The sequence below is a fragment of the Cebidichthys violaceus genome, unplaced genomic scaffold (assembly GCF_023349555.1).
Source record: "Cebidichthys violaceus isolate CVI_PGR_0920_01 unplaced genomic scaffold, fCebVio1.0.p SCAF_20, whole genome shotgun sequence".
Classification (NCBI taxonomy): domain Eukaryota; kingdom Metazoa; phylum Chordata; class Actinopteri; order Perciformes; family Stichaeidae; genus Cebidichthys; species Cebidichthys violaceus.
The window spans coordinates 5784965-5922332 of record NW_027176373.1 but is presented as its reverse complement, the minus strand read 5'-3'; the positions used below and the strand labels follow the sequence as shown (position 1 = coordinate 5922332).

At 40.0% G+C, this 137368-nt stretch overlaps 16 protein-coding genes across 21 annotated transcripts; 10 read left to right on the top strand and 6 right to left on the bottom strand.

The window, feature by feature from the left end:
• Nucleotides 1-582: 582 nt before the first annotated feature.
• Nucleotides 583-2467, bottom strand: LOC137876701 (uncharacterized). Its single transcript, XM_068716486.1, has 4 exons — nt 2358-2467; nt 1595-1652; nt 1125-1451; nt 583-1011 (listed from the first exon to the last, which is right to left on the bottom strand). The coding sequence occupies exons 2-4, from the start codon at nt 1629-1631 to the stop codon at nt 914-916; spliced, it is 462 nt and encodes a 153-aa protein (XP_068572587.1). The 5' UTR covers nt 1632-1652; nt 2358-2467; the 3' UTR covers nt 583-913.
• A 3418-nt stretch (nt 2468-5885) lies between these two features.
• On the top strand, nt 5886-20056 carry nectin1a (nectin cell adhesion molecule 1a). Its single transcript, XM_068716485.1, has 10 exons — nt 5886-6192; nt 14265-14377; nt 14659-14917; nt 15451-15568; nt 15704-15885; nt 16437-16554; nt 17121-17272; nt 17383-17515; nt 17591-17654; nt 18985-20056. Exons 1-10 carry the CDS (start codon nt 6141-6143, stop codon nt 19297-19299), a joined length of 1506 nt encoding a protein of 501 aa, XP_068572586.1. The 5' UTR covers nt 5886-6140; the 3' UTR covers nt 19300-20056.
• A 3472-nt stretch (nt 20057-23528) lies between these two features.
• On the top strand, nt 23529-31086 carry LOC137876806 (V-set and immunoglobulin domain-containing protein 10-like 2). Its single transcript, XM_068716605.1, has 12 exons — nt 23529-23601; nt 24454-24807; nt 24916-25191; nt 25760-26035; nt 27031-27306; nt 27380-27637; nt 27735-28025; nt 28204-28557; nt 29326-29448; nt 29534-29558; nt 29680-29780; nt 30941-31086. The coding sequence occupies exons 1-12, from the start codon at nt 23529-23531 to the stop codon at nt 31084-31086; spliced, it is 2553 nt and encodes an 850-aa protein (XP_068572706.1).
• Nucleotides 31087-31544: 458 nt separating this feature from the next.
• Nucleotides 31545-37481, bottom strand: chek1 (checkpoint kinase 1). Its single transcript, XM_068716484.1, has 14 exons — nt 37353-37481; nt 37060-37125; nt 36417-36531; nt 35984-36092; nt 35662-35726; nt 35510-35579; nt 35228-35416; nt 34052-34156; nt 33843-33926; nt 33684-33762; nt 33427-33595; nt 33071-33202; nt 32737-32838; nt 31545-31947 (listed from the first exon to the last, which is right to left on the bottom strand). Exons 2-14 carry the CDS (start codon nt 37122-37124, stop codon nt 31852-31854), a joined length of 1380 nt encoding a protein of 459 aa, XP_068572585.1. The 5' UTR covers nt 37125; nt 37353-37481; the 3' UTR covers nt 31545-31851.
• A 1728-nt stretch (nt 37482-39209) lies between these two features.
• On the top strand, nt 39210-48743 carry LOC137876357 (complement factor B-like). The gene is made up of 18 exons (XM_068715857.1): nt 39210-39327; nt 39859-40065; nt 40148-40333; nt 40428-40604; nt 42137-42223; nt 42504-42643; nt 44113-44257; nt 44407-44535; nt 44986-45096; nt 45176-45310; nt 46010-46113; nt 46474-46606; nt 46809-46947; nt 47162-47238; nt 47479-47579; nt 47674-47794; nt 48048-48097; nt 48243-48743. Exons 1-18 carry the CDS (start codon nt 39270-39272, stop codon nt 48420-48422), a joined length of 2280 nt encoding a protein of 759 aa, XP_068571958.1. The 5' UTR covers nt 39210-39269; the 3' UTR covers nt 48423-48743.
• Nucleotides 48744-52886: 4143 nt separating this feature from the next.
• layna (layilin a) lies at nt 52887-58360 on the top strand. The gene is made up of 8 exons (XM_068716483.1): nt 52887-52962; nt 53084-53104; nt 53299-53596; nt 54358-54515; nt 54599-54643; nt 54742-54804; nt 54943-55039; nt 56024-58360. Exons 1-8 carry the CDS (start codon nt 52887-52889, stop codon nt 56733-56735), a joined length of 1470 nt encoding a protein of 489 aa, XP_068572584.1. The 3' UTR covers nt 56736-58360.
• Nucleotides 58361-58475: 115 nt separating this feature from the next.
• Nucleotides 58476-65524, bottom strand: alg9 (ALG9 alpha-1,2-mannosyltransferase). The gene is made up of 15 exons (XM_068715856.1): nt 65245-65524; nt 63499-63634; nt 63227-63361; nt 62816-62886; nt 62623-62711; nt 62243-62378; nt 62049-62136; nt 61618-61723; nt 60978-61100; nt 60508-60662; nt 60257-60386; nt 59884-60031; nt 59671-59800; nt 59444-59574; nt 58476-59175 (listed from the first exon to the last, which is right to left on the bottom strand). Exons 1-15 carry the CDS (start codon nt 65421-65423, stop codon nt 59052-59054), a joined length of 1881 nt encoding a protein of 626 aa, XP_068571957.1. The 5' UTR covers nt 65424-65524; the 3' UTR covers nt 58476-59051.
• A 1122-nt stretch (nt 65525-66646) lies between these two features.
• Nucleotides 66647-70085, bottom strand: fdxacb1 (ferredoxin-fold anticodon binding domain containing 1). The gene is made up of 5 exons (XM_068715852.1): nt 69611-70085; nt 69381-69537; nt 68469-68672; nt 68220-68378; nt 66647-68114 (listed from the first exon to the last, which is right to left on the bottom strand). Exons 1-5 carry the CDS (start codon nt 69882-69884, stop codon nt 66857-66859), a joined length of 2052 nt encoding a protein of 683 aa, XP_068571953.1. The 5' UTR covers nt 69885-70085; the 3' UTR covers nt 66647-66856.
• Nucleotides 70086-70187: 102 nt separating this feature from the next.
• Nucleotides 70188-74592, top strand: si:dkey-71l1.1 (uncharacterized protein LOC569883 homolog). 3 transcript variants are annotated; one of them, XM_068715853.1, is made up of 10 exons: nt 70188-70510; nt 70991-71190; nt 71283-71350; nt 71440-71532; nt 71638-71739; nt 71854-71959; nt 72146-72268; nt 72392-72468; nt 72554-72656; nt 72758-74592. In XM_068715853.1, exons 2-10 carry the CDS (start codon nt 71007-71009, stop codon nt 72895-72897), a joined length of 996 nt encoding a protein of 331 aa, XP_068571954.1. In that variant the 5' UTR covers nt 70188-70510; nt 70991-71006; the 3' UTR covers nt 72898-74592. The 3 variants fall into 3 exon arrangements, with proteins under 3 accessions (XP_068571954.1, XP_068571955.1, XP_068571956.1); XM_068715854.1 differs by having other exon boundaries at nt 70188-70514; XM_068715855.1 differs by lacking the exon at nt 70188-70510 and having other exon boundaries at nt 70699-71190; nt 72855-74592.
• A 1828-nt stretch (nt 74593-76420) lies between these two features.
• Nucleotides 76421-81667, bottom strand: bicdl2 (BICD family like cargo adaptor 2). Of its 2 annotated transcripts, XM_068716480.1 has the most exons (10): nt 81494-81667; nt 80288-80783; nt 79044-79259; nt 78690-78806; nt 78025-78171; nt 77749-77895; nt 77410-77484; nt 77123-77205; nt 76922-77036; nt 76421-76814 (listed from the first exon to the last, which is right to left on the bottom strand). In XM_068716480.1, exons 2-10 carry the CDS (start codon nt 80531-80533, stop codon nt 76641-76643), a joined length of 1320 nt encoding a protein of 439 aa, XP_068572581.1. In that variant the 5' UTR covers nt 80534-80783; nt 81494-81667; the 3' UTR covers nt 76421-76640. The 2 variants fall into 2 exon arrangements, with proteins under 2 accessions (XP_068572581.1, XP_068572582.1); XM_068716481.1 differs by lacking the exon at nt 81494-81667 and having other exon boundaries at nt 79044-79287; nt 80288-80366.
• Nucleotides 81668-81948: 281 nt separating this feature from the next.
• Nucleotides 81949-83434, top strand: mia (MIA SH3 domain containing). Its single transcript, XM_068716479.1, has 4 exons — nt 81949-82314; nt 82500-82633; nt 82799-82909; nt 82987-83434. Exons 1-4 carry the CDS (start codon nt 82197-82199, stop codon nt 83008-83010), a joined length of 387 nt encoding a protein of 128 aa, XP_068572580.1. The 5' UTR covers nt 81949-82196; the 3' UTR covers nt 83011-83434.
• Nucleotides 83435-83524: 90 nt separating this feature from the next.
• On the bottom strand, nt 83525-85902 carry LOC137876695 (alpha-crystallin B chain-like). The gene is made up of 3 exons (XM_068716478.1): nt 85561-85902; nt 85071-85193; nt 83525-84979 (listed from the first exon to the last, which is right to left on the bottom strand). Exons 1-3 carry the CDS (start codon nt 85900-85902, stop codon nt 84788-84790), a joined length of 657 nt encoding a protein of 218 aa, XP_068572579.1. The 3' UTR covers nt 83525-84787.
• Nucleotides 85903-87051: 1149 nt separating this feature from the next.
• On the top strand, nt 87052-110491 carry cfap54 (cilia and flagella associated protein 54). Its single transcript, XM_068716604.1, has 57 exons — nt 87052-87197; nt 87585-87690; nt 88227-88376; nt 88470-88635; nt 88925-88983; nt 89248-89391; nt 89499-89612; nt 90054-90149; nt 90241-90433; nt 90600-90680; nt 90810-90922; nt 91073-91187; nt 91548-91633; nt 91751-91888; nt 92187-92328; nt 92547-92602; nt 92791-92919; nt 93117-93360; nt 93605-93738; nt 94174-94371; nt 94457-94549; nt 94658-94846; nt 95230-95348; nt 95447-95594; nt 95809-95964; nt 96089-96211; nt 96390-96512; nt 96754-96871; nt 97652-97741; nt 97830-97956; nt 98207-98309; nt 98804-98895; nt 98984-99181; nt 99314-99486; nt 99569-99720; nt 99838-100047; nt 100750-100949; nt 101203-101338; nt 101543-101672; nt 101816-101977; nt 102066-102275; nt 102502-102589; nt 102755-102925; nt 103032-103098; nt 103324-103509; nt 103599-103685; nt 103782-103901; nt 104279-104326; nt 105344-105485; nt 105664-105830; nt 105934-106088; nt 106176-106299; nt 106603-106762; nt 107253-107410; nt 108840-108986; nt 109101-109221; nt 110145-110491. Exons 1-57 carry the CDS (start codon nt 87052-87054, stop codon nt 110321-110323), a joined length of 7782 nt encoding a protein of 2593 aa, XP_068572705.1. The 3' UTR covers nt 110324-110491.
• A 2803-nt stretch (nt 110492-113294) lies between these two features.
• dixdc1b (DIX domain containing 1b) lies at nt 113295-121841 on the top strand. Of its 3 annotated transcripts, none has more exons than XM_068715849.1 (20): nt 113295-113530; nt 114389-114515; nt 114646-114771; nt 115002-115233; nt 115495-115596; nt 116902-117002; nt 117088-117191; nt 117284-117370; nt 117694-117747; nt 117848-117898; nt 117999-118103; nt 118229-118282; nt 118425-118496; nt 118958-119023; nt 119381-119530; nt 119681-119744; nt 119824-119920; nt 120177-120285; nt 120482-120561; nt 120644-121841. In XM_068715849.1, exons 1-20 carry the CDS (start codon nt 113468-113470, stop codon nt 120651-120653), a joined length of 1854 nt encoding a protein of 617 aa, XP_068571950.1. In that variant the 5' UTR covers nt 113295-113467; the 3' UTR covers nt 120654-121841. The 3 variants fall into 3 exon arrangements, with proteins under 3 accessions (XP_068571950.1, XP_068571952.1, XP_068571949.1); XM_068715851.1 differs by having other exon boundaries at nt 114386-114515; nt 119384-119530; XM_068715848.1 differs by having other exon boundaries at nt 114386-114515.
• A 1119-nt stretch (nt 121842-122960) lies between these two features.
• Nucleotides 122961-130258, top strand: dlat (dihydrolipoamide S-acetyltransferase (E2 component of pyruvate dehydrogenase complex)). The gene is made up of 14 exons (XM_068715847.1): nt 122961-123360; nt 124363-124464; nt 124578-124702; nt 124963-125125; nt 126038-126164; nt 126355-126539; nt 126654-126810; nt 126939-127006; nt 127455-127574; nt 127870-127977; nt 128086-128204; nt 128581-128743; nt 128899-129035; nt 129123-130258. Exons 1-14 carry the CDS (start codon nt 123106-123108, stop codon nt 129250-129252), a joined length of 1959 nt encoding a protein of 652 aa, XP_068571948.1. The 5' UTR covers nt 122961-123105; the 3' UTR covers nt 129253-130258.
• A 1948-nt stretch (nt 130259-132206) lies between these two features.
• Nucleotides 132207-136878, top strand: zgc:165604 (uncharacterized protein LOC792578 homolog). Its single transcript, XM_068716477.1, has 7 exons — nt 132207-132333; nt 133290-133444; nt 133839-133905; nt 134056-134187; nt 135112-135267; nt 136149-136271; nt 136367-136878. Exons 1-7 carry the CDS (start codon nt 132270-132272, stop codon nt 136570-136572), a joined length of 903 nt encoding a protein of 300 aa, XP_068572578.1. The 5' UTR covers nt 132207-132269; the 3' UTR covers nt 136573-136878.
• Nucleotides 136879-137368: the final 490 nt, after the last annotated feature.

Here is a 137368-nt window from a genome sequence, read left to right as displayed (position 1 = left end):
TAAAAGGAGTAGTAACAGTAGCAGCAGTACTGTGGTAGTAGTAGTAGGAGCAGTCATAGTAATAGTAGTAGTAGTAATAGTAGCTGCAGTTGTATTAGTATTAGTAGAAATAGTAGTTGTGGCAGCTGTAGTAGAAATATTAGCAACAGTAGTAGTAGTTGTAGCAGTATTAGTGAGCACATCAAGTTAGTTCATTCTGAGCTTCCTGTCAAGATACAGTTAGTCCATGGGACTTTCATTTTGAAAGGGTGTGAGGGTAGGAGAGACGGGGGAGAGGAGACAGAAATCTGTATGTTGACATGGAGGTTATTTAATGATATGCTAGTTAACAATTATTCTATGGGGCTTTTATTTTGAATGGTAAGGGTGGGTGGTGAAAAAAAAGGGGAGGGGGGGAGTAGAGGTTTGAATCTCCAAATAATTTACAAAATAGAGATAATTATGGAAGAAAGAGTAGAAGAATAAAGATTCAGATAACAATAGTGGGAATTCCCACAATTAACCTCCCCACTCAGATCTTCTTATTTCTGTCTGTGTCCCAGTTCTGTCCCAATAATAATTCACAACAAATCATGATTTCTCTTTAAATAGCATCCCTTTATTGAAAACAAATGCTGCAGCTTACAAAGTAATATTTCCATTACAAGTAACTCAGTGTATTTATACACATACAGCTGTGTGTGCCTCAGCAGCAAAAAGCACATCTCTAAACTTTTCTGTTGAGTCATCTTCATTCTTTCTTGTCAAAGAAACATTTCAATACTATTTCAGTGCTCTTGGGAGGAAAACAAAAGAAAGAGAGACATGGTTGCAAGCTATTGAAAATGTGGGTGTTTTTGATTGATGTTTGATGTCGACAGATGCGTGGTTAAATATGAGTAAGCCAGCACAAGCTTGCATGTCTTTTTTTTTTTTAGCTGTGTGTTTGATAGATGAAGAGCAGAAGACAAATGATCCAGGAGCAGGAGCTTTTCAGAAACACGCTCACAGCTGAACACGGGACAAGTTGATCTACAGAGGAAGAAAAGTGGCGAGAAAACAGTTGTCAAAATCCTCTTTAACGCATCTCCCACTCACTTATTCTCATGCTCACCGCCTCAGATCCACACACCCAATCCACCTACCTCTCTCCACATTGACTCTGGCAGTATCCCCAGATATTTTGCACATGTAGGTGGTGTTGTGTGGGAGTTTGTCTGTGAAGCCGGTCAGGGTCATTCTGTAGCCGTGAGGATCCAGCTCCTCCACGTAGCTTTTGTCTTTGAACTTGCCCTCTGCTGATGAACCGGACACATTGGTGTTAATGAGGAACTCTTTGGTTCCAGAGGACCAAGAGAATTCATAGCTATTGATCTTGTTGGGCTTGGCCTCGATCATGCAGTCAACTCTCAGGTCATAGTCGTCTTCAACACACACAGATATCAGATCGCATTTGGCTGGGATCAGCAACACTGGGGCAAAACACAGAAGAGCATATGGGAAACACAGAGGGGAAGAGAGTGTTGAGAGATATATCTAAAATATTATAAACCTTTTTCACAGAAGTGAAAGTCTCCAGATACCAGACAAGAAATATTAAATAAGGAATTCTCACCTCCCAGCACTCCAAACACAAACAGAGACTTGAGCATGATGGAAAAGCACCCATCCAACTTTGAAAAAGAGAAGAGAAAAGCAAATCACAAAAAGTGTTTATAAGAAACGAAATGTAAACACTCTGTTGTGTTGCAGTGACACGCCAAATTAAGTTATGAACCATTAAAAACAATGCTTCTCATCCAGCAGCTTGCGCTCTTCAGGCGATTATTAGGTCAGTCTGGTTGAGGTCATGATATTATTTACTGTAATCTTATGTACAGAGACAAAAAAAGGACAAAAAGATACTAAAGGAAACTAATACAGAAATACAAAATATTTTTGGCCAACAAAAATGTCTTTTGGGCAAACACTGTTCAGATGATCGGAGCTAATCGGCTTTAAATGTCCTCTATTTGCCTCCAGAACTTGATCTGAGCCCATCTGTGGCCCAATCCAATGACTGGACATGATTCAAAGTGAAAGAGGGCACAGATGTATTCTCTGTTCTGTTTTACTGCTTGCTTGTTATAATATTCCTCACATTTTCCCGATGTCCTTGACACACTTTTGCATTTATCGGCATCCAAATTCTAATATTACATAATGAGTTTTTAATGTTAAGTTATAGACTAATGTTTTCACATCACTGCACGTGGGTATTTTCTGTCATCATGCCATGCATACCTAAATGTTCTAGCATATTCCTTGTCTCCTTGATATGACCCTAGCACTCATATCTATTCTTCGAGCTGCAGCTGAACATCTGTGAGGAGTCTTACCTCCTGTCAGGGCTGGAAGATGTAGCAGCTCCTGCCTGCGTGCTCTTGTCCGACTCGGGGATAAACAGCTGCTAGCTTCAGTGTGCAGCACTGCAGAGCATCACACTTCTGAGACGAGGTGGGAGCAAAACAGAGAGGTGGAGGGAGCGAGTGGGAGGGACGAGGGCAGACCAGAGAACGCTGATTCGTCTTGCTCCTCTGCAGTATCTGACGGAGGACAGCGGGAGGGCTGCAAAACTCTGTCAGCATCATCATTTTCACCAACAACATCGTATGACCTCTGGTCCTGTCTTCACCTTAGTCTCATTTCCGGAGCTCCACTCCTGTAACTGATTTCTTATCTCCTTATGTGGTAGTTTCCCTTACGTTTCCACTATAAAAGCTACTCTTATACATTATAAATACCTTCCACTGAGATTAGAGTGGTTATTGTAACGCGCCCTGTTTAACAATCACACAACTCTCGACTACCTTACATTATTTTTTGAAGAGAATATAAAGAGATATGTAAATGTATTGACATCCCGTTTGCACAGTATAAACATGCATCACTGGGAGAATTTGTGACCTAGACATTTCTAGCTCTGGCATACCAAATGACTCATGTAAAATGGCTCAGTGTTTCCACCATGAGGCCAATGATAGGAATTTCACAAAGAAAGTATGATGCAAATTTGCAGCATGCGTCACAAGGTGCCAGTGGTAGTTCATGAGAAGTTCAGCGGTTGCTTTATGTGAAGGAATATGACCAAAATCATTCCACTTTTTTAAAAGTGAGAGAGCTAAATGCTACAAAAACAGATGGAAAATATGTGTGGGAAAAAAGTAATGCCTGAATAAAGTGGAACATTTTGTAGGTATCCCTCAACGTATCCTCATATTATGGTACAAAAAATATGACTCCTTATTTTTCGTGCGTTTTATAACAAAAGTCTAGCAACACTTAATAATTAGGGCTGCACAATTAATCAAAATGCTATCAAAACCGCAATGTGGCCAAATGCAATGTTCAAATGTTGTCGTACTGCAGATATGTCCTGGCCTACACATAATATTCTACAGACTTAAGAAAACATATTTGTTTGGTACACATCCCAGAAAAAATCACACCATAATGAATATGTGAATAATTATTTTAAAATGATAATTTTCTCTAATATCACAAATCATATCGCAACGGCAATATCAGTCAAAAATAGCAATTAGATACTTTTTCAAAATTGTTCAGCCCTAGTCGCAGAGCACTGCACCATTCCCAGAATGCTCTGTGCAGAAGGAAGAAAACATCTGGACAGGTGATTTGTTAATCTAGACCAGAGTATAACGCAGTGGATTGCTCACATTCATACAATCAGTCTGTGGCCTGAATAAGTACTGAAACCTACACAAAAAGGGAGAACATGTAAACTCCATGTTTGACTGCATGAGATGACAGTATTATGTTACATAGTAATGTTTGAAAAGTTTTAGAACAACAAGAAAGAACTACAGCAATAAGGAGTGGTAGCACCGTAGGCTTGTTTTATTCAATATTGTCAATAATCCTTGACTCGACAAACAGCTAAATTATTCAGTTTATTATAAATATAAAGAATATTGTGTGGCGTACTATAACAACATTGCTTCCCCTGATCCCCAGTGATATCACAACCATGTTTCGTATGAATTATGCTCATATACATGCATTTATTTTGCATTAGCAACATGTTTGTGTGGAAAATGAATGCCGCCCTGAACACATTTCTCTGTAGCTTATCAGACAGACGTGTCATGGACTATATCATCTTCTTCATCTGCAGGTGCATTCAGACAAAGCCTCAGACTCTTCCCTCCTTCCCTCAGTGCGTTCCGCAAATTCACACTTTCCCTTTTTATTTCACGCCTGCCTACAGTGTTCGCCTCCTCTTCAAATCCCCTAACCCCTGGAGATGCTGGCTATAGGATCTCACCATTTTGCAATAATATGTCCTTTCACTGGTGTTTTTCAGTGCATATGAATGTCTTAATGTTGTCTTTGCATGTAAATTGTTCAATGCACATCAGTTCGTATACAATATTGCTGGATATCTCATGCTATACACCCATTTGTCAACATAGGTTACAATAGTCAGCTCTAGCATTGGTATTTATAGATTTTTACATCCATCCATTTATTATCTACAGAGCCAGGGAGGATGGAGAAAAACAATATAATTTATGGGTACAATTTAAGGATTTGTGCTCTTAGATTATTAATCAGTGAAATTTGGTATAACTTATCACCTTCCAGCCATTAGTGTTCATACATATACACGCTCATTAGGATTGCTTGGATTCAATATGTTTTTATTTAGATTTTGGGCTGAGATATATACTGTACTTTGGGTCTTGGCTGTTAGACACAATGTTATCTTGAGATCCCTTAAATATATTTTAAAGGATTCTGCTGACTTTCACATGTATCTCATACAGTTCATTAAACTCAACAATGTGGAGAACTTCATAAATGTCTTCTTAAGCCCTATTCACACGGGACTAGTATTACCTGAGGACCTCTAGTAATTCGTAATAGTTGCGGAGGTCACCTGTGATAAAAATTCCACCTCAAATTAACATATTTCCCCAAACACAGAGGTCATGCTAGTACCGCCGTGCAAATCGGCTTCTTTGTGATTTGGGGTCGTATTTATTATTTTTTAGCAAGCTTTTTGTTCTCTCCATGTCGTTTTGCCAATTTCCTTGTTAAAAATGATGGTGGCTGTGCTGGTAGTTATAAATTAAAGTTTTGACAGCATTTTGGGTGCAAATTCAGGAGGCTCATCAGCATGGAGACTCATTCACACCTGTCTTTGTGAGTATTATATAAACATAAGAAGGCATATATAATATAATATAACATTTGTAACATTAAATTGTATAATAGTTTTAATATAAGCAGATGTTACTTAGAGCCATCTTAGCTGGGAAATAATGTCGGTAAATTTGAGTAAAATACAGACATTTATCCCGTGCCTAAGCGCTGTACGACACAGACGAGGGAGGTGGTTTTTAAATCACATGAGGTCCCCTGGTTATTCTAGGTTTTTGTATTTTCCACAAACTGAATATGCTGTGCCAGAAGCGTTTGCTCCCCTTGGTGAAAAAGGCAAAATATACATTAGCCTATGTCAAAAGCACCAATCACAAATTTTAGATCACCAAATGTATTAAATCTTGCACACATTTCTTTTCCCATTTCATATCTTCCATAGCTCAGAGTCAATGGTGGCAGGTAGCACCAGTTCAACACCCGCAGTGTTTTGGGTGGGGGGGACCTAACTCCTGTATCTACGTCCCTGTCTGGGCCCCTAATTGCATCTATTGAGTGTGCTCATTTTAAATAGCCTAAATGCGCCGTTCCCCCCTCTATGCGCACTAGACGGCCGGCGGTTTGCGCAACTCAGCCCTCACACAGTGAAGGATAGCTGTCGATCGGGACTGGGGGAAGGCTATCTCTGAAATAATCTGCCCACGCGTTAAGCTGCTTTTATCCCCGCCGAGCTTCAGCCAGACACAGACTGCTGCTTCATTAGGGAAGTCGGCATTAGTGTGAGAAAGAAAAAGTGACACTGGGTGTGATCTTAAGTTTGAGAAATATTTGTTCGTGAATTAGAGGAGTGTGTGCTTGTCGCATACATGGAGACCTGACTGGACTCTTGACAGACGAACCTGCTGCCGTGCGCTCAGTTTGGGAGGCAGGAGGAGTAAAACAAGTGCACACTGGGAATTTAACCACAGCGAGAAGCTGGCAACGGTGGTCTGGGCATGGACAGCACTGGATTTTGGATATTCCTGATAACTACTTGTGTTATTCCAGGTAGGCTGCTCTGATTTTCTCAACGCCTGTTAAATAATTGTGATGTGACATGTGAATCCAGGTGAAAAGACATGATTGATGTATCTGTATCCAATCTTAAGCAATCACAAAGAAGGAGATAACGTTACACTCAGCGTAGAGATCGATCAATTCATAGTAGAAGTCACAGCGTAATAGTTATAAAAAACATAATTGTTGTAGTTTAAATTGGTGGTTGCTTCATAACCCTCTGCAACCTGCTTTGTTATGAGCATGGCAGTTGTATTGTTGTATTTAGATTTAGGTTTTTATTTTGATAAAAGATTTGTTACTATATGAATGTACAGTGTTAATGGTGTCTTATGTCCATTTTACATTAGTGTTATTCATGTATTCATTTAAAGACTTTTTTCATTTAAGTACAGTTGGCTGAAATAAAAAGGTTGCCACTTTCTGATTAGCCGCTCCTAATAAATGGTGCACATATGTTGTAATTGATGAATTAATTAAGGATGAATAACAAATAATTTACTGTTGTTTAATAAATCTCTTGCACACCATTAATAAAAACAACTTTTTGGTTGCCAAGTTATGATGTTTGTAACCTTATAACCCAAGTTTTTATTTGATCTGTGAAGTATGAATTAATGATCTATGAAGGATAACTAAGAGCTATTAGCTACAATTTATAAACCCCATATAAGGTGCCTGATGTTTTTTTGGGGATTTTTAAAGTTAAGTTAATTTTTTCAATATACTGTTACATCTTACAACCCATTTTGCTTAATTCAGTGCTACTGTTCTAGTTTGAGGAGCATCAAACTTCATAACGCCTTTATACCCAAATTATTGAATCTCTGAAACTATATGACTTTTACTCCCGATCAGTGCAGAAGTCAAAGCAGGCTCTTACATTTTTCAGTGAGTCCTACACAGTTGTCAAACTAAACTTGCCTTCAGCAGATGCACTGGCGTAATCACACTAAGATGTGGCCGCCCCTGCAGATGGCATCCCCTCATCTTACAGTGTTATATGTGTGTGTGTTTGAATGACTGTAACTCTTGCCTCATTGTAACAGGTGCAGCTGTGTGATCACACTAAGCCGGGGGGGGGGGCAAACATGCAGCTAGCATCAGACTTGTGGCTGTGTAATAAAAGTGGGGTGATGGTATACATATTACGTAATGCCAAAAGCGATTGTGGCAGCATACGGATGCGTTTAGCTGCTGGGACATCTGCTGTGATTGCTTTTTTCACTCAGTCAGTGGTAACCCCCCCCACCCGTGCTAAAGTTGAGCAGTAATTTGCTGGTGAGCATACATGTGTGTATGTGTTATTTCTGAGTGTGAGGCCATGTCATGTGTGGGATTGTCATGTTGAAGGACAGAGCAGTGGATTAGAGCTATACACAGGGAGCAGGAAGGGTATAACAACATGATTGCTGCCAAGTCCCAGCCGGCTGACTGTTGCTGCAGTGTGTCCGTCTTCTCTTGGCTGGTGCAGACTCAGAGTCTGTCAGTGAGTGCCCCAGCAGGTAGATGCAAGTGCTGTCACAGGCAATCACTGAGAGGTTTCCACACATACATTTGCAGTCTTCCACTGCAGAAAAGACAGTGAGACAGACAGGCATCCTCATGAATTTTGGCATAATCCACTGTCTACAGCTGGAACACACAGACACTACTCCACAAAAATAATCCAGCACAAGCACATAGCCCTTCTGTCCTCTTCCTCTTTTGTTTGTCTCTTCTTTGTGCACCCCCCCACCCTCCAGATTTAGCCCATTTAAAGTCCCCCCCCTCATTATCTCTCAATCAGTTGATCTTCGTCCACAGACATTTTGTTTATTTTGTTTATTTCTCTCCATCTCCTCTCTCTCTTGGGTTTTATTCTCCTCTCATGTCCCAAAACAGACGCAGCAGCAACAGTCATTATAATCCTGTGAGCTGCCCGCTGAACACCGGCCAAGTGCACACTCCACGTTCCTGCAGTGCCACAGAGATTACACACCCACACAAACATGCGCACGTATCCATGCATGCGCAGACAGATCTCAATTAAAAACAATGAGAGATTATAATCAATTTAGTTGAAAATGTGAGAAGAACTTAAAAATAGAGAGGTGCACACTGTCGAAGTGGATATCCAAAAGTCAGTTTCTACTGTTGCAATTTTTCACTGCCATCTTATGGTTTTGAGCAATGAATATGTGTCTTGTGAAATAAAAGCCTAATAACAGGAACTGGTATACAGTCGTATCACAAACCTCTGAGCCTCTGTCACTTTCAGGCGGCACGTAGTTTTGCAACGGCAAGGTTTTAATCTGAGTATTGTGTGTCAGTTGTTCTTCACCGCGCTTCAGTTTCCCCTACATTGTACCAAGTCACAACGCCAAAGACATAAACACAGTGTGTAATCCCCGATCAATCACAGATTTGAAATCCTAAAGATTAAACAGTTAATCTGTGCCCTCGTCTTTCTCCCGCTGTGGTTTTTCATTTTCTCGTCGGTCGCATGAGTTCAGTTTTTTTTTTATATCTGTGGCCTTCTGATTGCTGAAGGTAAATGTAGTTTGTTCAGTCTTGAAACATTGCAGTTTAATGGAATTCTTTTTATTATTAGCACCACTGCAAATAATAACGTCAGCCTTATATTTGTAAATAACTGAAATATTGATTTGGTGCCAATGTGCCAAAATAGTTGGCATTTGATGTTCTTAAACATTTTCAGATTTAAGTTTCCGTGTTTGGCTGAAGAATACGTTTAAAAAGCCATAAATCAGTCTAAATTATGTCAGATTAAATTCTGTGGCTGCTGATTAAGGGATAGTTTTTGGATCTTGATGTGTTAGTTTCATTGTTTTAGATGGGTGTTGAATGTCTGTGGATGATACTGTTCATCTATGTTTGCTTGTGTCTGGACCACTTTTATTGAGATATCTCAACTTTTTGATGGATTGCTGACTGACTTTGGTGATCCTCTTGATCATCTAGTGATCTAGTAAAAAAAATAAATTTGTCCAATACATTGGTTTATGACTAAATGCCTGAAAACTAACAACTTTCCCATCAGCCTCAGCTGTAAATGGTGTGAGGGCTAATGAGAAAACTATAGTGAACGTAGTTTGCTTACATAACATCAGCATGTTAGCATTGTCAGGAGAAGCATGTTGGCATTAGTTTTAGTTTCATTAAGCTCTAACTAACAGAGTTGTTAAGGTGCCATTTAGGTAGTTTTCAGGGTGAAATCGTTTATATATATGTATCAGTGGCCACAACTCTTGAAAAACAGATTTTCCTAATCTCAGTGAAGCTTTCCTGCTTAAATACAGGTTAAATAAAACAATTATCATATCTTTAATTTGTATAGGTGCATCTGTAAACAGCAAAACCATCCACTGTCTCTCTGTTGAACTCTCACACATACAAGAAAAGGTTAAAATGGCTCGTCGTGTCATGAGAATGATGAAGAAAGATGGAGGATATCCACTCAGGATATGAACATAAAGCCCAGCACCACGTTGTGATGCTCTTGCTGTTTTTGCATGGTGTGAAACAATAATGCTATTGTTTTGCTACGTTCCCATGGTCGTCTTTTGCCAGTGTGCTGCTGTTTATAGTTTATTGTCATGAGGGCTGAGGTCATTTCCCATCGTCTAAACAATAGAAGAATGTCAATGGACACAGCGGAAAAGAGGAAGGTGGGAGAGATGTGGGACCAACGAGATATGAAAGGGTGTGTGTCTTTGTGTCAGAGAGGTTCTCTCTCTGTGTGTTCTGTTCTCACCTAAAGCCCTTTAATCAGCTCAGCAACTGAGCTCTGTAGGGGGGACTCTCAGTGGAATACATGTGTGTGTGTGTTTGTGTATTAAGTATACGGTTAAGTCAAATCAGACACAAGTGAAAGGAGTTTTTCCAACCTGATACAAAACAGTACTGGTAGAAATTAAGAACTGACTTGTGGTTTATAGAAGGTGGAGGATGGGCTATTGATCCACCACAAACCTTCTCATACCAATCTCAAGACAATCTAATGCTAATATGCAGGTTTTCTTAATGTTGGACAGAGACAGGCTGATTCCAGTCTCTGTGCTAAACTAAGCTAACAGACGCCGGCTGTAACTTCAAATGTACCGTTCATACGTCTTTTCAGTATTTTTACCAAAATGTGAAACTATTCCTTTAATAGATATCCTAATACATTTCATGCATCTCTTGTTTTAGTAATGACGTTTGAAAGATTGCTTATCAGCAAATTGAGAATATTGCAGATGACTACTTTAATAAAAGGCTGAACCTGATGAAACTGAGCCTCACAGACACATCCTCGAAACAGCAAATCTTCTGTCAGTTAAATTCTAAAATTTAATTTGATTCACATTAAGTATTTATGAAGTATTGTGGCATAGTCAGAATCATACATTAACAACAGACTCCTATGAAACATTTAGTTATTGTTAGAAAAAACATGTTTTAAATTGTCATTTTGACGACATTGATACTGATGAAAAGGTTAAAAAAAGGTTTTTCTCAAAGGCATGGAGGTTTAAAAACATGCACAAACATATTAGTGAGCACAATAGTGAGCTGTCCATATGTATAGCAGCAAATGGACTATGATGCAGATGCACTTTAATATCCTAAATGCTGTAATCTACTCACACTGCTGGCCTTCTATCCTCCCAGTGACCCACACAAACACACACAATGATTTATAAAAGTGAACTCCAGCTCTAATACAAAACTATTAAACGTATTAATAAAATAAAAAAATGAGGCTCAGATTGTACTTCACATCATGTGATGGTCATCTTTTTGATGAATGATGTCAGCAGTGCAGATGGGTCCCTAGAGGCCTATCTGTACTTCTAAGCTTTAGCGTGCATGTTTGCATGCATACAACTTGCACAAATGTTGCGTATATACCAAAGATGATTTTGCATATAAAATGCTTTTTGTACAGAATCACATCATAAAAACGAGCCTAAACTAATCTATTAAAGTAGGGAATTAATACATTTTCTAATCATCATAATCTAATTGAGGCTTTGTTTTCATCTTTCAGGTGATGGCACTGACATGATGTGCCTTTTCTCCACAAATCTGTGCATGTTGTTTTTAAAAAATACATTTAGAATAAATGTCATAATAAAGTCTTCCATCAGTTGAATTTGAATTGCTTTCTTGAATACTTTTATAGCTCAGTGTAACCTTTGAAACCAGCAAAATCATCAACTTGTTATTCCAAATGTTGCAGGTGGCAGCAAAGCAATGTTTTTGCAGTGTTAAGAGCGCAGAGTGACATTCAAGCTGCACAGAATAAACTGAATTATCTATAGCGTACTGTTTACTTTTTTCAGAACTAAACTTTAAGACAGCTTCAAGTAAAACACTTAACTTATTGTAATTTATAAATACAGTCTTGTGAGAATATTGCTGATTTCCGATTGCTGATCTCTCCTAGTTTAAAGAGAGATTTGACAATTTGCAACTAAGAGTGAAGGAGAAGCATTGTAGTGTTGCTTTACTGAAAAGAATCTGGACCGAAGAAATTATTTCCCATGACACTCAGAATTCAGAGGGAGACCTAGATTTTTAACAGCAGATTTATTATTTTGAGTGATGGGACCAGTCAAGTTTGAGCAAATCTGCATATATTAACAATATCTGGGCCAATTATACATTTCTTATATTTATGCTGCAGAAAACTTAATTTTTTTTTTATTGCACTAACGCAGTTTTATCTAGTTTCACATAATCATTGAGATTTAATGAGAGCTATAACTGTGTCATCATGTTAACAATGATAAAAGATATAAAGAAACAATGCGGTCGAGGGGTATCGGGTACACAGAGAACAGGATTGGATGGAGAATTGACCCCTCATGACACATTAAGCTTTGTCAGTAGAGAGAGTGTTGGTTGTACAGACAGTTCTCATGGAGAGAAACGATTGTAATAGGGGAAACATACTGTCGGTTCATGGTGTTGCTGTCAGGGCTTTTTACTTATAGCTTTTTTAAGCTATCCAAATTCAACAAAATCTATCATTTCATCATCTGACCACATTTAGTATTGCACTTCTATTGTTGGACTCACAATAGACAGATTAAAAAATTAAAATGATCAAAATGAATACAGCAGAACCAGAGACATTGTGTTTTTTTATTTCACACATTCCTCTTCCTTTTTAAATCCTGGCGCCAACATTACATGCAACCAGGCCACCACTTACACCACTTTGTCATTTTGGGGCATTTTCGTAGGAGTGCCGTCTCAAAAATGTTCAACTATACTGGGCTAGGAAAAGGTAAGTTGATACTACTTCAAATATTCCCGCAATACCCAGAGGGAAAACAAAACAAGAAAAACAATGGACAGATAAGTATGTCCAGATTATGCTAAACTACAAGAAAACATGAGATTTCTAGATTCAAAATTTTATTTCAGTACAAATTAAGTTCAACAAACCACAAAGACACCTTCAAATTCATATTTTATATAATGTACAATTTATTTGCTACTGGTGTACTTTCTGATGATAAAACTCCACACAGCTCTGACAGAAATATTAGGATGCCAAAACACAGTTTATGGTTAAATCATTACTTCCTGGTGAACAAGGGGACCTTGTCAGAGAGGTGAACAGCTTTAGTTTTGATGCTTTCAGCCCTGGATGTTTTTGATCTATTGCCTCTGTGAAAGAGACGAGAACTCTGATGGACCGATCAATATCCCTCCGTTAATAACATGGAAATATTGGATTACATGATGAACCATGAACTATAGTGCCTCATTGTATCTGCTTCTTTAAAAATACAATATTTCAAACATAAAAATGACCCCTGGGTATGGGTTACACTCACACTGTCTAATCCAGCTCTGTGTTCATGTAGTAACATTTCCAGTCCGGTTAAAAGTCACCAGCTGACTGAACTCTCACCATACTTTACAGTAATGTCAGAAATGGCTGTTTCAATAATGACATTTATTTTGTCAACAGGTTTATTTTGTCAACAGGTTTAAAAAGTAAGTTGTCTCTCGCCGTTGACTACCGTATACATTTTTTCCAAAATAAGGTCCCATGGTGGTTGATCAAAAGGGGCGGGACTTCACCTCTCTACATGTTGCAAAGCTTTTATTTTGGTATTATGAGTCTGTATTTACCAGGTTTCAAGTATGTTTTTATGAAAGTTGTTGCTGTATTTAAAAAGTGATATTTTTTTTCTTATAAATAAAAAAAACAACACAAAAAGTATTTAAAACCAAACCCATTTCAAATACATATGATGAGAATAATTAATATCTTAGATAACTTTAAGACAAAGTTCCTATGAGAACTAAATTGGTAGCTGTTGTCATGTCTGGATGCATTTGCATCTCTTCAGCACTTATCTTTTGTTATATATATTTCATATACTCTTTGGCTGCAGCCACTCAAAGAGAAAGAGGGGATTTTAAATGGATTCACTATAAAGTAAAAATGTTTCGTAACAAAATAAAGTGAGCAATGATGAAGACATATTGACTGTAAAACTTTTGATATTTTAACCAAAGATGGCTGGTGATTGAGATACAATGATGGATATTTAGAATGTGTGTGGGTGTGGGGGTGTTTAATCATGCATGTGTGAGAATGAGAGCAGCCATTGTTCTGAGTTGTTTAGTTCAATGTACCATCACTGCTCTTCATCCTGCATCATGAATAACAGTACATGTATTCTTTATGAAGCTATCCAATTAAACAGGATGTTACTTACAGTTTACACAAGTAAACACACGTGACTCACGTATGCTCGGATTTGTTGAAGGGGATCAGTAAGTCAGTGGGAACAGTAGCCAAACAAATCATGCTTATTTATACCTCACTCTAATCCACAACCTTTGACCTCAATTCACCTCTCACGCTGCAGAAATCTATCACTTTTGACAGCTCAGCTCGCTGTATCAGCTCAACATGCTGTACTTAACAGTTTAGACCATGCATGTCTGATGCTGCCAACATATGTGTATTTGTGTGTGCGACGTGCGTATACCCAGCATAAATGAAAGCATTTTTTAAATGTCTTTTACCTCTTGTGCTTCTCCTTCAGGAATAAATGGCCAGACTGTTGAAATGGATGATGGGAAGTGGGGGTATATTGGCTCAAAGGTGGATCTCCGCTGTCGGTTCATCAACAGCTCTCCGCCTGTCAAAATCTCTCAGGTATTCAGCACCCAAACCCCCCTAAATGTGACTTCAATAATTTATAGCCTATTTCAGTGCACATAAACATGTTGTGCCTTAACCTTAAATAAAAATCATCCAGTTTCTCTAAAAGTGGTTTGCCTTTTAAAATGGCTATTAATAATGTCAAATATTCATATGCAATATGCAATGTAGTTAATTGGCTAAGACCACAAACAGTTTCAGATGTCTGTGGTTCATATCAGACACACTTTCCTCATCACGCATTTCTTCCATTTTATCCATTCTTCTTTCTCAAGGTAACATGGCAGAAGCTGGTGAACGGCACTAAGCAGAACGTGGCAATCGCTAATCCCTCCCTGGGTGTGTCCGTGGCCCCGCCATACAGGGACCGTGTCACCTTCAAGAATGCAGCAGTGAAGCGGCGAACTCCGACTCTGGAGGACACCACCATCACCTTCTCCTCGCTTCGCCTCTCTGACGAGTCCACCTACATCTGTGAATACACCACGTTCCCCGCAGGGAACCGAGAAAACACTGTAAACCTCACTGTCTACGGTAAGACGGATTTTTGATTGTGTGATTCTGAATGATGGAGGATGTTAAATGTGACATTACAGTTGTTGTACGGACTTAACATTCAAGATTTAATTTTGAGACTGCCAATTAAATTAACTGAGACCTTCTCATTTAACTCTTGGCAAATATAGCAAATAAGCTTATTTACAAAAATGTCTAAGTATCTCATTTAAGGTTTTGGAAGACACATAAAGTCTTCATCACTTTTCACGATTTTGTTTTTATCAAACTACTGCTGTTTCCAAGGTCACACTTTAAAAATTGCGGAAATATTGGGATTGTGATGACTTTATACTTGACCTTATACTAAAATGTCGTTGTTGTGGATTTTGTAAAATGTTTAGAGGAGGGGCTGTTGACTGCTGTTCATTTTTACTGTAGAATCAAAGTTAAAGCTTTTACCTGTCAGCACCTCGTACAGCTGTTGTGAGTTAAACATTACACTATTATCATGCTTAGAAAACATTCTAATACTACATAAATGTTTGTTTTTTTCATTTTCATTCCCTCAGTTCGGCCAACTACTCAGATGAGTCTGTCCACACCGACGCTGGTGGCTCGTTCATCCAATCTGAAAACACCGGTGGCCACCTGCATCTCTGCCAACGGAAAACCAGCCGGTACCATCAGGTGCGTGTGTGCTTTAGTGAATTCTTGAATTCACCCTCCCTTTGTGGACTCTTACTACAGCATGTGTGCTAAGCTGCCCTAGCTGTTTAAACCCCACTGCAAAGCAGCCTACATTGATGTATCTTTGTGTCCTAGATGGGAGACGAGGGTGCCAGGAGAAGTGACCACCCGAGAGTACAGGAACTCAGACGGGACGTTCACTGTTCAGAGTGACTATATTTTGGTGCCCAGCAGAGAAACACACAAGGAGACGCTCACCTGCGTCACCACCTACAACGAGGAGGTCTTCACTGACAGTGTCACCCTCGACATTCAGTGTAAATCTTTTTTCACACAAAACAATTGACTTTTTTCTTTAATTTGTTCTTGAAAAAGGTCCTAAGAAAAGATTCATGACATGTTCGCAAACATTGTTTGTACCTGTTTACCTCGTAAACTGAAAGCCTATGCCAGTTGAATTGCACTAATCAGTAAATGCGCACACAGAAACTGAAATGCCCAAACAAAAGTCTTAAAGAGGGTGGAACACCAGACTACAAATGTAAAAGAAAAACTACAGTAGTTCAGAAGTGGAGGTACTTCTGAAGAAAGTAAATACCAGAACTACCGTGAACAATCCTACGCTTGATAAATTCTGCTTTACAATGATAGGAAGAGCCGACATTAAATGATCAAAATGCAAGAACCAATTATTTTGCACAAACATGTCAGCACTCAAATGTGCACTCAAACTGCATAAGTAGATTTTAAGAAGACATTTCTTCCTAAAAACGATTGGTGTATGAGACCTATAAGCTCATTACTTTATATGTAAAATATTAACACTATTACAAGCTAATTTTTTGTTATTCGTATATGTTGGTACCAGATGAGCCAGGTGTTTCAGTGGATGGGTTTGATGGAAACTGGTACCTGAACCGAGAGAACGTCCAGCTGAGCTGCCAAGCTGATGCCAACCCAGCCGTCTCTCTGTATCAGTGGAGACTGTGAGTACAACTTTGTGTTTCACTCAAATTTACTTAAAAAGGACAAGTAAATTTAACAAAAATCTGGTTTTTCTAGATGAATTATATTGGAGTTTGTCCTTTCCAGCAATTTTTGTTTGCTATTTCTTAAGCAAGAATATGCTTTGCGTTTTTTTGCCCACAAGCATACAAGTCAACCAGCAAACAACACACCTGCTTGCCTTTGTTTATTTAAACTTAAAATTGCATTTGTTTTTTGCCTCTATCACTGAATTTCTTTTACAGTAAACTCCTAGACATCTGTACTTGTGATATTGTTGGCTTCCTTCACATACAATGGGCTTATTGTTATATCATTGACAGGTGTGAATAGGTTGTATACTGGATAGGTTGCAATTTGTTGCTTGTTCACCCGAAGTATAAGACCATTTTGTTGTTGTCTTTTCTCTTTTGTTAATTCTATCTTGTGGGAAATGGGATAAAAAGCACAAAGAGCTCAAAACGTTGTATACATGGACCAAATGTTTCTCTACTTGTGTGAACTTCTTGATTTTGAACTTGAGTTTTATTTTCTGTATGTTCTGCAGGATAAATGGCTCCATACCAAGCAATGCTGACATCCGAGACAACATCCTGACCCTTAAAGGGCCGGTCACGTATGACATGCAGGGCACTTATGTGTGTGATGCAACCAACAGCATCGGGACACGGTCGGGCTCTGTGGAGGTCAGCATTATAGGTATGTTTACCTGGAGTCTGGGGTCATTTGATTTGACACTTATTGTACCCCCAAAGCTACTGTAAACAAGGAATATGTTTGTTTGAATTCTGCGTGTGTTTTCTTTGTAGAAAAGCCTCTACCGCAGATCGCAACTGGTGATGTCATCAGCGTAATCGCCTTATTACTGGCTGCTGGAGTTCTCATGGGCATTACTATCACCGTCCTGGTTCTCAAAATAAGAAGTAGAAAAGGCAACTCCTCGTACGTAAACAGTCCGTTTTACTTTGCATCCTCTATTACCATCCTCAACATCTAACTTTTATTGTCTTTGATCAGAAATGCCTCTCCGTCCAGAAAACTGTCCCAGCCGATAAGGAAAAGACCAGCAGATGATATCCAGGTAATCTATTGCTTTTGTTTGTACTTAAATTATCACATTTTCAAAGAGTTACCAGTGTGATAAAGTGAAGAATTTATGTTCCTCATATTTTGTAAAATTGTGGGTTTTCTTTGGGAGATCCACACTAAATTGCAATGTTGTGTAATAATAGAGAAAATAATTACTGCTACTACTGGCTGGCATTAAAACATAATGCTACTCTTCAACAGAAAACAACAGTATCTTTCTATCTAAATTGTATTTAATTTGGTCCTCACGGTCCTGTGTATTGATGAATATTTTATTTCACATTCACTGACGCAGATCGGTCACCTGTCAAACAATCACTGTGGACATAGTGAGTCCACTCACAAAAACATGATGTCATCCATAGAAACCAGACTAACCCACCCCTCTCTATGTTCCTTAATACAAGTTAGTTTTAGCAGCTTTGTGAACAGCTTCTAAACCCTGAAGATCCTTTGTGAATATGGTTAGTATATATCTAGTGTTGTGTCCTACTATGTTTAGTAATATTAAAGTAGTTTAAGTAAGATTCAACCATAATTTTATACCGACTTGTTATGAATTTAAACTCCTATCTGGTGTTTTAACATTTTCTGTCCTGCTAGCATATTAATGTTTTTTAAAAGAATTTGTATTGACAAGGGAAATTGTTTAAAATGCTCTTTAATTCCTTAACATGCAGAAGTCATATCAAACGCTCTGCACACCAACACAGGTGCTCTCAATTACTCTGGCTAAGATTTCTGCTCAGGTTGAATTCACAGTAATAAGAATGACAAAGGTTTAATTTGTCCCACCCCAACAGAAGTGCAAGGGAGAAGTCAATAAAAAAAATCTTTACTACGCATTCATCACCGCATTTGCAGCGAGATTCTATGCAGCTCTTATTGGAGATCAGCCCTGATTCATGTAGATACTCAGCACTACATTACACTGTTCTTTATGTGGGTCTTATTGGAAGCTCTGTACTATATTACGTACTGTATGATAATTAGCTTATGTAAGGGCTCGATCATAACAGCATTAACAATTGCAAAATGTTTTTCAGAATCACTTCATTTTAGTGATATCTGTGTGATCAGAGGATTTGTTTGTTAAGTGCTTTGCATGGATGTGAGTTTGCAGTGTTGGCCAGTTCTAAACCATCAGAACAGTGCTGACCTTTAAGGGAAACAGAGAGATAAAAACATTGCTCACAGGGTACCTTTAAGTACATGTACATGTATAACATATATACCGTACATGCATGCATGTACGGTATATATGTTACAACCAGTTTCTAACTTGGGTACATCTTTAATATGTGTCTCTCATTTCTCCGCAGCACTCAGGTCGGTTTTATGAAGAGCTTCCAAACACGGCAGACTATGTGAGCTACAGACTGGCCTGCAACAAGGAGGACTACCCAGATCCCTACTCCCCTCCCATCAAGCCTCAGCTCTCATTTCTGCCCCAACACCCCTACCACTCCTCACTACCAACCACTGCAACCAGCAGCAGCGGCACCAACACACCAAAAACCACCTTGTCTCCTCCTTTACACACCACTGCCATCTTTAAATACCCCTCGGTACCAGGTCTGTCTTCTCCTCCCCCGGGAGTGGCGGCGTACACTTTTCCCAAAGAACAGTATGTCTGAATCGACACCTTTGACACAAACTCAAACATCTCAAGCGATTTCAGATGAAACGACCAAATGGAAACTGAGGAGGCTTGGAAAATGAGGTTAACCCCGGACTATCAGGCGGTGTTTCTACACTGTCCGCATCATTGTGGATGGCTCTGGAGGTCAAAGGACAATTCCGCTTTTGTTGTTGAACTTGGAATGAAGTCCAATTTTTTTTTAACATTTTCTCATTTGGCTGGTCTTTTTGTGTGTTATCTGTTCTTTGAAAAGGGAACATTGTGAACCATGTTTCAGATGTTTAGGATAGTTGGAGGTCAAGTTAAATATTATTTGACTGTCATCACAAAAATGGATATTGCATGGATGTATTACATTTGATTGGAAAATACTCCAAACTAAATGGATAAGATTATCTCTTGATGTCTGATGTGGTTGAGCCTTTATTTAATCCTCTATTGTATCATTTTGTAAGAAAAAAACAAACAAAAAACATAATTATTTCCTACTTTCTCTCTTATGCCCATCCTTTATCCTGTGTTGTACACACTGAAAAACCTTTTTTCCTGAGGAACAGCAGACCTCACCTTTTGGTTTTACGTCCGTGTTAATGCTTTTGCTGTGCTTGTATTTTTGTATCGTTTATGTTTTTCTGGTAAAGGAGAAAAATCAAAAAACATTTTTATTTACTAAAGACATTTTGTTGAAATTGATGTTTTTATTTGTGGTATTTGTGGATTTTAGTATTCATTGACACTGGTTGTTGGATGAGCCTTGGATTTTTAGCATTTAAATAAAAATGATCAAGTAAACTTGTATCAACAGTGATTTAAAACTACAAAACAATACAACCCTTCTTCTCTTTCTTTACTCTGAAAGAGTATTTGTTTTCTTAGGGTCCGCATAAAGATGCTCTCTATGAAACATTCACTAACAATTAAAACTGTCTACTGTACATTTTTTCCTCAGAAATGTTTTAGAGTAATTCTGTTGGTCGTTTCATCAGAGGCATTTCTACTCTGGTGTGTTTGTACACGAGCAGCTACGGCTCAATGGATGGCCATTTTGGTCCAGACTGAAATATCTCAACTATTTGATAGGTTTCCATGGACCGTTTTCATTTATCATGTGCCAATTAGCAAATGTTAGCATGCTGACACATTTAACCAAAGTGGTGAATACGTTTAACATTATAGGCCTACCTGCTAAATAATGTTAGCATCGTCACTGCAAGCATGTCTGCATTCTAACGTTAGCAGTGAGCTCACAGAGCTGCTAAGACTCTCAGCCTTGTTGCACTAATTATTCAGGATTATAGTTACCATTTTTTTGCAAGCAAAAAACTGTAATTCTATTAAATATAATCTGCTACTCCCTGACCTACTCATTGGGTCACATCACACAGTTCAACTGATGTTTCATGGATTTTAATAATCATCACTGTACACTGCCTGAAGCGATGCAGCCTGGATCATCCTGTTTAGCCTACTTCTCATTTGACTTCTAATGGTTACAGCTTATATGAAGAGCAAACAAACTGATAAGTGTAAGACAGGAACTGTTGCAGTTTACTTTTTAATATACATTTGGTTGCTCAATGTGATCTAAAGTAATGGAAGTTACTCAGATAAAACACATAATGGAATGTTTTTTTATGTTTGGCTACTATTTCCCAAAGGATACAAGTCAGTATGGAAGCTTCAGAGAACTTTAAAAAGGCTGTAATCAATATTTTGAAATCAACAATGGATCACATGACCTTTGTGAAAGAGTTCACTCGTAGTTGACCGACAGAGAAATACCACCTGACTGCAGTTACCCTCAGATTTATGGAGCGTTTCAGATTTTTTCAACTCATTGTTAAGCTTTTAAGGCCAAACATTTACTGTTTGGTTCAGTCTCACAGCAAAACTGCTCTAAAATCCAAATATACACTACAGATATAGTTAGTGACTAGCTGGTAAACATAGAGGAGCATTTAGCAGTTTAAGAGCCAGATATTTCATTCCCTCGGGAGTTGGTGGAGACTAAAACAAAGGAGAGCGAATATAAGATTTGAAGTTGCAATATACAGACTTCATTCTCTGCTCAGGTAGAGATAACTCCTCTATATCTTAGCAAATAGTTGTTTGCTGCAACAATAATGCTAACATCATATAGAATACCTTTAACTTCATCAGGTGGAAACAAAGAGGACTCCAAATAAATGCTAAAGATGCTCTGTACCTGCTGGGTATAGCATACATAAGCGACTAGAAGTTTGCCATATCGACTTTATAAGGAGATAATATGTCAGTGTTGTTTACAGCTTATGTTTGTTGCTGCCAAGTTGTCAAACTAATCAGTTACTGCAGGTTTCAATAAAGTTAAATTAATGGTCCTCAAGCATTGTCGTTTTCAACCCCTACTAGCTTAAAGCAAGCCAAAGCATATTTATTTTGTGTGTTACAAAACTGGGATCATTTATAGATTCTGTCAGAGTCCCAGGCTGCCCTTTGTGTCTAATACTGCATTTGTGTGCTGATGAAATCTCACACAATGAATCCCCAACTCCCAGAGCAAACAGTTTGCTACATATCCACTGTGTCCAGCTCTCATGGGGCGCTCACAGACTTTCCAGCCTTGATGTTTAGCTCCAGCTTCAGCTGCCAGCTCAGTATGCCCGAGCTTCCCTTTTTTTTTTTTTTTTACATCTTTTTTTCTTTAGCACCATCTTTTTATGGCACAGTGAGCTTCATAGTCAAACCCATGGGGAGTGTTGGATCATTACCAGAGGGATGAGGCCGCCTCATGGTGGGCAAGAAAGTTACTGGTTATGTCTTGCTTTCACAAACAGCCTGCCTTTTTTTGCAAGAAACCAACAGATTTACATTAGCGCTCTTCAACAAACAGTATATAAATGCGTATCTGTTAACTGCTGCCATTTTACTTGATATATATAATATTTTAAAATACAAAGAGAAGAAAAAAAACATGAATATGACATTGCTATTATTGTTTTAATTTGAATTATATCAGGATAAAAGGGACTTCCGTCTGCATTCTAGTATGATAAACCTCTGAAGAGAAATACTTTTGACTGCATCTGCTCCATTTCAGTCTCTGCCAAGTGACGAAAATTGATCTCTGTCCTTCATTCATTCATGACACACGTCTCACATTACATACTCATGGCTCCACTTAATAGTTCCTCCTCCTCTTTTTTCCTCTTTTATAAACACGTCACTCACATTAAGATTCTTTAAAAACACAGAATGAAAATAATTGTTCCTGATTGTGTGTATGTGCAGGATCATCATCTTATTAACAACGACTTTCCATCTTTAAATGTTGGTCTGCAGAGTGTTGTGGTCATAGCATGTTGCTGTGAGGAAAAACAGACCATCGCTGAGAGATGCCAGATTTCTAAATCTTTTTTAATCCTAATCCCATCAGTAGCGTTTACTCTGCTCTCTGGTCCTCACGTGACCTCTTGAATTAAAATCTGGAGCCTTTCGTTTTACAACTTGCTCAAGATGACAAGAGACATAAGGAAATATGATCTTTTTTTGTTTGTGTAACCTTTAAAATGTTGTGGTCCTTACAGAAACAAAGGGCAAAAGAAGATTTTGGACAATATAAACCCTTTTTAATCCCTGTTTTTGTGTGCATTCACTGTAATGCTGGCTATAAACATGACTATTTATATCTGCATGAAGCATTCATCAGTTCATCCCCACTGATACTCCCCACTTTTGTCACACAACACCACAGTTTGAACAGGTGAAAATGAACAAATTTGCACACAATTATGAATAAATACGTATTTATGTGCAGATAAACATGAAAGGCCTTTGTGGAGGAATGTTCCTATGTGCAGGTGTGTGCATAAGTGGATGTGAGTGTGTAAGACTAACCTGTCCACCCATGCGTCTATAATAGATGAGCTCAGTATCACCGTGTTATTCTAACCCTGCAGGAGAAAGAAAGAAGAGGGATAGAGAGAAAGGAAAAATACATGAATAATTGAGCCCAAATCAGTTTAGTGAGCCTCCGTCCCTTCCTACTCTCAGTCTAATGAAGTCAGTGCATGCAACTGGGTTCTCCAAAAAACTTCTGTATTGAAGAGAGGAGAAGATGCGACCCCGGGCATCTGAGGGAAGCTAATAAAAGGCAGTTTTTGTGATCTGAAAAGCTTTGCTTTTTCCCTTATTTTTTTTTTTTTTTAGTAAAGACGTTGTTGGACTCAGGATCATCATGATACCATGGTGGCCCAACTGCTAGGGCTGGCCTTTCTGTTTTTAGCTACCAGCCTGGTCACCTCTACGACACCTCTGGGTAAGGATTGTCAGTTAACATCACTTAAATGATGGTTAAATACAAATGAAGAGAGCTGCTGGGCAAAAATTCTTTATCATTTATCAACTTTTTGTAGAATCTGTTTTAATTCTGTTGAATAGCACTATAGTGATAGTGGAGTTTGACATCAAAATTTGAGACTGTGGTTGTATAACAATATATATCAACATTTTTCTTTTTTATAAATGCATATAAAACATAAACAAAATGGTTTGATAAGGATCACTTAGATTTGTGACCATGATATCTACAGTTGAAATCTAACGTTTCAGTGAAAAAAACTTGAGTGGCAATAATGTTTTGAAATTGGGTGGTGAGTTGAGAGCAGGACCTTTCAATCAGAGGGTCGGCGGTTTGATCCCCAGCTCCTGCTCTGCTAGTCTCATGTCAATGTGTCCTTGAGCAAGACACTTAACCCCAAAATTCCTCTCGTAGCTGTGCCTACGGTGTGTAGATAGATACTGAATTGTAAGTCGCTTTGGATAAAAGCGTCTGCTAAATGAGTGTAAATTAAATTTAACATATATTTGGCATTTCTGTACTGCAAATAAAGAGTTTTGTGTGGAACAAAGTTCACTGCACTGAACGTCATTTTGGAGGTAACAGATAAAGAGAACAGCTAAAGATGGTTTATAAATTAAATGGAAAAATGTAATTTGACTTATCTGGTTATCTGTTTTGTTATCCCTTATTAAACTATTACAGCGTGCCTGAAACTTACAGTGTAATCAATCCTGAAACTGAACACTAGCAGGGCACTCGACACCACCATCTCTTTTTCCTTCACACACACGCTCGTTTGCTTCTCTCTGTATCCTCTCCCTTTTCCAGGGGTGAAGGTCAATCCCAACTGGGAGGTTGTGTACCGGGACACCAGTGTGTATGGGGTGGTGGGCAAAGCGGTGATCCTGGAGTGTGGCACCACCTTGCCAGACATGTACATATGGAGCTTCACCAAACCTGGAACTGATGCTATAAAGGCCGTGGTGTATAATTTGGGGAAAGGACAGAGGATCCAGCAGCTGGCTGAGACACTCGGACAGCTCACGGTCATCTCAAACAGTGCAGCTGTGAGCATCGAGAAACTGCCTGTGGCTGCACACGGCCTGTTCACCTGTCAGGCTTTCTATGACATAGAACAGGAGCCCAAGGTCTTCTACTACTACGTGTACCTCATTGTCCGAGGTAAGACTTCTGAAACACTTACCTTTAGGCAGGGGCGTAGCTAGGAGGAGGAGGGGGGGGTCTTAGACAGTAAAGATTCCTACATCTGTGACTTTGTCTTGAATGCAGTTCCCGTCAGTAAGCCTTACCTCCTGATGAGTGATGTATCTCCAGTGGAGGGATCTACAATGTGGATGAGCTGCAATCTGGAAAACGGGACTGGACCGATCCAGTATGTGTGGCAGCATGAGATGCGCACCGGGAACATTTCAGCCTTTGCACAGGGCAATACCAGTGTTATCAACGTGACCAACATCAACCGCAACCACACCGGCTGGTACCGCTGTGTGGCCAGCAACGCCGTCAACAGCGAAAGCTCCAACCGGTTATGGCTGGACACCATCTGTAAGTAATTTTGGGGTAGAATTTGGGTTTTGTCAAATTTAAAAACCCTCAAATGCCGATTAAAACCATGACAGCAGTTTAAGGTCACAATCTTTTTCATGTGCGATGTCTCTTTCTTTCTTTTCTTTGGCATTTGATGTGAGTAATCAATAAATTGCGAGGACACGCATCTTCAGTAGGCTATGTGTCACACACAGGAAATGTCACCATGTAACATGTATTGAATGATAACTTTGACAAATCATTACTCACACTGTTTCCTGTTTTAGTCATAGGTCAGCTTTTGTCTGCTTCAAACATCCATTTATTTAGTTTTCTTTCTCTTTGGTTCTCTTGGCATTTGAAAGACACTGTATTGTTTCTGCTTTGCCTTGTATTTCTAAAACTGCTTTTTACTGTCTATGTTAATACTTGAACTCAGTGGTGAGTTGTAACAGAGTGTACTGAAGATGTGCGAATACTTTCAATTGTTGCAGCGCAGAATCAAAGAAGATGTCTCCTGTCAGCCGTGTACGTAACATGTCCGCGTCCTTCATATCTTGAGTGTGTTCATGTCCTTTTTCCTCAGTTGGCCCGGACATCCCTCAGATAGACGTGACTCCGTACAGCATAACAGAGCGAGGATATTCAGCCCTGGAGAGAGAGACTGTTTCTTTACTGTGTCAAGCCCAGTCCAACCCGGCCAGTCAGTACGTCTGGTTCTACAACAACTCCCAGGTCTACACCGGGCCGCAGTTAACCATCACCAAGATCCTCCGCATGCACACTGGCGACTACGCCTGCTTGGCGCAGAACACCTACCTAAACACCCGCTCCAAAAAAACCATCAGCCTGACTGTCTACTGTGAGTGTGACCTCTGACCTCAGACCTCTGACCGGGCCATAAGTCCTCCTGCTCCTCTGTGAACCTCTCCACTCAGTCCTAGCCTGTGTTCTTCTGTCTTCGTGCTGCAAATGGCAACAAGTGTAAAAGAGACAAGATGATCATTCAGATTTGACATTTATAGCACAAGACTAAGAAAACACAAATCCAGGGTCTGAATCGCCTTTTTATCTTCATTAACACTGACTCTCCTACTTAAACACAGCTCCCTGATCATTTCACTTTTAACTAAACCTCTCCTGTTTTCAGTGTTATGCAAAAAACACCTTTGCTTCCTCTGTTTTAATCATCCATACTCTATTTATTGCATTATCTCTCATATTTCAACCTCCTTATACTCACTAAGACTTCAAAACAGACCCAAAAGCTTACAAATGAACATGCATACACACATGCAGTTACACACCAACACACACACACACACACACACACACACACACACACACATACACACACACACACACACACACACACACACACACACACACACACACACAGCAGAGTGTGGAAGTGCTGCAGACCCATTCTCCTGTTCGGGCCGTCTGGGAACTTGATGGGACTCTCTGGCAGGTACCACGCTGTGATGTCACAGCCATGACAAGTGTTGGTTGGCTAGAGGACCGATGCTTGTCATTCTGCTCTCCTGTTATCTTCTGCATTTCTGCTAGATAATCAGTTGATGTGTCTTACCTACGCATCGCCCAAGAGAGATAGAATGCATTTCCTTTTTATACACATCTTTCACATTAGAGGAGACAGGCCTTGCAGTACTGACTAGAGAACGTTGTATATAAAAAGATATCTAATAAAAAGCATGTTTCTTCTATGATATCGGTAAGACGTTTCAACACGCTCAATACTGTAGCCCCATGGACACTCTCTCTGGTCCTGATGACCTTGTGTAAAACCCCACTGTGCACATCACTGCCTCGTTACGCTGTATCTTATCCCCGCAGACCCCCCAGATGGCTCCCCCTCCTGTTCTGTGGAGCCGGCTCTGAATCACACCTCTCTGAGACTGCTCTGCTCCTGGCCCGGTGGATTACCCTCCCCTTCCCTCCACTGGACCGGGCCCTTGACCCAAGGGGCTGACACAGTGCAGCAAACAAATCTACTGACCAACACTGCCATCTTGCTGCCGCCTGAAGACCTGACTTCCAACAGCAGCTTGTTTACTTGCATGGGCTCCCACCTGGCGCTCAAACAATCAACAGAGTGCAGCACACGCACATGTAAGAATTGGAACACTGGATGTTTTCTATGCTCATTGTCCACATCTCACTTAAACCTCTTCCCCTCCACCAGATATTCCCCCTGCAGAGCCGGTGTGTTTTGCCTATGTGACTAACAATAAACAGTATCTGATGCTGTCCTGCTCCTGGGATGGGGGGGCCCCGAAAGCCTTGGTGTGGTGGGAGGGCCCGGGTGGCCAGGACAAAGGCGGGGAAGAAAACTCCAACATCCTAATCCTTCGCTACGGCACCGCCCGCAACGGGAAACCCTACACCTGCAATGCTAAGCATCCACTTCTGGTCCAAACCAAAACCTGCAGGCTCACACTGGGTCAGTGCACATTATCAGACACACAATAGAGGAAAATAGCAGATATGATTTTTTTTATGACTTGTTAATTAATTAATGTATACATTGTCACCTGTAGAGGCTCCTGTATTGCTGACACAGCGCAGAGTTGTTTCTGTATACGAGGGGAGCGATGTTCACCTCACCTGCAACCTGAGAGCCAACTACCTTCCAGTCAGTGAAATAACCTGGTTTAACAATCAGGGTGTGGGCGTCCGAGACACCTCGAAGTACGCACTGCTGCAAACATCTGCATGGGCCAATCTGACTGTGAGAGACACGGATGAGATTCAAGACAGCGGCGAGTACAAGTGCTACACTTCCAACGCAGTGGGAGTAACTGAAATCAATGTCACTTTAGTGGTTAAGAGTAAGTTTTTTTTTTCCTTCTATTTTTAAGGAATAGTTGCCTTCTTGCTGAGAGTTAGACAAGAAGATTGATACCACACTCATGTATGTTCAGGAAATATGAAGCTACAGCCAGCAGACAGTTAGCTTAGCTTAGCATAACAGACTAATTTATTGGTTGTGTTTTGTCTCTTTATCAGGGCACCCGATGCCGCCCAATGTGACCCTGGTCAACGCGATGTACAACAGTCGACAGCGCAATGAGGTGGAGCTGGAGTGGCAGGTAGAGAACGAAGAAGGAGGAGGTTGGACAGGTTTCATCCTGCAGCACATTTGGGTGTCAGAGCGACCAGGAAGGAGAGGCAGCAACAATGATTCAATGGAGGCCGTGGAGGAGAGGATCGGTCCACCAGTCTGGTACTCCAACATCATCCAGGACCCAGAAGCCAGGATTCACACAGTAGGGAAACTGACACCGACCGTTACGTACCAGTTCCGCATCACACCTGTCAACCACCGGACCATCGGACATCCTTCTACAGCAAAGACTCCAGGTATAGTGAGTGAATGGAGTGTGGAAAGTGTGATCAGATATGGGACTTTTGGTAGAAAACTTAGGGATAATTTACAAACAAATGATAAAAAAATGGGCAAAGGCAGGAGAAGCAAATAATAATGTGACATTTTAAAAAGGTGACAGGTGAGTTAGGTGATTATTCAAACATAGTTGAAGCTGGTGTCAGATTGCTGTTATGATGACTGTCTAACATTTTTGTTTCTCTTTTGTTGTTGTTATCCACTTAGGTGAAAAACTCAGACACAAACTACAACACATACATTTACACACGCCTCACAGCTTCACACCTTTCACTCGCTTCCTGTTTACCTCCTTCCATGCCTTGCTCCTCACCTTTGCTTTAACTGGACCTGTGTGCTTCTTGTAAAGTCTTTGTGTTATTTGTATAATTTAAAGCAGGATTTTACTGCTTTAACCAAGCCAGGTGATTGTTTAGGGTGTAGAAAGGCTTGTAGATCAGGTGTCAGGGAAGGATCGGCCAGTGGTTTTCAACCCCTGTCAGTGCTTCAGTTAATCCACAACTACGCTCAGTAATTATATTTTTCCAACCAAACACTTTCAGTGAAGATGGTTGGTTAATTTCATAATTTCACCGTACAAGAACTAAGCTGACATGGGTTGAGAACCACTACAGGGAGCTGAAACATGATGAAAAAACTATGTGAGACACTTATCAAGTGCCACAACTGTCTGTATTTTCTCAGAGGTGTACTATTTTGCAATGTGTAACTGTGATGTGTTGCAGCGGAACCACGCTACAATGTGTACCCTGCTGTGATTGGAGCAGCTATAGGCGGGATGCTCATTGCAGCCTTCCTCACAGCGCTGCTGCTTGTGTACATAATCCGCAACCGCAACAACAATCCTCGTGAGTCCCATACACAGTCCTAATGACTTGAATATTAAAGCCATTGTTCCATCATGTTGCATTAATGTTGTGTTTCTTCTCTCAGGACTACATGACATGCTGTTTGGTTTGTGAGTATCTGTTTACTGTCTATACTGTATATAATAAAAATGTGCAGTTTGTTATCATGTCAGCAGACAGTTCTTTGTACAGACATGCCGTTGAAACTTTTTCTTCTTCTGGTGTGTCCAGGCAGCACAGCCAGTCGAGGGAAAACATCAACTTTCCAGAGGATGAAGTGGTAGGCGGGTCGGAGGGAGGAATAGAGGAGATCAGTGGATCATCCAGTCCAGGTAAGATGAACCCACGTCACACACATATTCATGCACTAAAGGGCTACCACACTGCTTTTTGGTGTATTTAAACTTGTTCTTGTTTTGTAAAACTTAAAGTGCATCTGAAATGAAATGGCATTTTTACCCAAAAAGTTTTTATTTTATGTTTTTTGACTCCATGATGATGCTTACTCTTCTATACCACAAACACATTGTCTGCCCATGACATGTTGGCTACAAGTTCTAGTTTGTACTTCTGCCCTCGCCCCCCATGTAGCTCAGTCTGCCAGCTGCTGTCAATTGAACATGGACTCAGACGCACCTTCCAGCAACCAAGACAAAAAAAAACAACATTTATATTAAAACTAACAATTTTTTTCCCTGAAAAGGGGATTAAATAAAAATAATTTCAGTTGGACTTTAAGAACTCAAAACTAAAGTGCTGTTACTTAATTTGAAAACTAAACAAAATCTGAATTTTGGTGCTTTTGAGAAGTACAAATAGCTGACTCCTAGTAAATAATGTATATGTTAAATTTAAAGACCCTGGACTTCAACACAGGTGTTCATAAATCTGGTTGATTAGACCTCTGCTCAGGTGGAAGTTTGGCAGAGCTTTGCTGGGATTACGCTTATCAAAGGTCACCAGACTTAAAGATGTTTGAGCTTCACTGTGCAGAGTCATGTTCAGTGAAGCAGGGACTTGAAACATGTCTGAAAACAGACCTTTCAGTAAAGTAGGAGTCAGTGTGTCCAGTCGTCAAACTTTTGAAGTTTACATTTTATGAAGTAATTAATCATTTTTGAGAAAGAATCGTATCAGACTGAAATTATTATTCAAAGCAGAGTACTTTTTTAAATTGTAAAACATGCAAATTGTTCCAGGGGCAGCAAGATGTTGAGAGAGAGGACAACAAAGTGTGAACATGCCCACAGTCTTGAGGTCTATTCAGGCTAAATTAATAACACCTGAGGGAGTTGTGTGGATGTATTTTCACATAGAATCTTACTGTGCGTTCAATTACCCATACAACTATACTATTTAGTATGCCGTAAAAATATTCAGTATGTGCAATATACATACATGTCAAATGTTAATTCAAAAAACTAAAAATAAATACTTGTTAAAATACTTAGAAAACTGTCCTGATGCTGAACCTTATGTTTCTCTTTTACAGTTCCAACCATGGCTTTACCCCGGGCAGCATCCCCCCTCACCACCTCACCCCTGAGTGCCACCCCCACCAGCAGCCAAGCCCCTCCTCCTGGAGACGACAATGAGCCTGTCAGCGTCACCATCACCGTCAAGGCTACAGGATCATAGACTAGTCATACATATATATATCACAGACTTCTTCGGTTGTAATTTAACCTGGAATCAATAGTTTTGTAGACAGTTTGTTACCGTATGAAGCCTGTGACTTAGATCTCAACTGAACTTCAATAACAGTGAAGCTCTCCTCACATATCTGTCACTACAAAACTTTGATCCATTGATTTCTACATTAAATGATATGTATACTGCTCAGCCAAGTGTTTTTTTAACAAGGAAACCATTTTTCTTTAGGACTTGAACAGCACCTGCTGTTTCCTTATCTAACAATTTCATACAAAAAGGCTTTTATATATTTTCATGGATACTGAACTTTGGGCTCACCTCAAATACTAGCCTAAAATATTATTCTTTGAGTTAGTTTTCATCATCATTATATGCATCATTTATCAAAAAGACATGTAGCATACAAATGTTTATTTTAAATAATTTATTCAAGACTTTGGACTGTATCACGTTAAACATAATCAGAACAAATCACACACACAAACACTTTCTTCTATCTCTGTGTGTATGTACCACTAAACACTGAACCATTAAAAATGTCCTCCCTCCTGGCATCAAACACTTAACCGGTTCTCACAAGAATAGAAGTGCAACAAAACAAGAGTCTACACACACACACACACACACACACACACACACACGTTTGAAGAGAACAGCAAGAAACATTTCAAATATCAGTAGAACAGCTAAATATCTACAGGTTCTTCCGCCATTGTCCACAGCAGTGTGCATTTCTATGTAGAGGTTTGCTCATAGGATGGGGGGTAAAATCTTCTGAGTGCTGATGATGTCTCCGAGCTTCTGTTTTATTTTCACAAAGAGACGCTTGAACTCTAGACCGTCACCCTGGAAACACAAGATTAGTTTAGTTCACTTGGTTTGGACCAAAGGGGAAAAATAAACATTGCTGTCTTTTGGTTCTGGTACATTTTGTTTTCAAACTAAAACGTGTTAGATATGAACTAAGAGGTGTGATCATGAAGTCATACAGACTAACAGGTGAATCATCGATTGGACAGTTATGGTAACTCATCCTGAATCTTCAAAATAAAGCATTTTATAAAGTATATTTCCTTCCTGCTGACAAAAAGATGATGTCCATTGGCATGTTGTTATCTTTTCTCAACCTTTTTGTGAAGTTATTTTCCCTTGCAGTTTGTCACTTGATTCAGCTTAATATTGTGTGTGTGTGTCTATATATATGTCTATATATGTCTATATATATATATATATATATATATATATGTCTATATATATATATATATATATATATATATATATATATATATATATATATTATTTTTAAGGATTTTTTAAAAGGAAAAATGCATATTTATATCGGATTATGAGGGAGTTATAATATACTGGCAATTAACTTAAATAAAATATACTGGTATATTGCTGCACTGCAGTTGTTTTATTGGTAACATTTCCCAAAAACCCTGTTGCTTTCTCTCACAAAAAGGATTTTTTTCTGCATCTTTACTTTTTCCTTTATTATTTTTTTGTGGTTCAGTAGCACACTTCAGTGTCTCAGTTTGAGTGGTAATCACACTTTTGTCTCAGCTTTAATATGGTAATATATTGTTTATGTCAGAAAAACTACATATACCTTTTTGAAAATCTAAAACTCACCTTAGAGAGTCTGAAGTCCAGCAGCACTCTCCGGTTCATCTCTAGCAAGTGGACTTTGAAGATGAGTTTGTTGTTGCGTTTGTCCAGTGTGCTCACCGTCACCTAAAAGGCACAGGGAGGCTCATTAGACTGTCATGCATTATGGTCTGTTGTAGCTGGTGTGTGTGTGTGTGTGTGTGTGTGTGTGTGTGTGTGTGTGTGTGTGTGTGTGTGTGTGTGTGCTGCAACTGGTAGCCTGGCTGTGTGGTGCAGGTCTCTATTCTCTACCCATCACAGAAAGTATTTCTCTTGTGTAAAGTCTGGAATCACGTATACTTGCTGCACTGATCTGTACCTGTTTGGTGCAGGTGAGTTTGAAGCAGAGTGACAGGCCGTCACAGGCGTCTTTCAGGGCCGATAAGGAGACGTCAGCATTCACAGTGGTGAAGAAACGAGTCATTCTCCGCACTAATCTCTGCCACTGCGACTGCACACAGAAGGAAGAAGTTTGCATTAAAGCAGCATTTTAAAGCAGTATTTCATTAAACCGAAATTTGATTTGCGTAGAAAAACAGGACAAAAACAAAAGAAATCATGGCTGCTCTTCCATAAAACAGCCCCCGAGCCTGTGTTGCTAAAAGTTCCCACACTTTGTGAGATATATCCTATAAAGACATTACCATTTAATGTAGTACTGAGTATGCAAATTACCTGACTGGCTCCCGGGGTGCCCAGTAGCTGACTACCTAGCAGCATGTGCTCCGGCTTGGTTGGCTGAGAGAAGCTGACTTGGCCCTCGCTTTGGCCAATGATCAACATGGCTTCCCAGCCACCTGCCGCGAAATCAGGCTGAGAGCTGGAAAACTGCATCCTGTCATCACTGCGGAGGGAGGAATGTGGTCTTAAGATTACAGGCACAAAAGCAAATACACATTTGATTTGAAATTAGAAAGACACAAAGCTCTGACCTGTTGGTGCGGGATGCGAGTCCCACGTCTGACCGAAGAAGTTTGTTTCCTCCTGAGCCTGTAGGTGGTTGCTTTACACCTGCAGAGATACACAGACAGACATCAGTCCGGTGAACATTAAACTTAAATTGATTGGATCATGTTCATTTTTAAACTTGCCTTGAGTAAACCAGCGGTCTTTCTGTATATCTGCGATTGTGATGCGTGCATCTGGCTTGGCCAGCAGTAATTTGGACAACAAACCTGAAGAGAGAAATTAAATGTGAATTAAATAACGCTCAGTTAATATTAAGGGGTTTTCTAACCTCAAGACAATATAAAAAATGTAGCATTTAAACTTAATTAATGAAGTATAATTTGGGACTTACTAAGAGGCATTGGTTGTATTTTCTTCCAAGGAGGTAGGTATGTTTTCTTTTGAAGCCAGTCTGAATACTCTTGACAGTTCTCAGTCGGCTGATCCCATGGCAACTCTGAAAAAGAGGCAACACAAAGACAAAAGGATGAATTATCGATAAAACACAACAGTTATCGTACACCTGACAATATTGATCATTTCATAAGTGATCTGAGCTCTACATCTATGGTAAAAATATAACGGATGCTAATGCAACTGTCCTGCGGTAGATATGGAAACATTTTGTTACTGTAATTCACCTCTCAAAAAAACCTGAATGTACAATGATTTCAACATGTTATAGTTTCACTTTTTTTCCCCCTCATATAGTGAAATGGTACAGAGATGACTTGGAACTAGCCCGACTGTTTCATTATACATCAACTATGTCAATAATGTAATGTGAAAAACAGACTCTGGATCAGGATCCAAGCCCATCTCTGCTGAGCTCTTGCGAGTCACCGTCACCACTCAAAACCTCTTCATAAGAAACTCCTCATTAAAGTTAAAGTAGTTCAACATGTAAAAAAGTTATTAAATGGGTTTTAAACACTATTGATATTCTTTGTCCTACTTCGATGTGGGGGATGCTCATGCTCTATGTTCTGGAACTATAAAGTTGTGGGCTTTGGGTATTTGAACAGGAAGTATGATGTTGCCATGCAGTCCCTTAGTTAGCTTTGGGCTTCAACTTAAGCCCCATTTTATTAGCCTATACTTGTTTTCATTTTGGCAATTTGACTCCACTTATAGAACAATGAATTAACTATTGGCAGTTCTTGTTTACAATGTGCAGACAACTACCACTTAATCACTTCAATCACAAACGTGATTATTGTCTGGCATGTTTTGGATTTATAAAGAGCTTTTTTCTCTTCTATAAATTCTAAGCGTTAGAAGGGTGAAGTAGTGGTGCATTGATAAACAACATTTTACATAGTTACAGTCTAAAGTACACACACATACAGTAAGTAAGATACTGTATAATGCAATGCAATACCCTATACGAGCACACATTAGAGCTTTGGAAATCAGTTGAATCAAGACCTGTGAAAGTCTCAGCAACAATGTAAAATTATAACCTTCACAATAAAGAGGCTGTTGTGTTGGTACGATCACCCTGTAAACATGCACTTTGTGATCTTACCTCCAGCCAGCATGGCAGTGAGGACAATCCCACAAGCCCAGATATCTGCAGGCTGAGCTTTGTACTCCGTTTGGCCGAGAAGCTCGGGCGCCACGTACGGAAGAGTCCCACAGAGACGACTCAGAAGACGCTCTCGTCCTCTGAAACGAAACATGGTGGCCAGGCCAAAATCTGTCAGCTTCAGGTTATCTGAAAGGTAAAAGACAACAGCAGATGATGGTTATAATAAATGCAAACCAAGGTTATTCATTCTATATCTCGATACGCATTGTATTTTCTCACCTTTGTCATCCAGCAAAATGTTCTCTGGCTTTATGTCTCTGTGGGTGATTCCAGCACCGTGGAGGTATTCCTGTAAAAGTGCAACTGAGAATTTAATAACAGCAGAAACGAGTGCAGATGGTCACGTCAACACGCAGATGTGCTTCACTCACCACCGCCGCTATTAGCTGCTGGAAAAGTCTATGAGCTTCTCTCTCCGCCATCCCCACATCAGGCTCTAAAATAAAAGAAAGGGGACGTTTAAATAACTTGATTAAGTGCCATCCAAATATAAAATACGAGGACAAGCTTCCACCCAACTGTCGAGTTTACTTTAAATTGTATTTATCAAAAAATAAAAATACTAATTAGCTAATTTAATATTAATTAAAAAGTGTTGCTATATTATTATTCCTTTCTCATATGATAGTCCTTTGTTAATAAAAACTATTACTTTAATTGAATATTTTAACCACCCGCGGTCGTCCGACTCACCGATTCGGTCGAACAGCTCTCCTCCAGTGCAGTACTCCAGGAAGAGATACATCGTCGTACCTTCCTTCCGATTGCCAAAAAAACGGACGATGTTGGGGTGGTTGAGCATCTACCGGAACCGTAGCAAAAGTCACTTAGTGTACAAACACTAACACGCAAATAAATGAACAGTTTAAAAGGTTATAGCTGAACAATAAATGCATATAACATGTAAATATATACATATATAATATTATAAATAGTTTAATTAATTGCAAATTAAGCTCCAGTTTAAATTCTTACAATCAGTTCAATGTAATGGACGAGAGGTGGTTTTCTCAAATGCAAATCCCTTCCGTTTCAGCTGCTCTGGTGAGCCGTTAAAGCCAATTAATAGCTCTCTTTACTTTTCACACTTTAGTCTTACTAACTTTACTAAAGGTGAACAACCTACTTTATGCACGCAGACCTCCTTCTTGACATTTTCCGCACACTCTTTAGCCTGAGATGTATCGATCACCTTCACTGCAACCGCCTCTTCTGTCTGTCTGTTCACCAGCAGCCTCACTCTGCAACCATGGACACACAACAAAAGATGGATCAGAGCGTTAAAGAGGGGACGTCCGGTGAGGGTTTTTTTCCCAAACATGGGAAAGTCACAAAATGTTTTACTGCATATGAGACATAAAAAGTTATTTTTGTGTTAACTGGGTAAGTAGGTATATATTTCTCCAAGACAAAACCAATAGAGGAAGGGGAAGTGATATGTGAAGAAAACAGATAAGATTGTCAGCAGAATATTTACTTAACTCTCACAGTAAAAACATCAGGTTATAGTCAAAGTTGATGCAGAGCACCACATAAGCAGAGCCACAAGCTTAACTGTGTTATTGTTGCAATAACTGTCCTAGTTTTCTGACTTAAATGTGCGTAAAAAGCGGTGTGCAATGAACAGACATGACACGTATTTCACCTATAGACAAGACAAGGGTGTGAATAAAATAAAATGAGTCGTCTTAGATCATTTGCAGATGAAGAGGAGCGTAATATTTTAATGTGCATATTTTTTCTATATAATGATAAAAGAGGATTCATACTCTCCATAGGCTCCTTCTCCCAGTGTCTGAACAAGGTCCCAATCTTGCACAAAAGGCACAGCCATGCTAAAAACAGAAACACAATCCTCGTCAGGCTGTCATAGACACACCAAACACATACCACACTTTATATATATTCCAGGCTAATATTCACTCACATCTCCTATTTTAAATCAGGCTGATACTGTAACACTTACGCAGTCTGTTAAATGTCTTTAACTGATGCGAAAGAAACAGAACAAGCAAGTTAAACAGAACAATGTTGTCAACTCGTAGTTAAATATTGTTCTTACCTGCGTAGTCTTCCTCGTGCAACAGCCTTTTCCAAATATATGTGCACAGCCAAACTTTTTCATGTGTCTGCGTCTGCGACAACAGTGAACTTAGCACAAATTTGGCGCGCTGTTGTTTTACTGGCGATAACTTCCGCCAGGTTCGTCATTTCCTGCATCTTTTTCTTCTTCGTGTATTTCACTTGGCTCTCTGTCTCGGCCACTCGTTTTTTGTTTGCTGCACTATCGCCTCCTGCTGCCAAACATTGTGAAATCACATTGTGACAGCCTCACCACAATACAAAAATCCTTTTTCTTATTTTTAACCTCCCATGCTCTGCACCGCTCCTCATCAAATTGTAATCATAATGCATAGTCACCATGTAATACCTACATTATGTAACTGTGACTCATAGGTGTGCACTTTGTAATAAAAATGTAATAAATACTCATTTATACAAGTACATATGAAATACCAAACCCTCCATCTGCACAATCCTCAAAATGTGTTATCCTAAAAATGGAAAACTGTAGCAAATAATAAATCTGCATCTGGATCTGGGACAAATAGGAGTTGATAGAATTGCAATGCAACTGACAGTTTTTTCTTTCTTTTCATTGCTATGTACAAAATGGCCCATCTTGCAGTAATACAACGTTTTTGAGGTACCCTGCTTAAAGAGGCTAAGTGCTTGAAATTGTAAAACTCCCACAGATTATATTATTGCATGCTACAAAAATATTGGATGGAACAAATACTGACGACTTTGTAAAAGGCCTTGCCAGTGATGTAGTTTGTGCAGAAGGTGGTGTTAGAGGAGAGTCAAAGGATTTATGTTCTTGGAAGGATGAATGTGTGAGCTTCATAGTAATCAGCCTATACGATTATGTGACACTTTGGACAGAAAGCAGGTAACTGCAGTGAGTGTTCAACATGGAAAATGTTTTCCCTTTTTACGTGAGTTCACTCAAACATTAAAATAGAAATAATTTAATTACAGTTGACTTCACAACTCAAAACGTAACAGACAAATCAACCTGTATTAGAATGTGAATGCTTCTTAATTGTCACTGTCTGATCACTAAGCAATGCAAAATGACCCGAAAAAAAGAGACACACAATAATAAAACATTACTTTGTACATGTTGTCACCTGTTGATCTTTCAGTTTACAAATATATTTATTTTTCACAAATTCAGAGTAATTTCAAAAAGAAATAAGTCTGCTGACTGAGAAGATAGTTTAACAAATTATGAAAGATCAGTTAACCAGCATGGCTGTTCAATCAAGAATTGAATCAATGTGTCAATAAGCAAATCCAAACAGTGCCTGCAGGTTTTGGGAAATGATGAAGCCTATGTTTGTATTTTCTCTTGGTTTCACAACTCTTGTTTTTTTATGCAACACGTGACAGTGTGTGTACACATTGTGGAAAATCCAGGACAGAAACTGGTCTACTTAAGGTCAGGACTCAAAAACTGTGATTTTTCCAAACAGATTTGGAGTTTACTACAAAAGTCAAAATGAACAGGTAAGCTGAACCAAATTGAAATAATTTATTTAGAGGCTTTCAGAAGAAAGTGTCAAGTATTAGGAGTAGGAACCTAAGATGTTTTCTTTTCCTTTTTAATGAGTTTTGATATTCAAAAAGTATCATCAGTTATTGCTATATAGTTAATTAAAAGTCCCTTGTTTGTTTCTATGTTAGTCATGTTGATTGAAAGTTAATTGTTTGAATCTAAAGTCTAATGCAATGTTACAAATTTACGGGAAGTTGTGTGGGCAGTGTCTGTGACCCATACTATTGATTTCCTCTTATTTGTCTTGAAGTTAATATGTACCAAGGGATGGTTTTTATGATTCCAGTCCCTCTCACTGAACATCACTGTCCATCCTCCTACATCTTCTCACTTTAATTCACCAGTTTAAGGTTCAACATGGGATTTTCAGTGCACTGGAGTTGGCTTACTGCATTTTCATGTCTCCTCTGTATGGGTGAGCTACGTTTACTTTAGTAAAGTATTTATATTTGCTGTAAAATTTGAGCTGAGATTTTGTAAAACAGTTAAAACTAATAAACATGTAAATGTTCTCATTTTTTATTCTTGAAATAATTCACAACAGAATTTTTCAAAACAATTATGTCTTTTTGGTCAACAGCATTAGAAATAACAACAATGCATATGACTATTAGAAATGACTATAACTATTAGAAATGTAATACTGCTACTCCAGACTTTGCAGTCAGCTTTTTTTTTTATGTAAATGTTCATGTTCCCAATATGTGCTGTTCATAGTGCCAACTTTAAACAGCATGAATATTGTTTTCTTCATCTGAAAGACTAGATACTGATGTGTTTAAGGGGCAGCTTGTGAAATCAATTACTTAGCTCTGGAGGATATTATTATATCTTAATTATACACTTAATTAGGTATTTCTTATCTTTTTTCGAGCTGAGGCCTGCAAATAGGCCTCGTTTTTAAAAGGTTAAAGTAAAGCCCCAAAACGGTCTTTTATTTTTTCAGGAGGTGAAGTTCGTTGTGATTGCACAGAGGAGAAAATACAAATTGAAGGAGGTCATTACACACTGACTAAGCAGCTGACAGTAGGAAGCATGTTGATCTATCAGTGTCCTAAGGGCTACTATCCACACCCCTATTTGTCCCGCCATTGCCAGGCTGATGGCACCTGGAGAAAGCCACCCAAAAGATTTGACCCTCAGAGATGCAAGCGTGAGTGATGTGACGATGATGTCTCTCACTTTTCCTCAGGCTGCCTGCTCCACATGTTGACTCAAATCCTTTTGTTTTGCAGTTGTTGAATGCCCTGACCCCTTTGTGCTGGAGTACGGAAACGTCTCCCCTCCTCAGGAGAGGTACTTTGTGGACAATGAGACCACGTATGAGTGCTACTCTGGATACACAATGCGAGGCTCGTCCAAACGTGTATGCTTACCAAATGGGAAGTGGAGCGGCTCCACTCCCATCTGTAGCCGTGACTGTAAGTCCTGAACAGCCATCTACTCAGGTTTGAGATACATTCTCATTGGCGATCGTTTTTACAACTCATCTTTGGTCTTTTTTCGTTACTACAGCAGGGGACAATTGTGCTGATCCGGGAATCCCAGCCGGCGCTTCAAGAACAGGGAACATATTTGAAATTGACGATACAGTGAAGTACAGCTGCAACGGCAACCTGTTTTTGGTGGGGTCGAAAGAAAGAGTGTGTCAGGAGAACGGCCAGTGGTCTGGCAAAGAGCCAGCATGCTACTGTAAGACAGATACCTACAAAAAACTGTTCACATTCTGGGTCATTTGATCAAAGTTTAGCCATGAACAGGTTTTTCTAGTAGACAATATACACACCTGAAAAAAAGAATGCTGCAACATTCACAAGCAATGACTGAACCTATCAAATACATTACAGGAGTGTCCCCAGAACTCTCAAACACTCAAAAGTTACAACTAATGAGCAACAATGTTTAATTTTTCTTTCAATTTACTCATCCCTCATTTTTTTTAAAGACAGTCAGTGAGTCAGTAAATGTCACTGTGACTCAGACAGCTGAGTCGTCTCTGTGGTAAACAGGCCAGGTGAAGCAACCAGCCTGTTAACATGAAACAGATTATATGTTGAACGTCAACTCATCTCAATACCTTGGTCCAAAAGGTCAAATTTGGTAACTTAATGTTCAAACCTGAGAGTATTAACATACAAAGCACAACAATAACCATTTTTCTCTATTTGTAGAGGTCAATCGCCTTCAAAAAACTGGTCCTTGTTGCTGCTACCAGTAACACTGTTGGCCTGAGGAGGGTGCAGACTTTCATGTGCCTCCTCTGATACACAGAGATGTCATTCCTTTTTGTGTCTATGATGACTAATTGAAGTCGGTGCAGAAATTTGTTCTGGAGAGGAGAGTAGAAAGGGGCTTTGTAGACAAATATAGCTGTGTATCGTCAGCATAATAAATGAAGATGTGGCCAAGATGGAGGAGGTAAGTGGCCCCAACACTGTACCCTGTGGAACTCCATGTTGCACGCTGGAGTTTTCAGAGTGATGATTCAGAATGTGAACAAAATGTGTCATGTCTGCAAGGTGGTAGGCAAACCATTGTTAGACAGTGTCGCAGACTCCAATCAGGGAAATGACAGAGGAAAAGAATGCTTTAACCAGGGTTGTTGGGATTGGATCCAGGTGACATGTGGATGTTTTGGACTTCGCAATAAGTTAAAAAAAAATGATTTTCAGTTGGAAGTCTTCACCTGTACAGGTGAGAATTGTGTAAAAGGAGGATTTAGCTATTGGAATTTTTTTTTGTAACAGAGTACATGTCAAAATAATTTTTTTTATGAACAGCAAGTCCAGCTTTAGTGCAGTGTGTCTCCTGGTGAAGATCCAAAACATTATACTGACGTAGTTCATGTGTGTACCAGTATTTACAAAGGAAACAACTGATGTTTCCAGAGGGCATAAAGTATCGAGTGCAGCAGATAAACTGTCGTTTTAATAGGCCGTTAGAAGTGACAGGGTGGGAACTGGAATGGGATTGGAGGTAATTAAACTGGTGAGGTTTTATGGGTTAACATGTTTGATGTTGCGGTGTGACCCTTGATTTACCTGCTTTACGGTCTGACATGCGTAGTTCAGCAGAGATGATGCTATGTGGTGGGATTCAGGAGCAGAAGAGTAGGTCAAGGATATGGTCTTTGGTGCTTATTTTTTCTTGCCTTTTCTTCAGTACCACTACACCGAGTCACAATTATAATAAATTTCTGTTTATGTTGCTTTTGCTTCTTGCAGACAGACACACCTATGACACTTCTTTAGAGGTTTCAGAGGCATTTGGCAGCGCGATCAAAGACAGCCTCACCACTTTTGAACCCTTAGGTAAGTTCACGGAGCTAATCACAATATTAGCAATATTTAATAGCAATGTTATATAATATTGTCTTGCTATTACAGCATATTTGTGAAGAGGGATGTATCATTTATTTATAATAATAATGTATCCATAGTTTTTAGTTAACTCCATCAAAGCTCACTCACATGTTATGTATATATCAATCTAACTCTGTCTTTTATTGCATTATAATTCTGTCTCAATTACATATGAATATGTCATTTAATATGTATGGTACAATAACAGTGTTTGTTATTGATTGTTCAGATGACACACAGGAGGGGAGAATAATCAGGATTTCAAAAAATGGGACACTTGACATCTATATTGCAGTGGATATTTCTGCAAGCATCAACGAGACTCAGGTCGACAAAGCAAAGGATGCGATCACAACACTTATTTCAAAGGTAAGAAACATTACACTGACTATATGATGTTAGCTGGCCTGTATCTCACTGTTCTTGTTGTCCTCTTGTTGTTATGTTTGTGTATTGTCTCTTGTCTTGCAATAAAATTTGAAATCAAAAAATTTAAATAAATTTTAAAAAATGTAAGAAACAAGCAGCTTTCCGCTTGATTAAAGATGAGAGACAAGTGAGTTTTAATCAAAATGATACATCAGTACACGTTAAAAGTTTTACAGCGTTTTTTAAAGTGAGAGGGCAATCGCCACAGAATAGCCTCACAGACAATATGTTGAATTTGCCAACAGTCAGCAACATTGTGCTGCCACTGGAGATGTCAGATTGTGTTTGCTGATTATGGGCTCAGTTTAGAGGATGCATATGGGGTGAAAGTACTGACTGTTGATGGATGCTGGCAATGAATTTGCTGAGTTGATAAAACATGTTTGAAATACAGCAGTTAGTGTGACTACTCTGGACATTTGATCAATCACTTGACCTTTTAATTAATAAAATGACATGTTAGAGTTTGTATTGGGTATGAGAGAGGAAGCCATAGTATTGCTTATGGGTCAGAAATGTCATGTAGATATTGAGGCACTTTTAAGTATATCTTTAAATCAGTTTTCTGCCCAAATACTCTGCCTGTGAACCAAATAAGTTTCCACTCATTCAGATCAAATCAACACCCAAGGACAGAGCTCCCTTTGCACTGTTTGACTTGATTTAATTTTTAAATGGTATTTTATATTTTGAAAAGAAGCAGGATGATATAACATGTCAAGTTTTAAATATGTGCCAAATTATTTCACAGTTTCATTCATTCATGTGATTATTTATTTCATAATGACTTATTTGTTTATTGAATGTATTACTCTTTGGGCCCCATACATCTGCAACAGACAGTTTTATTACTTTACTATTACACTTCACCGATAAATACATTTTTCTTATTTTCTTTTGTATGTTACTGTCATGATACTACTTAGTAGGTTTCACAATTTAAAGCCCAAAATCACAAATTATCACAAATAAACTGAATCATATTTTGGTGCGGGCTGACATAAGAAGCCTTTTACATTGTCTGACACACTTTTAGAAGCACATTTGGCACACTGCACATAACATGTACAAACATAATCCCACACCATTTGGCTGCCAGCACAACAGCCCATTAGAAGCTAATTGCATTCGGAATTATGTGTCATAATCTTGACTGATGCTTCTTGGCATGAGTGCCTTGGCTTGCCGTCAATGCACACTACGGGATTCTCTTTCTGCTGATAAATGAATCAATTACTCAACAAAATAACAACCATAAGCAGTTTGATGCATTAGGAGGTGTTGCATCGACAAAATATTTCACAGCAGTTTGACAAGTTTGCATGTGTTTACAAAATTGTGTCAGAAGTTCACACAATACTAAATATCATCCACCTTGTATTTAACTGATTTGCTTTATTTCTCCACAGATTTCAACCTTTGATGTGTCTCCAAACTATGAAATAATATTTTTCTCATCTGAAGTGTTTGAAGTTGTCAAGATTCTTGATTTTTTTGATGAAAAAATAGTACTAAGCACCATCATTGATAAAATTAAAAATTTTGAAGTGGAGGGTGAGTCAAATAAATTCAAAATATTGTTTAAAATACTATTTGAATACACAGCTTGACCTATGTTTTACTGTGTGTGTGTGTGTGTGTGTGTGTGTGTGTGTGTGTGTGTGTGTGTGTGTGTGTGTTTGTGTTTGTGTTTTGACTCTAAGGCAGAAACACTGGAACAGACTTGAACCTCCTCTTTACGAAATTCTTGGAGAGAATGTCTATCATAAAGCTACGAGTTGGAGAAAAGGTTTTTAAGGAACATCGTCATGTCCTTATGATTTTTTCAGATGGTAATATCAGCCACTTGGTATATTAAATTACTTCAGCAGTGAAGCTGCCAATTTCCTTTGCTGAAGGCAAATTATGGATTTAAAAATGCATGCTGCAGTTCTTTAAAGGAACAGTTTAACATTTTGCGAAACACGCTTCTTTGCTTTCTTGCAGAAGGTTATCAATCTCCTCATCTTACTCTCAGCAAGAAAGCGAATAAATGTATTTCCCAATATGTCAGAATATTCCTTTAATATTCATCAATTCACCATTTTACTATGTTCTTATTACTGCTACTTCCCTTGATTTAAAATGTATGTGCAATCAAATCAGCTCTGATTTCAAATCATGGTACGTAAATAGGCATGTTAGTTAAAGTATCATTGATAGAAGCTAAAAGCAGTAAAAATGATAAATATCAAATACAGCTGCTGCACATCATTTTAACACACTGGTTTGTTTCATTGCAGGTGCTTATAATATGGGCGGATCACCAGAACCTACAGTGGCAAAAATAAAGAACATGGTCTACATGAACCAGACTGATGAAGATAAGACTGAATCAAGAGAGGATTATCTGGGTGAGTTTGATTTTTGATTTTCATCATTCAGCCGCTCACATGCTATATTGTTAGTTACTTTCACTTCATTCTGTTGCAGACATTTATATTTTTGCCATTGGAACTGAAATCTTTGATGAGGACTTGCAGCGGCTCACAGCAGGGACCGGTGGCTCGCATTACTTCAGAATAAAGGAAAATACAAATTTACAAGAGATCTTTGATAGCATAATTGGTAAGTCTTCTTTTAAAATTGAAGGAAGAATGCTGTGGATGGGAATTTGAGAAATATACTGTATATATACTTATAAGGGCATTGTATATCTATCTCCATTGAGATACAGACTGAAATAGCTAAAAGACCATTGCCCTTACATTTAACATTCATGTTCCCCTGAGGTTGAATTCTATGGCGAGTCCCTTAATTAATTTCTGTGCCACAAGCACATTCATGTTCACCTCATGATGAATTGTAATAACTTTACTGTATTTACTTTTTCTTTTTGATTTATGAGCAGAAACCTGTAAAACTGTACTGTATTTCAGCTCAAAGCCACTGTGATAAGCTAGAGCCTAATACAGCAGCTAGCATGGCTGTAGACTCTTAATCTTATTATTTCACCATTTTCTCTTAGACAATAATTTATGATGATGATTTTGCAGTGGAAACCCAACAAAGTTGAAAAAAACCCATTAACAGATTGAAATCATATGTGAAAATATGTCTTGCAATTTTTTGATGACACCTATCTCTTTTTCCTATTAAGGTTTAATGTATAAGACAAATTTAAGTCACCTTTGAAAAAAACATTTGAAAAATGATAATGTATTGCTTTGCTTTAACATTGAGCCTTTGCTTTAAGCTGATACCAACATGTACTAAATTTAATGACATGAGCAACATTGATTGGGTTATTGTTTTTTTTTAATGCAGATGAAGAAGAAGTCAAGGGTCTATGTGGTCTTCACAAGGACTATAAAGCAACAGAAGACAGCAATAGGAAAATGTATCCATGGTGGGCGTTAGTTACTGTCCAGGTAAATAATGTTTCAGTATTTAACTTCATGATTCATCTGTGAAATATGTTTGCAAGGCTGAATATGTGAATCACAATCATTTACATAATGATTTAGGCATGAGAATGTCCAAACATGTTCACTGCTTGTATTTGACCACAGCAATCAGTAAAATAAAAGGAATGTACTTTAGACCAAATTATTCAGAAATATTGGGCCTAGTGACAACAAAGTGGAGTCACACCTTCGGATGTAGGATTTCATAAAAAAACTGTTCATTATGTATCGCCATGCCGTGTTGTCCATGTTGTTGGTTTTTACAGTGGTGTTATGCTGTGTCATAAACTAAATTATACATTTATCTGCCTTTTAAACTTTAAGTATGAAGGACGGCTAGAGAACTGCTTGGGCTCTCTGGTGACCCCTAAGTTTATCTTGACTGCCGCTCACTGCTTCAAATTTGGAGCTTTACCTGAGCACGTCACAGTTGAGCTAGATGATGGACAGGGCAGAGGTAATGATCAATGTTTGTTTACTCATGCCACTTTTCTTTAGTTATCTGAACATAACACAATATGTGTTACAGTATTTCCTTTGGTCATGAATATTACCAGGTTTTTGGGTCAAAACTAACCCTATTATGACAAAATGTTTCTGCAATCCACTCCTGTCGACAGCAATCATAATGAAAACACTTGATTGTGTCTCTTTTACAGTGAAAAAAGTTAAAACTTTCAAACTACACCCAAACTACAATATTACGGCAAAAGTGAAAAAAGGTGTAGCGGAGTTCTATGACTATGATGTGGCTCTCATCCAACTGGTGGACGATGTTAAAATCTCCAGCGTTGCAAGGTGAGAGTTTGTGTCCTACAAACACTGTCATTCGTTACATTGTCAGTCCTGCCTGGGGGTTTATTAATAAAACACACATGCCCAAACCAGTAAACAGATGAATTATGTCCTTGAGAAAACGTTATAGGCCCATTGTATCTTCTGAATGAACATTCTGTGTTAAAAGTTATTTACTTTCCTCTCTATGTTATATTGATTTTGATGTCTCTTCCAGACCTATTTGTATACCTTGCACTCAGGAGACCAGTAATGCTCTAAAACTGGTTGGCATATCCACCTGCAAGCAACAAGGTGAGGTAACTCGACTAACATGCTGTAACACTACTTGCTCTTCATGGACAACATCAAAATCTTATCTAGGCTAACACTTAAAACATACAGGGTTGTTCTTTCACTGTAGTATAGAGGTAATAAATACGTCATGCATCCTATTCATATAAAATATGTCAATATAGTAGCCATGCAGTTTAACAAAATATCTCGACAGCCTCAGGTACAATTTAATGTATTTTTTGTGTTCTCTTATTACAGAGCAGGTTCTGTTCAAGACTCATCTTGAAAGACTCAATTTCCTGACCAAGACAGGAAGCATAGTAGCTGAAAAAGAGGCCCATGCTAACCTGGGTGAAACTGTGAGTTGAGTTGTGTTGTGTGCTTTCTTCATTAGTCACTCCAAACCTTAAAGTCACTTTGAGCTATGGTTCTTCCTCCATCTCACAAATGCAGAGAGGTGAGTGCATCAAACATGCACTGGAGGCACCAGGCATAACAACTCGTACTCTAACTGACGTCGTGACTGATAACTTCCTGTGCACTGGTGGTTCCAGAGATCATATAGCATGTCAAGGTATGTTCCCTCCATGTTATTTCTCTACTTCAAGAGAGTTGCTTCTCATCCCATAAACATCTCTGAGTTGAGCTAAGATAAGGTGTTTTCACCAGCACACAGACACATAAGAGAGGCAGCAATATCTTTTCTGATTTAGGGTAAATTAGTTAAACATGCAAGAATATCCCTGCAACAGTGGTGTAGACCCATTATTTTCAAGGATTCAAGGTGGATTTGGGGTTTAACCATATGTGTCTGTTTGTTTGGACAGGTGACTCTGGAGGTGCTGTGTTCAAGAACTATGAGCTTCGCACAATACAGGTACACAGACGTGTATCCAACAGTATATCACTAATGAGTCTCACCTGTTGGTAACAGGAAAATAAAATGAAATGAATGAACTATTGTAATTTGACCATGTAAGTTATAGTCGACTGTGTCAATTAACCAACAATTTCTTGCACAGGTTGCACTGGTCAGCTGGGGAATCACGGATTTGTGCAAGCCAGGTGATCGTATGGTTGGGTCAAAAGGGAACTCCAGAGATTTCCATATTAATCTTTTCAGGGTTCAACCTTTCCTCAAATCGATCCTTGGGAATGACGCCCAGAATGATTACACACCACTTCAGTTTTTGAGTGACTAAAATGTATTTGCATACTTTACTTTGTTTTGCCATTTGAGATTTGGGATTTGTGTATACTGCATGTTTCAACACACTGGTTAATGCTATTTTGCTTTATTGGTTCATAATGAAAAGATCCAATTTTCAGATAACGTTTCCTCGTCAAAAGCATACTACAAACACATGTTTACAAAAAATGACATTACCCGTTCTCCAAATGCACAATTACAGTAATGCAAATAGTTATCAGTTAAACTGTTCTGTGCTTTATCGTCATTAATTCAGTATTGTCAGTGATCAATCAGGATGTGAAAAGGAAGTTAATAAATCAACTTAAAACTGTGTCTTAAAGTTTTCATCCAAAGGGTTTATACCCCTGGATCCGGATTAGCGATATGACAGTATGTATTAACGAGTGTGCCCAAAGCTGCAAAACAATTTGCACATCTGCTTTTATGGCAAAATTGTGTATTTATATGATTATTTGTATCATTGTGATAATTTACCTGGTAGTACATTCCCTGGATCAGCCAGAACCGGCACAGCTCCTTATCCATAAATAGTTCATAGATCTTCAAAAAAATATATGATACAAATGAAATTACCTGACATGAAAAAACCCATACTGTCATTTACCCCCTACGTTGGACCATCACAGCAAAACCAAGCATTGAGCTTAACCGCTCTGATTTAAAGTTTCATTTGGACCAGCTGATACACAAGTCACAACTTGACCAAACAAACTCATAAACCAGACGTAAGCTAAATGACTAAATGACCACTGACGCCATGAATCATGAACTGGCACCAGTGGGAAGTGGTCAATGAGAGAGTCTTCTCAAAGACAGTATGGGCGTAGCAGCATGGCTACAGTCGTGACAGGTTAGTTCAGTGCAATATCAACGCATTATAATGCAGACATATGTTTTCTCATTGCCTCTATGATGAAAGAAATAAGTACCTTTTGTTTAGAAAAAAGGGATTTATAATCAAATGTGAGGTAGAAATGTTGTTTTCATAATATACATTTACACATGGTCTGTGCATTCACAACCACAGGTTATTCAATTATTTCCTTCTCAGGCTTTTTCCAAAATTGTCAAAAGACATGACTTCAGGAATTACTACAGCACTTAAAAGGTTGCCTGAAAACTCTTTTATGGAGCAGCTCTGCTGATAGAGCCGTCCAGCTCTCCTGCAGGTCAGTGACTCAGGGCTCATTTCCAGCTCTCTGTGCAGGCCTACGCAATGCGGACACTCAGTCTGGCGATGTGCCAGCAAAGATCATTCAAATTGAATTTAGTGGAAATTTAAGTTATTTTTCTTCTGAGTAATTAAGTTTTAGTCCTTCTCTTTCTGGCTTTGAGATGGAAATGAACTGCATTTGTCATTCATTGCCGTGTCTTTACAACCCACAAACAAACAAGGCCATTGCATTACAAATGATTTGTTGTGGTCAGAGCAAGTTTATGGCTTCAAATCAAATGTTATTTTACTGTGTAACTATGATCTGTTGGCAATTACGCTGTCAGGCTTCACTCCAGTTAAAATGTACCTTTTGCAATTCTCTTTACTATTGTATATTGGCTAAATGGCCATACAACCAAAGAACGGTGGTGACTTTTCAACATAAATGTTTGGTTTCTCTGACATGGCGAAATGCCTCCCTTGTGTGTGAGGGAGTGTGTGTGTGTGTGTGTGTGTGTGTGTGTGTGTGTGTGTGTGTGTGTGTGAAGGGGGGTACGTTGGTTCAGTGATGTACTGGCTTCCCATGGGAACATTTATCTGGTTTCCCTTTAAGTAATTGGGAGAGAGGGAGGAGGTCAGTGGGATAAGAGGAGGCAGAGACGGAGGAAGACAGACTGTAAGAGGAGGAACGAATGGGAGAGGCTTAATTGAATAAAACCCTCTCTCTGTCTCAGCGGCTGTAAACAAGGTGGACATTTAAAACAAGGTTCATTCCTTATTGAATCCCTCTGGAGGACTCCGTTACCTCTTGGTCTTCTCTCATATTTCTCAAAGCATCACCAGCCAATGGCAACATCCACTACCTGCCTTCAATTTAAAGAAAACATTTGACTTAAATCAATCTGTTGCACCTAAACTGATTTCTATCCAATCTGTTCTATCCAGCAGCATGCATGCAGACAGTACATTCAGGGCTGCCTCATCACCCCCACCCCCACTTCTTTCTTTTTTTTCAACGCTAGCACACACAGCATATTCCTGATGAAGCATTCTGCTGCTATATGTCTCTCTGCGAGCCCTAAATCAACCTTATGGCCCATTTTAGAAATGACTACCATTAAGAACTGCATACATACACTTTCCCCCCCATTTGTGCTCAGGAAAGCGGGTCACGCTCACATGCAGGACGCTGGAATATGAAATTATATTAATAATATTGACAGAAATCTCCCTTGTTACTAGGCCATACCGTCAACTATTCATCTGGATGATTAGGCATCTGTACGGGCTAAGTTTCTGAAATTGAATTAAACTCGTCAACAAAGTCTGTTGTTTTCTGTGTTTTATTCACAGTTTTGTTTTTTATTAATTTGTTTTTATTATTTAACAATCTTAATTGTTAAAAGTTAAACATTTTGGGAAATATGCTTTTCTGAAATCCTACAGAGAGAGACGCTAAGATTGATACCAATGATTGTATGGTAAATATACTGCCAGCAGCTGGCTAAATTAGCGTAACATAAAGACATGAAAGAGACAGAAACAGACAGGTTCTGTCCAACAGTGACGATTACAGTCAATACAAAGTGATCAACTAGCTCAAAGACTAGCTAGCCTGGCTCGGTCCAAAATAAATCCGACGGCCAGCACTTTTAGAGCTCACTGATTAACATGTGATATCTTGTTTGTTAAATCAGACATATAACATTAATTGTGAGCGTTAGAAGTGGTTCTGTAGTTGTTTTACCCTATTTTCAGTCTTTGTGTAACAACTCAGAAATCACTGAACCCAAAAGCATGAATTGAAAAGGCAATAATCAGTCCCAAAAAACAAGGAGTCAAAAACCAGGCAGGCAGATCAGGCAAATAAAACCAAGAAGGGACAGGCAAAAACTCTAAACAGGCAAGGAGACTGGGAGGCAGGACAGGTAATGGACCACCGAATCACTAGGCATGGAGCTCCAGACAATCGGACAGAAGGTTAGAGAATTTGGGCTGGTTTGAGAAAGAGTGGCTAATGAGGATGATGATGACCAGGTGTGGAAATGGTGGGCAAGCTCAGGTGAGGATAATGAGCTGATTACAAGATCTGTAATGACGAGAGTTAGTGACTGTCAAGGCAAAAAACAGGATATAAAGTCACAATAAAGGTGAACTTGTGGCACTTTGTGCAAAGCTAACCAGCTGCTTACTTTAGCTTTGTATTTATTAGAGTGGTAAATTACTAAATATTGTTTTAATAATACTAGAAAAAGATCAGGGATGTTACATGGTTTTCTTGTGAACTATATAAATGCATGTCAAATTTCCTGTTGTGATTTGTTGACTCATTTGACACATTTATCCTTCATTTCAGACAAATGGTTACAGACCCTGAAATTCTTTTTCCATCCATCAGCCTATTATTCTGAGTGATGGAGTCCAACATTAACACATATTATTATACAACTATTTTTGGTCATTTTAAAAGACAGATTGTCAGTATTTGGTTTTTACCTCTGCTCTTTTCACTGGTTTGAAGTGGGCAGCACTCAGCTGGAAAAATGTGACGTCATGTATTTAGTACATTATGCACCAATTAGGATTTAGCAACATTTGAATCAAAAACAGTTGACAGTCTGAACTTAATTTCAATTGTTTTACATATTTGATGTTGCACAGAAATATTTAAGTTTATGACTTAATTAATAAAGAAATGGTATTGTGCCTCCTCCTGGATCTGTCCTTTGTACTTAAGCACAAGAAGGGAAGAACACTGCAATCCACTGTGAAGACGGACCTGAGAGAAATACTTTAAAATGTCCCTGATCGAGTTAGAGCAGATCATTTTCATGTAACACTTTTGTGATGATAATATCGAAAGCTTAAGTAACAAAGGAAGCAGCGAAATCTGCCTCTTGTCAGCGTTTACGATGAGAAGCACTTGCATGATTAGATGTCTTGCAATCGATGCAGCCTCTTCTCCCAATCATTAAAACTGCTCTTAACAGATTACAGTCCCCCTCCCAAACACGCAGTCTTTTCTCCTCCTCTTCCTGCTCCTCCTTCTGTCTCACATACTCTCTTTTTCAGCATATAGAACAGGAGACTTGCCTCTTTAGCACTTTTTAGTTTTCTCTTTGAATTTCATCCTTTTTAGGGCATTTTCTTCCATCCGAAGCAACAGCTGCACTTCTCAAGATTCAGCTGAAGTTCTCTGGTTGCACCAGAGCTCCCCTGATGACCAGAGGAGCAGACAGCGGAATATGAAAAAGACAAAACTAAAATACAAGAGGTGGTGGTGAACAGCTGACAAAGATGGACCTGCTGACAATCTTCTGTCACCTCCTGCTTTTATGTTTTGATCCATCTGCAGCCACAAGCCTCATTACAGGTAAGCTGCACACAGAAAACACAACACAGCTCAAAGACATGAACTTTTGACTCATTTGCGGATCTATCTTTGGTTTCTCCACGGCATGCCGTCCTTTATGCTGGACGTTTGGCTCTTGAAGCGGATATATTCGAAGCCAGAGGTAGGCAACGCTCTCCTCCTAAAAAAACTATTTTACAGTATTAAAGGCTAGCACAACTAACTCCATCTCTATTGGGTGCAAAATCTAACATAGACTATTAGCTCATGCTTGTGATATGTGAGGGAACATGTGAAGACACTTCATTGTACTTCTGGTATGCGTTATCGGGTACGTGTTTGTGTGTGTGGGTGAAGGTCAACGTGTGTGCAAGGCAGGAAAAGGCAGGCCGTGTTACAAGCTGGCCTATTTCTCTGAGCTCCGGCGGAGGCTGAACTTCGTAGAGGCAGAACTCGCCTGCAGACGGGACGGAGGACAGCTGCTGAGCGTGGAGTCGGCATCTGAGCAGAAGATCATAGAGCAGCTCATCGCAGAGCTCCGTCCAACTGATGGAGACTTCTGGATCGGTCTCCGCCGAAATCACGGAAACGAGGAAAGCAGCTCAGACTGCTCCTCACAGTACTACTGGCTGGACGGCAGCAAGTCCACATTTAGGTGGGTGAGCGGTTTCTAGAGGGTCAAGGGGTCAAAAGTACATTTTAGAGCCATGAAGTGAAATATGAAATGGATTTGCTCTCGTAAATCTTTACTGCTGATTGCATGATGAGGATTGAGTGTTAAAGAAAGGTGTGTCCTCATTTGTGCGGTCATCAAAGTGAATTTAGTTTTTTTAGGCTTTTATTGATTTTGAGAGTTTAAAAAATCTGATGATATTTCAGCTGACAGTCTTTTTTTCAAAAAAGGATTAGGATTATATTTTTACAGTTTCAAAATGACCTATAACATATTTTTACATTTCTGTACTGCAATTTCCTATTACTTGTTGGCCAACATATGTACAGTTACAGATAATAAGGTAATATAGGCCGATGCGTCAGACTACCTCAAATGATGTCTAACACAAGCACAATAACTGTACAATCACTTTTAATGTGAAACAGTCTAAAACTAGCACTCTTTAAATTATTTAATTAGGAACTATATGATCAAAGAACAATTAAATGCAATTAAAAAATTTGACCGGCCATGCATTCCAGCTTTCAGCACAAATTTCGTAACTTGGTGCAAACAGACATTTCAGCTCGTAGTCTTACAAAAAGTATTGTTTTTTTACCGTTATTTACCAAATTTGTATTTGGGAATTAAAGTTTTGTAAAGATTTCCGTTAAGGCAGCTTAGAATGTACATGTGCTTTGTGTGTGTGTGTGTGTGTGTGTGTGTGTGTGTGTGTGTGTGTGTGTGTGTGTTTGTTGTAGGAACTGGCATTGGGATGAGCCATCATGCGGCTATGAGGTGTGTGTGGTAATGTATCACCAACCGTCCGCTCCTCCCGGTCTCGGGGGACTCTACATGTTCCAGTGGAACGACGACAATTGTGAAACCAAGAACAACTTCATCTGCAAATACACTGCAGGTGAATACTGACACAGTATTTCAATATTCTTTTACTTTGAAAATACTTGAACATTGTTGATCGTGATTCTTTTTTCTACACAGAGAGGCCACTGGAACCGTCCCCTTCTCCCAACTCCACTCAAACAAGTAAAATGTCACAAAATATGATGTAGCTGACATTTTGGATACTTTGAGGTTATCTTTGTGGTTTATATACAGTGTATATAAGATGCTTCTCATTACAGATGTTTTCCCTTCATCCGCGCTGCCGTGGAATCCAAGTGATCACAACCAGGACAGAAGTACAGGTTGACTGAAGATTCATACTGATAAACATTTTTCTGCGAAGGAGACAAGTATACACTCTCTACTTTGATGTGCTTATCCAAACACCAACTTGACAGTCACTAAATCTGGTTCTCCCTGTTGTCTGTTGTCTCTTTAAGCGTTTAATTTGATTTACGTCATCATTCCTACCATTCCCCTGATACTGCTGTTACTGACAGTGATTGGAGTCTGCTGCTTCAAACTGCTTGCCAGACGGTGAGGATCTTAAACAAATGCAAATACTGAAAACTTTGATCTACAGTAACTGACAAATATTAACATGGTTCACCAGTTCACCTTTTCATAGGACCAGCGATCAAGACACAACATCATGTTGCTTATTCTAACATTTGCAAAAAAATGTTCCATAGAAAAACACAATATTACGAACAGTCTGTCCTGTAAAGCCGAGTAGTTCTCAATGTACTGTTACAACCATTAAAAGGAAAACAGCATGTGTTTACATACCTGCAGTAGCTCACGTAGCATGACGTGCTAACGCTAGTTAATGATGCATGTGCTAATTTACGCTGCTAATGTTAGCTCCATAGGTTTTCACGTAGAAACGTATTTTTAGAAAAGTATATCTCCTTCCAACTTCTCCGGGTAACGGGTATCACTTTTACACAACATTCAACCACGACTAGCTTGTAATCCACAAAACCAGCCTGAAAATGAAGAAAATCTGAGACAATTGCATCAGTCTTTGGAGTAGAGCCGGTTAGTTGTCGGACCCTGTTCAGAGATGCTACGCTATGATTGGCCATTCTGCCAAATCCCTTGAAAAGACCAAAACCAGCAATGTTTCAGTCTTTTTTAATCTTCCGAACCAGTCTTTGGCACTCAGCTCAAAGTCCATTTTTTCCTACTGACAACTATATCTTTAAAATCGGCTCACAAATATTTGTTAAATTTTTTTTAAAGCTATACCATTTCCTCTGATTGCTGGGTTGGCTGTGTTTAGCAAGCGTTACTCAAACGGCGGGAAGTTGTGCATTTGCTGGGGACTATTTTCAACTGTGGATTGATACACAAGAGTGAGTACAAAAACTGTTTGAATCAACACCTCAAAAACCTAAAATTAGGTTAATGAGCGCCAGGAAAACTGTTGCATCCGTTACATTCTCCACACCTTGAAAAACAGTCTGGTTCAGGTTTCATTCCATGTTAAAGTATGCTTTTCTTCTGTGTGTGAAACAGAAGCAGGAAACAGCAGAAATCAGAATTGTGCCAGACAGAGCCGGGCCTCTGCCCCAACTCGGCTCCTACTGACGTCTACAATGTCATTCGCTCCCAGAAGGATGACGACCTGGTTTCAGCTCGCCCGCAGACCAAAAACACCTCCTTTTTATGCTCCTCCCCTGACACCCCGACAGGTGACTACGACAACCTGGGCGGTCGGGACACAGAGAGCGGCTTTGTGACGCTTGCCAGCACAGAGAGCGGCTTCCTCAACTTTGACCTCAATGATCTCAGCCTTGGGCGTCGTGCCACCCACGACTTCTACAACACCAGCTTGGGCCGCTCTGGGAAGAGAGAGTTGACTGACAGCAGTCTATGTAGCACCGGGCACAGAGAGTTTTACGACAGGAGTCTAGGTCGTCGTACGACAAAGAGTGAGCATTACGGCAGCAGTGTGTATGGAGACCATGGATTGTATGATGGCAGCATCAGAGGAGGGAGTGACCTCTACGATCCCAAACTGAGGCCTGGAAGTCACACGGTAAAAGCCGACCTCTATCAGACATACATCACCAACGGCAAAGAAGACACTTACCAAACCAACCTCGGAACATGTGGAAACCGAAAATCCTACCAAGCAAATCTGGATTGCTACAGAAATGGCCTGAATCTTGATGTCGGCAGGAGATACTTCAACGAACAAGACTGGATCAACAGAGAAAACTACTGATCCTTTGAACAGCTCCTTTACTGTGTACATAGCAGTGTATGTGTGATTGTGGACGGGGACAAGAGAACTACGCACGCACGTGAATTGTTTGTATGGCATATTTCTGAGGTCTTTTAGGGGATTTAAATCAGATGAGGAAATGCTCAAATTGTATCTATATATATATATATTTGTCGAATTTATATAAGGTAATTAGTTTGGACAGAATGGGATCTTAACATTAAAAGCCACCTACCCAAATGACAAAAAAACATGTTCTCACTTATCTTTAGTGGTGTGTAGCCATGCTGATAGTTTGGGTTTGAATTACTCACGTTTTGTGACATCCGTCCCTGAGATTTCTGCCTCCAACCCAATTAAAATAGAGGCGAATTAACTGTTTGTGGCGGTCACAGTATTGGGGAATTACATTTAAATAATTCAACAGCATCTTTCCAGAAACAATGTCCAGGTCACTCTTAATAATCCACACAACTACAGCTTTCTCTGTAACTACTGAAGAATCTTGTGTTTGCATCTTTGGGGACAGACATCTTTGGTTTCTGGACCGCAAATCAAAAGTCCATTCACCTTTACTATATTGTGGTGGTGAATCAACACTGGGATTAAATATTAAATATGAACGCCACAAATTTTACAAATTAAAGCTTGTTTAAAGGTCTTAGGGAATGCTACTGCACATAAAAAAAAGTCGTATGAAGCCATTTTGTGGCACCAGATTGCACCACATTGACTGAAGTGTTGTCGCTCGAGTCTGTGTTGGCTGGTGCTGAAGACTACAATGTGTGGAGAAAAATAAAATCTGGGGCTGTGGAGTTAGAAAAACGCAAGTTTACCAGACCTCTGTAGCCCGCTCCTCACAAAATCTCAGACCAAACTGTTGGTGGAGGAATTGTTGGTAATGTAGGCTCCATGTTTTGACTATAAAGAATGTGTGGAATATGAAAAAAACATCTCTGGGTCTACTACATTGATTTGGATAGTTTATCAAAATGTCCATCGTGAGCCCGGCAGTGTTACTGTATAATACAAAGACATTGGAGTAATCTTTAAACACTACATGCCTCAAGACTAAATACGTTCTCTGAATCTCTATAGGCTCCAACCATTTCAGTTGATGCATTTGTTGTGCATATCACAAATCGGACTGATTGACTGAATGATGATGCGTGACTTTGTGTAGCAGCCCGTTTGCATGGCCTTGTCATGCTGCCCTTGCTTGGTAGGTTAACTATTGATGTCTTGGACCCTATGTGGCTGCTGTGCCTGAAAATACTGTTTTAAATCACACCCATGTTTACCTGATATATAACAGGCTACCTCAAACAGACAAAGACACAATAAATCAATACTGCTTGAGGGAGCAAGGGTTGAATATTTTGTATGTACTGCAAGTGTGTTTTGACATGACCTTAAATTGTGAATTTAAATTAAATTTCACTGTTCCCTTGTCTATTAATGACGTTCTGTCTGCTGGCGAGTGGAAAGGTGGCTCATACAGTGAATTTGAGTGCCTGCAGCCGCACCACAGCAATGGCATGACATCAAAGAATGATAAAATATAGCATCATTAATATTACTTATTCAGAATGTATAATGCCTTGACGTCTCTCCTGTAAGTAACAAGTGGTTTGTATGTTTGTTACATCTTCAAATAAAATGAGATTAGAATTGAATCTGTCTGCTTGTGGTGAAGTGATTTTACTGTCCCAAAGAAATAACAGGAAGGTTGTATTGGCAGTCAATCATGTCTTTTATTATCATTCCAAGTTAAATTAACAACGCACCCTTGCTATCATTCGTCTCCACTCACACAGAGCACACAATAAGATACTGTTCAATTGCAGACAAGCAAACACTACAAGATTTCTTAAACTCATCATTCAGAAAAGTACTTCAATTCAGGCCACATTTTCAAATAAAGTATGAAAAAAAACAAACCACTCATTTGTGTGTAACGGCCTGTCTAAATACATGTAAAATCTTGTAGTGTGCATCCACTAAAACATTCATTTACACACCGACAAACACAAACACACACAAAAATGTTTGACATACGGGTCCAGCTGATACCTGCCAAGCACACATACTGTACATAACATTTTCTCTTCAGTCACACACACACACATACATGAACCCAAAGGCAGAAACAATGTCTTTAAAAGGTTCTGATATCTTCAAATGAGACAAATACTTCGAAAAACATGCATGCATACGTGTCCAACCATCACGCACACACAAATACCAGCTGTTTTGAGTGGAAGTGATTGATATCTGTTAAGATTTTGTACTTGGGGCCAAGTTCAGGTTCAATGGTCAGCCATGGGTCCGCTTACGAGGCTGCTTTTGCCGCCGTGGTTTCAAGATGACGTAGCGCCTGTAGGTAGTGTGTTGGTCTGATATAAATGGGATGTAGAGCGCTCTGAAGAGAGGAGATGACCTGATAGAGAAATAGTTTTTATTAAGAAACTGCATCAGTCTCTCAGACGTCTTTGTACGCAGTAAAAATAGATAGGAGGTAATTTTCTATTTCGTTTTGACAAGTAATTTGCTCAATGCTGAAGTTCTACCAAATGTTTCATGATTTGGGGGTTACCCTTACTTTAAAAAAAAAAAAAAAAAAAGTAAATGTAAGGATTAACATATTTATCATCTTCTGAAGATTTGGGAGACAAGTTTTTTTTCTTTCTTTCTATTTGGAAAAATACCTTGAGGCTTGAAGGAAAGGCTTATAGGCGATGATGCTCCACTCCTCTTTGCTGGCTGAATAACGTCGCTCAAGTGGCGTCTCTTCATCCAAGTCCAGATCCACTACGTAGTGGCACTGCCGTAAATCCATCTGCCCAGAGTAGAAATGTCCCAATTAAAATGACAACTACTTGTAAATACAGTGTCCATGTGTCAACACACAAGCACATGTGTCTGAGTGACTCACATATCTGGTTGGCTCCTCCAGGTTCTGGTCGTTCATATTAGCTGGGATGGTCTGTGTGGCCAGTAGACCAGATGCATATGGCTGTGGCAGCTGCCCTTTAAACTCAGACTGAATGAAGTGCAGTTGCCAGCTGTAGATTGGGAAGAAAAACTATCAGCAACTTGGAAATGACAAAATACACGTTCCATATTGGACAAAGACCTGGATACTGACTTGTGCGGTAGCAGGAAGCTGCTTGGGAAGCGGTACCACTCTTTGCCCACACACACACTAACAGGTCTGCCTTCGGGGACTGAGTGAAGAGTCGGATCCTTGGCGATGCGATGGAACTCTGGGTACAGGTCCAGAGGGGCGTGGTAGCCTGTAGAGAAAGGAAAAAATATAATTTCATCCATCTTGAACTGCTTGCTTTTGTTGCCTGACACTGGTGCTTGGGAGATTAGTGTCTCTGTGTGTGTACACACACACACACACACACACACACACACACACACACACACACACACACACACACACACACACACACACACACACACACACACACACACACACACACACACACACACACACACACACACACACACACCTTTGAAGAGGGCGACAGAGCGAGACAGTGACAGCACAGAGAAAACCAGGACTGTGCTTAGAGCCAACCAGTTGGAGGAGACCGTGTAGTGCTCCAGTCGGTACCGCTGGAACAGGAAGTGGTAGCATTTCTGCAGAAAATAAAATTAATCAGTAACAACAACAAAATGTCACAGATTTCAAAAGGGGTCTAACACAAGTGAAACCCACTAACATGGACTACCATTTTTGCAACAAAATCGCAAAACACACCTGTAGAGAGGAGAGGGCTACTGCCCCACTGAGGCAGATGAGAGGGTAGATGGGAAAGAGGAACCGCTCTTCTTTATGAGGTCTGGTGAAGAAAACCAACATCCACAGATACATGGGAGACAGAGTCAGCCAGTATGGACGGCCCAGGTTCTGCACTGCACAAAACACATGAGTGCACAAGCACGTGAAATTTGAATATTCACATAACAGCCAAAATAAACTTTTTAAACCGTATATATGCCTATACTGAGGAGGACTGAGGTACATTTTTGATGTTTTGTAATAGTAACAGTTACAGGAAATAGTGATTGAATTACATCATATCAGCATTCAATATGTTTCCCAAAATAACTTACATAAATATTCATACAATGAGGAGAAAAGTACCCCAGTGTGTCATTACCGCACCACATATTTATACATGATACTGTATAAATATTGTTCTGCTGCGGCACCATTTCCATCCTCACCATTGAACCTGTGTAACAGTGTCTCCATGAGAGCAGTGAGTGGCAGAGACAACAGTGCCAAAGCAAACACCAGGTTGAAGTTCAGGATCCCATTTGCAAAGTAGAAATGCCACGGCTCCGTACCTGCAAATGAAACGACACAAAATATCACTGCACATGTACAAACTATCACAATAAGGACATATAGTTTTTGCAAGTTATGCAAGTTGTTTTAAGGGGAACTCCACAGAGGGGATAGTCAAATATTTTGTTATACCAGGTAAAACATTGAATACTGGTGGTGGAGACACAAGCCCAAAGGTCTTACAAATATCGTGTTATTGTCTGTGAATTAAGCCTTTGTCTATTTACAACCGATTGGCACTCTCTCAAAGGGTTTGATATACTAGTGTTGATGATGGGATGCCCTCTAGAGTTAAAAAAACAGTACAGCTTTAAATTGTTCATGCTTTCATTTGCTCCACTCTGTCACTAAAATAAGATACCATCAAAACCCTAAACATGTATAATCACCAGTAAAGTGTAGAATAGAATTGTTAATCATTGTTAACTGTAGCATGCCAAAACTAAAGATTCCATCTTTTGCTATTACAATATAAAATGATACATTAATGATGTGGGCTCTTGTATACATACTTACCATACAGATCAGGTCCATGTGGTGTGAAGACATTATATAGTAGAATATTGAGTGGAGCAATGACCAGTTTGCCATAAAAGAAAGAGTCTACTGCCACGAGGGGTACCTGACAAAGACACAAAGGAGCCATTTACATTTAGCAACATTACATTATATAATTTGTGAATTGTTACAAATGTATCTATACAGAGTGCACATATTTACCATGACAATGCCTATTTTAATTGTCTGTATGACACATACGAAAAGAAGGAGAACATGTAATATCCCATAATATTCCTGAATAAATTATTAACTCTCCCACAGAAGGTCTGTGCAAACACTGCAGCTGTGACACTGCAAAGAAAATTCATATACATGGACCTTTGTCCTGTTATATGCACATTTAAATACTTGTTTATCTTATTTGCATCTAAAAAAAGTATTCTCACCAGCAGCAGAAGCAGAGCAACAGCTGACCAGGTAATAAAACTTCTCCACTGCCTTTTTAACACCAGCAGGTCGAAGGCGATGGGAATCCTGAAGAGAAAATGAATGAAAGCTGTTTTAAGAGTGATACATTTTGACACGTCTTTGTGGAGGGAAAGTATTGCCGACAAATAGGCCTTTTAGTTTACGCCTTTACCCGACAAGAGCAGAGAACGGCCATCCGACGATGGCGCCAGCAGCCACACCCATGATGGCCAACGGTGTCGAGTCCTGAAACCACCCCGTCATGGCGACCAGCGTTGTGTACATACAGAACGAGGAAGGCAGGAATGCTGAGGAGCAAGAACAGAAGAGGAACACACAAATATTATTATTAGTATCACAAATATTAAATGTCCCTTTCTAAAATGTTTACGTACTGCTGATTTGGCAATAAAGAGGAGAGAAGTATAAGGCTCTGTGGTAAGTTATTCAAAAAAGATGGATGTAAACACCAACGAGGGATGGGATGAATGTGAATAGATAAATGAAACAAGAGACGGAAATGGGTTAACTCAGTAAATAAATCTGACCAACCTGCAGACGAGCAGAACATTCCCGTGCTCAGGACAAGGAAGGCCAACATTAGACGGCCCACATGCAAACCAAACTTCTTACAAACTGCCCTGTGTCACACACACACACAAACAAACCAAATGGTTAAATTGCTAAATGTATAAGCCAAAGCACTTAGGATGCCCACTTGCATTTAAGAGGAAAGTAAACTCACTTGTAGAAATAGAGTTCACAGACACAGCAGGAGAATGCTAAGACACATCGCACAAAGTAGAACACCAACACCTGCAACACAATCAGAACACAATGCTGAAACTTCTGCAAACATACCAGTATGTTGATATACACACATCTGTGTGTGTGTGTGTGTGTGTGTGTGTGTGTGTGTGTGTGTGTGTGTGTATGTTTTTTTTATGAAAAATACATATTTTTCTTAAAAGGAGCACATGTGTTTAAATAATTTCCCACACAGTTTATGTTCCTACACACTGGAGGACACCTTTGTCTTGCAGTTTAAGACAAACAGTCCTCTCACTTCAGAAGAGAAAATTGGGAAGAAAAAAATAGCTGAAGTCATTTCAAATATCGACAAACGTTGAAGTGACAGCAAGTTTGGAATAGATACCTTGTTTGTCTGTAGAACATGGGCATGCAAACAAGCAGGAAGAGCATGTAACCATAAGTAAGCGTACGACCTGATAGCGTACAATGGAGAATATTCCCATGTTTGCATCCCTGTGCCGTACAGCAGGTAGTGCATCTGTGAAAACAGTCATCACAACAATTAGATTAACAGTTAACAGATAAAGAAAGAGAAGTAGTATCTTGCTGGAACAATGAAGACATTCTGACATAGATAACACTTCAGGATTTCTGAAAGCAGTGAGCGGTACTCACAGGCTCCCAGTAGTTGAAGGTCTCATCGCAGTCTGAGATGTTGCTGAGCAAAGCTGCACAAAAACGTGCGGAGAGCAGGCATTTAAATGCAGTGGAACCTTCTGGAGCCCACACCTGCCCTCCACGACTTACCGACCTATAAAAAAAAAACACAAGATGCACAATTGCTGTATACTAATACACATCAAAATATATGCACTATTATTACGATCCACTTCAGCATCAAAAGGTATTAAACAACATCTAAATGTACCACACTGTAGTCAAACAGTACATCATGTCTGCTTCATGCATATTTAACAGAAAATGAACTAGATCTTAAAACAGTCTAATTAGCCATGAATGACCCTGTATACAGGCCTTTGATGCTCGTCTATGTGTTTAAACATTCACAGGCTTAACTGATTGATGTTTCCAGTGCATCTGCTTTTAATAAAACACCAAGTATGGTAATTATTTCAGAGCTGGCTAATTTATGTGCCCTTAATTACAAAAATAATGTGTTTAGTGGAGCACAAAGTAAATATCATCTCACAACAGAGACAAGTCTGAATTACTCAGAGGTTTGAAAGACAGCGGAAACATGGTTGATCTATGTCTGAGCAGTATCACTCACAGAATCAAAAGGCATATTAATTATAATGATACATTATACAGTTGCACAGCTGTCCTCCACTACATCTCCGGTTTGAGGTTTTTTGCTATTTGCAGTCTGTTTGTCTGTTTTCAGCTTGTGGCTCTGTCCTGTTGTAAGTTGGCATTTTACATAATAAATAAATGGAATATACATTTATCTTAAATTTGTATTTAGTTGTCTAATTATTAGTTTTCAGTCATAAAAGCATACAGCATTGTATTTCACTGGATATATTGTAAATGTATCAATCTTTGAATGATGATTTGTAGTTTATAGTAGTGTGTTTACAATGAGCAGATTGCTGAAGAGATATATATATATATATACACACACACACACACACACACACACACACACACACACACACACACACACACACACACACATATTTAAAAAACACAACAGCTGTTTAACACTACATTATCAGTAGAAAAACACTTTATTTACTCCAATTACATATCAATGCCCATTATAATTACCTCCCTGATATGGACATCTGTGTGCCTGTTCAGAGTTACTACAATAAGTAAAGACAGTAGTTACAACCACTCATACGTGTTAACAGTGATAACCGCCTCTCGTTCACTCCATTCATCACACTAATTAGCTCAGCTGTTGCACATACAGTCCAAGGCTGCAGCGTTTTAATATGACACGTCATCTTACACACTGGTAGGATTTATGTCAAAGGACTTCAGCAACGTATCGACGACAACAATCACGGAATCAAAATAAACGTTTATGTCCGTGTTGAGCACGAGTTTGACCCCCTCGTACCAGGTTATCTGTCAGTGTTACAGACAGCAGAATGAATGAAGCTGACCCACCTGCTTTACGTCGCTCTACTAAAAACATGCAACCAACTAGCTATTGGGGCGGAAACACAACGTAACAGTCATTGCAATTAAAAGTACTCTAAAGACTTTGTCCCGTGCTGTTGGGTGGACGTTTTCAATCGTTGCTGTCGTGTTGCTGTTATCCAAACTTGCTCAAGGTATCAAAGTAGCTAGTTAGCTAGCTAGCTTCCTCTGCTCGGGCTGTCACAGTCACACCGGGAGGATGGAGCTCTCAGCCCCGATCTAACGCCTCTGCTCCCGGCTCATACTCACTCTTGCCGGGTCTCTGTCGTTTTACTGTCATCGCCGCCTTTCTCCTCTTTCGGTGGCCGAGCTTCGGCGGCGACGTTCAGGTTGTTTGCATCTTGTCTGCTCCCTCGCCTGGTTCGTTGCCGAAGCGCTTTGGCCGCCATGTTTTTTCCGACGCTGCTCCCGAGTCGTGCTTCGTTCATTTTCGCCGCTGTCCGGTTATTGACAGCTCTCCTCACCAGAGACTATGGCGATGAGACCTCTCAGTCAACTGCACTCAGCTTTCTCTTATCTTCGTTCTCTTTATGTAGACTACATTTTATAACCCCATTGTCCTTATGTTTAGAACAATATGTTAAACCTGTGCACACGAGGAATGGAGATTTTATAGCATGGCTATCGTTTTAACCACACATTGACTAATTTGAATTGATAAAAGATAGGTAGAAGACATGGACACCAGCTCTTATGCACAAGATGCCTGTGAGTTGATCCCCCCAAATTATTCAGATGAATTGGAAGATTCTCTCAGCGACTTAAAAATATATTAGTTTAGGTTTTCTCCAGCTGTTCCGGTTTTCCCTCAAAATATAAATAGGAGGTTATGTTTATCGGTCTGTCACTGAGGGGAAGTGAATTACTTCTTCAGATGTCAATAAGACTCATTTACATTCTTTCTTAAAATTAGACACACTTTGTCGGTTTCCTCCGGTTCTACGGTTGTATGTTAACATAATCATACATGCCGCTGTAGAATATTTACATGACAAGCACGTTAGCCCTTCTTTACAGTAAGCACTTGAACACATGTCAATTTTAAGATTAGAAAATGCATCACCATCAGGCAAGGTTTCTTAGGTTGTGTTCAAATAGTGATCTGCAGCAGATTACTGATTGTTCATTCTACAAACTTACTTTATCAGTGAGTGTAACTTTGTGGAGTGTCATCCCTTCCTCTTCGTGCACTGTTATGGATTAAAGGCCCCACATAGCCTCATAGGCGTGTTCAGTTGCTGATAAGATCCACTCAAATTGGAGTTGTTTGACGCTATGCTGGGATTTACATGAGGTCATCATGTACTTATAAGAATCATCATTTTTAATGCAGGATTTTTACTAGGACAGAATACTTTTACACTGTGGTATTGTTACTTTTACTCAATTGAAGAAGTCCTTTCACCACCACTGCAGAGGTACAAACTGGCTCTTGGACTTGTTTCCAGGGCTGTTACTTGCAAGAATACTTTCTTTTATGCTTTGTCACAGCACGTACTGCATGTTTTTTTCCAATGACTACAAATTGATGTTAAATAAGTCAAATAGCGCACTCTGGACTATTGTATAATTGTTTGTAATTTACAGAAAACACCAACCATAAAACATGATTTGTGTACTCATACCTGTCCAATATAAAGATGATTCTGATAACATATTTATTGAATGATACCTAAAGCACACAACAGATACACAGAAAACACATTTTAATGATGAACTATAGCACACAATGCCTCAACTACTGTAAACACTTCAACTACAGTTTTGCAGTTTATACGCCTATAATTTGCATAGCAGGTACAAACAGACATGTAATTAAAAAGAGGGGAAGTCCCTGGTCCTCCTTAAGATTCAAATGTTGCTACCGGATGGTGACTTGCAACCGAGAGGTAAGACAGGTTTCTAGGTCTTTATGAAACTGGAGGGCTTGTGTGTGTGACAGAGCATGTGTGTTTGAGTGGTAGACGAGTCTGTAGCAGTAACTGGTCTGGCTTAGGTCAGGATGTGAGAACGTGTCCATGAGTTTAACTTGTTCCACGGTCCCGTGACTGGCCTCTCGGATCACAGCGTGGAACTTACTCTCATGCCATGTCGGCCCTGTCCAAAAGCTAATGTCGAAGCTGAAGTGCTCGGGGAACAGGGAGAAGGGGTGGAAAGGTTTCCCTGGAGGTGGGCAGAGTTCAAACTGCTGTAAAAAACGTGGGTCATGTGACCACAGCAGCCGCCAGTCGGGGAGTGAGAACACGAGCACGGAAAGAAGGTCCAAATTAAGGGACACGGTGACACTGACGTCGCTGATGTTGTCACTTGCATTGCTTGCAAACACCTTACCAACCAAACCCTTCTGCGGTGCCATCAGACGCAGACCTTCCTGTTCTGGGACTAAGGAGACCCCATAGGGTGCGAGCAGCGTCTCCAGTCTTTGTCCGAGCAATTTGATTGGCTCACATTGTGAGGGGAAAACACCGCTGAGGAGGAGCTCATGAAAGGCAGGCAGAGCCCAAAGGTCGACGTGCACGTTCTTGAACACCAGGCCACTAATGCCTAACAACGAGCTGGTGACACCATTACACCCCCCACATGGCCCCTCCTTCTTATGTCCTTCCCCTTCAACACTTTTATTGTTCCCCTCATCCTCCCCATGACTCCCTGCATTGTCAACCAACTCTTCTTTTTTAGTTAGAAGCTCTTCCATCTGAGGAAGCAGTGATGGACGCAGCATATAAACACCACTTTCCCCTTCAGGATCGATATCAAGTAAGCATGCAGACCTTAGGCTCTCGGCTCCTTTACTCTTCACCCTGTCCACTTCATCGCAGGTGAGACATGTGGTTAACAGAGGGTCTTGTGTGTCCGTTCGTCCCCGACTGTCCAAAAACTGATCTTTTTCTTTGTCTGCGGAGGTGTCGGTGTCAGAGTTGACCTCTTTCTGAAGCAGGCGGATCCAGTAGAAGTCCGTCTTGTCAACGTCACAGCCGCACGCCTGCAGCCGTTTGGCCGTGAGGAGGAAGGGAATGGTCTCTGTCGTCATGGAGACAGACCACTTCTCCGCCAGTCCTTTGAGAAGAAAATCTTGCACCAACCTGACAGGGTGGACAGAACCTGAGCAGAGAAATCCCCTGATGAAAGAGCAGAGACAGTAAAGTGCCTGGTTATATAACTCTATTTTTTTTTGCGTTGGTGGGTTATTACTCAAACAGCATGAGAGCCTCGTGTTCCTGTACCTGAATATGTAATCACTGAGCTCAGCTGGTATGTTGTACAGCACTCTGTCCCTTTCAACAGCCTCCTCAACCGTAAGTATCTGAGCAGGGGTGTAGGAGAGGCTGCGGGTAAACACGTGGAGTAAACCTTTCTCCACATGAAAGCCCTTATCCTGGCTCCTGTGCAACAGCAACGCCATCATTAGAGAGGGTCAGTATGCAAAGGGTTGTTTCTATTTATACCCTGTTCCACTCACCTTTGCTCCTTACCTGTATCCAGTGCACTTGTAGCTACGGTGTTTCTCTCTCTCAAAAGGATGGACATCACTAAGGATCAGGTGGGCCTCTGCTGCCATGGCAGCCACCTGCCAGCTGTTGTGCCACTCTCGCTTCGGTTGGTCCGCTGGTGTTCCACCCTGGCCGTTGCACAAGGAAACATGGACCTCCCCGTCTTCAGACAACACCTGTTCACAACTGGAGGCACAGGGGAAAAAAAGTATTCAGGATGTCATCATGGAAAACGGAAAACATTGGGAACTTCATCAGTTTATAAAAACTACGTACTTAACAGAGCTGGGTGAAAAATATGTGATTATGAAAGACAACTTAAAGGGACTGGTCATCCCAGAATCAAAAATACATACTTTTCCTCTTACCTAGGGCTGGGCGGATCAAGAGAAAATCAAATATACAGATATTTTAGAACAAATACCTCATTATCAATATTGCGATGATATTGTAGGGTTGACCAGTGGTGCTGGATTTTTTGACAATTAATCATAAGTAACAAAAAAAACACGTTAGCCATATTACAATTTTATGATATCCAGAATCCAAGACGATATTTGGTCTCATATTAAGACATATAGTATTGATAAATTGCCCAGCCCTACCTGTAGTGCTATTCATCAATAGATTGTTTTGGTGAGAGTTGCCTAGTTTTGGAGATATCATACTTGATGCCATACAGACACATTTCAGTCAGTAAATAGAAAAATCTCAAGAATGATACCTCGTTATTCTCATAATTTATAGTTATTGAGTTATCAAACGTTTCAAAACCAGTATTGTGGAGTTGAAAAAGGAAGTTTGGACACAAACGTTCTTCGACATTTTCAAATTGTCATTGTAGAGACAAGCTGCTGTGAATAAACTGAATCTTGAGGTGTGACGCAGTTTTACCTGAGGAAGAAGTTTTTGAGAAGTTCTCTGTTCTTTTTAACCCCACTCTTTCTCCCGCAGTGAGGAAAGTTAAACACCACACGATCAAACACACGGTCCCGAAGAGAGGCACAGTCCCCCAGCTTCGTGCAGTCCACCTCGAAAAGCACCGCCCCACCTGATTAACACACAAAAAGTGTCACAAAATACGTCTCGGTACAAATGTAAAAAAGTAATCACAAACCCCCTACCTGAGTCCCGGATACTCTTAATGTTATCGGCTGCGCCTTCATGCCGCAGTGCCTCCTTCTGATGCTGCAGACAAGTGGCCGTTATGCAGGTCTCTGTCTCCGAGTACAGCTGGCTCACAGAAGCAGAAAATGAGAAGTTCCCTTCTCCCACCAGCAATATGGACCTTGAAGGAGACATGTTCAGTCCAACTGGAAATGGAAGGACACACAACAACTCAGTTCCCTGATGGTTGCACACAAAATCTGCTTGAGTGTGGAAGGGAAGGACGCGCATAAAAGCGACAATGTCCACCTTCAGTCTTCCTCACGGGCTAATACCGTAGTAATTGCATATTTTAGTTGGTTTGGTCTGTATCTTGTGTCTCAGACGGGCTCGGATGAACATCAGATATTGTACTGACTGTACTGCAGCTCAAAGCCGTTGACCTTCTCGTTATACTCCGGCGCTGCAGTACATGAAAGCTGAATAATATCATCTCACCTGTAGCGGCTTGCGTTGAACGCTGTGTCGCAGATATAATAGTCCGACAAGAAACAAAACTTCAGGAACGTTACGTTGTTTCCCCGAGCACTCAAAAGCCCTACAACAAGCACATTTACGTATTTTTAATTCAACGTTAGGTGCTAAAATGTATACCATTGAGTTTCCGACATTATACATTTAAAAGCGTAATGTGTCAGACTAGATAATTCCCATCGTGTTTTCAGAGGGAATTATTTGCAGGGTGGCTCATCACATCTGGAGGAGGGGGCTATTCGCAGCAGCAGTGGATCCGAGCATCAATTCTGTTCGCGTAGCCTGTCAGTAGTTTATCAATGGGAAATTCCACCTGACAGTTTTTCCTCATGTGCGATTCTTAGTTCCGCTCCGGATTTTAACGTCTCTTGATAACAACGGAAGTAGGTAGTTAGTGAAACAACTAGCGCTGTTTTTGCCAATGCTAAGGTCATGCTAGCTAACGGAATTGCTGCACCTGCACATGAAAACAACGGACAGCCGTGCATGATAAATCATTATTGCAACTCAAGTTTTAAATCCAATACAAACCAATCTAAATAACCAGAACCTAACATTTTAAAATATAAGTTTGAATGTCGTCATTTTGTTAGCATTTTTGATGTCATTAACTTATTCTGTAACTCTCTGACTGTGCAAGGTGTTTGACCAATAACAGACATTTATATTTCTATGCTTTGTCAAGGAAAAGTGTTTTTCTTTTCATTGTACTTGAGGACATGGTTAATGGTCTACCTCTGTTCTCTTCATATGCATATGCATAGTCTGGCTTTGTATTGTGCAGGCACAAGCTGCAGGTGAGATAAACAAATGGGTCGTAGCATCATTGTAGATCTCTCCTTTTGTCTCTTTGCATCTTGTAGGAAGTGTCGCGCCCACATGGGCAGTGTTCTGGCTTTGTCTTCCAGTCCGGGCCGTCAGAACTGGCCTTTCTCCACGGACCTCCCTCCTTCTCACTGGGACGCGCATCCGGCTCACTGGGACAGTCCGCCACGCTGGGAGAGGAGAGATGGCCGCCTGCCCAACCCAGGCAGCTTCCACTCTCTCCACAGGAGCTGCAAAGGTATGTCTGGCCAAAAAGAGAGGGCCGGCCACACAGCAGGCAATACATAGAGACAATTATTGAAGTACTAATGTTTTGTTTTGTCTCCCCAGATGTGTTTCCTCAACAGATTGAGGGAGTCAAGATGATCCTCAATAAAACTCTGAGCAGCTTCTTCAAGGTGAATCTACATTTAAACATTTAGTTGTAAAGGTAATAAGGGTGTAAATCTCTTCAATGTCATAACACGATGTGTGTATTTCCTTCCAGGTCAGTCATACTCTCCACCTCAGTGCTGTCAGTCCTTCGTACTATCGTTTCCACGTAGAGCATCTGCAGTCTGATGATTACAGCAAGGACAAGGTCAAGCATAAATACGTTTCTACTACTTTATCATTCATTTGCTTGGCTGTATAGGACGTTGGAAAACAGATGAAGCTGCCTATTGATTCTGCCTCACATTTTTAGGATGCCCCAGCACTGATCGGTGAAATGGACTCTTCAGGCAGTCTGAATGCTCACGCTCTGCTGCATCTCACTGAGCGAGTACGAGCCAGAACAGTCTTCCAGGTGAGATTCTAATGTCTGGCCATCTATCCCATCTCATGTTCAGACCCTGTCACTGCACTTCTCTTCACACTAAAATGCTGTTTGCTGCAAACTGAATATTTGATTGTGTTATAGACCCAGCAGTCCCAGTTTGTAACGTGGCAGTTTGAAACTGAGTACAGAGGGAACGACTTCACTGCTGCCGTGACAGTAGCCAATCCTGACATCCTCAGAGAGTCGGGTAAGAAATGACAGGTGGAATGATAAGAGCATCATCGGATGTAAGGGGAAAAAAGTACTATTGCAAGCAGTCAAATGTTCTTTTTTCAACTGAATACAACTGTCAATTTAGCAGGAAAATACATAATGGTGATATTTTTTTGTTGATCTAATCTATTATGCGTTTTGGTGTGTTTCTCTTGGACAGTTATCCTTGTGGCACACTTCCTTCAGAGTGTGTCCTCTGGGCTGGTTTTAGGAGGGGAGCTGGTTTACCATCGGGGCCGAGCAGAAGAAGGAGGAATTCTTACTCTGGCTGGACAGTACTCAAGTGAGAGTTTTGTGTTTCATTACAAATCTTCTTTCAACACCTCATTTAATTGAGCTTTCCTGATCTGTTTTGCTTGACTTAGCAGCAGCGTTTTGCCTTTTCTTTTTCTGGCTCTCCATACAGGACCCAACTGGGTGGCGACGCTGAATGCTGGGAAAGGAGGTGCCCATGCTAGCTACTATCATAGAGCCAACAAACAGGTGCAGCAAACGCCACCGTACTGTATAAACACAGCCTTTACTTGCATATTGAAAATGTGCATATGCTTGTTTTGGTGTTCACCAGATCCAAGTCGGGGTGGAGTTTGAGGCCAGTACCAGGACACAGGAGACCACAACTTCATTTGGGTACCAGATGGAGCTCCCAGAGGCCAACATGGTCTTTCGAGGTAAATTTCTTTCTCCAACTTTGAGTCAAATGTTATGTTGAATGAAAACTACATATATATACACACAGTATAGGAGACCTTTTCTGTCTGTGTGTGTCCAGGTATGATAAACAGTCGTTGCATAATAGGAGGCGTGTTGGAGAAGCGTCTAACCCCGCTCCCTGCCACCCTGATTATGGGTGCCTTTGTAAACCACAGAGGTGACAAGCTGCAAGTCGGCCTAGGCATCAATGTGGGATAAATGTCTGCTGACGTCTGCTGGAGGGACAGACATCCATCCAGAGACCTGTTCCAGAGGCGCCATAATGGCCCTATCTTCCAGGGTAAAACACTTGAACCACCTGAGTATCGTGGATTGTTTGGGTGTTGAAGCTGAAAGTTGGGCCTTGAAACCTACCTCTCAAAATGGAGGTGCTGTTGTCTGATTGGACTAAACAGATGTGTTTCTGTCCTCCTGAAACCAACCTAGACAACGGACAAAGGGATCAGCGGCATCCTGTAAACTGAAAATAAGTAAAGATTTTATACTGTAAGTAGTCATAAAGAAATGTAATGATTATAGATTATATTGAAAGATAATTGTCTTTCCCATATTTCACCCCATTAACTATAGTTCCTTTATACCTGACTTTTCTGCTGACCACTTGTAGAAACAGGAAACCTATTTAGGAGAGGCAACACCAATGACCAAATTCACATTATTCTTTCCCCATTTTCCACATTGGCTTACTGTTTTTTATTTTTTAACAACTAATGCCTAGACCAGTGATTCTCAACTGGTGGGTCGCGACCCACAAGTGGGCCGCAGACCTTTGCCTGAAAAAAATAAAAATAAAATCTTGTGCTTTTATTTTGAAGGGGATTTTTTATGCAGCGGAGTTATTCACACTCCTTAACAGTATTTGGCGTTAATGCCTTGTAATGCTAATACACACCCGCCATTTCACAATACAGAAGAACACCCACAAAGTTTGTTTTCATGCTAATTGAGCGAAACGCAAGTTCGACACCGACTACATGAGATATGGATTTACTTACATTGAGGACAAAAGAGGACAAAAACCTCAGTGCGTTTTGTGCAGCGAGGTTCTGGCACAAGAAAGCATGAAGCCGTCAAAACTGAAGCGGCATTTGTTGGATCAATCCACAGCGGATAAACTGAAAACTATACCTCTGTCAAATGACACTCTAAGTAGGTGAATTGAAGACATGTCGGATGACATCAAACAACAGACCACAGCTGGAATTAAGGCAAGTGGTTATTTTGCATTACAAATGGAGAATCTACAGACATAACAAATAAAGCAGTTTTACTCGTTTACGTGAAACGTGTGGGACGGGGACTGACGGGAACAATTTCTCTGCACAAGAGAGCTCCCTACTACTACGACTGCAGAGGACATTTTCAGCTCAGGTTCAAACTGCACCATCTTTTCATCAAATACATTTGAGAAGTTGAAAATTTGGGTCGCAGTTTGTCATTAAGGGGTGATGGTGGGTCCCGAAGTCAGACCAGTTGAGAACCACTGGCCTAGACTCTAGGATAAATCTAAAAAATAAGTGGTCAGCAGAAATGTAAAATGGATCAAATTCTGCTCAAATGCCAGAGTGATGTTTTAAAACTGTGTATATGAGTAAGTGGTTGTGTGCACATCTTGTTTTTGCCAGCTTATAAAACTGTGTGAGACACCACACATGAACAAACAGCCAGTAAGAGTGGCTATGCACTGACTCTGCTGAGCCAGGACTGTACTGTATGAATATACTGTAGATGAAGGCATGTGGAAACACTGATCTGTATGCAACTTGCACTACTCACGCTGCTGCTGGGTATTTCCAGTTCTGTTTAACCTATGAAATGTTGCATAAATATTATTTATACATTATTTATTGTAAGCATAGAGACAAGTGGAAGGGAGTGTCTTTTTGGACTTAATTTATTAAAGAAATGTTATTTCTATCATGTTTTTTCTTCTTCCATATTAATATGAAATGCATTGCAGCTCTGTAGATATAGAAACATTTAGTTGTAAAGATCCAGTGTTAACCATTGGTCAAATGTCTACATATAATATAAAGGTGGTCTCTCATAGTGACAAACCACCAGAAAATGAGTACCTAACTCTGAATATACCCTCAGCACTAAGGAGCTTTTTAGCCTCCTTTACCTCATTGTTTTAGTTGTACATAGTTTAGCATCTATCTAAGCTGTAAGCAGAGATGGGCAAAAATACATCAAAATGTATTTTGATACAAAATACCCCTCAAATAAATGTATTAAAATAAAATACAAAATACTGGTGCCAGAAAATGTAACAAAATACAAAACATTAAAATATAGGAAATACTTTTTTCTGGATTTTCCGTTTTCTCACAATATGGTATAGCAGAGCATTCAGGTTTGGGCGATATATATATATATATATATATATATATATAATGTACACAAAGCTCTGGTGAACCCCACGAAAAGGAAGATCAGTCACAGAATGTCAGTGTAACTAAGCAAAGCTATTAAAAGACAACAACTTCATTGATTATATATATATATATTTTTATTAATGGGACTTAACAGCCCATAAACTTTGGCTTTGTATCAACAAGAAAATATTCACCACATATGAATAGCATTACACATTAGGCCTATGTATACTATAAAAGCAAAATATAGAATCAAAACCAGTTGTACACAGGTAAAGAGCCTAAATAAATTACTGTACTGAGACATGTTGTCCACCTGGCCAACTGTAGAATATACAAAATAATAAAACTAAGAATACTTTCATAATATGCCTTTTAAATAAAATAAATTGGATATTTAATGTTTTTTTGTTTTTTTAACAAATGGACATCTACTGTCATAGCCTGGCTAACTGTGAACTATAATATCTGCCAGTAATTGATATGGCATTATGACATTCACATTGAGAAGATACAGCATAGCTTATAATACAGTGCAATATTAGATGGTCAGATGTCTCTTGATAAGGTTATCATGAACATACAAGCTCCCAATCTCCCTCTTCCTATAGCTAGCTACTCCACTGATAAGTTGACTTGCTAAACACTGGCTATGCACTAGCCTAGACAGCATGCTAGCTAGCTTGGTATTATAACCATCACCATGTATATACTATAGGCTATGTAGTCAGACCCAGACATACATTATACATCAAGCTAGTTGACATCTGTCACACTCAGATAACATGTGTACCTTGACAGACAATCTGTTGAACTTGAAGATCTGAAGGCTGAACTCGTGAACTGTTTTTTGATTCGTGGAGAAAGTATTTTGAGTATTTTCAATACAAAATTATTCCACTCTAAAGTATTTTGTTACAAATTACATTAGATTTTTTATCGGCCCTATCAAATACAAATTACAAAATACTCAAAAGTAATTGAAATACGTATTTCAAATACAAGTAATAGAAATACTGCCCATCTCTGGCTGTAAGCTAGCTAGCAAAGGACGCACCGACAATGTCAGAGTTTTCCTGTGTGTCTGAGTTCAGTTTAGCCTCTAACTGAACCCATAACTCACCAGAAACTGGATCTTTCTGTTATTTCTCTCACCTCAACACATTTAAAAAGCAGATTCATTAAGCTCCAGAATTCATTTTTTTTTGCGTCTGATCGTGTCTTTCCATTAATTTTGTATGCAGATGAATGCACCGCCTCTTTGTCTTATAAATAAAAAACATGCAGCTCTAAGATGCTGTGGTAACAAACAACCAACAGAATATAAAACACTCAACAGAGACTCATTGGTTTATACAATTTTAATATAAAATCCTGTATTCTGAAATAACAGATATACTGTACAAACATATATACAAACATAATAAAATATGAGGTCTGTAAACTTTTCACTTGGTGATGTTAATAACACATTACAGTGTACATTATCTTGCTGCAGAAGCTCGCAGTGGCAAAGATAAAGGCTGATACTCTGTCCGATTGAACTGCTGCCACTTCCCTCTGTCATTTGTCTTTGAAAAAGGAGAAGAATCCTTTCCCTCCTTCTCCCTTCACTCTCAAAGACTTGCTTCTTTGGAGTCCTGCTGCTTTGTCTGTCTGTCTTTCTCTGTCTCTTTCCCTCTGTCTCTCCTCCTCCCTTTGCCGCACCTGTTGATTGATCACTAGCCGCATGTCCTCCTGCAACAGGATGATAGAAAAACAACATTCCGCTTGTAAACACAACTATGTAAAACGTGTTGGCAGAGACATCATTTAGAAGTATCCATCCCTGCACTCAGACTCACCTGCCAGGCCTCCAGCTCTTGCGACAGTGCCACTTTGTGTTTGATCGTGTTGAGAAGCTGCTGAGTAAGTGATTCTTTCTCCTGACGCACAGTGGCCAATTCACTCTCTAAGGAACTGCACATTGATATGATAATTAGCAAAACATATACTGCTGTGGGCTCAAATGAAATGAGAATGATGCTGTTGTTGTGTAGCATTACCTGTAGCTTGGATTTTCAGGACTGCTTCTAAATGGCTTGATTTCCTGCCTCAAAGACCCCAGCTCTTCTTTTTGAGATTGCAGCTGCAAGGTGTGAAATTGAAAGGCATAAATATTAGTAATAATAATAGTTTTTTTTTTTTTCAAAATACTCAGATTTACATCATCTCTAGCTTTATAAAATTGAAAGGAGACACATTATGCTCATTTTCAGGTTCGATACTTGTATTTTTGGTTAATCAACAAGTAAAATTGTGTTTGTGAAAAGTGTATGTGAGTTCAACAGACCTCCTCTGTGAGCGCTTGTATCTCTTCATCTCTTACTTGCAGGACTGTGGAGTGAGCTAGAAGAGCCTCTTTTACCTGGTTAGCAAGAGAGATGTACACAACAACACAACAGAAAAAAATCTGTAATATCAGAACCTTATTACAAGGTGTTTGTGCTTAGATGCACATTTTGGTACAAAGAGGTTAGGGATTTTGGAGACCGGTTGGTATCAGTCTCCAACTAACGAACGAAGGATGTCAGTGCAGTTACTACTCTTGTTTGTGTGTGTGTGTGTGTGTGTGTGTGTGTGTGTGTGTGTGTGTGTGTGTGTGTGTGTGTGTGTGTGTGTGTTTGTGTACCTGTGATTGCTGAATTTCACTATGCAGAGACAAAGGTTGCGTTTGTGTGCTGTCCAGAATGCTCTCTTCTCCCAGGTTCAGAGTTTTTTGCTGTAGAGAGCGATTCATAGTTCGCAACTCAAACACCACTCCCTGCTCCTGCTCTATCTACAGTACAGACACACACAAACACATAGTAAGAGATAGGCACACGCACACACACTAATACATAACTTCAAACTAGCTGTACTTCTGTTAGTGATGAATATACTATCTTTTGCAGCGCATGATCCTCACCTCTGCTTCTTTCTCTCTCAGTGTCGTTTGTAGCTCTGACAATCTGTCTGTCAGTCTCTCTCTCTCCACGCGGAGTCTATCACTGTCCTCCTGTGAAGCTTTTAGTTGTGCCTCCATGTACGACAGCCGCTCAAGCAACACTCTGTTCTGTACAGAGAAAAAGAGAAAGTACTGAATAAATGATGCAATGACAGAGGTAACACTAAGAGGTAATTACAAAGGATTTTGATGCTTTGAGATATGGATACTTAGGCCCCCCAAGTCTGTTAAATCTTTATGGGTTTATTTAATATTCTGTTAATATCTCCACTTGTTCTTAGCAACAGAGCCATAGACTTGAGAGTCAAGTCGGACTCAAACAGACCAAAACAGAGAAATTTCAAACACAGCTTTGAAATTGAAATGTTCAGATGCCATATCATTTAATTGTCAGCATACAGGCAGGACTTAGACTTGCCATCAAGGACCTGAGACCTGCTTTGACAGAACTTGAAACTTAATTTGGATTTGCCCCACACGACTTAGAGTATAATTCCATACTATTTGGCCATGATTGAAAGGTAATGCTTTTTGTATATGACCTACTTATTCTCCAGTATTCAAGATAGCATAATAATGTTCACGACTGTCACACTAAAACTGAGCCACTTATTTGACTGGTATACCTCTCCTTGAATGTTCTTCAATTGTGTAAAGTTGATATTTCGGCTGAAAGATGATTCTTCCCTCTCTTCTCTGAGGGAACGAAGCTCGGTCCTCAAGGAGTGTTCCAGTGTTATAGCCTAAGCAGGTGGAAAAGTTGAGAAATACTGTTGTTCAATGAGTGACAAAGATGGGACTCCACAAACCTGCTACTCCACATTTTTCATGCATGGCGGTGACGTGAGACCACACACATAAATACACTTTGATTATGTTTATTCTAACAGCATGAACATACTTGTGGTGTTTTTCTTTGTGGGTTGGCAGCTCATTTAGGCAGGTTTCAGGCTGCCTTTTCACTAGTAGTGTAAACTAACCTCTGCTAGCTGCTCCACCAAGCGTTGGTTATGGTTGGCTAATTGAGTCAGCTGTTCGCTCTCATCTCTCCGCTGGTCGCGCCCCTGGCTGTGATACCGCTCCAGCTCAGCCCTCAAGGCAGTTAAATCTGCAGTCAGCTCTGCCTCTCTTTGCCCAGAATCCATTTCATTCATCTCTAACTTCCTGTGCAGGACATGCTTCTCCTGCTGTACAGCCTTAGACATTAGATGCAACATTAACTACCTTCAAGGAGACATGGAAATATCAGATATTGAAATACATGGATAATAAGTCTCTATTTTTGTTACTTTGAATGTGAAGTGAAATTGAAACAAATGAGTCCGTAGCAAAAGCATTTGGAGAAGACAAGAATAGAATCAGTGAAGCTGGTTCTAGAAAAACAGAATAGGCCTTTATCTCGTCAGACAACTTCACTTGTCATGGTAGGCAAAGCACAGGTGTTACTAAAATCATTAACAATGGCTCTGTTCTATTCAAGTGTCCCAGTTTTTCATGTCAGGACCCTGAAACTGAAGCAGCTAAATGGAAGTCAGAGATTATTCATTTTTATTATTTGCCTACTGTGACATGTCAAGTTGTCTTCAGTGGAAAATACCTTTTCCTTTTTACACTACGTCAGAGACAGATTCATACCTGCAGTGTCATGATTTAAGCAACTTAAAAAAATACTCAGAGACTTTTACAAGTAATGATAATAATATCTGAATGCATTTATCAATTCATGAACTTCTTTCCGTGCTATTCACATTCTGTATTTTATTCTGTCTATGTGATATGCAGAGATAAAAGTGTGGGGTTGTAAGAATTTGACAGTAGTAAATTTGTTTATTTTTTTCACAATGTTGTTATGTCCCCATCCTCGCCATTTGCTTTTCTTTTTATATTTGTTTATCGCTTGTGGAATATATCTTATGTTGTTTTTATATTTGTTTCTTTTTAAATAGGATTTGATATCCTACATTTTTGTTATCAGCATTGGTTGATTATGGGAGAACTGTAATTTATATTATCTAAGGTGGAATAAATTGAGTCTTGATCAGTGTTACTTACAGACATCTTTCCACTTGTATAATGACTGATTGGCTAGAATCATTCAAATGTCATGTGCTTATTCATGGTACATTTTAGTGCTCCTTTTGTTTCCACCTCACTGTATTTTTTAGAAATGTTACAAAGTTTGCATAGTCACAAGAAAGACTATTTACAGCAGCTTCATCCTTACCTCCAGCTCCCTCTCCCTCTGCTCCAGAGAGGCTGCCAGCTCCTCATTCTTCTCCAGTAAAGCCTGTCCCAGCTCTGCAGCTAGTATCAGATCCGTCTCGATCCCTCCTCCACTGTCACTGCTGCCAGGAGAGGACGTGGATGAGGGGAGAGCAAAGGAGAGTGAGACTGAGGAGGATGAGGTGAGAGGGAAGAAGGAATCCTCCAGGCTGGGGGACGGAAGATTGTTTTTCCTGGGGGTGAACATTGTTGATAGCCGCAGGCTTGTAGGAGTCAGTAAAAAAGCATAATTTAATTTCAAGAGCTTGATCACACAGGTGGCAGGTGGACTGCCATAAACTTTCTTTTCTGTTTCTTGATGATCTGGTCCGGAGTGGGTTTTATTTTTCACTTTTGTAATCCAGGTATGACTCTGCAAAACGTGGACTTCACTGTGGTGCCAATAGCTCTGATGCTAGTACCATTCAAATCCTTTCTTCTCTTCTTCCCAGAGAACTCTGTGGGCAAGAAAGTCTATCAATAGCACAGAAAACCACTATAAACAGATTTCATTGTGAACTTGTGGAATTCAGGACATGTATGATGAGTGTAAGACTAGTTGTTCTTCTCTAGTAATATAATCTCACATGGCCTTTAAACAGGTCTTTTGTCTGACTGGTGCTTTTATTACTCTGACCGAAATACCAGCTACACTATTATCTTTGTTCTGCTCCCCTCCCTAAATTCCAAAGGTATTGGGCAACACTATTTCCTACAAATACGTCAAAGTCTTGAATGCTCAGTCTCTAAAATAATCAAGTCTTAAAAGTCTCTTTAAAGTCTTGATGTTGTGTTGTTTGTGCCCCCCCCAATTAAGGCTTAAAAAGAAGCTGCTACCACATTATGTTATTTCCAGTCACTGCAGGATCATATCTATAAAGATTTTATTCAATTTAGTCTATACAAACTCAATTTTGGTCACAACATTGCCCTTTGAAGTTTCGGTCTCCTCAGTCTGACATTGGTCTCTTTAAATCTGACGTCACCGTCTGCCATCTCACCTGTTAAAACATCTCACTACCATGAAACTATGCCATCATCCTATTTAAAATAATGAATACATTAAAATAATTAAGTCATTCCTACTTTAACATCACATGTTTACATTAATAGAACTAACAGAATCTCTTTTGGAACCTCGAAGGAACAAAAATGAAGTCTGTCTTACCTGATAGTTCCCAGCCAACTCACACCAAACAGGTGTAGTCTTCCTGTTTGGTGAGTGTGTGTGTTTGTGTGTGTGTGTGTGTGTGTGTGTGTGTGTGTGTGTGTGTGTGTGTGTGTGTGTGTGTGTGTGTGCGTGCGTGTGTGTCTGTGTGTGTGTTTGGGAGTGTTTGCACAAGAGAGGCTGAGCTGGTTTCCTTGGCAGTCGAAACATACAGTATGTAAATAGAGCCAGTGGCTCCACCTCCTAGGTAAGAAAGGTAAAGAGAGCAAACAGAGCAGGAAGGATGGCAACACTGGTGTGTCTGCTGTAAAATGCTCTGACATCTAGTGGTTGAACAAGGTATGAAATGAAAAAACACAGATTAACTCTGAGGAATGTGTTGTTACTCAATTTTACACTCTTAGGGTGGGGGTGACACAGGCTGAGAGATGGAAAGAGGGGAAGGTCAGCACACAAGCAGGGGTCTGTCTAATCCGGCCCTCCTGCTCCTCATCCCCCTTCCTGTTTACCTGCTTGAAGAGTTAGAAAGGAGCTCTGTGTGTGTTGGTGTATAAGCTAAGGGGGCAGGGAGAGTAGAAAAAGGGACTGCCATCACTTTTACCACCTTCTCAGAGACGGCAAACAGACAAAAGAGGACAAAAAGCCCACAAGACCTTCACCAAGCGTAAAACCATTGGATCATTAGGTGCGCTCACATACAAACATGTCTGGCAAACTCTGGCTTGTTCTTTCACTGTGGCTTGTGCTGCCAACCTCTGAAGCTGGAAGGCAAATGCCTAAACTCTCTGACAAGAAACTCTGCGCGGACTCCGAATGCAGCCGTAAGTAGCATACTCACCATCTTAGCTTAGTAGTAATGTTGTGACCACGTTTTAGGGAACTGTAGAAAATCAAAATGATAACGCACATGCAGAACTTTTTTAATCTGCATAGAAATATGACACATATTATAAACTGCAAAAGTTCTCAATGTGATGCCTCAGTCTCCCTCTATATTCTTGCACAGATCCCATCTTGATAGCACGTGCACTGCAGGACTACTACCCCGGAGACTGCAGGTTCATCCCAATCAGACAGGGGCAGCTCATCTATGTCTATGCAATGCTAAAGGACAGAGGGAACCTCTTCTGGGCCGGCAGTGTAAGTGAAAACAAATGCTTTTGCTTTGACACAGCTCTTAAGCAGAACACTTTTATGCATCTTTATTGGAAGTCATGAAGACGTGTTGTATCCATGTGCAGCCCTCACACTCTCCACTCAAAAGTGATGTTGTCAATAACTTAACTTTATATCATCTGTTTGCAGGTACAAGGATCCTATTACGGAGAGCAGGAGGCTCGCATTGGACACTTCCCCAGCAGCATAGTGGAGGAGACTCATCTTCTCATGCAAGCCAGCACCGAAGTCAAGACTACTGTAGGTGAACACACACACATCAACAAATGTGTGCATTACGTGACGCTTTCTCCTAATTCTGCCTCTCTTATTTCCAGAAATGGGACTTCTACTGTAACTGATGTTGCCTTCACCAATAAAGAGAACAATGTAGTCAACTACATTACAAGATAACTTGTTTTGAGTATCATATGATCCTATAAACATAGATGACAATAAGTAGGTTTGCTAATCCACACTGTTGATAATCTGCACTTCAGAAGATATGAACAGCTCATATGATTCTAGATTGCTGTCAGATTTCATAACAAAGGTTTCAAATCGCCGGCTGAAGAAATGATCATTGCTGCTTAATGCTTCCTAGTTGACTTGTGTTTGTGTATTTTCTATAATACTCCATCATACTGTTTGTATCTGTTTGTCAGATATTACAATTATTTGTCAAAGAGTTAAAGTTAAATACTGTGTTTTTAAAAGAGACAAGTTCATTTTGATTTACGCAATACACTACTTATTTTGCTTGATAATTGTGTGTCACAAAATAAATACGTGTCAGCTAATCTTTTCATTTGCATAAAAAACATTGCCTCTATAGTAATTTCACTTAAAAGTACAAAACGAAAACACATGGCAGAATGAAGCAGAAATGTTTAATTATAATACATATGACTTTTGCAGTAGGTTCTAATGCAATATAATACAAATCATCAAATCTTGATGATGGACTAAAGCACTTAGAAAGAATATCTATTGTTTTAATTCAAACTTTCTCCCCACATGTAGTGTGTGTTGTTATGTGAACTTCTTATGAAAACAGAAACACTTCAGACATCAAAAGGACACACAGCAATCCGATGATTGAGTTTCGACATTTATTCTATTTGTTTTTTTCTGTGTTAATATGTCAGGGGGTTTTAGCCAATATGAGGGAATGATAGGGCTGTAACTGTGACATATGCACTCACTCTCACATACTTTCACTCACACTTTACTTAGCAGCTCAGAGGCATGCTCCCCAGAGGACAAGGAGCCCAATGATAAAAGCTGTCCGTCTCCAACGTTAGTTTCTCCCTCATCCACTACTTTCCCTATTGCTCATTCACCCTCTTTCTTCACACACACCTGGTCCTTTGGTGGCTTTCTTTTAGTGAACAAACTAAAAATGACTGCACGTGCCTCCAGAGAACTCCCTCCTCCTCACACATACAGAAACCGACGCTAAGAGAATAAACCAAGCACAGTTGACATCTTACTCTTACCCACTCAAACAGTATTGTGCACTAATTAAGTTTAACAATTTTAGTCTGTTGTAATCTTCAGTGGACACTTTTCAAACTCCCTTAAATTGACATTTAAGCATTTCCCTGTAAAACAAAAAGGTGCTACAAGCTAGTTTGGGTTCAATGAACAAATGATGACAATTTTTTTCACTAAACTGCAGAGTCACAGTCATTATATAAATTAAATAACATTTGGAAATGTATGAAGAAGGAAAGGAAATACCTTTCATTTACAAACACAGAGGTGTGATTTGTTTCGGCAGAGAGATATGGTTTAAAGAGGGATTCTGTCGGCTTTTGATTGGGAGATTAACTTAAATAAGTTAATTATCCTGCACCTCCACTGGGACTACACCAAACGCGTCAAATAGACTCTATTACATGAGAACAACATATTACCCTTTGGTTTTAAAGCATTGTTGTCTTGCAGATATATCAGAATAAAACTGAGTTAGGAATTATATACCAGTTTATTAGAAGGCACTTGCACTCTTAGACCGCTAGACCTGCATGCCTACTTCATACTGTCTACTAAACTGCCAACAAAACAGGTTAAATATAAAAACAGGCAAAACTTGGGGTTAGTAGTAAAGCAGTGTGAGGAGCGTCAGACTCTGCTCTACATTTTCTGTTTCGGTGTTCCGTCCTCACATGAAACAGGAATAGTGCGCTCTGAGCCGGGAGATGACCGAGGTGCAGTGATTGTAAGGATACCATCAAACGACAGACTGGATGTGACATCAGCACCTGACACGCCAGCAGGAAGCCTGTACTTCCTCAGAAACTCTCTTGACACAAAGCCGTGGTCGTCCTGAAAACAGAATTAGAGTCAGTATACCGGTGACATGTAACCAAATTAATTTTGTGTGACTATTTCTGCACAACTCTATAGTGCCTCTGACCTGTTTGCCCTCATGTTTGCCGTGTATTGTGATGAACTCGTCACTGACATTGACAGACAGCTCTTCGGGTGAGAAATGCTTCACATCCAGAAAAATTACGTAGCGATCCTTTTCAATGCGCATCTATACAGACAATACAGCTGTTAGAAACAAATTATGCTGTGTGCCTGCAGCCTGGAGTCAGCTGTGCATGAAAGCACACAATAGCTTGTTATTGTCATCTCAGTGTAAGACTCATACACATACTGAATTATACAGAGACTGGTATCAACAGAAGAGAATATTATTCAGATCTCAGATAGTGCATGCAAATGCATCGAATGGCCTGTCACATCAATCTACACACTGGAGTACATTAGTTATTGATACTGATTTTATGACAAGTAGATATAGTGAGATATTAGTGAGATTTTTTTCAGTTAGTCCACTTGTGGGTATTTCACATGAGAATATTTGATCATTTTAGAGACACAGTTGAATTTTACATTACCTCACTGTGTCCATTGTCAGGCCAATTGAACCAGCGCATGAATGAAGGACGTATCCAGGGTAAGGACCAGGGGAAGGGCCAGATTAGTGGCCAATCAGTGAGAGGTTCTGCCAAGGCGATGTCAGAGAGTCGATGTGGGAAGGCCCGACGGTACCACGGATACTGGATGGGGATATCCATGATGGGATTAAAGAGGAGATGTAAAAAACGATGGGTATGAAGGCGGACTCTTGGTTTGACTTTGTCTGAGATGGGTGCTGCTGTACTCTTCTGCACAGTATTTATAGGCCTCTCTCTCCCATCCCACCCAGGCTCTGTCTCTGTTCCCATGCACACTTGCATAGTGACTCTGCCAACAGGCTGATCTTTCTGGAACAATGATGTCAACTGTTTATCCCTCCATCTCCCTCATTGTTTCATCTCTAACGGTGACTGGTTATCTCTCTCTCTCTCTCTCTCTCTCTCTCTCTCTCTCTCTCCCTCCCTCCCTCTCTCTCTCTGTAACTCTGGGTCTCTCCCTTCTCCCAGTCATGAGGTGACACTGGCTCAGAGTACTGCTGATGCCTCCATACTCATTACCCAGGAAATGCCCCTGTCTGGATCTGTGTGTGTGTGTGTGTGTGTGTGTGTATGGATGTGTGTGTGTTTGTTTGAGGAATAGCTGCCAGAGCATTAGCCTGCAGTGCTCTGGGTGCCAGAAGCTTTAGGTTTGTGTGCAGAATGGATGTGAGGTTGAATGGGAATTGATGAGTTTGTATGAGACAGCATTAGATGATACTCTAAGCGTGTATCATTTTGCTATGAGCTCAGATGTAAAATATGAAGCCCTGACTCCTTTCCAACTGTCTAGCAGTTGTGCCAACCAAAATTCTTTCAGTCTCTGCTTCATCCTCCCAGCCCTGTCGTCTCCAACAGAACTAACGTTACACACATTAAATCAGTTATCTGCAAGCTCTGAGGTTTTAAACCATCATGTAACCTTTGTTATAGTGCCTTCCACCCCTCAATACACTGTTATTCCCATTTTTAAGTTGTTAATATTTTTGTTTTTTGTGTCACTAAACAATTTTGTGTAACTGTAGTTTGTGTGTGTGCAAGATATGCAGGCCTAACCTTGGTGGACATTCATTTTCCTCCTTAAAATGGGACTCCTGTTTAACTACAGTTGCTGTCTGTCCCTGTTAAGCTACTATTTAAAGCTCCAATCAGTGAATACATCAATTTAAACATATATTTAATTGCATAAATCAATTTAAACATGTATTTACTTGCAGGTTATCTGCAGTAAGACAATTGTGTGTTTAAATCAGACGACTAAATTAATTTATACCAACTAATTGCTCGCTAGTTACTTTGCTTTCTGTTTGTGTAGCGTCGTAACCATAGTGATGTGCTTTCCCCCAGCACTGTGGAGCAGTTTTGTCGTTGGAGGCAGTATTTAATGGTTAACTAACAGAAGAGCGGTAGACGGTTAAAACTACCGTTGTGAAAATGGATTTACCGGCTTCATATTACGGGAAACTTGATAAAAGAAACCCGGTCGTTTCAGCCTTTGAACGAGACATGAACTCGTTCGTAACGTTGATGAGACGAGTCGCCTCTTCGACCAGCCTGGATAACGGTTCTCATGCTAAAGGGTGAGGTGCCAACGTAGCGTTTGCTAACTAGCTAACGTTAGTTAGTTAGTTAATTAGTTTATTAGTCATAAGTTAGCAAACACGCAGGACAGGCTTTAGTTTTGGCTGCAGGTGCGTCGCACTGCGCAGTGTTGCGCCACTAACGTTGCGGGCCTCCGTTTTAAAACAATGATTTTACAGAAATTGCTCCTCGGGTATGTCATATTTAACCCAAATGTAACGTTACAAGGAGCATTTTTTATCAGTCGAGTTGATTGCAAACTTTTCAGTCAATTTCATAATTGCATGCATAGTGAGTCAACCGTATTTTTGTGTGTTGTCTTGACAGTGTTACACAAACACTTAAACATTACGATGCTATTTTTTATTTTATTTTTATTTTTGAAGGATTAAAATCCTGGTGGAGATTTGTAAAAAGTACAAACAACGGCTGCCTTCCAAGTTGTACCAGGAGCGCATGTTGCAGACTGCAGATTTTCTCTTTGGACTAAAGGTAAATTCACATGTAGTCTAGCTGATACTGGCCAATATTTGGTTTCCACAGCTGTAGTCAATTGCTTTACCAGCTTCATAACATCAAATCCTTGCTTCATAATTTGAGCAATCCATATAATCAGGATGGTGAAAGGAACCACAGTCAGTGTTGGCTGCTGTGCATATTATGCTTATTAGCATATTAGCCAGTCATGATGCCAAATGCTTCACATTCATAATTCATGGTAATTTGTGTCATAATGTGATGAATGTAAGCACTCTTTTGGATGGGAAAGAGAAATTGTTTAATTGCCTGGTTTGTTCTACATTAATAGCCTCTTGTCTCTTAATGTTGGCTGCAACTTCTTGCCTCGTTACTCACCTCATAATTAATCATTGCATTACTTGTTGAACATTGAGTGTTGGTCCCATAATTAGCAAATACATTTTTTTACTCTTCCAAAAAGGACTGCGGCAATTGGCCTATGTGTTTTCTGCACAACACACATTCACAGTTGTCATTAACTCTGTCTTCCTTCTCCTGTTCGTCTGTAGTTGTACCAGCTCGCTTTTTGGCAGGGATACAGTCTCCACCTGCTACAGTTCAACTCAGTGAAAATAACGGACGTCACAGATGTGGACCACTTCATGGCCTGCTTCTTCCCAGAAGGTTTTGATACAGACCAAGACACATTTGTCATGAAGGTACACTGTACTATGTGAGCTTGTGTTCCTGAACTCTGATATATCTACAGTATATGTACAGTAAGTTGTATATGTGCGCGTGTGTGTCTGCAGATCCGTGCGATGCAGGGCTGTGCCTTGTGTATATTTGAGCAGGAGAAAAGGCACAGCGTTCTCCGCCAGAAGGGACTCTGTAAACTGCTGCATGTGCTGAACTTCATCAGGATCATGATGCAGGCGTTGCAGCAACATGAGCACCTCTGCTGGCAAATATATAATGGTATGTGTTACTACAACTTATATAGTTTTACCCACTATTTTCTTTTTGTCTGATATAAAATTTTGGAAGAATAAATTAAGTTGTCAAAATGTGATACAGGACGATATTATTTGCCTAAAAGGGTGGGTTTGTGAGGATCTAGATAGGGTCTTATCCACTAAATTTACCTTTTGAACAAAGCTAATATGATTTTGAGTTAAAATGAAATGAGAAATTACAAGATTCTACTGTATTTTATATTTTGCTGCAGAACTAAGCTCTTTCGCTTTTCCTTTCTAATCTTTTCCAGGTTCATTACTCATCTACACCATTTGTCGTTACCTGATGACCATGAATTGTAGTGCACAGGTAATTAAAGATAGATAATAGTTGGATCAAAATATTGTTTTTGCCACGTCTGATGAAAGGTAAAATGGATGAGGGTGAGAATGGTGTGTGACAGACAAAACCATAACTGACTGGTTAATGTGGTTTGTGCTAATTATGTGAGTTTTCAGTGATTCACTCTCATCTCCACATTGGCTGACCATATGGTGTATTGTGGTTGTGATATAACCAGAAATGTGTGTGATTCATAATATTGATATAATTGTGTTTGTCATGATTGTTCAGGCACTGGAGTACCTTCTATGGGCAAGCATCAGTCTAGAGCTGTCCATCTCTCTGATGACTGCGAAGTATCTGCCGTGGATTGTCACGCTCTACTGCGCTGTCTGCCACTGTTACTATGATAACCAGGCTGCTGTGCAGGCGGAGGTAAAAGACGCACGTCATCTGCATCCAGACACCGACAAGCACAAGGTTCTTAAACTGAAATTCTAAAAAGTCTTATTCCCCATTTGTGTGTCTTCAAATGCTTTCAGGAATTTGCCAGGAGAGCCCTTGGAAAAATCAATGAGCTGGCAAAGCTGGAGGAGCAGGAGGGAGTTCCTGCGACCAGAGAGACTCAGAGAGCTTACAAAGAAGCCTCGATCAAGGTGGGAGACTCCTCTTACCGAAATACACTCTTTTACTGTGATCGAATATTAGAGAGATCGTTCACACATCTCAGTGACGGCTGCAAACATCAAAAGGATGCAAAGAGCACACGGTACATGCAAATATCAAACCTCTACATATCTAATCAGTTTAAGTGCCATTGGAAGTCCAATCTACACAACCCAAGCAGGGGAAGTCATATTTCTTCATTCTCACCTCATGCCGTATAGGCAAATGGTGACACCTCATTCATACAGTCACATCTCTCATTGTGTAAGATGACAGCTGTTTCACTAGATAGCCACCACTGTTTTAATGAATACAGACATACAGGTGGTTGCCCTCTGAAAATGTAGGAGATTTCTTTGTTGCTTTGCCTTGTTGATGTGCTTTTCTCTGGTTTATCAAATCATGTCCGTTCACATTTTTTTTTTCGTCAGCTGGCTGCCATGATGTTCAAGCGTGCAGTGTTTGAGGCCAGAAGGAGACCCAAACCCATGTTCAGAATCAAAAGCAACTTGAAGGACATACCCAATGTAATAAGATCCCCTTTACTGCCATGTGATCATATTCAGTGTTCAATCTCAACCTTAAGTGTCCTTGTATGCCTGCTTGTATCTACTGTAGGGGCCATGGCCTCGTTCCACAACAGAGCGCATGCTAATGGGCCTGTTTGACAGCAGTCCAGCGCAGTTCTTGGGCATCTTGGAAGCACTTTGGGACAGCACCAGACGCCCGCTGCAAACAAGGATGCCGGATGAACCAGAGCTGCAGGAGGTGATCCTGGAACTCCTGTCTGCTGGCATTAGTATCTTATCTGGTTAGTATAACAAACACGTAACAGAATAGACTCTGCAGTGATTCCAGTAAGTTCACAATTAAGAGAAAACCTACAGGTGCTGCAAATGTTTTAGAATCCTTCAATTTGTATTGGGTGAGGAATGCTCACTTTGTGTATTGAGTAATATGCTTGTATGTTTGTGAAGGAGTCGCCACTACTAGTGAGTCTCTCGTGAGTCTCGGTGCGCTGACACCAACATCCACGCTAGTGGATTTAGCCATTACAGGTTAGTCCCTTTTTCTCACATTACAGAAATGGTTACATTTTTAACACTTTGTCGTTTGTTGAGACGTGTTTTGTTTTGTCAAGTGATTTGGAAATCCTTTTGAAGTAATGCAATGTCTTGTGTTGCTAGGAGAAAACAAAGTGCCCGTCATGTCTGCAGTGAGGTTTATTAAGATCTTGTTTCAGTACAAGCAGCCAGATACTTTCACTGAACTTGCCAGAGAGATGCTGGAGGTTCTGTCTGTAAGTAGCACACCAGCATCTGAGAAAAGGGGGATGCGCTCCATTTCTATCAGTTGTCACTTTTGTATTCTTAATTTTCCAATTTCGGTTTAATGTATGCTGTGTTTTTAAATGATCTCGACTCTGTCTTACTTTGTCTGTCTGTGTCAGGGTGTGGAGGGTCAGTCGTTCAGGAGGGCCGAGCTGGAGCTTGCTTTACTTGACAGGTTCAATAGTCTGCTGTCTTCCCAGAGGAGCCGTCCTAGAGAAGACAACGTGATTGATGGTAGTAAATTGTGCCACATATAAATCATCAGACCCCTAAACCTTTATGTAGATAAATGGATTAATATAAACGGTCCACAAAGGATTCTAATAAGTTATTACCTTCTGCCTTCTTGTCCTTAATTACTTGTGATTGATTATTTCACATTGTTGCTAAGCTGCTGTCAAATCTGTGTATCTATACCAAAATGACTTCCTGTCAAACATTAGCTGACACACTTTGAGATTTCTTGTTCATAACCTAGCATTGATTAGGTACTAATAAGGTGTTCAACATTCGGCCTCTGTTACTCGATTACAAAATAGCCGACTCTGATTTCAGAAATTAGAATGTGTTTTTTGTTGTTTATGTGTCCACCAGACGGACACAAGTCTTCTTTCTCAATGGGGGATGAGTTCATTGACCTGGTAGACACCCTGCACAAGTCTGTTTGTGGCTCTGCTCCTGTAAGTTTCTATGTTATGTGTGAGTTTGTGTTGAGGTTGATCTGCTAATGACTGGGATTACAGTTAGAGAAAGAGTTCATTTTTTTGGCTGTATATTGTATGTGTGTGTTTGTGTAGGAGGTGCAGCCAGATGGAGATCTGGTTTTGGATGTTGTGTTATTTCTGTGGGATAAAGTGAAGCTGGCGATCCAGAGGTATCCGCTACAAACCCTAGAATTTACACACTACCATGAGAAGGTAGATGATTACGACAAGGTATGTATTTAAAAAGGTAAGCATTGCCTTTCTGACTGATAGGAGCAATTTATTGACAAATATAAAATGTCTTTTATCTGCGACAGTAGGGGTGTTGCGATATACCGGTTGTATTGACAATAACCGTGATATTCAAAAATGAAATACTGCTATCATGTTTGTGATACACATATGATATTATAATGTACAAGCATAGAATTTTTTCAATATAATTTTTGTAGTTTAGGACATTTTTCACAGTATATTTAATGCAAATGTCCTACTTATGACTTTTCATGTGTATGTAACATGTTTGCAGTGGCTATGGTGTCTCTCTATGCTGTGTGAGGTGGCCTATGCCTGTGACCTGGCAGCTGTTGACGGCATAATGACGGCGGAGATGATTCACACATTGGCCGTACGGCTAGAGAGTGCAGCTGAACACAGTAATCAAAGTCGAGGTGAGGATCTACTATTGTCCCTGTTTCAGTCATTGGAACAGCTGAAACATGCACCTTTTGTACTTAATCATGTTGTTTTGTAAAAATATCACTCTGGTATTTGATATTCGGTAAACGCCCACCACAGTCACTGGTGTGACACACGCACGTACACGTCATGTTCACCTTAGCTGTGACAATTATTGTTTTTCTGCTATTATTCTCATGTCTTCTTCTAGGAGCTTGTGAAGCAGACTGTGAGGGTGTGAAGCCAAGCTCTTTGTCTCTTCTTAAGGTATGTAAATGGATTGACTGTCTATGCATAGCGTCAAATAATAGTTCTTTAAACTACAAGTATTTTTTATTATGAGTGTATGCACATGTGATAAAAAAAAAAAAATCAAACACCAGTATTCTGTCTCAGGTTTTTCAGAAATGTCTATATTTTTTAAAAAGCGTAATTTTGTTTGTGTGTACTTGCAGAGTTCAAGTACAGAGCTGCTTCAGAGGGTGTGTGAGTTGGTGGATAGGGGTCTTGAAGCTCTGTCAAAGGGTTTAGCTACACTGCTGCCCCAAGATTGCTCAGCAATCACCGACTCTGCCTTCATGCAGGTAGGCAGTTAACCTATACAACACTCCGTCCGACATTTATTTATTCTACACAATTCTAAGCCAGGTGTTGCTTTGTGTTTGTATCTCAACACAATATTGTAAGATGAGAACATGTGAAAGTATTGACAGGACATCAGTGTAGATTGAGACACAGTGGTTGAGTGGACCTAAAACCTGTTTTTCCCTTATTGGCATAGAGATTTGGTCCTCTCCCTCCATCAACTCCCTCCCTATTTTCTCCGACATCATCACAGGAGGGAAATGAAGAAGATGAAATAAGCCAGAAGAAAAAAGAAGAAGTCAAAACTAAGGCACAATCCGATATCGGAGCCTCTCGACACACTCAGTCCTCACATGTGTTCCTGCTGGCCACACACCTTCATCTAGAGCTTGACATCATCCACCACAGGGCTTTCCTCAAGTTACTGCGGCTAAATGCAGGTCAGACTCACTGCCACACAGGCACATTTACTGATTTTGAGAATTTATTAGCCTTTTGTCTATTGATGAAAATGGTGAAATTTCATGATCCAGCGCTTGCTGAATTATAATAAATAAACAATAAATCATAGTTAGCTGTCAGTGTAAATGTTCATAAAGGATATTGTTTTAAAAAAGTATGCCTAATTGTAGACATAAGTAATGGGTCTGAATGTGTGGGTTGGGACTTTGTGGTGGGGTTTAGTCGCAGAGCCTGGACTGTTGGATCGGATCAAGAAGAACAAGGTGTCCAAAGCTCTTTTTCTGATGCAGAAAGCCTCGCTGGCGTACAACAACATGGAGCCAAATAACAGCAACAAAATCGAGAGTCTGCTGGAGGTTACACATTCACAAACGTCCACACTTTCTTAGATACAGTCACAACTATGCATAAAATGTAAAAAAACTTCCACAGTCAGGTTTATGTTTATCTGCAAATGTGTACATGTACATTAATGTGAAAAGAGTGGCAAAATGTGCTTACTTAAATATAATTATTCAATTGAACTGTATAACATGTACATATACTCTGTTAGGGTTAACATGGGCTTAACTAATATATACTGTTTTCTTTCTGAAGCCATACTGAACAGTGAAACCAGCTAGTTTTGTCAATTGTTGGAATTCAAACCTTTTACTTCAGGCCTCAGTGGCACATTTAATTTATGTACAGACTGTGTAAGGACTCAAATGTAGCCCCTTTTACTAATGACTGGTGATTGAGGCGAGCCTTTATGAAGTGTAATCAATATTGTCTGTGTGCTTTTTTGCCAGGAGGCCTCCACCCTGATAAAGAAAGCAGCGGTGGAAGAGAGAAAACTGTATATCTCCGCCACCCCTAAGACTCCAGCTGAAAACAAAGATAAAGGGAAGAAGGAGAAAGAAGAAAAGCCACCACCTCCCCCTATCCTGCTTTCACGCACTGACCGCTCCTTAACCTTTTCCCCAGCACCTTATAACTTGGAGGGACAAGTGAGATTTTAATTTACTGTAAGTGTCAGATAATAAGCAAAGCTTCTATACTCTTTATCTTAACTTTTTTCTTGCTTCTTTCCAGGTGTGCTGGTACCAGCTCTGCGGCCGTGCAGCTGAGGGCATTAACCGGAAAGTCCGCCTCGGAGACTGCAGCCTGCAAGGAACTGGAAATATGGTACAATTCATCTCTTTCACAGAAGAGTGTCTGGTGTAGTGGAACACATTTTGTCATCTTGTATGATCTGGTGTGTGCCCATAATACTAGGTCTGATTTTGTCTCCAGGTACCAGCAGTATCTGGTGAGTGCGTGCTGAGAGTGGAGGGGCTGGAGCCCAACCAGAAGTATGTGTTTGCTGTAGCAGCCTACAACCGCCAGGGCAATCTACTGGGCAACACCATAGGAGCATCAACTTTCCCATTGCTGGCTTCCTTGCCGGTACCATTGCTTTACACGTGGGCTCACTTGGCACAGGTATACTATGCACTAGTGAAAACAAGTACTAGTTTGTCACCACGCCACCCTCATCACATGCTGGGTCCAGGTGATTTTCCTTGTGCTGAAAAACTTCAGGGAAAGAAATATTAGTGCCTTAAGCCAACACTCTCACCCTAACACACATGTACACGTTGCCTTATTTGGGTAGAATGGAGAGCCTGGCTCATAAAGTTGTTCTCATTGTTGGGATTTTGGCCTATGCTAAACTGATGGATCAAAAATACATATTTTTCCTCTTACCTCCAGATTGTTTTGGCGTGAGTTGGCGAGCGTTGAAGATATGTCTCTTTAACACTGTTGCCCACAGAGCCAGAGAAAAAGCAGTATTATTGTTTGGGCTTTTTTGACTCCTTCCTCAGGTGGCATTTCAAACAAAGCAGTATGCTGTAGCAAAGAGAGCCTGCAGAGAACTATGGATCCACTATACCTATACCGACCCGGGGTCCCAGGAAACACAGGATGGACTGGCTTTCACAGGGTAAGGAGGGAAACATCTACATACTTCAAATTAAGAAGTCTGTATTTCTTTGAATTTGCAAATCTCCTTTTGCTCCATCTCCATTCACCATGTCGAAGGCTGCGTGTCCAGACTTTGCAATGCTCCTCTCCTCAACTGTGTCAGTTGTTCCTCACTTCCATCTTCATTGAGACAGAGATCAACATTCGGCAGAGATCGCTCTATTGTGACTCTTTCAGTGATAGTGGGCCGTTTGTCTGGGAACAGGTAAAATAAAAAGAAGAACATCTGGATTGGGAGGTGTGCATGAACTGTGATATATTGTTTTTTCTCGAATGTAATGACACAAACGGTTCGTAGTTATCATTGTTAGCAGCATCACAGTGTGACAGTTTCTTACCATTTGCTTGTATTGATTTGAACAAATCTTTAAAATGAACTTAAATATAAATACATTATATTTGCACATGTGTGTATGCAGGAAGCCAGACTGGCAGAGTGTGAGCGTATGCTGGTGGCCATGGACCTGGCATTGTGGTTGAATGACGGTAGCGCTGCAGTGCAAGCTGTAGTCAGCTGTTATGGCCTTTTGGCTCCTCTAATATTCCATCAGATCGCCTGCGACCCTGTCGTACAGGTATGCATTACCTCATCCATATAAGTCTCCATACTTTGTCCTGCAAACAACTTTAGTTTGTTAACAATGTAACATGATACAAACTGTAAATAATTCATAACTGTGTCTGTGTTCTGATATGCAGGTGCTAAAGAAATGTTTGATAGTGTTGGAGGAGAATTCAGGTCTTCTCAAACAAAAATGGATTGGAAACACCTCAGAGTCCTTTATGCACATGATAGCCTGCATCACCTACTACCTTTCCAAGGTGTGTCTGCATATATGCATAGCTAGTTTAAACTGTTTATGTGTTTGTAGAAGTTTCAGTGGTCTTGAAAATGTAGTGTGTGGGTTGCATGCTAAAACGTGGCATACTTACATATATGTTAAATAAATATGTATATATATATATATAATTGCAATAATGTCTCATCCTTCTTGACCAGGCCTTACGTGTGCTCAGGGAGCATCAGATGGCTTCTGTGGTGATGGACAGTGGTCGCAGGCTGCTCCAAGAGGTCTATGATGCTCAGCTGCAGATCAGTAGACTTGCCGCTAAAGCTGTGGGTGTAAGAATAGTGTAAAAGTGTAGATTTATCATCCAATATATACAAAGATTTATTTAATTTTTTTACAAAAGACAGCTATATTTTTTTTGATGTTTTGATATTTGATACTTTAAATACAAAGCAAAATAAAGAATAATTTGCTCCACTTTTCTAGTGTTGTTGTGTTTCTCTCTCTGTGTGTGTGTGTGTGTGTGTGTGTGTGTGTGTGTGTGTGTGTGTGTGTGTGTGTGTGTGTATGTAGTCTAAGAGAGATCATGCTGCAATCAAGGATAAAATGACGATAAGTCTTCAGCTGAAAGCACTGCATCGGAAGAACAAGAAAAGAATCAGATCTGAAGCAGCTCTCGTCATAGAAAGAGGTAGCACACAGAAACACACAGAAACACACACACACTCACACATTGGTCTAATTGAAAGTATAGCAAGAAGTTTACAGTGTCTTTGAAATAGTTATTAAAGCCATGTTTGTTGAAAATATTTGTTGGATTTATTTCAACAATTTGGCAGCAAATAATTCACACTTGATGTCAAGATGAGTTGAATTCACACTTGAAGTTGACACCAAGAAAAGGTGTTAATTGACACTGTAGCATGTGCACTATCTTTCATAACAGTGATTCTCAACCTTTTTGAGATGCGACCCCCCCCCCCCCCCCCCCCCAGAGCAGATAGCACTTAAGCATTGTCCAACTTGCTTCAGTGTGGAGCTGTGGATTTTATGATGCGTTCCGTGGCTTTGTCTCTCCCACTGACCCCACTGTGCCAGCACACTTTGATTTTCCCAAAATACTCAATAAAATCTATTTCAAGGCAAATCATATCACTGGTACAGGCGATGTAATGTAAAAACATTCCCCAGTTATTATTATTTTTTTTCTCCACAACCATCTGTCGACACGCGGAAATGATCTCACGATCCTTTTAGGGGTCCCGACCCCCAGGTTGAGAACCACTGTTCTAAAATATACTTTTGAGTCTACTGTTTAATAATCAATACTTTCTAACCTTATTTACCAAAACTACTACTGGCATGTAACACATCTTTTTAGAAACAACAACTTAAAGTGATATTGCAGTATACACATAGATCCAAATGTTATTTTTTCCTAAACTCAACGTTGTGTATGATTTTTCTGTAGAGATTGCATGCCCACTGATTGGCTGTGAGGTACCCTCCGTATTGTATGATCTGATCTCCAACAGCACATTAAAGGATGCCTATCATAAAGGTAAGTGGCACACACTTACATAATTTTTTCAATGAATAATTAGTCTTTTCATAATTGACACCTGTGTTGTGTGTGTGTGTTTTTATAGTGATGACGCTCAGACACAAGGTATATTTTATTGAGTTTGCGGCACTAATTCTCCAGAGAGCCATGGAAGAAGGCCACCCGGACCTTGTGTTAAAGTGGGGACAAAGCATGTTTGAGGTTTTCTGCAGGTGTGCTTTGACTATTCACCTCTTTACTGATTTAAACAAAGAAATGGTCAAATTAAATATTTCAGCTTTCATTTTATAATCATTGTATCCTTTCATACTCAAATTAGTACTCTAATAGTCAAAACATCAAACAATGAATTACTGTCCACTTACTTATGTATGGATCGTACTGCACTGTATTACGGATAGTAGCTGTTTTGCCTATGCTGATAAAGGCTTGACAGTATGTCGATGGTTTTATCTTTGTCAGACAAGACGAGAAGATGGGAATGTCCACAAAATGTTTGGAGGGAAACAGCCAGAGTAAAAGAAGAAGTAGTGCTCAGGCTCCGAAAGGAAATGAACCACCACAGGTGAAAATAATATGCACACAATACCCAACACATAATACCCATACATACACAAAAATACATAAGGACAAAGCATATCCTGAACAGATTTATTTTCCGTTACACTTCATGGACAATGATCTACCAAGAAGCTGAGGTTTGCGAATTATGACACTCATTCGAGTCTGACCTTGCCAAGCGTAATGAGCTATGGGAATCCACATTATTTATCTTTTACTTAAATAAAATTGAAGTATAATATACATAATACATAATAATGTTTATTAGCTCTTTTAAAACCTCTTTCACAAGAGCACACACAGAGAGCCAATCTCATAATGTGTTTTGGTTTATGATATTGTAAGGTAGCCTCAACCTGCTGTGTAGCTACCTATATGCTCTGCAAATTCCCTGTGAATTGCTCTCAATTTTGGTACCTAACTGTGGACACCCATTAAAACTATCGATATGTACATTACATTACAGATGTACCCTAATCCCAAATACTTTTTTTGTAGCAGAACAAGGGAACACCTTCCCATGATGACACAAGGAAGACACTAAAGCAAAAAATTGCACACGGAATGCTCCTGGGAGTGAAAAGTAAAAGGTACAGTATGTGTGTCTGTGTTTGTGTGCAATTATATGTGTTTGTTCCAATAACCACATGTGCACTGGACTTATATCCGTGTGTGTAGAGAAAAGAAGGCTGTAGAGAATCTGCTAACCATGATGTCGTCTGTGGTGCAACGCCGCAAGAAGCTGCTTCAGCTGAGAACCATGTGCTGTCGGGAGAGAGTGTGGAAGTCTCAACTCAACTACAGCATGGCTGAAGCCCATTTAGCATTGCTTTACCAGGGCCTGGACCAGCTGCATGGAGGAGCCCTGCAGCAGAGGTTAACTCACAAGATAGAAGAAGCTACTTTACTTCACCTTTTAATATATTTTTCTAGCAATAGATAATTCTGCATATTGAACATTTGTGTGTGCATGCCTATAATAATATGTTCTGTTTGTACTTATTTCAGTTACGGGCAGTTAAATCCCTTGTTTTTCTCTCTGGCCTACTCTGGAGTTCTGGTGCGGAGGAACCCACAGCGACAGACATCTTCCAATTATGAGGTTGTCTCAGAAAGAGACTCCTCCCACTCCGGTCTTACGGAATATGTGGTTGCACACAAAGAGAGGAACGAAAAGGAGGGTGAGAAACACTCTATGAAAAACCAGAAGAAAAATGTTCTCATTGTCTGTGTTTCATCCCTTATCTTAATCTTTTCTTCCAGCAGTCAGAGTGGATGACTCTGTCACAGAAGAGAGTTGTGAGGAGGGAGAGATCTCTCGAATGGTGGAACAGCAAATTGAGACACACAGATGCACTGCTGCCTTGTTGCTGGACTCACTTAACAAAGCTGCTTTACATCTCCAAAGGGCCATGGTACTGCACACACAGACTTACACTTACACACAAGTACTGAATTGCTGACATTACATGTGACCACACAGTGTGAATCCCGGTATTATATTTTATTGATCTATTTTCAACATTTTCCAGATGTTGGCCCATCGTGGCAGTCACTGGACCATTCTACAGTGTGTGTGTCAGACTGTGTGGGACCAAAGCTGCAGAATCACCTTACTAGTACAGAGAGCTGCTCAGCATGAACCTCCCTCCTCCATCACAGCAGACCAGCTGCACACCACCTTCACCCCACTACTGGTGCTGGCTACTGACCTAATGATGGACATGCTGAACAGACTTGGGGTAAGTGTCACATACAGATATATACACATGTAGCTGCTTGTTCTAAAACTCACACACATAATTATATCCCTTACTAATAAAGTATAAAAAGCATTGCAAAGTGTGCTGCAATCATAGACTGAATATAAGAAGTGGACGTAGTCACCGTGACGTCACCCACTGGTTGGTGGACTACGGTTTTGAAGGCTTCAGTTCGGCATTTTGGCAGCCACCATCTTGGTTTCTGGCCGTCGCCATCTTAATTTTTTGGAACCTGAAGTGACACGAGCTGGTGGAGCTAAATACAACTGAACACTGAACAAGACAGTTTTATGTGACCGAAGGGTTACAATTAACTTTCATGAACTAAAAGCAAACTGTGAAGGGGTACAAATTGTAAGAAGAGAACACAAACAACACCAGAACCGATTGAGACCATAAACTCATGTTGACAATGTTACAGAGGGTATAAATCAATTGAGAAGTAGGGTAATGTTCTCTTGAGCAATCAGAGGAGTTGCACCCTGATGGCGGGGGAATAAGAAAGATTTTAATCTTAAGGTACTTCTATTCACTTCACTTTTCACGTCTGGAGGTTGCTGGATGATTGCTATTGTCACTTCAGTCTGCATCTTGTCATCTGAGCAAAACACATTTACAGCTACAAAGTGAAGATTACACAGTCCTGTTCATGACTTTCATCTTCATCTTTGTCCCAACTAGCTGTGGAGTTTGTATGACAGAGAATTGACTGAGGAGGAACTTGAGTCCAGTCTCCACTTCTCCGCCCCACTGGATAACAGTACCCAGGTGGACCTGCGTTGGGTCCGCACCCTGGTTTTGCACACTCTGGAACGTCTCCATGACAGTGGCAAATGGGAAAGCCTGGCCCACTTTGCCTTAGTTTTCAACTCGTACACACGGTGAGAAAAACTGTTTAAGCACAAACTATATTGAAGTCATTAATCAACAAGTGTAGCTAACATTTCAATTTCATTCTACATTCTAAATTTTAAGACATTTAGGTCAATGAAAACATACCACACACTCTTTTTTTTTTTACATCTTAACATTGCCATATTGTGAATATCTGGATCAAATAATCACCTATCTCAGAGTTTGTGCCCATGGTTTTGTGTGTGTGTGTTTGTGCCTGTATCTGTATGTCTATCCCAGGGAACGCTATGCCTTGATCATAACTCCTCTACTAGTCAATGCTCAGAGGAGGCTGCTTGAAAGGATAAGTTCTTTTGGAGGACCTGTAGTCCCTCAACCACACCATGTCAAGACAAAGCAGGCCACTGGCAAGGAGGTAGCGCATACCGACACACAAACATTTTGAAGCATTGTATACTAAAGTCAAAATCAAAGTTCAGCAAGAAAGCAACCCAATGAAACAAATCCTTTTTTTTAACTTAATCAAATAGTATGGGATATTGTATTACCGCATGCTTTGTGTGTACTATGCTGTATGTATGCATATACAGTATATGGTGCTCTCTTTTCTATATTTCAGGTAACTTACAGGAGCTACGCAGACTCCCAACTGCTCATTGGAAGTACAGCTCACCCTGCACAGACACCGACCATTCTCAGAAAAGCAGCACTCACAAACTCCACTCCTCGTGACACAGTTGACCTTAAAGGTTTGAACAGCCATTCTCACATCATATCGTGAAAATATTTCAGTCACACAGATAATTGTTTGTAGGCAGTAAATGATGTTGGCTGAACTACAATTGAAATGTGTTTGCATGTATAATGTTTTCCTGTATGTTCTCTGTCTAAGGTGCAGAGATACAGCACTCCATGTCCCTTGTGTGCGTTCCTCTGGATGTAGAAGACACACTGAGCGGTTACCGTCGAGCTCTTGAGAGAAGACCATATTGTCTGCAGGTCTTCCAGCATAGTCGCTCATTACTGCTGCAACTTCTTGCATTCACAAAGCCCTGTGAGTTCTCCTCTGATTGTGTGGACTACCACACTCACACAACAGCTGTTTGAAACCGTCATTGTTTGCACTGTTTGTCTCTCCCCAGGCTTTGCAGGACAGTTGAAGAACTGTCAGAACAGAAGTCTCAGCCATTCTGCAAGCCTGGTTGATTTCAGTCCCTTAGTTATGCCTGTTCCAAGCATCCAACCATGCGACCTGACCGAGGAGGACTACAGTAATCCAAATGCTCTCTACACCCTCCCTATCAGCCCTGACCACATGACGACTGTCAGCGCTGCATACTCCACCTCCATTCGTAAGATTACAAAATAATTATAACATCCGCAGAAATCCACACTTTACATAAAGAAGGCATGTATTCACAAGTTGTCAATAAGTGGGACACTGAGTTAGATGTGTTATAGAGAGTACCAGCAGACTACATGACAAATATAATGGAATATCTGGATGAAGTCTGTGTCAGGCTGTCAAGCCCATAAAGATCTTACTTTTCTTCCCATCTCCACCCCACTTTTATTCAGAGTATCTCCAGGCCAACAATCAGAACTCCCTCAGAGTTCTGGCACTGCATGAAATGGGAAACCTACTGTTCTACAACGGAAACCTACGGTTAGAATCTGTTGGATGAGTGTGTATGTGTATGTGTCTGTTAAAGCAAGCCTACAGCATTTCATTTTATACTTTTACCTGTAATTATATATGTGTTATTAAGTCTGCAAGTTGAGCTTATATTCCTTATAAATAATTCTATTCCTTCCTGTGTTATATCCCCAGGGCAGCACACTTACGCTGGAGTAAAGCAGTTGATTGTGCCTTACAGAGCTCAGGTGCTATAAAGAAATGGGACGGCGTGTCCTTTGGGGGTGGCTCCCTGCAACAAACCCTGAAAGAGGTTGGCATTTGGGGATGTCTACAGGCTGCTGGGCTCACTGCTAAAATTGCACGGTAGGTTTAAATGAGGTTAACCACTGATTAGAGGTGTTTTCGGGTGTGTTTTAAGCATGTCGCTCTAAATACTACCTACTCTTGAAGGGTGTGTTTTGATGTTCAGGTATATCTTAACGGCTAATATCAGCGAGCGGACCAAGTGCTGTCTCATGTCTGCACACCTCTTTAAGGTAATACTTCCAGGGGGAGGTTAATCTGTCTCTTCTCACAAACATGGTTTTAACTTATGTTGCTAAATGCACTATTGATGAAATGATGACAGGAGAGGTTGTTGCTCTCATACCTAAATACAGTTGTATTATCTGTGTTTGTGTGCATTCATTTTGACATGCTTGTGTCTTTGTGTGTGTGTGTGTGTGTGTGTGTGTGTGTGTGTGTATGACCCACTTCCCTAGTGTGTGCTGTGTTGCTCCCTGGCTCAGCCACAGGCCGACCTCCAGTACACCAATCACAGCATCAGAGATGAACTGATCCCTGGAGTTGACCTTTTCTCTGAGCCCCACAGAGTTCACCTCAGCACCACCGTCACCAGCCTTAACTTCCTCTGCCACTGGCTTTTCACCACAGGCTACCACATTACGGTACACAAACATTGTCTGTCTGACCTCATTTTGAACTGCAAGGGTCAAGAAAAAAAATGTAATTTGTTGAAACGTGTGTGTAATTTCAGCTACTGCCCATACTAGCCCTTTACCTACATTTTGTGGGGAGTGTGTGCAGAGATGTCCAACGCACTGTTGAAGGCAAAATACTTAAGGTCAGTATTGGTGGTGTTTTCTATATGTAAATGTAAATGTTTCTCTTGTCATGGTTCTGGTGAAGTTTTCAGTCTGGATTGTTTTTTTTCCTGTAGATTCGTGCCCTTACTGAACTGTGTCTGTTCACTGAAGCTGTAAAGGAGGCAGTTCAGCTCACACAAGGCACAGGGGTCCTTCTGCCCCATGGACACTACATCACCAACGATAATCTCCAAGTAAGAATGCACACGCCCCCTCTTTGCTTTTTTCCCCTCTTAGCCTGTGTAAATTGGTAATGTTGGTAGTGGTGTACTTTATGGACAGTTTTAGTTACAATGTTGAGCTTGTGTTTATAGTACTGTAAATCTGAAATTATCATTGAATATGTAAAGACATGGGTTGTTTGCCTACCACCCTTTTAGAGAGATACATAAGTGTGCCGGTTTCTTCCAACCTAATTTAAACATCAGTGGGAGACAGTGTACAGTATTTCTGGAAGATTGTCAAACAAAATGTTTTTTCTAGTGCTGCCTCTGCACATTGAAAGTTTTGTTATGTGTGTTTATATATGCCATCATTTTAATACATATTATAAATTGTGCTTATTGTGCAGCCTGCGAAGACGTTTTACAGCAACAAGTCTCTCCTGGACAATTCTGAGGTATTTTTTTTATATAAAATCTCTTTATATTTCTGAAGATCTGGGGACATTTCATTAGTGTAATTCTGTGAAGTATTTCATTGTAGATTTAAGGAAATCTCACATTGTTTTTGGTGAAAAAATGGTCAAATAAATCATTCTAAAAGGAATAACCATGCTGCCACAGTTTCTATGGTGCAGGTGCAATTTCCTTTACTTTTATAAGACTGGTGCAGCGCCTGTTTAAAACATGCATGTTCTGAACCGGCTAAATGCTTGACGTGTGATGTTGGTGCTTGCAGCTTTCTCGAGAAACGTTCTTACAATCAACTTCACACTTGACACTGCACTTTCCTGGATGCTCATTAATACACCTACCATAACATACAATAGTTGCATCTCAGTACATTGTACTGATAATGTCTCGTTTCACTCTTTACTTAAAGTAAACATTTGAATGCCATTTTTTTACTATTCAGTATTAATAATTTTGCCATTAAAAGTTCATTTTTTTTACTACAGAAAAAAGTTTTGAGTAGGCATACTTTTTAACCATTGCTAAAACTATCATTCCCAATTAGAGAAAACTTTAAAAGTAAAGCAAGACCCCGTAGAAGAAGAGTGCTGTTTGCTTGTTTAATTAGAATTTATTATTCTTGAACGTATTGAACATTGATGTGAATGTGTTCAAACGGCACAGAATTGGATTAAACACTCCCTTGGGTCCCCAGCATTACAACCACCAAGTGTGAAGTAGATCAGATGAGCGGTTCTCGAGATATGTAAAGAACAGACAGACAGACAGAGAATCCTTGCTTTATAGTTATAGAATTATCCCCCCCCCCCCCCCCATATGAATGCACTGACAAAAACATACACACGTACTGTATACACATAAATAGGTACACTCTGTTTCAGCTGTAGACAAAAACAGCTACATTGACATGTCTCTGTGCTGCTGTTTCAGCAATATACTATTTGCCAAATTAACAAATGAATGTAGTTGATTACATTTGTGTGGTTTTGGTTTGTGGTTAGGCTTTGGAGGAACTTGTGAACTGTGACTTTGCTCCAGAGGTCCGGTCATTGTATGGATCCACGTTGTGCCTCAGATTCAACTTTGCTCGTATTCAACTAGTCCTGGCACTCAGTAGCACCGTCCATGGCTCTCCTGTGCCAGGTCTGTAAGCAAGAGTACTTTCTTCTCTCTGTTATTAATGTTGGGTTTATTATTTGGATCATGTGACATCTCTGATTGGATTGCATTGAACCAAATACGTTTCAGATTTGTATTTAATTCTAAAATAGTCACTGTGGATCAAACAGCTTGTTATGCATACAGTGGGACTGTCTTTCAGATACTGTTGAAAGAGAAACCTGTGCCAGCATAACAAGTTGTCCAGTGAACTCCAAACCCCTTGAACAGAACAGATTGGACACTGAGGCCTCCTGTCTAAAGACAGAAGAGCCAAAAGTGCTGACCCTTGATGTAGAAAAGGAGAAGCTCACGCCAGAAAGAATAAAGGTAAGACTTCTTTGGGATTTTTTAATAGATCTTTGCTATGTAGCAACCTGTTTCTAACTTGTTTGTGTCAACTTACTCATATCTTTCCTCTCATGTGTTGCAGTTCCTTTTACTCGAAGGAGCATCCTCCTTGTTGCATTCTATTTTCCATCAGCTCACACCTCAGTCCTGTAGTGAAATGGAGAACCTGGAACTGTCAATAGAGTCCAATCTTCTGAAGGCCAATCTATACCTGCAGCAAGGACATTCTGCAAATAGGTACAGAGGCCTTGTACATCTGTGCTGTATGTTCACATGCTTGTGTTTGTCTTTCCTGACCATCCTAACCATTTTAACATCCTTTAGTTCTGAGATGGCAATTTCAGCCTTGGTGCTACTGCAGACAAGTCCTGTGATCATGAGAGGAATCATAAATAGCTCTCCGAAACCCGCATCTGAGATCCTACATGCCAGGACTGGAATTCAACAGGTAGCAGGTTTATATGAATTAGTTGCAGAGTCAAATAAGTTGTTTTTTTTAACAAACCAAAGCATATGTCATGTTCTGTAATGTGAACTGTGTCGGAAACAATACAGGACATGACAACATTACAACCAAAGGTAGCACCTGAAATGAAACTGAGTGTGTTAGCAGCTGAATAATTATAATATCATCTTTTTTTTATTTACATGTGAAATATGAACATATTACCACACTGGGGCAGTAGAATGGTGATTGATTGTACATGGTGTGTGTATGCATGTGTTTATTTGTGTAATATCTGGTCTACAGGGTTCTAAAGATTGCAATGTGTCAAACCTCCTGCATGGAGACTGTCCTAGGGCAGTTGAGGCCAGTGAGAGAATTGGAGTTTCTCTGTGGCTGCGCTGCCGCCTGGCTCTGGTCCGCAGCTTGGCTGCACAGATCCCTGGCACTGCTGACGTTTTCCCAGGTCCGATCATGTGTTGTGCTGCTCTTTCTTTTTTTCTGAACGGTGTATTGCTTGGTGAAACAGTTGGACTAATATCACAAGGATTATATATGATTACCAATGTTGAATGCACTTACTGTAAGTCGCTTTGGATAAAAGCGTCTGCTAAATGACTGTAATGTAATGTAATGTAATGTATAAATGTCAAAACAAATTAGTTATCTTCCCTTCTATGCAAACTAGCACTGGATGTATACTTTAAAATCACACGGAGGACTACTTTACCTTGTTTCTTTGCATTGATTCACGTTACAAAGCTTACAAATGATGTACGCCTAGTGTTACCAGAAGATCTGATTATTATTGAAAAACAAAGTATTAATAGCAACTTCAAATGGCCAACTAATGAAAAAAAAGCTGTGGACTTCATTAGCTGCATACAGGTAAGTCATTGAATGTTAGATATTGGATATTGAAACTGTTTGTAAGGGGATGTGTTCATATTATCTAGGTAAGAACATCAATGAGGAAGCAGCTTGGGTGTTACAGGAGGGACTTGATGAATGTGCACGATGGGGAGAACTGGATATTCAGGCTCTCTTGATGGTCGAAGCTGCCGAATTGGAAGCACAGAGAGGCAATACTGACGACAGCATGGCAATGCTTCAGGTACCAACACTCGCACAAACACCTCTTTTGTCACTTTTTATTTTCAAACAAATAAGTATATTTTACAAAAGAAAAACAGGTAGAGGAAAAATCCAAGTATGACAGCAGTGAAGGTTTACATGTCTCTTTTTTCAGGGTAAGGTCTTCCCCTTATTCATCAGGGAAACTGTCAGTTTATCCATTGCATTTATGTCCCTATTACATCTGTTGTTTTGGACTGGGAGGTTCCTTTTTATACTAGTTTGTAGTTTCCACTTTTTTACATGCAACCAATAACACAACTTCTATTATCTAGTTATTTATTTTTTATGTGAGGTGTGACAAAGGAATTTAATTATTTCTTCAAACTGAATTCCTCCATTTCCTGGAATTTGTTGATGTATAATGCAAGACCTTTATATTTCTGTATTTAATTCTGATGTATTTGATACAGTGTTTGTTGAGCAAGATATTGGAAATGAGGGCAAGCATATTTGGAGCTCTGGATATCAACTCTACTTGAATCAACAGGCAGTAGAGCAGGAACTTTAGAAACGAGCGGCAATTGATTCAGAGGAATTGTACAAGCTAGCCAAAAGTTCAACCTAGAATGTTCTGATCTGTAGGCAGATGGGTTACCTATTGCTCGGCGCTACAGAGTAGTAGTCAGATGCTTTTTATACACTGTTTGTAGAGCAGGTACTTGTGAAACAAGGAGTACGTGATTTACAATCAATTTGTAGCCATCATTTGTCTCTATCCAATTGTAAATTTACTTAGTTACGCAGTTTGTAGGGCAAGGACTTGGTTAACGAGGAGCAAGTGACTACAAGTTAAAGAATCGTACGATCTAGCCAGGAGTCGATCTGTAGTCAGACGCGTTCTCCATTGCACCACTAGCCCTACTCATGGTGCATTGTGGGAAATGCCGCGTTACGGTAAATCCCACGTTCCGACAGCAGTTCATGGAAACGGGTGTATTTTTAATTTGCAGATCCGTGTGGACAACTCCGATACAATTACTGGTGTAGTCGGAAAACATCGGGGTTCATGCAGAAAAATTGGCTTAAGCTGTCAAGTTTCAAACTATGTGAAATGAGACACATGTACATTACAACAACAACAGCTTAAAACATGCACAACTCATCACTGCTGCCGTGACCCGTATTCAAACTGGAGTTTCAGCCGGAAAGCTTCCTTATAATTTGGTTTAAGACTCAAATGAGGGATATAAGCATCATGTATTTTTATCACTTTGTTTAAATATATTTGTATTCATATTGCTGTTACAGTATTTGTGTCGCCTGCTGTTCTGTCTAGATATTGTGATTTTGATCTCAAGAGCTGTTATATGACCATCAAACACATGATATGATATAATGTTGGACTGTATAATGATTTAAAGTAATTACAGTGCTGCTTTGTTCTGTCTGTAAATGTGTGTGAGTAGGAAGCTGTGACCATGCTGTCAGGACGTACATGCATGCCACCAGGGTCCAGTGTGACTCTGGCTCGGGCCACTTTGCTGCTCAGTGACCTCAGAGGAGTACAGAGCATCACACTCTTAAAACTGACACAGAAACTAGTGAAAAAGCAGGTACACCAATACAAGGATTTATGTGTAGTCACAAACAGAGACCTACTTGTACTCGTCAGTGTTCAAAAAGTAGGCACAACATACAACAACAGTGCATTTCTCCATTTCTTTCAGCTGTGTGTTTTTGGTCAGAGTGTCGTGTTGGATGATGGGAAATCGTGTGTCTCTCCTCCTGGACCGAGCAACATCTACCTCCCTTACTTCAACATACTTCATCAGACCACTTTACGAATTGGTTAATAAATACTTGACACACTTATTTGCATTTATTGATATTTTTGTGGATAAAGAGTCACAACCTAATATGTTCTCATTAACAATGTTAACATGCTAATAATTGATAATTAGCACTTAACACAAAAGAGTACGTAACACCAAAATTTACTCCATCCAAAAAGTATGGAACATGGATTTCAGCTACATGATTGAGATATATCATTTTACACTAAACTCATCAAGGACACATATAATGTCTAACAATTATTTTCATTATTGATTCATTTGCTTGTTAATTTGTTGACCAACTGATCAATTGTTTCGCCTATAAAATGTTAGAAACTAGTGATAAATGCTTGTCACATTCTCAGGGGCTTGATCTTCAAATAGTGTGACATCGTCCAAAATCCTAATACATTCAGTTGACTTTCAAAGAAAAGTAAGAAAGCCAACAATATCCCCCACCGAGAAGATGAAACTAGTGAATAATATCACTTTTTGCGCCAAAAATGACTTACGTGATTAATCAATTAACATTTGCTTCCGATTGAGTATTCCAACCTCTTTAAATGTTTTTGGGAGATATTTGTTATTTGTGACATGGCTATATGGAAATAAATGGTGTTTTGAAGTAAAACTCCAAGTAAACATTCATCATGTAAACAGTAAATATGGCCTATTTCCTGTGGAATGGTAATATAGTTTAGTTTACTGACAAAGGAATGATATTCCTTACCTTCTTACATTTCAAAAGTGACCAGAAATATGCATATATGCCTTATGGTTGAGGAGATATTCATGATTCGTTTTGTATATATATTGTATATATTTGGGTATATTATTTTAGGCGTTTTTTTTTCGAGGGATGGGGCTAGGGGTTAGGAGGTTGACTAATTGTTACACCCAGTTCTTACATTAATCTATCTTGCACTGTTTCCGCAGGTCAAATCCTGGATTGTAGCTCCATGCAAATGCCAGTTTCTGCACAGTCATCACAATCCACTTCCAGGCAGCATTCACACCAGTCCAGCCAGATTGAGAGAGACTCTCAAGCACCAGTTCCATCTCTGAACAACCCAAGTACCACCAGCTCTGCAAGCCGCCCAGACTCAGCCAGATAGGCAGGGTAGAATGACACTCTTAATGAGTTGCATTTGGCACTGCTCCCTCCCAGTCCTGTGCTCACTGAGAGCTACAGCTTGATACTGACGTGGGCATAGGGCCACATGCTGTGTTTCTGTTCCTGCGGTGTTTGTTTTGTTTAAAAGTGCAAGAATGTTGTGGGTCAACTTGTGTACTGACACATTACGTAATAAACTTTGATATTAATAACTGAAGTATATTGTATTTTTTGATAGACTATCTGCAAGTTGGCAGTAAATGGAGACAAAGGAAGAGAACGCCGAGAGCCGTAAGAGTTGGGAATAAACAATTTTAAGACAACTGTGGGGCAATCTGGTCTATGGAATCCATGGATATTTTAATAAGTAAACTTTTTGGTCAAATGAAAAACAATTTTCCCCAACATAGAAGAATCCCAACAAACTGTGAAAAAACACTCATATATAGATAGTTAATAGTAGTTAGTAGTAGTTGATAGTTAGTTATCATGAATGAATTAGCAAACAATTAAAAAAAACGGTGGTATTCTGATATTGTGTGAGAAACTATATATATATATATATATATATATACATATGTACTGTATATATACACATATATATATATACACATATATATATATATATATATATATATATACGTATATATATATATATGTATACGTATATATATATACGTATATATATATACGTATATATATATATATATATATACGTATATATATATATATATATATATGTATATATATATATATATACGTATATATATATATATATATATACGTATATATATATGTATATATATATATATACGTATATATATATATATATGTATATATATATATATATATACGTATATATATATATATATATATATACATATATATATATATGTATATATATATACACACAGTTAAAAAGAGCCACATGATTTATTATTATTTACTGCTCAAGAGTGAGGCACAAATGGTAATGTTAAATATCAAAAGTTAAATTAAAACAGTTTTTGTGGACATATACATTGTACAGTGAAGTCCAGGAAAGTTTGTTGGGTTTAGAGGTGTTCGAGCCTTTATCAAGTCAGACCTGTGTGTACAAATATATTACAGATGGATAACAATATAATAATTTACTTGGCAAAATACACTTAATGTAATAAAATCCAATGTGTGTGGGTAGTTTTAAATGACACTTCCTGTGATACACCTTCACATTATCCCAATGACTTAACCCTTACATACTGTTTGGGTCAAATTTGACATTTGACAGCAGTAAAAATACCCTAAACGTCATTCTTTTGCCTGAAATTTGATGACTTTTCCTAAAGTGACCCAAAATACACAAAAATGAAATATTTTAAAATGTTATAGTTTTGTACAGGTGCTGCAAATTTTTACACTGAGGCTGTTTCGGGTCAAATTTGACCCATATCCATTGAGATGGATTTTAGATCTACCAGTGTGGGTCAAATCAAGGAAAATGGAGGTTTTAGGGAATCTTGAAACTGTGAAACTGTACAGGCCATGTTTGTGTGTATTTTTTATGGGACAGTGGTGACAGAGGTCAAGGGGGACCTCGACACTGTCACGAGAACTGTCTGTGTTCCCACGACATTTGCCCAGGTTCCCACAGAGACAGACACCTGCTAGTCTTTGAAGGGGCATGGGGGAGCCTCGAAACAGTGAAAAAGTAAAACAGTACAGGAGTGATCATGGTGAACAAAGAGAACAGAGGTCATCCAGAGGTCACAGGGTGCATTGTCACAGACACAAGATCTGCACCTGCAAGGACAAGCACCTGCAATATTATCAAATAATCTACAAAGTAACACATTTGAATCAATTTGGGTTGGGAGGGGGGGGGGGGGGGGGGGGGGGGGGGGGGGGGGGGGTGGGGGGGGGGGGGGGGGAGGTTCATAACATTATAAAGGTACCTGAGCTGCCATTTCAGTGACTGACATCATGGCAGCAAGATTGTGCAACAGGCCCTTGATCTGGTCTTCCAAGATGAGGAGGTTGATAGTGATTTGGAGGATGTGTCAACGTGGAAGAAAGCTCTGATTTCTGACTGATTATTGACTAGTTTATAATAAGCATTTTATTATGTAATGTTTTGTGTTCTAAGTGGTAAATGTTGAATTAATATTGATAATTCTGATTTCATATGATATAGCAGTGTGGACAGCGTTTGATGGTTGCACTGATTAAACATGGTCATATTATTAATTACAACAGTTCCAGAATGTTCATGCCATTTTCAAATTCAATACAATATATTTAAGTCTTATGTAAAACAGGAAATACTAATGTGTAATAGTAGATGTTTTTCTCCAAAAACGAATGTTGTAAAACTTAGGAAATACACTCTCCCTGCTCTCTGAAACATTTATTAAGGATTATTAATGAGACATAGGCTATTTAGATATTCTAAATAGATCTGTAGTTTACAATTTGGTATAGACACTTACTATGAGAGAATTCTTGGTCCGGGTCAAAATCGAACCGAACCATACTGTGAAGGCATTAAATATGAACAGTATGTAAGGGTTAATTCCATTATTCTGTTCCGTACTGTATAGTCTGTCTGTCACTTTGTGCACAGGCATCACTGATACAAACAAACCCTTTGCAGTACCAGGACATGTACTTAACTAGGGTTTAGCTGCCATCTAGTGTTAATTCGTATTAAAACATCTGTGAAACAAATTTCACATTAATTCAATGAGATATACCTCGCCCATGAAACTTATAACATCAAACACTTCCTTTCCTGCATTCTTGGGAATTTGTATGCCTCAATTTAAGGTGGCAATGTCTTTATTTATGTAAAGGAGAGGAGTACACAAAAATCAGGCGGCAAATGACAATTCGTGTTCGTCAAATGCAGTTTTATTCTGAAACCTGCCACCGGAAGTCACGTATGTCCGTGCGGTTCGGTGACTTGACGCCGCTCTCAGCCAGAGTAACGGGTAACGGCCGTCTCCTCCGCTCACTCACTTGTCCCGGTTTGTTGACGTTTGCTGGAGCACAGCAGCAGCTAGTAACGGGGCTCTGTCCGTTGTTTCGGGATAGTCGCGTGAGTCAATGATGCTAGCCGACTAGCTAGTGAGCTAACGCGGCTTGGAATGGGTTTTAGAGTTAAAAGATGATCGCGTCACTTTCTAGAGGAAGTCTGCTGGATGAGGTTCTACACGGAGGCTTCAATGAGGTAACGTTTAGTGTTAAAGTTATTAGTTAGTAACGTCAATGTACATGTTTATTAGCTTAAGTTAGTTAGTTAGTCAGCCATAATTCAGCAAGTGAAAGACAGTTAAATCTGCTGTTCGACAGCCAAACAACACAGTGACACAATTTAACTAATGTAGAAATATATATTGTTTGCAGTTCATCCAGCTAAGTTGATTTTAACGTTGGTTTGTAAAGTTATTAGTTAAGACTAAAAAGTAATTTGGTTAACGTTAGTTGGGCGTAAATGCTTGCAATAACGTCAGGGGGGATGGTTGACAGGAAATTCGATTACCAAGTAGCGTCAGTATGTTTCTTACAAAGCCAAACATCATAGTTAGGGTTTTCTTCCTGTGTTGTGTTCAAAATGGGGTGCGTTTTTTGTGTTGTATCCCGGGACGACGGGCTGTCACGTGACTGAACAAGACCGGTAAAGATGGAGTAGACCTAACCGTGTGAAAATACAGGGAAGAATGTACATCAATGAAGAATACTGAACCATGCACTTCTTGACTGAACAGGAAATTATATGATTCACATTCACAACAAAAGTAACATACAACCAGTAGTGGGACAATACACTGACACCCCCCCCCCCCCCCCATTAGTCCTGTCCCAACATAATAAACAAAGGAACTCATTTGTTATGCCATGGTCTCAGCCTTTTTTTGGCCCCCACTCCATGTGTATGTGTTCCACTGTGGTTTATTGTGTGTGTGTGTGTGTGTGTGTGTGTGTGTGTGTGTGTGTGTGTGTGTGTGTTCCTCTGTGGTTTATTGTGTGTGTGTGTTCCTCTGTGGTTTATTGGATTTGTGTGTGTCTGATTGATGGGTTGCAGCAGCAGCTGGCAGCCTATGTTTCGTGGGTGAACTGTCAGCTGAAAAGGAAACCAGGCCTGAAGCCTATCACGAACCTCAGGCATGATCTGCAGGATGGGGTGGTGCTCACGCAGCTCATAGAGATAGTTGGTAAATGCACTTTATTTATACCTGCACTGTAATGTAGTCAAAATCATTTGGTACGGATGGAAATGTCTAATCTGTAGGTGCATCATCATTTTTTTAATCTCTTTCTCTCTAATCTCATTCACTTTGACAGCAGGGGAAACGCTGGAAGGGGTCTATGTTGCTCCACAGAACAAAGAGGAGAGCAGGAAGAATGTGGCACAAGTCTTGCAGTTCATTTCCTCCAAACACATACGCATGCCACACATATCCGCAAGAGGTAAATCTCAGAAAATGTGTCTTTTTTGCTCTCTTTCCCTTCATTTTGAGAGGTGTTAGTACACATACATTTCTCTCCATGTGCATCAAGGAAACTGATCATGTGAAACTTTATTTCACATCATCATCTGTGCAATTTAAAAAAGTTATAAATCTGCTATATTAATACCAAATGTTCTGTAGAAGTCTAGGTCGTTACTAAAGGCACACATGTTCCCTCTCTGTCCACAGACATTGTCGATGGTAATCTGAAATCAGTAATGAGGATAATTCTGGCGTTGGCCGCCCACTTCAAACCCTCAGCCAATCACAGGGCTGCCTCTGGAGGTGGGAGGAGTTTGATAAGAGGCTCTGCCAGCCACAACCCTCTCTCCACTGTTGCACTCGCACAAGGTGCCGCTGCTGCACTTGAATCAGCGCGACTAGATGCCTCGCAGCCTACACACGTCACACGTTTCCAGAGGTATGCTAACAACAATAATCATAAACATAAACACAAATCCCTGTCAATGTCTCTCTGTAATATCCAAATGCTCTCTGGCACAGCAAGCATTACTTAGATACGTGTGTAGTCTTTGCTGTCCTCTGGTGGACAAACAGATGGCCAAAATATCATCCTCACAACTATTGAAATACGGCTGTTCTCTATTCATTTGTTATCAACACCGGGTTGCCAGTTCTTATTCATGAATGAATAACCTTTGCTTTGTCTGTCATCTTTTAGTGGCTGGGGGTTGGATGTGGAGAAGAATGTGTGTGTTCGGTCACTGGTTAAGCAGTATGAAAGAGGAACTCCGGACGAGCCGGACAATCCCCAGCCGAGCAGGTAATTTTATTTTACATAAGCATGTTTTAAGCACGATAAGGCAGATATGATTCAGGTGAACATCATACCGTCAAAGGAAAAGTAGACAACTAACCTCTTAGTGCTCTCAAATGCAACATCTCAAATAAGAAACCATGTTTGTATTCACGTGTATAGTTTCAAAAAGCATTTGTAAAATATTCTGTAACACTCACAGGTTGGACCTACTTTCATACTTCATACTCTCAGTATGGGCTGGATCATGTTGTGTCATTTTGAATAACGCAGGGCTGTGATGATAGGCTCAAGAAATTATAAAAAACTAAACCTTTACCAAAAGCATGTTGTCATTCTGGCCTAAATTCATTAAGGAGGTTGCTACAATTTAGTTGCCAAATTACAAGTAGTATAATTATGCAATCAAATTTGCCATTTGTATGTTGTTTTTTTTATGCAAACAATAGATTTTTGTTCAATGTAATTTTATATCAGACTGCAATTCGGTGTTTGGGAGAAAACATATTTAGCTTTATTGCTATTTATGCGGTAGAGTTAAATGTGTCAATGCAGTTAAAATGTTCATGTTATCATACATTTTCAACACCTTTTTTTCCCACACTTTGGAACTAATAGACTTCATTCTGTGGTTTATTTGTGTGTGCGTATGTGCGTTTGTACCACTGCCTGACAGCACATGACTTTAGTGTGTAGTGCTTCGTGGACATCTGTGCTAACCACAGGCAGATGATATAAAAAACAGAAACACTCAGCCTTTGTTTTCTCCAGTCACATGTCCAGTTATGCACTGTGGTGCTCTTTTTATCGTTCTATTTTAACTCTCAGACATGCTAAGCAGGGTGTGCTGCGTTGGTTGCCATGTCAGGGTGTGTGAGAGGGCAGAGAATCACCAAAAGTCATGGAGTTATTTTGAGATGCTAATGCCAGAGACCCACTTGAAGCGTGGAGCTTGGGCCCCTTGAGAAGTATCTGATGAACAGTTTAGCCCACTTGTAGCTCACTATGGGGGGGACGCAGATTAAATGGTAAGGCACTGTGGGTGTGGATTCCTGTGTGTGTGTGTGTGTGTGTGTGTGTGTGTGTGTGTTTATGCTTCTTTTATCATAACTAAGATGTCTACAGTGCTATAGTGGGACAAGAGACTGTAAATGAAGTGTCTATACGCACCGTGCGGTTTGTAAGTGCTTTGATTTGCATAGATTACATAGATTCCTATATTAACACGGCGTGTGAGTAAATCTTAACATGCACACACCCGCCATGCTTCTCAGGAATAAAATGATGAATCAGTATTATGTCCTTCTCGAGCCTCAACTCCGTCAGTCCACTGTCATCTCCAAGAGCTCCACCCAGCAGCCACTCGGACGGATCGCAGGAAGACCACCACCACCAGCAGCAGGAGAGCAGGGGTGAGTTCTGTCACGCCACAAACCGGCAGGTTGATTAGTAAACCTCAAGATGTGAGATGTGACTGTGTTATGTGTCTGCGTGTAGTGGAGTCATCTCGTGTTGTAGCGGAGACGGTGTTGGAGGGTTCTCTCAGTGAAACTTTGGAGCAGGAGGTGCAGGAGACGCGTAAAATGGTGTCTGCTTTACAGGTATACATGCATGTTGAGTTTAGTCACTGCTAACCCTCTGTGTATATATAAAGATTTTTTTTTTTTCATGTTCTACCCTCTTTGTTTTTAAGGCTCTGCTGCTGCGTGGTTCGCTGCCTGAGGATGAGCAGGATGTGTCTCTGAGTTTGGACCAAGGCAATGCTGATCAGCAACTGGCAGTGAGGGCCTCTCCATTTGTTCTTCAGATTTCATCCCTTTTTTTCAATTATTTTCATTCTCTGTCCTGCTCTCTCACTCCTCTGTGTCACACTCATACCAGCTCTTTGTGTTCAGCACAGATCATATTTCTGTTGCTTTACTCTCTGTGTGTGTGTGTGTGTGTGTGTGTGTGTGTGTGTGTGTGTGTGTGTGTGTGTGTGTGTGTGTGTGCATGTGCATGGTTCTGTGTGTATGTGAGAGGGTGACACGGGTATCGGTTTCCCTTCCTTCTCAGTCCATTGTGGTTCTCACACACATCCCTTTTTTCTCTCTCTTTTTCCAGGTAGTCATTCACAGTCGTCTGGATCAGAGCATGGAGGAGGCTCGGGAGCTAAAGGTAAATTGTGTCATTTCTTTTCTTTTTCTGTCGATATGTTCTTCTATTGTGAGGACAACATTCACACATGAGAGGGTGTTGTTTTGCTGTTTTGCTTTAGAGGGAATTGTTGCGCTGTAAGCAGGAGATGAGAAACTTGCAGGGAGTCAAGGTAAGACTATGATCTGCAGTTATTTATGTCATTACCCAGTTGAATATAACTCTGGTTGCTGGCTAACGTGTGGACTTTGTGTCGGTTTGTAAATGTGCAGGACGCCCAGCAGCAGAGACTGTGCACTCAGGAAGCATCAATACTGCAGATGAAGCAAGAGCTTCTCAGAGCCAGCATGACGAAGGATGAGCTCAACAATCGCAACGTACAAAATCTATTATCTATTCCATTTTAAAAAAATAAAAATTGTTTACCAAACTGTATTCAGTAGTAACTGTATTTTTTAGGTGTGTATTGCAAATTTCCCTCCTCTTTGAAAATGTGTTAAAGGCCGAGCTGCAGTGGAAGCTGGAGGAAAGTAACAAGATGTGGGGAGAATGCAAGGTGAGGTTCTCCAATCCCTCTTTTTTTAATGGTTTGCTGTAACTTAGCTTAATACTCCTGATTCTTATTTACACAGCATCTGTTTATTGAGTTTTTGCTAAATCATGAACCCCTACTTTTCTCTCTGGTTGGCGGGGTGCAGAAGGAGATAGGACAGAAGGACAGGCTACTGCAGCAACTCAAACACAAGCTTGAAGAAAGCAAAAAACAGCAGGTATGTGAGCCAGTGTTTTGATTAAAGGTTAAACAAGCTACACTAGGCTCAAAATCTCCTGTCCACTTCAAATCTATGTGTGAAAATCTCAGACCAAAAGTTAAAACTCCCTTCACAGTCTTATTTTAAAGTTTTTTTTAATTTTAGCTTTTATCATCAAATGAATACTAAGACGTACTTTGATGCAAGAGGAAAGTGTAAATTTACTCAGTTCCTCCTTCACTTATTAAATGAACTAGTCACTTCAATCTATCGATCTATGGAGTAGATATGTTTATATCAGTGTGTGTCTGATTATGTGTCTCTTTGACAATTGAGTGAATTGCAAAGAGAGTTGGAGCATAAAATCAGCGTGCAGGTAGAACTGTTTCTTTACTGACTCAGCTCTAAAATCTTAATAAACAGTTGAGGTTTAGATCCATGAATTCAGATATACATTACACACCTTTTCTTTTCCACAGATTCCCACCAGCACAGAAAACAACGGGTATTCTTACTCTGGAAATCCAGCTCCGTCTATGTCAGACGTAAGTATTGTTTTTATTGATAAGGCTGTACAGTTACTTGGCTTATTCATATTTTTCTAACAAAGCATCGCACGACTTTACGCTCACATTCTCCTGATTTATATTCTCTTGCAGTATTTAGGCTGCATACTATAATTTGACACATGAAACATCAGATTCCTCATTCTAACTTTCATGAAAAGTAAGTTAAAGTAATTAGTATGTCATGTAAATTACCTGGAAGACAGTTTCTTTCAAATACAGTATTTGTATGACAGAACATGGGACAGGATGTGCTTGAAAATAGCATTGTGAAGCTTTAAACACACACCCAGCTGTTTTCTATGAAATTAGATTTTTGTGTTTGTTCTCTGTCAGCAGGCAGAGGAAGTTCAGCTGCTCAGAGATTCACTTCGGAGTCTGAGGAACAACTTCAGAGACCACGACCCACAGCACCATACGCTGGACACCCTGGAGCAGGGCATCGTATCGCTCATCGACAGACTGCATGTTCTGCATGCATACAGGGTACGAACACAAGCTTAAACCACTGACAAATGAAAGAGTACGCTATCAAATTGATTCATACCGTCAGATGTTATTAGTTCTTGTTACTTTGGGCAAAATGTAGAGATTTAAAATCATGAAGGGCTGTCAACATTTATCCAAATACTGCAGGGAAGGGGGAAATCTCCAAGACGCAAAGGCCAACACACAGACTCTGACACCTGGCCTTGCACAAGTTAGTTGTTTCTTACATGCACTCCCCGAATACACATGATAGTTATGCTTTTTACTAACTATGTTTCTGTTCATTTCAGAGGTTTGTCAATCTCACAGTGGTTCTTCTGGCTCCACTAAAATCCTTTATTTTACTGGAAAATCCCCAACGCCTTCCATGATCAACATACCGAAGAGGTGTGTGTGTGTGTGTGTGTGTGTGTGTGTGTGTGTGTGTGTGTGTGTGTGTGTGTGTGTGTGTGTGTGTGTGTGTGTGTGTGTGTCCCTATATTAAGTGTTTTTGCTTTGTTCATAGTCTCCTGCCAGCAGTGATGCTTTAAATCCTTACACATACATTGAGGCTAGTCCGCCATAGGTAGAAAATAAACCAATCTAAAAATATGAAAGTCACAAGCTGTCAAGACGAGTGAGTCTCTTTGTTCACGTCGTACAGGTTGGGTGAGGTTACTCTGAAGGATGTTAAGGCAGCCGTGGATCGAGAGGGAAACTACAGGTACCACTTCAAAGCCCTGGATCCTGAGTTTGGCACCGTGAAAGAAGAGGTAAGAGAAGGCTCTGACAGTAATAGTCAACTTCAGCACTAGCCTGTTTTGTGCTACACTCTAAAAGATGGAGGATGAATTCCATAGTCCTTGATCTGTGCAAAATTCATTCCAACATGCATATGGCATGTAAGTATAATTATATGATAAGAGTAGTCATATATGAAGGTAGTATGTTCTTAATGTCTGTGTGCAGGTATTCCTGGATGGAGCAATCATTCCAGGCTGGGAAGGAAAAATCGTGGCGTGGGTAGAAGAGGACGGCGGTGAGGAAAGGTAACGGCGTGCTAATTCTGCCTCTCTCTCTTTTTTTTCCTGAGTCTCAATGGTAAACAATGCATTTTCTTTTGTGTCTTAGTCCATTGTAGGTGCAAGCTGAAGGACATGACACTCTGATCCTAGAGGCACATCAACTGTTCAGCAGAGGCACAAGTGGATACTTCTGAGATTTGAATTATTAGCGAAATACTGTAAGTCAGCGAGAGATTTGGGTTGATCAGCTGGTACTAAACCACACTGATAGCCCTACCTGCTCTGTGAAGCTCAGTGCCTTACAAAGTAAAGCTATTTCCATCATGTGCTTGTTATTGCCAGGCTGTTACTGTATTATCAAAACTGAACAGAAGCATTATTTTTGATTTAACTGTTTCTAAAGCCACAGTTGTGTTGTTGTTTCCCTTCTAGTTGAAACCAGAGGTTTGTACTGTATTTAAGAATTGGAAAAAATGTGCAAAGTAATGTTTAATTGTTCACTTTTCATTCCTTGTTCAGCAATGAAGTTTATGAAACAAATACTACCAGATGTTAGAAATACGTATTGACCATTGTTTTTCAGTTGAGGTACATTTAATTTATTGTGAATATAAATTGAATAGACAGTATTATCAAAGAATTTGGAGGGAAAAAAAATTTGGGGTGAGGGGGGGGGTAAAAAAAAGTCAGACAAACTTTGTACAACTTAATTTTGATTTGGTGCTGCACAAGGTTGATTACTTACAATATAAAAAGGTAATGCAAAAGAAGGACGGTGACAGTCATCTGAAGATGTCCAGACAGAAAACAAAAGGAACAAAAACTTCAGTTTCACTAAATAGGACCCAAATCCAGATGTGGGTTTAAATGTTAGTCTGTAGCTCACCAGATGTTAACAGAAATGCTCAAACTGAACTGCTGTCAGTGAAATTGAATTGATGCTGGAATTTTGATGTTCATGTAGAAATGCAGATGAACAGCACTGTTGTTTTGTTTACTTAATGTAATTGTTTTGTACATTTGTGTACAATTATTTTCAGTCTATCTTTCATTGTTTTAAGTCACTGGCTCTTATTTGTTTCAAGAGAGATTCCTGTGAGATTAGAATATGTTAAAAAGATGCTGTAGTTATGAATTTGACATCAGACATTTAAAGGAGACTTTTGTCCTGGAACAGTGGACCATCCCACTATTTATGGTATGTGTGAATAGACTGTATATAAGAAGTGTGTGTGTGTGTGTGTGTGTGTGTGTGTGTGTGTGTGTGTGTGTGTGTGTGTGTGTGTGTGTGTGTGAAAGAGAGACATTTAAATGGACCGTTGACATGTTTTCCTTCACTCTGCTTCTATCTTCCTATTACTAACAAGCCAACTGAAATATGCATCAGTCTACTTTTATATCGACATATTTGAATGCCATAACTGCCTGTACTGTAAAATGTACAATTTGCTTGTGAGGAGGTTATAATATATGGTTACTGTCTGTTAAAAACAAAATACAGTTGTTGAATGTTAGAAAGACAGATCATTTTAAATAAAGCCTGAGTTTTGTTTTTAAAAAGAAGATCTGTTTTTATGGTGTCTAGGAGACAATGGAGTCTTACTAATACATGTCTATTGATTGACAGCTCTTGCCAGTTCAGCACTTTTCTCCAAAATTCACATGCATCTTCATTTTCATCAGTGTAGAATGTTTCACAGTAGATGAAAAACTTTGGAAATGTATTCTTTATTTCATGTCACTTGGGATGGATCGACCCCTGAAACCTGACTGAGGTGCCGGGAGGTTCAGTCATCACAAACTCAGCTCAAACACACAGGACTTAATTTTAAAAAGTCTAGCTCAGTCCCCAAAGTTACCAAAGATGCAAACAAATGTCAAATAACCCCAAATACTCAGTTCATGATTGGAGAAGACACAGGAAAACTAACCAAATATTCACATTTGAGAAGCTAGAACCAGAGAATTTTGGCATGTCTTACAAAATTAAAGTCGATTAACAAAAAATTGCAGATACATTTTTGTTTTAGAAATTGATCGTTTCAGCACTAGAATATGCTGGATGTAACTATCAGACAGTGTGGAATAATGTGATTTCTTTTTAAAGTTAAATAAAAGGGTCAAACAGTGTTTAAGAGGTTTATGAATATGCTTTATGAAAGACAGCTACATTCACCGTCTTATGGGTTCTAGTTCTCAGTCAAATATTTCACTGAAACTGGTTGCTGATATAATTGCAGTAAAATATTACATTGCAGCTCTTGAATAATGTCTTATCATTTCTTATTTCATTCAACTAGAATTTGAGTTTAATTCAGCTTGGCGGTGGTATTCGGTGATTGAAATTTGAGCGGACACGGTTTACGACATGTTTACGACGCTTCTTTCTAAGCTACGGCAGGACAAGGAGGGGAGCCGTAAATCGTTGTGTTTTGGACTGGAGGAGGTCATTAGAAAGTGAGGAGTAAGTAAGGGCTGCTTCTGGAGGCACAGAGTATATATCTAATGCCGTTGTAAGACAAACACATAATCCAACAGCTCTGTTTTAGTGTTTTCAACCGCTGCAACATGCTCCGTCTTATCCTGCGGCTCAGGCCGTCCTCCGGGCTGCACTGTCCCCGTGCCCTCCTCGTCGGGCCTGCTACGCTCAGCACCCGCTCTGTGCCCGGGACCGGTTCTCTGAAGCGGCTTCACTGCGGAGCGGGGTCCCGGTCAGTGTGTGTGGGCTCCGGCTTCAGCCACAGGGGGACTCTGTTGCGGTGTCACCAACTGACGGGCAGCTATCAGGGCCAACGTTTCTACAGCCTGCCGCCGCACGTGAAGGTAAAGTTAACGGCAGTTGCTAGGGCAGCAACGTTCTAATGTACGTTAGGTTACAGCTAGCATGACCTCCCTAGCTAGCATGTCAGGTAGCACTGTGATGAACCAAGCACACTCTGACACTCCTGTACAAGTTAAATACAGATGTTGCACGAGTTTTAAACTGTACATTTTAATTCAGCAAACTGCTTCCTAGCTATAACGTTACCAAAATATAATTTTATATCATTAGGTGGCAATATTTGAACTGGGTACAGTGGTATTTGAGTCATAACATGTGGGCTTTAATCAGTTTTATATGACTTAAATACATTCAGGTTTGAGTTACAAAGTGCTCCCGTAAGCCAGTAAAATCAGCATGGCTCCTGTCATATGTGTTTCACATTATCACACATCTATATGTTATTCAATGTCTTTGGTGCAGCAGATACACCTTCTGTGTGAATGGGCATCACTGGGGGCCCCAGTCCAAACAGAAAACATGTAAAGGCTTCAATGTTATTCAGGCTCATCTCTTTTACTAAATGCGACCCAAATTGAGACTTAGTTGTCAGTCTGTAGTACACCAGCATGCATGTAAACATAATGCGTATAATACTGCTGATTCTGTAACTTTGATAACAAATTGCAATTAATGTAGATCTGCTTGGGACCCCTCTTCAACATGATGTGTCTTTACATGCAGCACTTGTGTTTATCTGCTATCAGATGTTATGCAACCTTGAAAATTACCGCAAAACATTACAGATGTGGAGAAATGCAGCTGTATGTGGGTAATTTATTGTGAAAGAGAATGAGCTGATGATGTAGCAACTGTAGTTACAACCCCTGACAGCTGCCAGTATTTTGCAATGCCCCATCATGAAGCCACAGTGAGGATACTGTTACATCTTTCTACAAATATACATTTTTTCTTTGATATTTGGTTATTCACCAGGTCAAATATGGTGCGTCCTCATGACTCCTTCATTTTTGAACATCTGGACTTTGTTTTGTGTTCTTCAGGTGGAGCTTCCTGCGCTGTCCCCCACCATGCAGACGGGAACGATAGCACGCTGGGAAAAGAAGGAGGGAGAGAAAATCAGCGAGGGCGAACTTATAGCTGAGGTTAGGACCCATTTGTGTGTGTGTGTGTGTGTGTGTGTGTGTGTGTGTGTTCCCCCGTATTATTGTAGGAAATTGTCACAACACAGTTTTTTTAAATGTTTCTGTCTTTGTAGGTGGAGACTGACAAGGCCACTGTTGGTTTTGAGATGCTGGAGGAGTGCTATCTGGCAAAGATCCTGGTTCCTGAAGGGACCAGAGATGTCACCATTGGAGCTGTGATCTGCATCACGGTTGACAGGTAAATTTCGATTTCTAAACATAATGCCGGCGAAGTTCACCATAACAAAATGTAAATAGATAAATAAATGTTTACCGTTCAAACTTCCATTTTCAAATGATATCCAGGGTGAGCGAAACACTGATTGTCATGATCTGATTTGAAAGAAGTGTGGATCCTATGCACTGTTTTATAAATGAGACCCCTTGTCCTTTAGTCTAGATGTGTTTATGCTTTGTGTAAACATATGTCTCATATTTGTGTGTATATTTTCCCTGCAGCCCTGACCTCATCCCAGCCTTTAAAGACGTAACGTTGGAGTCTCTTCAAGCAGCCGGTGCCAGTCCTTCCCCAGTGGCCTCCACTCCTCCTCCTCCTGCTGCTGCTGCTGCTGCTGCTGCTCCCCCTGCAGCCCCAGGCAGCTCTTACCCCCCACACATGAAGGTAGGCTCATTCTCACATAAACAAAGTACAGTCCGATGTAGAGGATGTGATGGGCTGGATGTGATGAGAGATCATTGTGTCTACTGCATGTTGGAGCAGGCAGATTTTTCAGTGGCAGATCCTAAAATGTATAACCACTGTGTGGCATACTGGGATGAACACAAGAAAAACAATTCAAACCTCACAAGACGTGAGGTTTATTGAATTATAAGAGTACGTTGGCATTTTTTTTTGTGTCATCAAGTCTTTAAAGCTAACTTTAAAATGTTGATATTAAGCTGTTATCTCTGTTGAATAATTCCTAAAGAAGATTGGACCTTCATGCCTGTAGATTTTTTTTCAGTTTTAAGGAAGCATATCAAATAAAACGGCAGTTTTTTAATAGGGATTCCATATTTTTTCTTATCCAAATTATTTTGTCACGGTCTTTTTATACAGATGAAAAACACAAGCGCCAACGAGAGGTTCTTATTATTTATAAAATATAACTTTGCTATTGTTTTTGTTTGGAAGACCCTTTTTCTCGCTGTATTTGACGTGTCAACCTGAGGGCTTCCCTCTCATGTCCCATCCAGCTGGTCAGGTTGCCATTGTTGCTGAGAATAGAAACAAAATGTTATCAGTTAAAGACAATATTATATTTAGGTAGGAAAAGTGATTTTATCATTTAATCTGATGAATTAAAGCTTCTCTGATTTGTCAGAGTTTGCTCTTTCAAATGTCTCCGACAAGACTCGAACTGGGAAGGTCACAGTTACATCATTTCGCCTGTCGCTCAAACGTGTGTGTGTGTGTGTGTGTGTGTGTGTGTGTGTGTGTGTGTGTGTGTGTGTGTGTGTGTGTGTGTGTGTGTGTGTGTGTGTGTGTGTGTGTGTGTGTGTGTGTGTGTGTGTGTGTGTGTGTGTTTTGCAGGTCACACTTCCTGCCCTCTCTCCCACCATGACGATGGGAACAGTGCAGCGCTGGGAGAAGAAGGTGGGAGAGAAGCTGAGTGAAGGAGATCTGCTGGCTGAGATCGAGACTGACAAGGCGACCATCGGTAAACCTAAACTGACCTAACACTACAGAGCATTACAGAGTTATTTAACATTTGATAAATTATTGTTTTATTTTATCATGCCGTGTGTGATGTGGGTGTCCCAAATCAACTGTCTTGTATCCTGAATAAGAGCCTGACAGGAAAAAGCTCCCCTTGCTCAACATGTCCCTCTTAATGTGTTTGTGTGTAGGCTTTGAGGTGCAGGAGGAGGGATACTTGGCCAAAATCATGGTGGCAGAGGGAACTCGGGATGTTCCCCTGGGAGTGCCGCTCTGCATCATTGTAGAGAAAGAAAGTGACATCGCCGCCTTCAAGGATTATGTAGAGACTGGAGTGACAGAGGTTTCCACACCGGCTCCAGCACCAGCACCACCGGTGAGACACTCAGATACAATGTACCCAAATACTCCCCAGAAACATCCTGAATTTGCCTCTATTCAGATATAAAATAGCTTGTACAGGTATGAACGTTTGTGTTTTATGTTCCAGGCTGCAGCTCCAGCTGCTGCTGCTGCTGCTGCAGCAGCACCCAGTCCTGCTACCACAGCCGCCGCCCCAGCAGCACCCAGGAAAGGTCGCGTGTTTGCCAGCCCGCTCGCCAAGAAACTCGCCACCGAGAAAGGAATTGACCTGGCACAGGTCAGCGGTAAGTAACCAAGACGCAGGTAGTGACTAAGATCTTTATTGGAAGAAGATGAATTATTTAGATACAGAGCTAGAGAAAGCAATAGTAAAATGTTTGATATACTGCTCATTGTGCTGTTTTGTGTTCAGGCTCTGGTCCTGATGGGCGCATCACCAGGAAAGATATTGACAGCTTTGTTCCACCAAAGGCTGCACCCGTAAGTGAAGTGTACACTTTATTGTAATTTATTAATTCTGTGTAATCATATGCAACAAGTTAAATTTCTATTCCTGATTTTTCATATCCAATCTTTGAATATAAGAATGTAGTGCTCAAACAATTTGATGTTTTAATTGAAATCATTATGTCATTCATGAAGCAAAAAATGCCCCTTTCATTGTTTTTCCCTGCTAAAATGAAAGACAGTGCTGCTTTTTAATGTTTTTTTGGTTCAAAACCAAATCAGCAATTTGAAGACCTTGAGCTGTGTGAAATTGTGAAGAACTTTTCAATTTCAGACATATCAAAAAGGTTTCTCATCATTTGGAATTTTGTTTTTAAGTTAGAATAAGCTAAAAGGTTTACGTCTTCAAGTCATCAAAGTTCTAGTGTCCTACTGCATGTGCCTCAGAGTATTGTTTTAATTAAATTATTTCCGTTGGCAGGCCGTAGCTGCTGCTGCTGCTCCAACCCCAGCTGTAGCTCCGGCTGCTTCTACACCTGCTGCAGCTCCTGCTGCACCAGCTGGGACCTTCACAGACATCCCTATCAGCAACATCCGCAAGGTGAGAATAAGCACACACCTGACTGTTGGCGGTCCGTTGTGTTGGACGAGGACTTCCTCTCCTCTGATAGCAGTCGGGTATAATTCCTGACTTGGTGTTAGTGAATGCTGTGAGGCAAACACCCTGAGGGGGCTCTCAGAGTGTAGCTCTGTTATCTTTGACATTTGCTTCCACATTCTGCTCTGACGACGGGCCCTCACGCATTTATCAACACAGGCTCAGCTAACGCACCGTATTCCTCTCCATGATGAATTATGGATCAAAGCTTCAGTGCACAAATGCATCTCTCCTGCAGGTCATCGCTCAGAGGTTGATGCAGTCCAAACAGACGATCCCCCATTATTATCTGTCTGTAGATGTCAACATGGACCAAGTGCTCGAGCTTCGGAAAGATCTCAATGCTGTGAGTTTTTATTTTATAAATACACACGCAACAGAACGACAGACAAGAAACTTGAACTAAAATGATTATTTCCTGTGTCTCTAAAACCACCTCGCCTCCTCTCTGCAGGAGGTGAAAGCCCAGAATATCAAGCTCAGTGTGAATGACTTCATCATCAAAGCCAGCGCTCTGGCCTGCCTCAAGGTACCCGAGTGCAACTCCTCCTGGATGGATACGGTCATCCGCCAGTGAGTAAACACGCGTAAACAGGCCTCACCAAACACATGTAATATATACAGTAAACAGGAACTGTGTTCTCTTGGTTTGGCTTGCAGACATGAGCTGGTCAGAGTACACAAACATAAACTTATCATCAATTCATCAATCAAACCTTCTAATCTAGTGACCTGTCTTGTTTTTTGCATCTTTACATTTTGCCTGACATCAAAACTGTTTGCAGCTGATGGCTGGATATTGGTCTCTAAAAGTGTAACTGCACTATTGTGCCAGTAGGAGGCACTCAACTCACAGACATTTTCTTTTCAACTCTTTTTAGTTAAGAAACAAAGTCACCTTGACCACATCTCTGTGCTTATCCTCTGTATTGACTTCAAATGTTTCCAGGAATCATGTGGTGGACCTGAGTGTAGCTGTGAGCACAGCCAGTGGTCTCATCACGCCCATAGTCTTTAACGCCCACACCAAAGGACTGGCTGCCATCAGCTCCGATGTGTCGGCCCTCGCTGCCAAAGCAAGAGAAGGAAAACTGCAGCCGCATGAGTTCCAGGTACAACACAGGATCTGATTCTGTTGATAAATGTCTTTTTTTTTTTTTTTTTTAATTATAAGAGTTGTGGAATGATTAGTTTTATGCAGATTACATCTATCTAGTGAAGCAGCAAATTGAAACGGTTCTCTTCAACGTGTGTTTGTTTCCACCAGGGAGGTACGTTCACAATCTCTAATTTGGGAATGTTTGGCGTCAAGAACTTCTCTGCGATAATCAACCCCCCTCAGGCCTGCATCCTCGCCGTCGGGGGCTCGGAGAAACGTCTGTTGCCTGCTGATAACGAGAAAGGGTCAGTGTCGTGACTACAATACTATGTAATACATGTTGGACATTTTGCATTTCAAATCTGATGCAGCGTGCGTTTTGGATCTTGCAGGTTTGACGTAGCCAGCATGATGTCGGTGACGCTGAGCTGCGACCACCGGGTGGTGGACGGAGCGGTCGGCGCTCAGTGGCTCGCAGAGTTCCGCAAGTTCCTGGAGAAACCCGTCACCATGCTGCTGTAATTGGACTGAACTGCCGTTAAACTGCAGCAACGGGCTGCAGCCTCTCATGGAAGTGATCTGATTGGTCTGGACCCTCCTGTGATTGGCCTGCCTGCCACCAGGTCACTCCCAGTTACCCTGAAGAGGAAGAGGCAGAACTTACACCACTTACCTCTCTCTCTCTCTCTCTCTCTCTCTCTCTCTCTCTCTCTCTCTCTCTCTCGCTCGCTTCTGTCCTGTCTGTCTTTCTTTCTCTTGTCTCTTACTCATACGCTATTTATTGAGGCCCCTTTTCAACAGAACAGAATTAGGTATAATTTTTCCTAGAATAGAGACCGGTCACATGTCACGAAAGCATTGATACTGTTTTACAAAGGGAAGAGTTACATGTCCAGCAAGCATATTTATCCCAAAACGTGTGTGTGTGTGTGTGTGTGTGTGTGTGTGTTTCTACACGTTTTAGTCTGTGATTTTGTGTGAATGTGATAAAGACAACGAGAAGTGGAGCTCTATGTTGGTTCCAGTCTTTTGAGTAAAGGGTTGTGATGTGGAGGATAGAGCTAAATGTATGTTAACTTTGAGAAACAGTTCAGATCCACACACACACACACACACACACACACACACACACACACACACACACACACAAACCTGTCCCTGTTCAGTGGCCACACACACACAAACACAATTGAAAGGTTGAGTGTGTTTTCCGTTGGTTGATGCTAGAGTGTGTATATTCTTCACTGTGAGATGAGCACAGTGCTGTGTATATATACTGTATATATATATAAACGGTGGTGAGTTGTTTGGTTGAAATAACGGAGCTGTGTTGAGGCCTCACCACATAACTTAACATCTCTACAGTCCTGAATGAAAACAAACACTCCTAAAGGAAGTACTGAACGATTTTGCCAATTTATTTTCTAGTCTCAGACACTTACCTTTTTGAAATATTCTATATTTCACTGCTGCAACGCACAAAGCTGGTGCTGGATGTTATCTGTTTGAATAAATTGGAAGAAGTCAATCTTGTGCCATTGCTCTTTGGTTTTTATAAATTGACTTATTTTAAGAGCTCAGTTTAAGCCCAGTGTGATCACACAAAATCTAAAACTTTTTGGAAATTTGTAAAAAAGAAAAAACTCCCAAGAAACTGCCCTGCCTCACCCTTTTTAATTATTGCTGCATATCTAAGCAGATCTAAGCCTGCACTCCTTACTCATTAACATTTCCTTGTTTTGGATTTGATCTGCACATTTTCTTTTCATATCAGCAACATATAAAATCACCATAGTAACATGTATTTAAATGAATAAAGGAAAAGAGACGGGGTCCAAACAACAGACCTCGTTGAGGGGACATAATAAAAAGTCTGAAAAAATCCCATGTTGCTTTGCGGCTCTCACCTCAAGAAACCTTTTTTTTAGTCCAGCCCGACTTTAATCTTTAGCTGTTGTTGATTCAAGTGAAATATTATTGATTTAATTTCCTGGCCCCGTTTCTGCTCCAACACTCCACTAATTTGTTTTGGTTAATAGCATTAGTGGACCACTGTTGCCAATAAGCCATGTATAACTCCATCACCGTTCAGTCATTAAGACATTCCCAAAATCATCACAATGCTCATTTGTGTAAAGCAATTTCCTCGTGTTCCCATATGGGGCTAATTAAATCTGCTTTATAGGTCCACTAACTCAAATTTAAACATGTGACATTTGGTTGAGACTGGTGGAGCTAAACTACTCTGGAACATATTTGGATGATCACTGGAGGACTTGGCAGACAGATCGACTTATGTGGGTCATGAATAACTAACAAATTTTATGCAAATCCATCATAAAGCAGCCGTGGCAGCATTTTGTTTAGCCCATAGGTCATAACTTAGATGATGTCCTTATCACCAGATGACTTGCTGCAAGTGTCAAAAACTAATCTTTTTTTTCCCTCACACCAGTCAGTGACAACCCTCCTTAACTGCCTTGAATCCATAAATCACTCTGCGTGGATAAGTGTGAAACACACTTTTTATTTTTTTTCAAGAAGCAAAGAGCTGATTTGGGACTCTACAGGATTCTGTTACCCAACTGCAAATCAGGGCAGAAGAAAAATTAGAAATGATAGATGACGGTTTATTATCTCCAGTGTCAGAATAACATGTTAGCAACATTTAAAGTATATTAAATGAAAAGTAGGGCTGCTACTCCTCTTCAAAATTCAATATCATTGTTTTTTTGTTTTTTGTATAAATTGATTAGTTTTAGTTAGAAATACCTTTTTTCATATTTCCCGGAGCCTAAGATATTGAATTAATAGCGTTATGTTACAAATGAATTGATGGATTCTGATTTTTTTTTTTGTCGATTTCTGACGGTTTCTCTACTGGTCCATTAATCATTCCAGCAATTATGAAAAATACTTCCCTTCTGTAAAGAGAGACCATGTAGCTTTTGTAAAAACAGAAATAACACAATTCTTCTCTTAGAAAAGTTGAATTCAGAAGCAATGAAAGACACACTTACTATATTTCATACTCTCAGGGGTTTTTATATTGTTATTGTCTACTTGTGCTACTGTTAAATCACATTTTAACATGCTTCAGATAAACATTTCAATTATTTCATCACAAAAGCAAAACAATTTACTGAATCAAGAAATTGTTTGGAAATACATCCATGCCAACCAAAGCTAGCCGCTATGCGCTACATACTGTATATCGCCCTGCAGCATTATGGGCATTATGCCTGATAGTTAATGTTTTCTATGGAGCAGCTGCAGTAATTTATGTTTCACTAACTAATTAGACTACAAGCTGACCCAGTATAGCTCCCAGCGCAATAAGTTTGGACATGTGCAATCAATAAAATTCTTATCTGACAACTTTACAAACAGACAGAGAGAGTAAAGTGAGAGTGAAAATAGAGGAGGGTGGGGTGGGTTGTACTGCTCAATAGATCAATCATGCATGGCTGTTTTTTTTGGCCACCAGCTCTTACACAGGGGGAGAGAAAGCTGGCTCTCCTCTCTGCTTCCTCTCCGCTATGGGTTCTTCTGGAAGATGGATGCTCTGGACCCTGTGTGTGTGTTTCACTGCTCTAGAAAATGGTGAGTAGGCCTGTGTACCGTCTGAGGCTTTGACACAAATTCAGGTGAGAAATATTGGTGATTTTGTGCACACTGCTGTAGCTTCGAGTGTTTGAGAGATCTGCAAAGCTACACCGATTGCTGCTGCTTGTCTAATTCCTCACGTGGATTTTGGTTGAAGATGAGATGATTGTATACTTGTTAGTTTCGTTAAAATACAGAGATGACAGACCCTTAATCTAGACCCAAAACCCCTGTGGTATTTGGACAGATTTGACTGCAAATTGCAGATTCTTTTGACATGCATACTAAAAGTGTGTTTTTTCGGGGGGGTTTTACAATTACAATTTAAATACTTCAAATATCCTACAAGCAATGGAAGACTGTAGACAAAAAATATTTTAATCATATAGAGGACTTATTAACTAAACATTTACATTTGCATTTAGTGCACTTATTTCTTAAATACGTAATCAAAATGAATGAAAAGCAGCCCTATTTAATATTCCGTATAAGCTTATGTTTGTCATATTGAGTGATTTAAAAGGCTTCATACGGACGTAGAGACTTGTGATCTACATGGAGACAATGTTGAGAATTGACAGTATGTTCATGAACACATCCCGGTGAAGTGGGCTGTTGTTCCACTCAGTCTGTGATCGGTTTGGCTGGCTCACCCTCAAAGCTGTCAAGTGTAATTAACAAACTAATATGCACGCTGAATTCCCACACACACACAAAAGGCCTGGGGATGACAGAGAGGGGGAGGGAGGGGGTCATTATTTCAGTAATGAAGGAGGAGAGGGAGGAGTTTTGAAGTCTGCACGTCAACATGGAAACTAGGGAAGTTGAAAGCAGAAAAAAAACATGTTGGAATTTAAGAAATAGCCCCTCAAATGAAATGTGTGTGGTATTCTGTGACTGATATGACCGGTCTCATTTGTGTTTGTCCTGTCCCACGTTGTTAATCAACACAGTTGCACTCAGGGTAACCATGAGGGAATCTAGTCTCAAGGTGGTTCAAGGGGATGTCGTGGTCCTGCCCTGCTCCTTCTTCACCTCCAGCCCCCTCTCCAGACTCAACGTCATCTGGACTCTGGCTCCCTTCTCCAGTCCTGAAACCCCAATACAGGTCTGAATCCTACACACACAGAGACCTCTGACAAGCCATCTCATGCAGCAGCCTTATATAAATAAATATCTCAGGTATTTTATTATAACCTCCAGGCCGGTAAAACACACCGTCCTGAAAAACGGAACCTGCTGCAATGTAAATAACGAGTGTTTGGGGAGAATGATTTTTTTCCTGAAAGTTGTTTGTCTTCTTCTTTTTATGTATTTATTTTAATTAACTTCTACAACTTGGACTTCACTGCAGGTGTTGGTAAAAGTAACAACGTCTTTCCAAACGGAAACTTTAGTGATTCTGATGCAAACATCCTCATAATACCTTCTATGAAACACAAGAAGCCTGTCCATATTTGTATGGTCTGACACTACTTATCAATGTCTGCTGTTACGTCCAGGTGATTGTGTACGACCATGGACAGGTGATTGAAGACCCCTCATTCATTGGCAGGGTGGGTTTTACAGGTATGACCAAAGAAACCCTTTTTATCCCTAACATTTTAAAATATATATAATTCTTTGTATTTTTATAATTTCATTCAAATCTTTTTAAGGTTGAGTTTAGATTTGAAGACAGGATAATGAAAAAAACTCTTTCATGTAAACCAACTGCAGGTATTCCCTGGAGTGCAGATATTGTTCTGAATGACACACGCGTGTCAGATGCTGGTACTTTCCGCTGTATGGTCAACAACCCACCAGAGACAGCAGATCCCGGCATAGGAGAGCTGGAGCTCAGTGTTCTGGGTAAGTGTTTCACATATTGTCAAGTTCTGTGAGAGTAAGGCACTTTTTTTTTATAGTACTAAGAGAAGAGCCCAACAGGTTAAGATAATCACATATTTTTAACAGTGTGGGTTTAATCATGATAATAACGGCCCACCACTTTGTTCCAGAGTGAAATACTTTAGCCACTTTTGGATGGATGCCATGAAATGTCGTACGGACATTCATGGTCCCCAGAGGATAAATTGCAATGCCGTTAGTGGTCCTCTGACTTTTCCTCTAGTGCTACCATGATTTAGATATTTGTCGTTTTAGCGAAATGTATCAGAAACTGTTGGATGGATTTCCATACAATGTGCTAGACTCATTCATGTTCCCTTGAGCGTGTATTACAATATGTTTTCTTGATTTAAAGACCTACAAAACTAATTAAATTCCCATCAATCACAGCTGTAATTTAGTGCTAATTAGCTAATCTTAGCATGCTCACATGCTACACTAAGATTGTGAACATGATAAACATTAAATCTGCTAAACATCTGCATGTTAACATTCCCATCGTGTGCATGTTGGCATACTGATGTTAGCATAAAAAGTACCTACTGCAAGTAAAGCCACACAGAGCCACTAGCATGGCTGTAGACTCTTAGTCTTTGTAAAAATTGGTTTGTTTTATTATGTTAATTTTACAGCTATAGTAATACACTTACAATAAAAACTACTTGTAGAGAAATACAACTTGTAGATTATTGTAGATAGAATTGTAGACGTAATATTTTAATGGTAAGGGAAAAAACAATAAGCTGTACTGAAATGTCAGTTCAAGACGGATTTGTCTGTGAGCCCCAAAGTGGAACATTGAAACACTGAAATTCTTGCATCTATTTGTAAGAATTCCACTGCAGTTCAACCTTTTAGAAACTCATCTACTGATCACTTTTGTAGCGCCACCTTCGCTGCCTGTGTGCCAGTGGGATGAAGACATCGATATGGGAAGAAGTGTCACTCTGTCCTGCTCGGTGGCGGAGGGCGTCCCCAGTCCAGAAATCCGCTGGGATAAAGTGAATCCAGAAGAAATTGCACTTCCCATCAACATGGAGGGTCAGTGTTACGCACGCACGCACGCACACACACACACACACACACACACACACACACACACACACACACACACACACACACACACACACACACACACACACACACACACACACACACACACACACTCATAATCATCAGATCATTATTTTTATTTTAGAGGCTAGTGAACATCTTAAATATAGCAAAAATGTTAAGAAAATGATGTATGAGACAATTTGAATTCAATATTATTTTCATTTGATCAGAGTGTGATAAAGCTTCAATTACAAGCAGATTCGTTACAGAAACTTATTTACCCCCTACTTAACTTTTACACTATACACAAACTTATTATTTCAAAGTGACAGTGTTCAAGAGACTGTCAAAGGGGCGATTTAGTATCATAGACAGATTTTAAGAAGAATGGTTAAAATATACGCAGCAGAAGCTGAGATAACCCGGCTTTTAGTGTATGGTTTAAGTTTAAAAAAACTGGACAAGCTGGACCTCACAATTCCCATAATGCAACTAGAGAGCATATTTTTGTCTTTGAAATGCCCACTTCTTTCAAACCGCACAAAACCAGTTTGCATAGGATTCTTTTAAAAATGGTTTAAGTCTCAAGCCCAAGCCAGAACAACCCTGATGACATCATTATGACATCATAATAAATCATTTTCACCATTACTCTCATACTTGTATTCCTCTTCACTTATTAGCTCACAGCTATTGATGTGAATCTCTCTCTCTCTCTCTCTCTCTCTCTCTCTCTCTCTCTCTCTCTCTCTCTCTCTCTCTCTCTCTCTCTCTCTCTCTCTCTCTCTCTCTCTCTCTCTCTCTCTCTCTCTCTCTCTCTCTCTCTCTCTCTCTCTCTCTCTCTCTCTCTCTCTCTCTCTCTTCAGGAGATCTGTCAGGCTCCGTCCAGATTTTCAATGTGTCATCTCAGACGTCCGGCCTGTATCGTTGCTCTGCCAATAACCTCCTGGGAACAGAGAACTGCTACGTCAACCTGTCCATTTACACAAGTGAGAGCCTCTTTGTTCACCCATAATCCTCCCGGCCTCTTTTCACTGCAGCCACCTCTACGCTTTTCTTTTTACTTTTTTGTCTTTATCTACAGCTCCAGATAGTTCCTCAGGCATACTGCAGGGCGTGCTGATCACCTTGTCCATGAGCTTGTTGTTGCTGGCGCTGCTGGTGCTCGTGCTGTGGCTCCATCGCACAGGACAGGATGGGAGGTGGAGGGAGGGGAAAGAAGAGGAGGAGGAGGAGTGTTACAATGAGATACGATATACTCCGTCTCTGATGAAGCGTTCGTTTGTTTGATTTGTCAAGACCCACAGGAATTTGAAAAAAAAGAAAGAGATGCTTCAACCTGGGTTTCAAACAAAAAACTTTGAAAACATTTTGTTTCATCGAGATAATTGATTTTTTTACGGACTAGCCAGTTCTCCCTGCATACCACTGTACCTACTGTACAACATCACACCTTTTGAAATAAATGCCCATGTTTCCAGTAGGTGTAGTATTTGATTTAAAACAGGATCCACAATTGAGCCACATACTTTCAAGCATTTTCAAAATTCCCTCTGAAAAAACTGAAAACTATTTTCGAAATGCTATACTATGACTTTTTTAGACATGCTACACTATGCCTTTTTTATGACTTTTTTTTAGACATGCTATACTATGACTTTTTTTAGACATGCTATACTATGACTATTTTATGACTTTTTTTAGACATGCTATACTATGACTATTTTATGACTTTTTTTTAGACATGCTGTACTATGACTTTTTTTTAGACATGCTATACTATGACTTTTTTATGACTTTTTTTTAGACATGCTATACTATAACTTTTTCTCACATATTATACTATGATATTTTTTGACATACTACACTGTAATAAAACATTTCAGAACAGTATGCCATAAAATATGTCATAGTTTAGTACACCATCAAAATTCAAGACGTGTGTCATTAATAATGCCATACTATAAATGCCATAACAGTTACATACAATGGGCAGCACGGTGGTGTAGTGGCTACATCCAGGGTGTAAACTGCCTTTGACCAATGTCAGCTGGGATCAGCTCCAGCCTCGCCACGACCCTGAAGA

Bases quoted from the DNA above. Each gene is read 5' to 3' on its own strand.
- LOC137876701 (XM_068716486.1), bottom strand. From the start codon at position 1,631: ATGCTCAAGTCTCTGTTTGTGTTTGGAGTGCTGGGAG. The intron at 1,452-1,594 runs GTGAGAATTCCT...GTTTTGCCCCAG, and splicing joins TGTGTTTGGAGTGCTGGGAG to TGTTGCTGATCCCAGCCAAA. The intron at 1,012-1,124 runs GTAGGTGGATTG...CTTCCTCTGTAG, and splicing joins CAGAGTCAATGTGGAGAGAG to ATCAACTTGTCCCGTGTTCA.
- nectin1a (XM_068716485.1), top strand. From the start codon at position 6,141: ATGGACAGCACTGGATTTTGGATATTCCTGATAACTACTTGTGTTATT. The intron at 15,569-15,703 runs GTGCGTGTGTGC...TTTGTGTCCTAG, and splicing joins AAACCAGCCGGTACCATCAG to ATGGGAGACGAGGGTGCCAG. The intron at 16,555-17,120 runs GTGAGTACAACT...TATGTTCTGCAG, and splicing joins TCTCTGTATCAGTGGAGACT to GATAAATGGCTCCATACCAA.
- LOC137876806 (XM_068716605.1), top strand. From the start codon at position 23,529: ATGGTGGCCCAACTGCTAGGGCTGGCCTTTCTGTTTTTAGCTACCAGC. The intron at 26,036-27,030 runs GTGAGTGTGACC...TTATCCCCGCAG, and splicing joins CATCAGCCTGACTGTCTACT to ACCCCCCAGATGGCTCCCCC. The intron at 29,559-29,679 runs GTGAGTATCTGT...TGGTGTGTCCAG, and splicing joins CATGACATGCTGTTTGGTTT to GCAGCACAGCCAGTCGAGGG.
- chek1 (XM_068716484.1), bottom strand. From the start codon at position 37,124: ATGGCTGTGCCTTTTGTGCAAGATTGGGACCTTGTTCAGACACTGGGA. The intron at 34,157-35,227 runs GTAAGATCACAA...CCTCTTTTTCAG, and splicing joins CACTGCCATGCTGGCTGGAG to AGTTGCCATGGGATCAGCCG. The intron at 32,839-33,070 runs GTACAGATCAGT...TGTGCCTTTTAG, and splicing joins AACTCACCTGCACCAAACAG to GTGACGGTGAGCACACTGGA.
- LOC137876357 (XM_068715857.1), top strand. From the start codon at position 39,270: ATGGGATTTTCAGTGCACTGGAGTTGGCTTACTGCATTTTCATGTCTC. The intron at 44,258-44,406 runs GTGAGTCAAATA...TTTGACTCTAAG, and splicing joins TAAAAATTTTGAAGTGGAGG to GCAGAAACACTGGAACAGAC. The intron at 47,795-48,047 runs GTATGTTCCCTC...TTGTTTGGACAG, and splicing joins AGATCATATAGCATGTCAAG to GTGACTCTGGAGGTGCTGTG.
- layna (XM_068716483.1), top strand. From the start codon at position 52,887: ATGGACCTGCTGACAATCTTCTGTCACCTCCTGCTTTTATGTTTTGAT. The intron at 53,597-54,357 runs GTGGGTGAGCGG...TGTTTGTTGTAG, and splicing joins GGCAGCAAGTCCACATTTAG to GAACTGGCATTGGGATGAGC. The intron at 54,516-54,598 runs GTGAATACTGAC...TTTTCTACACAG, and splicing joins CATCTGCAAATACACTGCAG to AGAGGCCACTGGAACCGTCC.
- alg9 (XM_068715856.1), bottom strand. From the start codon at position 65,423: ATGAACGAAGCACGACTCGGGAGCAGCGTCGGAAAAAACATGGCGGCC. The intron at 60,663-60,977 runs GTGAGGATGGAA...TGTTTTGTGCAG, and splicing joins ACTGTTACACAGGTTCAATG to TGCAGAACCTGGGCCGTCCA. The intron at 59,801-59,883 runs GTCAGTATCCAG...CCCAATCTACAG, and splicing joins AGCTTCCTGCTACCGCACAA to CTGGCAACTGCACTTCATTC.
- fdxacb1 (XM_068715852.1), bottom strand. From the start codon at position 69,884: ATGCGCGTCCTTCCCTTCCACACTCAAGCAGATTTTGTGTGCAACCAT. The intron at 69,538-69,610 runs GTAGGGGGTTTG...TGTGTTAATCAG, and splicing joins TAAGAGTATCCGGGACTCAG to GTGGGGCGGTGCTTTTCGAG. The intron at 68,673-69,380 runs GTAAAACTGCGT...CTGTGCCTCCAG, and splicing joins CTCAAAAACTTCTTCCTCAG to TTGTGAACAGGTGTTGTCTG.
- si:dkey-71l1.1 (XM_068715853.1), top strand. From the start codon at position 71,007: ATGGGCAGTGTTCTGGCTTTGTCTTCCAGTCCGGGCCGTCAGAACTGG. The intron at 71,960-72,145 runs GTAAGAAATGAC...TCTCTTGGACAG, and splicing joins TGACATCCTCAGAGAGTCGG to TTATCCTTGTGGCACACTTC. The intron at 72,469-72,553 runs GTGCAGCAAACG...GGTGTTCACCAG, and splicing joins ATCATAGAGCCAACAAACAG to ATCCAAGTCGGGGTGGAGTT.
- bicdl2 (XM_068716480.1), bottom strand. From the start codon at position 80,533: ATGTTCACCCCCAGGAAAAACAATCTTCCGTCCCCCAGCCTGGAGGAT. The intron at 79,260-80,287 runs GTAAGGATGAAG...CTAATGTCTAAG, and splicing joins AGAGGGAGAGGGAGCTGGAG to GCTGTACAGCAGGAGAAGCA. The intron at 77,206-77,409 runs GTCTGTTGAACT...CACACCTTGCAG, and splicing joins TACAAGCGCTCACAGAGGAG to CTGCAATCTCAAAAAGAAGA.
- mia (XM_068716479.1), top strand. From the start codon at position 82,197: ATGTCTGGCAAACTCTGGCTTGTTCTTTCACTGTGGCTTGTGCTGCCA. The intron at 82,634-82,798 runs GTAAGTGAAAAC...ATCTGTTTGCAG, and splicing joins ACCTCTTCTGGGCCGGCAGT to GTACAAGGATCCTATTACGG. The intron at 82,910-82,986 runs GTAGGTGAACAC...TCTTATTTCCAG, and splicing joins GCACCGAAGTCAAGACTACT to AAATGGGACTTCTACTGTAA.
- LOC137876695 (XM_068716478.1), bottom strand. From the start codon at position 85,902: ATGCAAGTGTGCATGGGAACAGAGACAGAGCCTGGGTGGGATGGGAGA. The intron at 85,194-85,560 runs GTAATGTAAAAT...TTGTCTGTATAG, and splicing joins CTGACAATGGACACAGTGAG to ATGCGCATTGAAAAGGATCG. The intron at 84,980-85,070 runs GTCAGAGGCACT...TTCTGTTTTCAG, and splicing joins GCAAACATGAGGGCAAACAG to GACGACCACGGCTTTGTGTC.
- cfap54 (XM_068716604.1), top strand. From the start codon at position 87,052: ATGGATTTACCGGCTTCATATTACGGGAAACTTGATAAAAGAAACCCG. The intron at 92,329-92,546 runs GTGAGGATCTAC...GTCTTCTTCTAG, and splicing joins ACACAGTAATCAAAGTCGAG to GAGCTTGTGAAGCAGACTGT. The intron at 106,763-107,252 runs GTCCGATCATGT...CATATTATCTAG, and splicing joins CACTGCTGACGTTTTCCCAG to GTAAGAACATCAATGAGGAA.
- dixdc1b (XM_068715848.1), top strand. From the start codon at position 113,468: ATGATCGCGTCACTTTCTAGAGGAAGTCTGCTGGATGAGGTTCTACAC. The intron at 113,531-114,385 runs GTAACGTTTAGT...GATGGGTTGCAG, and splicing joins TACACGGAGGCTTCAATGAG to CAGCAGCTGGCAGCCTATGT. The intron at 119,921-120,176 runs GTGTGTGTGTGT...CACGTCGTACAG, and splicing joins ATGATCAACATACCGAAGAG to GTTGGGTGAGGTTACTCTGA.
- dlat (XM_068715847.1), top strand. From the start codon at position 123,106: ATGCTCCGTCTTATCCTGCGGCTCAGGCCGTCCTCCGGGCTGCACTGT. The intron at 124,465-124,577 runs GTTAGGACCCAT...CTGTCTTTGTAG, and splicing joins AGGGCGAACTTATAGCTGAG to GTGGAGACTGACAAGGCCAC. The intron at 127,575-127,869 runs GTGAGAATAAGC...TCTCTCCTGCAG, and splicing joins CTATCAGCAACATCCGCAAG to GTCATCGCTCAGAGGTTGAT.
- zgc:165604 (XM_068716477.1), top strand. From the start codon at position 132,270: ATGGGTTCTTCTGGAAGATGGATGCTCTGGACCCTGTGTGTGTGTTTC. The intron at 132,334-133,289 runs GTGAGTAGGCCT...TAATCAACACAG, and splicing joins TTTCACTGCTCTAGAAAATG to TTGCACTCAGGGTAACCATG. The intron at 133,906-134,055 runs GTATGACCAAAG...AACCAACTGCAG, and splicing joins TGGCAGGGTGGGTTTTACAG to GTATTCCCTGGAGTGCAGAT.